This window comes from Acartia tonsa, chromosome 4 (genome assembly GCF_053477335.1).
Source record: "Acartia tonsa isolate MP-2025a chromosome 4, ASM5347733v1, whole genome shotgun sequence".
Taxonomy (NCBI): Eukaryota; Metazoa; Arthropoda; class Copepoda; order Calanoida; family Acartiidae; genus Acartia; species Acartia tonsa.
In genome coordinates, this window is record NC_137263.1 from 8,612,489 (window position 1) to 8,744,328 (window position 131,840).

The following is a 131,840-nucleotide window of genomic DNA, read 5'->3' on the forward strand; positions in this document are numbered from 1 at the left end:
GTGGGGATAAGTCGACCATCCCCAACTTTCAATTTTAGTTTTTAAAAGAGAGAGCAAAAAGTATTTTTTTTTCGTGGTAGGGCTTATTTTCGAGGTGCAATTTCTCATGGGAGGATGGTCATTGGTCGTATCCTCCTATAAACATATTTATAAACCTTCCTAGAACCTCTAATTAGATATCTATATCGGTTCAGCGGTTTGCGAGATTCTGCGGTACAAACAGATAGAAATCCTGTTAATTTTATACATACAACACGATTGACCAAAAATAAGAAATTAAAAAAAAATACACGTAGAAAATTATTAACCCTTAAATATCAAAACAATAAATTAAAAGAATTTAAAAAAAATGACTTTATTTGTTGTGTTGACTAGCTGCGCCTGATATTAATGAACGCATCGCATAAAGAGAAGGATAAATGTAAAATTTAGCTATAAATTAGGTGACACAGTCAAATAAAATTGGAAGGAACAATCATATGTTCTAAAAGGATTGAAATAATAGAATTGTAACTAACATTCTAGCAAATTTAATTTCCATAAGAATAGCTATGGTTAAAAATTTGATATTATTAACTAGATTACCTATGTCTCAACATTTTAAAATTTAAAGTTTTTATAGAAACTTTTAAAGTGAAATTGTTATGAAATGTATTTTCTAAATATTTTTTTTGGCTGACTCTATATCAGTTTGAAAATATTAAGAAAAAAACTTAATGATAAACTTTCTCAGAACTCGTTGGGTTAACTTAGACGCTTTTATTTTTATTATTTTTCCTTTCCGACTTATGATGGGTTTAAAATATTGAGAGAAAAGACCTCACAGATAAACTTTCAAAAAATCATTATTTTTTATTTTTTTTGCCCTTCCAGGAATAATATACTGTGCGGGAGGCCTCCAGAGTTCTTAATACAAAACAACTCAACAACAAAACAAAATAATTTAGATTAGCCTTTATGCAATTTCTCCAAGGAAAAACTGTCAGAATCTGAGAGAGAGAACAAGGACGATCACCTACAGTAAAAGCTATTCATATGACAAGTATTTTCAGGATGTTTGTCTAAAATTCAGTTATTTAAATTTTTGACTTAGTGTGTGAATACCTAAAAGGTTTGTTAAACCTATTATCTATAGGCTTCGTATTCCAAAGGGGAAGAAAAGCCTAAAAATATCCCGAGATACAAATGTATGGATGAATCATCATGGGACCTATGTGAAGCTTCCCTATGATTGAGAGCTAAATCAGTTCTGTAGATAGCAAAATTTTAAAGGACTCTCAAAAAAGCATTATTACTTTTTAGTAGGGGTTAAAGGGCAAAAAAAATTAAAGATTTAAAAAATAGAAACATGGGAGTTGTCATGCTTAAAAATAAAACTAGCCAACACATTATAAAAATATGTTCAGTAGTTATTGAAATCTTAAGCCACAGACCAAAAAATGTTTTTACTTTATATTTATAACTAGCGAATTCGCCCCTAGCCTTGCCTTTTTTGGAAGGGTTTGGAGTGTCCCACCCCCCAAGAAAATAGTTATAAACCTTTCCGGATTCTATGAGAAGCTACCCTGTAAAGGAGAACCCGATCGGTTCAGTGGTTAGCGAGATCCTTCGCTACAAACAAGCAGACAAACAAACAAACAAACAGACAGATAGACATCGTTCTACTTTGTATTATTGATAAAATGAAAAAAAAGAATAGTGCTAATTAAAACAATATCAAATGTATCTAAAAAAAACAGTAACGTCAGACTGACACACACAGGAATCTTGTAAAGTCGATTCACTTCTTTTTTGGAGAAAAAACTTGGGCGTGATAGAGAAAAACTAGAATGGGAAATGGGGAAGAGGCATGGGATAAAGTAAAAAATATTGACCACAATATACAGAATATTATCTCTTTCTTTATCTACCTTAAATATTTAGAATAGAAGTAGAATAGAAAATTATTTTGATACGGCGTCCATTAGTTTGTTAAAGCAAGTTAACAATAATTCTGATCAGAGCACAACTAAATATGGTGTATAATAGAGGTAATAGATTAGATATACAATTTTACCTTAGCATTAGCTACCACGAGATCTTATTTTGGTGGATCTTTGAACCAAATCAAGCTTAATGATTTACATGATGTTAAGTCCTAACTGTACATGGTAATGAGTTGCTCCGGTTTTGGGCCAAGGCATTCTACTCTTACTATATATGTCGCGCACATGACATAGCAGCAGCAGGAACCATTTTTGACGTCTTTTCTTAAGACGCGGTGTAGGCCCAAGATTATAACCTATCACCTTCACAAAAATGAGCGGATGCGCTGCGTGTTAAGCCACAGTTGCTGGTTCATATCATATATACACTTAAAGGTTCCAAACTTGACAGACAGTATGCCCTGCGTCTGTGTGTGGAAGTTAGTTAATGAATACCTGTTTAAACAAGAAAGTTATACCCAGTTTCCTTATTTATTTGGACGTAGGGACAGACAGACAGTAAAAGAATTTGGTCTATCCTTTTACTTTTGACATTCCTTTGAAATTGAAAGGGATGGAATGGATATGTTTCTTTGGGGTTGTAAGATAAGGATTACTAATATAGTAGTTTATAATAAACATTTTGACCACTGAAGAACCAATAAAATAAATGTCTTCAGGTAAGTTTAATCTATTTTTAATTATTAATTATTTTCAATATATTTTTTGGCATAGAGGGTATCTCCTTAGCATACTCAGAAGGCTATCTGCCTGTTTCTGTGATGTATATACGCATAAACTTTAGCAACGGCCAACCCAGGTTATAAAAGTATTTGTATGCTTATGTTGAAATACATATCTAAACCATAGTTGCATATTTCGTAAGGGGTGAAGATTCTACCCTACACAGTACACATCCCCCTAAGAAGCCCATAATTGGTCCTTAACGTATCAATTAATTGTATAGTCCTTCTTTATTTTAAAGAAATTCAATTAAATGAATTTTGTGAATAGCACCTGTCCCACCATCCCCAATCCTCGGGTGATTGTAATCATCCTTGTTGATATATATATTTTTTTTTTTATAAAAAAATGATATTTAAACCAGGAAAAAATATTTTTATTTAACTTTGCAACGAATTAAAATATCCAAATTTAGTGGCATGACATCAGTTTTTATGCTTATTTACAAAGTCATATAAAAATATTAGATTTCGTGTTTCTGTGAGCGTGTTTTTTGCAGCGACGCTGCTCCCAAAGTCTTGCATTATTTATTCTTACTGATTTGTGGTTGATAATTCTCTTTTTCTTTGTTTGTATTTATATAAAACTCATAAATACGTGGAAATGCAATCTACCAATAATTTACTGTTCATAGTGTGTTTTTGTTCTAATGGCAAAATCTTTTGGTTTGACGACCGGTGCGCCTCTAGCTTCCAGGGGATGTGGTGCAAAACTAGCCTCAAAGCATCCTAAGATTTAAACTTTATAAAAGTAGTCTTTAAACCATCCTGGTACCTCTGTAAGATTTTCCTAAACCAAATCTTACGTAATGATGTGTAGAATACATAATTAAACACAATTCAGACAACCAACCCTTAGATTGCACGTCCATGGTAATGAGTTGTGCCTGTTTTGGACCAAGGTATTCCCCATACTCTAACTATATTAGTTATAACACAGTGTTGGGATGTGATTCAAACCTATCACCTTCCCGTCAACGAGCGGATGAGCTACGTGTTACACCGCAGCTGCGGGTAAGACGGTCTTCATGGACAACAACAAAAACATATCATAGGGTATTAAAGCTGCGAGCCTATTACACACATTATTCCTTGTTATTGTATATTTGTGTGTGGTAAAATTAACCTCTCTCGTTCATATCCATTTTCAGTGGATTATAATACTTTGAGAATAGGGTTAATGTGGCAGCAAAATTACGGGTGCGATCACATTTGTATTCATTCACATTTTTGGTCTTGTCAATTTGTTGTTAGGCGGTCAGCTTGAGTTTCTTAGGATTTGTAACTTATAAAGTATAACCTGGATTATCTCTAGAGGATAAATCGGGTCTTATAACGGTGTATCTTTAAACTGAATTTTGGTAATAAAGTTCATGATTACGTGGCAAAACTTCCTACAGATTGCATGACCTTTGCCTAAAGTCCTTACTAGGTAGGCTAAGTAATTACGCCTGTCTTAATAAAAGTAGGAACAATTTTGAATGTCATTAGTTCTGACAAAGGGTTGAGTCGAGATTCGAACCCATCTCCTCTCCGACGACGAGAAGGTGAGCTACAATAGTCGTGGGTTGGGAGTCGCGTGGGACACCTTTTATATGGGAAAGATACCAGCTATGGAAAAAGCTTCAGACGGATCCCTCTCAACTAAACATGGGACACAAAAATATTTACCAATTTGATAACTAGATGTGTTACCAAATTGTCATAACTATACTATTCTTGTTTTTGTCTTTAGCTTAAGATTTAAATAACTACTGACATTATTGAGTTATCAATTTAAGGAAAGCTTCATATAGGTCCTGAGGTGGTTTAGGCTATTTTTGTTTAGAATTAAGCCTTCGTATGGTTTTATGCTATTTTTCTAGCATATTCTTAGCCATTTGAATAGATGATAGGGGCACATACACTATTTCTTTATAAAACTAAAATATAAATATTTACAATATGATGTACTTTCGATGTTCCGATCCTATGTGAAATGTTGCACTGCTGAAAATCACAAATTTTGCATTTGCACATTTTGCGATCATCCGCAAAAAAAGTAATACAGGGATTTGAATGGGGGGTGGGGGGGTGTTGTGGGATTGTAGAAGGGGTGGGGTATAAATAATAAAACTAAAAGATGGCGAGGGATAAGAATATTGAAAGAGAAAAGAATATGCATGCAATCAGGGATCTAAAGGGATAAGACAATGTCCGATAATGCTAACACAAAATTACCCCTTCTGTAGATGAAAATTAGTTGTTGAAAAGTTTGAAAACTCAACATAATGAAGCAACTAATCAAAATTCACCAAAGTCTTCAAAGTTATTAAACCGAAAAGAAATTGTTATTATAAACTTTGGGGACTAGTGTAATAAACAGCCAAGTGTCCCTTCTCTCTTTCTCTCTGTGCATACAATGCAGTTTCACTCAATGTAAAATGAATTAAGGCAAAATAGGTTTCAACATATATTCACCTATTTAACCACAAGCAGAGTATTTTTCAATATTTAGGAAATGAAAGATTTTTAAAAAAAATGTGGGAAAGGAGAAAAAAAGAGTTCAAAGTCACGTTAGGTTCATGTTGGTGTTGTTTAGGTTCCAAAAATTCAAATTTGAGAGAATTAGATCAATTAAGATTTCAATAAAAACTAATATCAATAAAACGCATAAAAAATGATATAAATATGAAGAACAGCTGATTTGATCAAAATAATCTTAATAAGAAATTTCAGTAGCCTAACTCAAGTTTCTGCTTACAAACGGACGTACGAACGTAAAAAAGTAGTTCACAAAGTTCTTATTACGGGAACAGAACCCTTTTAGAGATTTAATAGTCCCAAAAGGAAAATGGCTAGAAATGGATATAAAAATAAAATAAAATGATAATGTATCTCAATTTGTTCTGGAAATCTATTTTAAAGTTTTTGGCTACAATAGTTTGTTAAATATTGAAACCGTTAAAATCAAAGCGAAACAAAATAGAATATAAAATGTGTATATGTAACAGAATCAATAATAGTATATAATATGTAATAAAAAAACCTGGATGACAACATCCATAAGTAAAGAAGCATAGAAATAAAAATCAGTTACAAAAAAATTATCTGGAAAGGGTAAAAATTTATGCTGCCTACCTAAAATATCAGCTGAAATTTCCTCTATTACAGTAAGCTTCCTAAAAAGCATTACGGACAAACCTACGGACCAAGATAAATATATTTTTAGTAGATTTATCATGCAACATAATCTTCACAATAAATTTAAGTAATCTTTCTTAAATAGCTGCTGATATAAAAATATATTTTTTAATTTGATGTCCCCATCTAGCATTACTGCCAGACCGATAGACCAAGTGAGTAATATATATTTGTTATTTATCAGCCGTCTATGGCTAATATCTGTGGATACCACATTTAGGACATATGGACAGACGAACATACTGTCGGACAGACAATAGTACGATCAGATGAATTGAGTAAAATAAGTTTAGCTACCCATACATTTATAAGATATTTGAAGATATCAACTTGAATTAAATCTGCTTGGTAGCAGCTAACGAGTTAACGTAGCGCATCTGGATTGTAAGAAAAGGTATGTAATCGAACCTTGGGCAAAACCGCTTCATAACTAAACAATTAAAAATGATGCCTATGGTTACAAAGTTCAAAGTTTGACATTATTAGTTGTAGGAGTATGAATGCCTTAGCCAAAAACTGACACAACAATGCACAGTTAGGAATCTAATACAAAGATTGTGCAATCAAATAGTTATTTGTCTGTTAGGATGTTAGGCCGCGTAATCATCTACTTCATTTATATGATTTTGCTCGAATTGTATATCCCTATCTTTGAAACTGATTGAATGACAACACCCACATAATATTGTATATTTAACATTTAACATTTTCTTATCTTTGATGGATAGTTTTTTCCTGAATTTGTTATTTTATTAGCATGCCATTGATTTTCATGGGCACAATTTTCCTTGTTTTATAAGCCCCTGACCTTGAATGTAGCTGAAGGGCAGACTTGACCCAATAAAAATGTCCTGAAGAGTTTCAAGTCACATTACATAGTTTTAAGCAACTTTCCCTATTGTAAGAAAATGAAAGTGACATTTCAAACTTTCCCATGAAAATAAAATAACAGCAAAGGGCATTCTTTTTCATAGGTTATGAAATTTTTACTGTAGCTGTTTAGAAAATTTATATATTTTTAAGGAGGAAAGATGTCATAATCAAAATAAATTTTGAGGATTTTTATTGAATTTTGATTTGATGGTTCATTTATTTGAGTATCCAAACGTTTCAACCACTAATTGCAATCTACAGAAGGGGTAATTTTGTGTATCAGCATTGGGGTTGTACATCATTTTATCGGCTTTTGTCTTATTCCTGGGCCTGGGTTTTTAATGTACATATGAAGTTTTGGATCATGGAAAGAAAACGAAGTTGCCGGTTTCATCGTATTTTCACAGTAGCCTTTGAAGGGTTATTTTAGGTTAGGTTAGGTTAAGTAAATGTTAATGATTGCCCCGCAGGGTTAGGAAATATGCCCCGCAGGGCTAGAGCCCCCCGCAGGGGCTAGAAATAGGAGAAAGGCTACTGTGAAAAAACGACGAAACCGGCAACTTCGTTTTCTTTCCATGATCCAAAGTTTTTTATTAACTCATTGAAAGATAAGTAAGTCCCTTTAAGTATAAACTGATTGATAATGAATTATTCTATATAGATCTTTAACTTTGAAATGTAATGTTGTGCATAGGCATGACGCAATACGCGAAATTATGACCCACAAGAAAGTCCATTTTATATAAAAGGTCATTTTATTTTATTTATCTAAATGAAGATAAACAAATACTTTTTACTCAATTATTTAAACTTTTAAGAATAATTTTAGTTATTGTTGAAAATTAATAATAATCGAATTTTAAATAGTTTTGTTCTCTACGTTAGTAATCCAATTAGCAAGGGAAGAATTCTCGAACGTGATAATATAGTGAACTTAAAAAAAGCAAGGCCTTTCAATACTTAAGGTTGGTCTCCGTCTGTATTTGATTAAAAAGTTTCCTTTGCATTTAATTCTTAGTTAAGAAAGCGGAGCAACTTTATAAGCATTATAGGAAGCCTGTATTTCCAACCTTTTATAAATATTATCCTATTGCCTTGGAATGTGATTGCTAGTGTGGTATCCGCCTAGGTTTAATGGCAGACACCAGAGTTCATATGACTACGGCAGTGCGAACAGACGTGGACACCTATACTATAGAGAAGCTACGCTTCTCTAGAAATCACTAAATAATGAACAGAGTCTATTCAGTTGTTCCTTTATTCAGGGTCTAAGGTTTACTAAAGTTATATACAACAAACAATAAATACACAGATAGGAATAAGTAATCATAAACAGAATCAATATAATACATATACAATAGTCAGTTTGGGCAATAATGATCCCCCATCCCTGGAAAGGGTGGGGGGAATTAACAATACAGCTTAACCATAATAAGGCTGTCAGAATCTATCATTAATTTTAGGCATAGGGAGGGGGTCGGCAGACCCCTTCCCCAGGACTCGGGGGAGGGCCCTCGGCCCTTCCCCGAACCCAGGTCAGGGTTGCCATAGGCATGGCTCACGGTTGCCGAATACCACAACTCTCCCCTCGGAAGGCTGGGAGGGGGTTTCCCTGTCAGACTTCCGACAGTGGTTGAGGCCTTCGGCCCGCTCCTTAGGGCTAATTTATATACAAGCGATAATGATTCAATGGAATCCTAGTGGTGATTTTCAGGGCTGATGGGCCCCCAACGTGGGATAGAAGGTAGAGGCTGGCTTTTGTTGGACACGTAGCTCGGCGCCAGCAGGTGTCAGGTTGGCGTGGGGCACAGCCGCTGCGGGGCCGGTCAGTAACGGAGCATTCTGGTTGTTGTTGGCAGCGGCTGGGGCACTGGCTACCAGGTTGACCGTCTGAGCGACAGCCTGGCCTCCCGAGGGGCTGCGGGGCTTTCCAGAGTGTGGCCCAGGCCTGCCTGGGCGGTCATTCCCGCTATCGGCTGATTGCATGGATACCATTTCCTCGGCTGCTTCCCGACCGATAGGAATGGCATCCCAGTCTACTGAAAAATCCCGGGACTTGGCATGGGTGAGCCTGGCTCTGGCCAAGGCCTTGCGATACAAGGTTGGGTGGTACAGGAATACTTGTGACATCGCGTTCATGGCGGCCCGTACACCTCCTTGTGCGGCTGCCAGGGAAAACATGGTTAAGTCTCCCAGCAGCTTGAGGATCAACAACAGCAGACACAGTATGGCTGCGCCATCTCCCCACTCGTGAATAGCCTGTCTGAACCCAGCCCAGACATCCAGGGTAGCTTCTCCTTCCTCCGCCAGTCGGTCAATATCGTAGGACACGATCCCATGGTCTCCGGTGGCTGAACAGCTACCTTGCTGAACGCATGAGCCATACGACAGGCCGGTCAGCATGGCGGCCTTATATGCTGGGAACGCTAGCAGCTACTGCCAGTCGTTCAGCTCAGCCTGCGAATACAAGCCTCCCGAACTGAAGTCATCCAAGGGCTCTGTCAGCAGCTGCTTGGGTGTATCCAGCGGGGGTGGCCTCTTCTTAGGTGCTGGGGTTAGCTCTATCCATCCTTCCTCAGCGTGTACAGTTAGGGGTTAGGTGGAGGAGCAGGGAATTTTGGTGGCGTGGCCGCTATACACCTTTGTCACGGCATCTACAAATCCTGTGGGCTCCACCGGCACCTTGTCCCAACATTCATTGCTCTCCCTGACAACATATTTATTGCGTTGGCAGGTAAGCTGGAGCAATACATCTCCCCTCAACACAGAGAACGTGCTCCCCTGGACCCGCACCGGATGGGCCGGGTCTAGTTGCTGGAGCTTCCAGCAATTGGCCGCTACTTCTTCTGCTGCGGTGCTTCTCATTCGAGTTTCCAGGGTAAATCCGATGTAACCTGCATGTATCTGGGCCTGCAGGGGGACATCCACGTCCCTGGCCGATACTCTGGGCAGCGCTGCCGCGGCCGGGTCGGCTGCCACGAACAATGCTGGGTGGTTGGTGGCATGGGCCTCAAAGTCACAGTTCACTATTGAGGTGGGGGTAGTCATGTTGATGAAGAATTGGGCTTGATGGTCAACCAGAAACGCATCCATCACCAGGCTGGGCTGGAGGCTGCGGATCAGCCTCAAGGGGCAATCCCTCCCCAGGTGGTCCCACACGTAGGTGGCCTCTCCAGTGATGCAGGACAGCTCGGAATGGGGACACTCTAGGGTCAGGTGGTCAGACTGGGACTCCACCCGTCCATTCTCGACTACGTAGGTCTCTTCCTTGACCAGCAGCCGTCGCTCCTGGAGCACTAATTCATTGCGGTACAGCTGGCCCTCGAAATGGACGTCCTCCCCTTCACAACCCACCCCCTCGGGGCTGTTGACCAAAGCGCCCACCATATCGAGGGTGAAGAACAGGGGATGGTTCAGCTGAAACGTCAATGGCTGGGTCTTGCCTGGCAGAGTGTAGACTCGGTTCCTGGCCAGGTCTCGGCACGTTTCTGGATCAATCTTGGTTGGCCGCATGAGGGTGGGGACCGAGGTCACCTTGAGGTGGCCCCATACTCCACACCTAAATGTCCACTGGGACACGGTGAGTTGACAGCTATATCCCGTTGTTTCCCTAATCTTGACTTGCTGCAGGACATGTATCTCATGGCCCAAGGGCACCTCCTGGTGTAGCGGCTCCGTGCTACACATCTTCTCCTTGTTATAGGCTGTGACATGGGTGGGGTTGGCACAGTCCCACCCTACCAGGACATAGCTAGTTGTAGGCCACACGGCTGCGAGCAGTAGGCCCCATAGAACCATCCACCAGTGTGAGAATCTACCAGACAGCCATCGACCTCGCGCACGCATCTGGGGATCCTCGGCTCGGGCCACGGCTGCTTCTTGGGGCTGGACACTGCTAGGCTGCTCCTGGCTAGATATAAATTTCCATTGAGCGTTATCTTTGGGTGCCCGGGGCATCCCGATACCCTCCCCAATGACAGACTGACAGGCGACTGGCGCCTGCCTGGGTGTCGGCTCCCCTAGCCCCAAGGGTTCCCTTCCCTTGTCCATGGCATGCCCAGTGGCATGGGGCTGGAGTGCGTGTGGCACAGGCTCGCCCTGTATTACATCCCTCCCCTGCCCTAGGAACTCAGGTGCATGTGGCACAGGCAAGTCCTTATAATCCCAAATTTCAATCTTCCCAGCCTCTGGTGCGGGAGGCACAGGCAAGGCAGGAGGGTTACAATACTTTGGATACAATACATTTGTCAAATTTAACTTATCCTGGCTCAGTTGGGAATGGTGGGCAGCTGGGTTCCCTCGGCTGGCAGGGGGCGCTGGATGGTGTATGGCTGGGCTCTCCCTACGGGCTGGTGGCGCTGGCTGGTGGATAGCTGGACCCTCCCTGCTGGCTGGTGGCGCTGGCTGACTGGGGGTGACGGATGTCACCCCTCCCTCTGGGGCTGCTGGCTCGTTCCAGGATCCAGGTATCTGGGTGGCGGCGACGGTTGTCGCCCCAGGCACCAGGGTGGGGGCGCTGGGTAGCACCCCCCAGTCATCGCAGGTGGCGGCGGCGGTTGCCGCCCCGGACATCAGCTTGGGGGTGCGGGGGCGCACCTCTCGTCCTTCCCAGGTGGCGGCGCCGGATGGCGCCCCATACATCGACTCCGATGCGCTGGCTAGCGCCTCTTGCCTCTCTCGCTCAGCGGCCGCCAGGGCCTCCCCGTACACCGTCTCAGTGGCGCTGGGTAGCGCCCCTCCACTCTTGCTGGGTAGACTCGGTCTGGCAGGCCCCATCATGTTGAGGCTGAAGGGTTGAGGCCTCAGGACTTCTGGCTCTGCAATGTTGGTGGGCTGCACGAACTCCGGTCCCAAGTGATTGAGGCTGAAGCCCAGGCCAACCCGGTTGGGTTCAGCCGCTCCTCCCAGCACGTTGATCCTAGCTGGGACGGTTCCAAACTGCGGCATTCCTTCGGCTCGGCCCGCTGCGTTGGGGGCGGCTGCTTGCTGGAGTGTTGCTGGGGGCCAGGGATAGTAAAAGGGCGTTGCGGCGATTTAGTGTGTCATGGGGGGGCACACGGTAAGCCGCCCATGACATTTCGAGTCTCCGGATGTGGGAATTCCAGGATTGCTTGGGCGGTCCTCGATACTCCGGCAGGTTACTCAGCATCAGCTTGCGGTACTCGGCTGGAGCCGGCTGGGGATCATCCTGGAGCCATCCTTGGAGCTGGTCGCCTCCTGGCGCTTGTGGCTGCTCCATCGGGTCAAAGGTTCAGCGGCGGGACACGAAGTTTTAAGTCAATACTATAAGTGGTTTACACTTGAGGCTTTCTAGCCTAGCAGCCAACACTGTTTATCACTAGGTTGGTAGTTTAACTACAAAGATTTAAATTAGGTGTACCTAAAGTACTTGTCACTAGTTTCTGAGTTGTAGAGTAGGCTGGTAGGTGTAGATAGTTGTTGAGGGTCTGAACTGCTGTCGGGAACTGATTTGGTTTTCCTTATCACACTATAGATAGGAGGGAGGAGCTTGCAAGTCTTTTTTTCTAAAAATATCTCTGTTGGATGCTATGGAGTAGCTCCGCTCCTGTGTGTGTGTGTGTGTGCGTGAAATATCCCTTCCTTGCAACGCGCTTACGCGCCGTCAGATTCGCGCACACAGGTAAAACGCGCACCTATCCCTCAATCCGCTCTCTCATTGGTCCGCTTTGTCTTATTCGTCCATTGAATTTTTTGTGCGTCCCAAGCTCTGCTGCGCAACCCGTAAATGGCGTCTGTTCTCCCGGTCGCTATCTCCACACCGTGGGCGGACTTATTCAAGTGTGGGTAGGAAGGGGGAGCGCGTGAGGGGACGGGGTAAAACCGTCCGTTCCCCCCTATGGGGAGGGGGGGGGGTGCTGTAGGTTTGAAGTAACTGTGTGGTGAGGTAATTGTGCCTTTTCCTTAATCCTGAGCTTATTGTTATGTCACCTCAATTGTATTTGCTTCAATTGATGGTGGGCCCCTCCCCTTCCGTTGGGATAAGGGGTGTATTTGTTGTGCTGAAGGCTTGGGGGGTTAGATTGTTTATCAATGCATTGTTATATTACATCTAGGTTCTATTTTTGGCTTTATCACAATACACAACAAATTTGCTTACCAAGCCTGTTCTATTTTTAGCTTTATCACAATACACAACAAATTTGTTTACCAAGCCTTGCTCATAAATCTATTGTTCAGCCTTCACACTAGGGTGGTAATCCCTAAAATGTGATATAATATCTGTTTTTCTAGATGGGTGGCTGCGCTGTAGCCTCTCAGGATACTTGGAGTTAACGTAGTTTTTCTTCTGCTTGGTACACTACACTCGTATTTTCGCTCACAGCTCGCAGCTATTTGGCTTGTTTCAGCCTGTCGGCGGCAGGGAATGTCCCGTCCTGCAGCGCTGTGTATCCGAATCCGGCTGGTGGCGGCAGGGAATGTCCCTTCCTGCAGCGCCGCTGGTTCGGATCCTGCTATCTCTTGCAGTAAATGTTGGCCTATTTTCAGCCGTTTGCACTTATTTGGCCTGTTTCAGCCCGTCCGCAGGCCTGTTTCAGCCCTTGAGCGCTCAATCCTTCATTAGATGTCGGCGCTTCTCGCGGTTCTCCGTCAAGTTTCGCTGCTCTCCGCAGTCTCTCGTCCGATTTCGCTACTCTCCGCAGCTCGGGTTCCGCCACACTTAGTGGTCTTTCGCTAGGTTTCGCTTCCACAACTGCCGGATACAGAGTTAGACCTTGCTATCCAGGGTGGGTAATTCAGGTTGCTTGTGTCAGTTTTGCCAGTTTCACTGCTGGGAGTACCTTAGCCTCAGCTGCGCGTCTGCTCTACACTTGTGGTTTGCCGTAATCTCACACAGCTGTCACCAAAAGTTGTGGTATCCGCCTAGGTTTAATGGCAGACACCAGAGTTCAAATGACTACGGCAGTGCGAACAGACGTGGACACCTATACTATAGAGAAGCTATGCTTCTCTAGCAATCACTAAATAATGAACAGAGTCTATTCAGTTGTTCCTTTATTCAGGGTCTAAGGTTTACTAAAGTTATATACAACAAACAATAAATACACAGATAGGAATAAGTAATCATAAACAGAATCAATATAATACATATACAATAGTCAGTTTGGGCAATAATGATCCCCCATCCCTGGAAAGGGTGGGGGGAATTAACAATACAGCTTAACCATAATAAGGCTGTCAGAATCTATCATTAATTTTAGGCATAGGGAGGGGGTCGGCAGACCCCTTCCCCAGGACTCGGGAGAGGGCCCTCGGCCCTTCCCCGAACCCAGGTCAGGGTTGCCATAGGCATGGCTCACGGTTGCCGAATACCACACTAGGAAGAATTGTCATCCTGTATCAAGCGAAGCAACTCTATAATCAATTCTAAATGGAAAATATCCTATAATAGGCAATATTTCTTTGATTGCTGTTGTTGCTCTTTTGTCCTATCAATCTATGTTTACATGGATGTTTTTATCCTTGTTAAAACAAACGCTTGAAATAACACTCAATATTTTGTTTAATTCATAAAAAAACACTAAAATGTAGAGTTATTTTTTTGCCATACATAATTACATATGCACTTTGTAAACAATAAAATAAAAATTTTACACTTTTAGATAATTATCAACTCTATAAGAGACTACTTTTTCTATAACTATAGTATATAAGTATTTTGAAAGAGCGATAAAAATGTTTGTACCTTGTTTTTTCACCTTGAAATACTTGAAAGTAAGACATAGAAATGTGCCTCTGTAAATGTAAATAAATCTGTCTTTTTCAATTATGTTTCTTAAAAGTTTTATTTCTTAAAATCTCTTAATTGTTTCATTGGAAAGTCTTCATTAATACCAAGAAGCCTCCAGCTCTTTAGATTCAAATATACTTCAAATTTTTCAAAAACTATAAATTCTGTGGTTAGAGTTACCAGCACGACAAGAACTGTTAGCTCTACTGTATTTTTTAATCCCTTTTAATTTTCTGACAATTAATATAGCATAAGATATAACAAACAAGTTTATGAGCTAGATTTTATTGAAAGTTATTGTTTCTTTTACTCAAAGTGCCTAGTCGAGCTCAGAAAGAACCCCCCCCCCCTATTTTAAATCAATTGAAATTAGGGGAGGGGGGCGATGGAGTTTCTTATTTTTGGTAAGGTTTGGTTATATTAGGAACAGTGCAGGGTTAGGGCACCACAGGTATAGGCCCTGCTGGGTTAAGGCATAAAGAAAATAAAAACTATCCCTCTCTTATTTTCAATTTATTTAAAAATAAATGTTTCATTGATATCTATTCAGCCTTTTTAAGTTTTTCAAAATTATTTTCATTGGTCCATGGTGCTCAATTCAGTATGATTTTGTTTACAATTTTATTGCTTGCTTTAAATTTGTATTTGATTGTGATATTTAATTTAGATTATGCCACTTAACCTTACAATTATGTTGTAGGGCCTACGATTGTCCCACGAAAAAGTATTTTTAGCATCTGCAGTCTATATTTATCAACGAATTATTAAAAAATGTATATGTCCTTGTTCTCTATAGATTTCCACATAAGTAGATATAAAAATATTTTTTTACATCAATTAACAGCTGAGATTTTTAGAGCTAAAATTGATATTTTTTGGTGGAATAAAAAAGAAATAATTAGTTAACTTGTTTTCCTTTGTATATCATTATTCAGTTACCAGAAAAACATAATATAACCATCCAAAAATTATGAGAAACAAAAAAATTCTTTTTCTCAGTCACTTTTTCAAAACTTTAGCTCTAAAAATCTCCGGTGTTAATGGAGGTAAAAAAAAATATTTTTATATCTACTTATGTGGAAATCTATAGAGAACAAGAACATATAATTTTTTTAATAATTCGTTGATAAATATGGGCTGCAGGTGCTAAAAAATACTTTTTCGTGGGTCACACTGTATATTAATCTGGATCTGATGGAAAATAAAAAGTAATCCGCGTGTTGTTTCAATTAGTCTGGATCACAGATGCGTATTTCCATGCTTTGGCAAATTTTGGCCAACGAATGGCCGCTAAAATTTTAGAGTTTTTTATCGATTATTGCATTGGATGAACTGGTCTGATCAATGAATGAGGTCCATGTTAGCAACCTAAATTGACGAAAAATTTTTCCCTATCATAATATCCAAGTATATTCTTAGCCCATTCTAATACTCCAATAGTAATTGAACAGAAAACCCAGGAATAAAGTATAACCAACAAGCGAAATAAATCTTAAATAATATTTGGAGGGCAAACGAAGAGGTCGTTAATTTTACGATGTATGCCCCCTAACGACACCTGAAAAACACGTATAGGTTTCGTGATTTTTTCCCGAATTGATTTCGTTATTGGTATAAGCTGCAGAAAATCAAGAAGCTTCATCTTTAGCTGTAAACGAATAGACGACATCCATACGTACAGTAAACCATAAAATTAAAACACTAATAGTCTTTCCCAGAAAAGCGAGTCATTTAATGTTTATGTAATTGTTGCTGTGAAAATGTAAAAATAAAGAACAGTTGTGTCCCTGATATTGACGGGACAAAAATAAATGCATTGCCAGACATTTTCTAAGTGCAACTACAACACAAAAGTTTTGCACAAGTGACTAAAAACTATTTACATTTTTCTGAGCAAGGTTTTTCATGATAATTAGTAGCTATTTCAATTCATGTATTGAATACATTGCAAATATAAAACCAAGAGAAGTAAAAAGAAGATTCATTCTATTATATAAAGTTTTAAGCTTTTTGTCTGTAGCAAAGGATCTAGCAAACCGTTGAACTGATATGATTCTACTTTACAATGTAGTTCCTCATAGATCCTTTAATTGTTTTTGAACTATATTTGCCTCTAGATAAAATATGACCCCCCCCCAAAAAAAAAAAATATAATTAGTAGCTATTTCAATTCATGTATTGAACACAGTAATATGTGTCTGACTGATTATGACGTAACAAAAAAAAATTAGCCAATGAGAGGCCGTTATTGACCAATGGTAAAATTTATAGTGGCCTCTCATTGGCTAATTTTTTTGTTACGTCATAATCAGTCAGACACTATTACTGTGTTCCATGTATTTGCTACATTATAAATATAAAAAACAAGAAAATTAAAAATAAAGACCAATAACAAATATATGTACAGACAAGTAAATTAAAGAGTAGATGATCATTAGAGGCAAATGAATCCCATTTCTTTCATCTGACTTGTGAAAAATCTGAGGAACGGAACGACAGAGTAAGTTGTAGAGAAGCCATATCAAACTATATTTCGTTTTTAACCACAATAAAGTTAGAAATATTTTAGCAGCAAATTTTCGGCAAAATTTCACAAGCGTCAAGTTCAGCTTCTAAATCTACCCAATAAGGATTATTATGAAAATATGGAAGCTCATATGTTTCATTTATTGGTCTTTTTCTTGTAGGGGATTAGCATTGGTTAAGTAAATTACAAATTACAATCTAGCTGGGGTTTGTCTTCAATGCATAGGATGGAAAAAAATACAGCAGAATATATAAGAATAGTTATTTCTCGTATCGTATTATAAACGGCTTTCCGCGGATATAGAATGTACAATTATAAGATGAAAACTAGTTTTTTTAGCCCCGTGGTGCCGAAGGCACCGGCTAAAAAAACTAGTTTTAATCTTATGATTGTACATTTCTATATTCGTAGAAAACTGGATATAATACGATGCTAGACATAGCTTTTTCGTATTCATGAGAACCGGTTCCTATCCACCGGATTTAAATGAATACGAGAAAACTATTTACAAAAATATATATCACTAGCTGATGTGTCCATAGAGGCCTCTAGGGACACTTAAGGTGGGAAAAGGGGGTAGTTGATTTCCCCCCATTTTCAATTTACTTCTAAAAATGAATAGTAAAAAAATATAGGGGGAGGGGGCATTTTTTTCTTTTAAAATAGTTATAAACCTTCCCAGGACCAATGAATAGCTACATTGTTTCTGAGAACCATATCATTTCAGCAGTTAACGAGATCCTCAGGTACACACAATCAGACATAAAGATAGATGTACATTCTGTTACTTTTACAGAAGGTTAGGCAGTCCTAAGTCTCAGTAAGATTTTAAAAAAAATACAAAGTACGTGTAGAAGTAGGGGGGTTGATAAGGTAGAATAAAGGAATTTTTCTAAGTTTCTTATATTCAAATCATTAGATTTCCTGAAAAGCAAAGCTGTTCAAAATTGACATTAATTTGATATAAGAAAAAATTAATTATGATTATCAATATATTTTTTTAAAGCATTTTGCTTTTTATTATTTATAAATAATAAGCCTACTTTTTTAGATGTTGTCATCCTTGTTATTTACAATAAACATACATGTAAATAATCTAGAATGACAGCATTCACAATTTTTGCTAAAGCTAAATTCAGGGACGTGCGAGCGAAGGTGGGGGGTGGGTTAGGACTTTAATAATTTGTTGACGACTAGGTAAACTCTTTACAGAATGAATAGATTTTTTGTTTATCCTTCATTATTTTCCTTTATGGAATAGACGTTTTTTTGGTCAGCGGCGACTCGACTCCATTGAAAAAAATCATTCAACCATGCTTCGGCTCTAGCAAATAAAAGGCACCCACTCCCCCACCTCCCCTCCCCGTCATTGTCAATTCTTATAAAGCAGATCAGTTATAATTATTTCTCGCATAGTATTATAAACGGCTTTCCGCGGATATAGAATGTACTAGTTTTTTTATAGCCCCTAGGTGCCGGAGGCACCGGCTAAAAAAACTGGTTTTAATCTTATGATTGTACATTTCTATATTCGTAGAAAGCTGGATATAATACGATGCTAGACATAGTTTTTTCGTATGGATGAGAACCGGTTCCTATCCACCGGATTCGAATGAATACGAGAAAAATCATTAAAACTTTCCCTTCATTATTTGCCTTTATTCCAGCGATATGGAGTAGCCGGTTTTTTGGTCGGCTGCGCCATGACTGCAAAAGAAAAATGCGTTCAAGTCGGTATTGGTTCTAGAAATATAAAAGCGTCTACTCCATCCCCAAACACCCCCCCCACCCATCGTCAATTCTTATAAAGCAAGAGTAGAGTATTTTTTTTGCTTGGAACATCTTCCTGGTAAATTGCTGAGCACGCACTTGGCTAAATGTAAATTTAGATTTGACCTCATCATTGACGTTGCTAAATATTACATCAACCAATAGTAATACAAATTAAAAATATAAATCTCTCCTACAAATTCACAAAATGACCTCACCAAAATTGTATCTTAAGTAACGTGGCAACTCTAAAACTAGTGAATGTCCCATCGTCTAGCGGTTTGAGATTGCTGAGACGCCAATTTTAGAAAGGTAAAAAGGCAAGATTGTTAGTTAATAAATGATTATGTATATAGTACCTATATTTGATTGTTTTTACTACAATTAATTACTCTATATATTTTTTAGAATATTCTGAAGTAGTTTTAAGTTTTGAGATTTGCTGCTATTCTTATGGCCACAAAAGTTCTTGTTACATAAGAAAAAGTGTTACCTTTGCATCTAACCTCTAGGGGAGGGTGGAAAGGTCATGAAAATAGCTTAAAACCCCCCTAATACATTTACAAAGCTTCCCTGAAAACTAAAAACCAAGTTTCTATAATCTTATTCTAATCTTTAGCGCAAGACAAAAATTTACTCTTTTATATTATAGGATGTAAAGTAAATATGAAAATGTTATTTATGTCGTATGACACACACAACTATTTGTTCCAACTCCCAGAGAGTACGTCAGAACCTCCCTAAACGTCAGAAATTATCTGTCTATTGCGGCGCTATTACTACGAGCATTTAGAAACACTCTTAAATGAATCTGTTCATGTATAAAACATATATGTACATTGTACACCTAATTCTCAGTTTAGAGAAATAGACACTGATAGAGAGATAGGGAGAGTGAGAAATATATGATATAGAGAAAGGTATTTAGTTGTATAGAAACATGAATCAAGTGTACAGAGTAATAGCAAAGAGTGATAAAAAAAGAGAAAGAAAATAGATAGACAGATAAAGGAAAAAAGAAGGGAGAAAAAAGTGTAATAAAGAATTGTAGAGGCCAACTTTCCAAATTGTAAATGGCTAGTAAATATTAAAACAAGGGCGAAATCAACCAAAACCTAAACTATGTAAAAATGTATAAAATTCCCTCTTTCAAAATATTAAATTAAAATAATGTTATTTTAAATTACTTTTTTTTTACATAATACATTATAGTTATGTGTAGATACAAAATAAACTTGCGCGTTTATACGGGTTTAGCGGGTGTAGGTCTGTTTGTATTAAGATGACCGCAAGAGGGAAGATTTCTCTTACAAAGAGAGACATTCTGATAGAGAGCTTCACAATATAGATATGAGAAAGAAAGAGAAGGAAAGAGAGAAAGATGAAGAAAGAGAAAGAGAGAGAGAGAGAGGGGATGGGCAAAGAGACACAGAGAAAGAGAGAGACAGAAAGTAAATAGATAGATAAATTATAGATAGAGAGCAAAGCTTGACTTTGAGATGAAACGAGTAAATGAGAAGAGGCCGGTTGTATGTTTGTGTATTTGTTTTCGTGTTTGTTCGTGTGTGTGCGTGTAGGCCAAGTGTTGACCCTGCAGGCTGCTAATGCCTGCGCGTGGCTAGGCCTTCTGTATCCCCACCCCTCCCCTGCTCCCTCCCTCCTGGCGTATCCCCTGGAGACGACCTGACTGCAGAGCCCAGCCCAGTCAGTCTCTGCATACTTCCAGTCTCTAGTGTGCACGCAGAGCAACACTTGTGTACAGCTGAGTACATTTTGGTCTGCTGGCCGAGACTCGAACCCTTCATCCTCAAAACTGCTGGCTCTTCTTGTCAGCAAGGGAGAATTAAAAAGTAAGAGACTTTTTACATCGCAAAATTTAAAGTTATATAGCAAAATGGTGATCATAAAGTTTAATTTTTGCTATAAGAATGGCTTTTCAGGGTAGGTTGTATAAAAATCGTATTAAATTTACCTAGTTATAACCTATAAAGTGATGATAAATAAAAAGTATCATGTGGAATTAATATTATATAATTGCTAGTTAATTGTTACGCAGGTAAACTTGAGTCTAGACTGGACAAAATGTTAAAATCTGTGCCAAGGAGAGGCTCATTTATTTGTTCTTTTTTTTTGTAAAAAAAACTGTCAACTGGATAATTAAGATTTTACTCTCATCTACTATTTGCATTCCAGGATACACTTTGCATACAAATTTTTATCCAATTCAATAAAAATGTTTTAAACAATCTATTTAGCATTTATTTGCAAAATTACTATTTATAGTTGTGTACTACAACAAGCTAAAAATAGTGAAATCGGATGCTCAAAAAAATCAGAATCTTTCAATAATCTACAAGTTGATTTATCTAAATTAGAATGAAATGATCTGGTACAATTAAGGAGCATTTAGCACATTTATATAGTACATAGGTATACATTCATCTAAAACGCCTATAAAATATCAAGATTTTTCATACAATTTTTTTGCCAGTTTACTCAAGTTTACTAGTTCTATAGTTCATAGATTTATGAGTTGAAATAGAAATAGTAAAAAAAATACAAAAAAATATTTTTTTCTCCTTGAATAAAATGTAAAATATGGTAATACTCTTTCAATAATATCCTTAGTAAACTAAAGCATGGACCTAGCCATTCATGAATGTTGTCATCCTTGTTATTTAATAATTACATAAATTATGATTCTATGTCTATTGTACTTAATCTTTTCTTATTCCTGGACTCAGCTGCAGATGAATTTGTCATCCTTGTTTGTTGAAAATCTTAAGAAGATCAGTAAAAAAACAAATAACTGAATTTTTTTTCTACACATAAATTGTTTTCGTAGTTTTTCATGTAACCTTGAGAAAAAGAATGCATTAAATAGTATCAAGTATCTATCTATCTATTCAATCAAGTATCTATCTATTCTTTACTAAAAAGTGTTAATCTATCTATTCAATCAAGAATCAAGTCTTTATCTTTACAAGAAAATATCTAAACTGGTCCTAATTGGTTGAATTTTCAAGGTTAGTTTTAGGCTATTTTCTTTTATTTTTTTACCTTCCCCTTGAAGCTATAGGCGAAGTAAACAAATAGTATTTGTAAATATCAAAAGTATGTGCACAATTGTTAGCAGTGGTCAATTCCAAGAAATTTTTACATCACATCACCCTTTACATAACTTTTACACATTACTATGTGTTTCTAACAAGGACATGCATTCATTATATTTATAAGTAGCGAACCAATAACACGATAGCAATATTTAATATCAATATAGGAGCAATATATCAATACAAATAATATATGACATATTTCTATTTGATTTCAGGCAATTTAATTTAATTTTAAATTCATTAAAATAAAATAATTTATATGTAAGTTACAATGAGATATTTAAAGGATACACGTGCAGACATATCCTTATTATGAAGTAGCTGCGCTACTTGGCAGACATTTCGGAGAAGGAGTAAAAAAATTGGAATAGTATTGTATAGTAAGTTTTCCTAAATATCATTTAGCTTTTACTTGTGAAAATTCTTCTTGCAAATATTTTTGCACTCATTTTGTCCTTTTTTCTGCAACTTCTTTGCAATAAATACTTTTCCTTAGACTATAAATTTAACAACTCATTACAGAGACGGTAAAATTTTCTAGCTTTTGTTATTATAAAGATGTTTCACAAATAGATAATAAGTTTTATTTAAAGTAACTTTATTTAGTTCTAACAAATTATTATGGTTGACATAGAGGTTTAGAGGCAAAAGTAAGGTTTTGTTCCTAAATTTAGCATTAAATCAAATTATTGTTAGCGGCTACGCCTCTTGAGGCCTCTAGCGCCCCCTCATCCCTATTTTTAATTTTGTTAAATTTTTTTTTTGGGGGGTTTGTAATTTTTTTCTAGGGGCGATTTCTGTTAAGGAGAACCCGATCGGTTCAGCGGTTAGCGAGATCCTTCGGTACAAACATACAGAAAAACACACAGACAAACAGACATCCTGTTATTTTAGTATAAGAATATAAATTTTCTTATTGCTTTTAGTATCTTTTCCAATTTTTCTCTATGAAACTCCCACTATCCAAAATATAAAAATCAGTTGATGACTAATTATTTTTTTTTTTATCAACTTAATGTAATAAATTGAAATTGTGATTGGATATAATCTTTCCAAATACAAACAAATTGTTCAAACATTTTAAGGCAATTTAGATAATTTTACATCAGACATTTTTTGTCTCTATTGCACTAAATGCATTTTAAGTTATTTTTCTTAGAGGAAAGGGGGTAGGGGGCATCAGTGCAATTTTATTGTGCGTGCCAAATTGTTGTTGATTCGGATGTGGAATGATGCTATTAATTAAAGCAGTGAAGCGTACACAAAATGTTTCTTGCCTTGAACGATGTCAAAGTAGAGGGAACATTTTGAAATGTGTTTTAACTATCTGAACACACACTAACGAAAAAACAACAACATTTACTTTTTTAACTACATGGTCAAAAACTTGCCTCAAACTTGTTTACATTCACATTCATATTTAAAGCTTATAACAGATAGGCTAAGAAAGATAGGTAAAAGAAGACAGAGAAAGAAACATAGGAAGAGAAAAGGAGAGATTCAGGGGGCGAGGGAGGGATAAAGCAAGAAAGAAGTGTGGGAATTAGAATGGAGGCAGAGGAGGGGGAGAGGGATTTGGAGAATGGAGTGACCAAGCTTATGTGAAAGTATATAATTGACAGTTGGGTTTAGGCCTTAATTTTTTCATGTTTTTTTTTATATTCTTCGAAATTCATTGTGTTCGCCCTCACAAAAAAACATATATTTTAAGAAGTGAACTTTCTGAAATGTTTGCTTTTCCCCTCTGATAGAAAAAATCTAAGTTCACCTTTTTAAAGGTAAAAAACAATTCTGTATTTTTTTTTGCTGTGAATGTAATGATTGGAAAATGGCTTGACCAGTAATACTTACGAATTATTAGACATATGTATTTTTAAACTGTTTTAGTTTACACAACACAAGTAAATAGCATACAAGTAGGGAAAATTATTTTTACATGAAATGATCAAACAATAACAAATATTTGGTTTTTATAAAGCTGTCAAATAATTTTTTGCTTTACTATCCTGTCATCATTTAATATTGGCGCCTGTTCCACTAGCAGTTAAATTAATTTCCAACAATAAATTCAGTTATTTAAGTCATGAAAAAGATAGTGTATATTTTTGTGGATGGTTGAAATATCACAAAGGATAAAAAAAATATCAAATGTTATGCTTAAGTCAAACTGACAAAATTACTTGTATTTAATGTTCGGTCACCAAACAAGCGAGGGAACAGATCTACAGTATATATAGATAACTACCTGCCCCCCTGACCTTTTTCTTCTGCTAGCAAATTGTTTTCTGCTACTTGGCTGTGTTAATATTCCTGACACTATTGGTTGATTTTCAAAGATCCTATTGAGAGTCGGCACAAGGTCCTTTGAATGGGGACAAACAGTTATTTAACCCCTTCCCCCTCTAGTGTTTTACAAAATCATTAATGATTAAAATATAATTATAAGATTAAACAATAAAATATTCAATAAATATAATATATTTTAATATATTATTTTTAATATATCTTTATATTTTTAGGCTGGTGAACCGGCACTTGTAATTGTGAGGAGGAGGGTCACTCTCCAACCTAGCTCTCCGTTTCCAGAGCGCTGCAACCAGCATGGCGCGCGGGGTAAGATTTTCTTACAATAGAGGTGGGGAGGGGGGACGTTGTTAATGTAGAATAAGCATAAAGTTTTATTTATATGAAATATTTTTACAGATTTTTTTCTATAAATTTCCAAATATTTAACAGTTTATAATTCAATTACATCATCTATAGTTTTGAGGGTTAACGTGTCTTTCAGCGATCTTAAAAGACTTCTTGACCCAAACACAAACAGCATATATTTTTAAAAGAAAATCCTCTTCAATATTGTAATAAGTTAAAGCATATTACATGTAAATCTTTAGTTTAAAAGACCTAGTAATATTTTTATAGAATTTTAGCATTTTATTTGTTGCTTAGTATCAAGCATAAATTATATTTCTTTAATATTAATATATTTTTTTCTTTAGGTTTTTACTCATATTTTAATTTAGATACTTCTATTTTAATCATTTTTGTAAACATTAAGGTGGTGAAAACTAATCTTTTTCTTCAATATCTTAATAAACATACTTTACTCTGCTATTTCTTAAAGAGTCAATATGGAAGATTTGAACCCGGTCGAAAGTTTGGCGTGGTGAGTTTACCAAAGATAAAAAATAAAAGAATCTAAACGCCAAGATAATTATTACATTAAATTTTATCATTTAATGAGGTGTATCGAATCAAAATCTAAGCATTTGAAAAATGCATTAAAGTAAAGTCACATAAATTTTAGATTAAAGTTAAACTATAAAGAATTAAATTTTTAACAGGTTTAAATAAATAAAGGATAGGTTAAATGATTGCCTTTTTCAGGTGAATATAGAATTGTATCCACCTAAATTACTAGCTTTTAGATAAGTTAGTTTAGGTTAAGTTTGGTTATTTAAGCTATATTAGTTCAATGTAGTAGGAGTTGCAGTTATTGTGTGTAACCCCGTGTGGGTACAATTCTAAAGAAGCCCTTTCTTGCCATAAAAACCTAAACTTTGTCCTTGTCCCATATTGTTATGTTTTATTCAAACATTTTCGAAAATTAAAGCAATATCATCTAAACTTTACAAGTTAAAATTTTCATCAAATTTTGAGGTGATTATATATCTTGTTTTGGGGAAATTTGAGACAAGCTGTTGATCATATGTGTTAACAGATGAGAAATATTCGAGACAGGATTTTAAATACGAAATTTTTATGTAATTTAAATTAATATTTACACAAAATTAAAATACCTCAGCACAGCATTGTATTGCTTGTATTATTAAAAGCGAAGCTACTCTATAATATACTTTGTCTGTCCGTCTGTAACACTACTAGGAAAAATGTGACTTTCTCGGCTACTATTTAAGATAAATCAATGATTTATTTTTGAGAAGATACCCCTTTCATACGAGCATCCAGGATATAACTTACTTGGTTCGTCGTTCCATCGGTCATGATACAAAAGAAATATATATTTGTTCATAGAGGATTCATGCTTGTATCATTCTCCTATCTTCTATTTTATATTCTTCTCTCTGTAACTTTTTCTTTCTCTCTTTTTAATGACCACTGAACATTTGCTATACAATTCATTTTGTCCGTTTGTCAATCCGTGATATTTTATGGATATTGTCATCCTTGTAATTGAAATTATAATGAAAACTTCGCAAAGATTTTACTTACGTAAGTCGATTTCTTGTACATTTTTATACTATAACGAGGAAGTAATTTGTGAAAATACATAAGTTATTGAAATGTGTTAGTATTATTATCTGCATTTCAAGACTAATTTATTTTTACCTGGGGGAATATATCAATCATTTTCATCAGAATTTTATCATCGATGAAATATCAAAACTTGTTTTTATTTGCAGCAAATTAAATTCCCCTCCAACAGGATGTAATTTATAGCCAACAATTTAAATCATAATTTAAAGCTAAGGCAAATATTATTGTTCTGACTAGAAATGTGTATTTTATACTATCTACATAAACAATCGTAAAAATTTGCAAGAAGGAAAAAAATAATAATGAAAAATAATTTTGTTACTGACACCATCTCGCAATAAAAACATAAAATTACACTCGAGATTTGAATTTTTTGTCCGAGCTGCAAACACTTTTTGAGTTTAAAAAGATCTTTACCTATTCACTTACAAAAAACTATAATTTCTTTCAGGCCTGTTTGATTTTATTAAAACCTATTTTGTAGTAAATGTACACTCAGTTTTATTCTAATTAAATCATTGAAAATAGGCGTATATACAGAGATTAACAAGGCGTTGTAAGCTGAAAGTAAGTGAAAAAACGGGTTAATTTTTTTTTTGGGTTATCATCCCCCTCTCTTACACGTTCCTGAGTTACAATGAAGCTATCCTATCTTAAAAGTGTTAAAGAAAGTTACAATAGAATCATATTTGTGCGAGCTTCTGTGTGTGTAAACATAATTTATGATTTTCTCAGCAAATGCTATTTTTTTATCTGCCCTATTTGACCGCTGGGCTATGGACTATAAAATATATTTGAGAAACTTTATTATCATTATATTTTTGCGCCATATTTGCTTCTTGCAAACTTATACTTCATTTTAGAGGTTATTATAGCTCAAAGAAAGTATATGAGCGACGGGGTAGAGATAGGCAGATATAAAGGAGAAGGAGAGATAATTAGATAGGGTGAGAAAAGGCTAGAGAAAAATGTTGAAATTTCTAAGAAATAGTTAATCTTTCTCCTCACATTATACATGAAATATTTTCCCCTAATTAGCACAGACACACACACTCACACATTCTATTACCTAAATAAAGTGGATTATATATAAATTATTAGGCATAAAACTAAAAAAAAAATACTTTTTAAACTGAAAATGATATGTTTCAATCTTTTTTTTTTTTATCTAATAATGCTCTAAAAACACATATTTTATTTTCGCCTTGTTTACTTTAAAGTCATTAGTGGCAGGCCATAATCATTTAGCCTAAAAAGACTTAATTTCAGCTTTAAATTGATGATTTTTGTTTGGGCTTGGCGATTTTCAACAAAATACACAAAAATTAATTAGGTAAAGTCAAACAAAATAAAATTAAATACTGAAGTAATTATTGGAAACAATAAAGGATAATGGGAAATGTCAAAATAAATCTAATGGAAACATACTAATTCTTAAAATCGTAAAATTTGCTATAAAACAATCAATAGTAAAATTTATTATTAAAACGTCTCTTTTTCGCGCATTTTGATATTAGCCCATTTGAATTATTGGCGCGAAGCGCACTGAAAAAATATATAAGTAATGCCATATATAATGTATATCCAGGAGGAAAGCTCCTACCTCGTGACGACAGATGATGAGAGGACCTACTTCACCAAGTGCTATGAGGTTGAAGTGGTCAGCGACACGGAACAGCCAAAATGTCTTGTAGGTTTTCTCTGTCTGGATGTTGTGTACAGAAATTAATTGTATATTATTTTTTTTTATGTGTAGATACGGGTACCAGTTTACAACACCAACAAACATATGACTTTTTCTAGGGGTTTTGTAACTGCCGCCAAACCATTAAAAAACTGCAAAAAGTGACTATCTTGATGGCAGTCTTTGTTGGCTTGACGGCAGCTGCCGAGCCTTATATATTTATCTTAAAAAGACAAAAAAATATTATACATTTTTTTGTAAGGTTCTGGTACCTTGTTGTTATAGGCTTATTCATTTTTTGGAGCAAAATTTTTTTAGTTGAACAAATTATTATGATGCTCGATGCTCGGTTTATGCAAAAAATCAGTATTTGTGCTTAAATAAATAGGTTAGATGAAAAATGTCTGAATGTACAGGATAATATGATGCATTTAAATTAGGCGATATGTTTAATTTATTAATTTTTGTGTTAAAATTTACATGACAGTTTGCCTTAAGTATTTTTAAAAGATTAAAATGAAAGAACTCAATAATTGAGCTTTTTATAGATTCCTATTGATATAATGAATAAATAACTTAGGAATATGGATTAAAAACAATAATATAACTGAATATATATAACTGTAAAAATTAACTTAATTGGATATAACTAGTTGTGAAGGTTGAGTGCATGTTTTTATCAGCCTATAAATCTACTCCACAGTGTGTGGTCAAATTTAGTAAATGCATTGTAACAGTCAAAGCAAACTGTCTATTATGTAGGCTTAAACTAAATCTTTCTTTCTATTGTATATATATAAAAATTATAAATGTACGACTGTAAAACTTAAAAAATGCATGCAAGTTATTTTGTTATCTGAGAAAAAATCTTGCTTTTTTTATAAAGGCCACAATATTTTCTTTCTCTTAAAAATAAAATTTTCAAAAAAAGATTTACAATTTATGAAAAAAATATTTAAAATACATTGATAAAATATTACATATAAAAAGATAATAATATTTTTGAAATAAAATTTAGGAGCTGAAACCTCCTTCCTCTGGGAGCGGGGGGCGCCGCGGGTCTTTCAACCCTCAGCAAGACAAGCCAGACGCAGAAGTGAGTTATTATTCTTTACAATATCATCATGTCTAATCTTTCCTGTTTTACTTCCTAGGCCGGGGCTGCCCGCAAGAAGTCTTTAAACCCTGGGGAGGGAGATGATGGACGCGTTGAAGTAAGATGACTCGTCATGTACTCTTGTACTGTGTCCGTTATACCAACCCATATCAAATTAATTTGCCCATAGCCAATAGTAATTAAATATTACAAAAAAATAACCATTGGAGGAGCTTTTTAAAGATTTAGTTACACTGTAAGAAACGTACACCAAGTTGATAAACTTTTATTTAAATTTGGAAGAAGTTTATAATCTTTAAAATTAAAAATAAAAGTTTAATTTATAAAACTTACAAATTTTTTTGAACTTTCTAATTTATTGAAAAGGAATAACATTACTTATAATAAAACCTTCACTTATCACATTTTTAGTAAAATACAATTTTTAGGGGGGCTTTTTTCTGTAAATTGCTTAAAATATTAATCTTAAAGTATATAAGGAAATAGTTAATCTAGTTTAGATAAAAGCTCTTCCTTAGGTTTTCACTTCATTCTAATTTTAAATTGGGCAAAATTATAATGTGTTGTCTAAGGAACCATACAAAACCAAGCATATTTGTATTTGATAAATCATTTTTGAGTCTTAAGTTGATTATTTAACTTTTTTTATGACTCCTGCTTGATATTGTATGGGTCTGAAATGTTTTGTCCAGTTGGACGATGCTTTCTAATATTTTATATTCACACCCTCTAATCCTTTATATCTATAATATAATATTTTGTATTAGATTATACTTTTAGTTAGCTGGTATAGTTTTTATTTATTTAGAAAGAAAATACTTAGTATAATTCTTATTTTAGTCCAAGACGATTAATAAAATATATATTTAGTTAGTATTAGTAATGTATTTAGGATTTTTTTGTATTTAAAACAGGACTTGGCACCCGCACACGTCAGCCTTGACAAAGCCTTAAATTAAAACCTGTCTGGTTGCTTTGAAAAGAGGGGTTGCCATATTTGGGGCACGCTTAGACTTCTATATGATTTTTAAATTTGTGAAAGGTTGATATCCTTGAGACTTACAGTCGGCTGATGAGCAGCCGCCGAGCCCTGATTTAAAGACTAGTAACAAGGACTTATTATTGAAAGCTTTGATTTTTTAAAAATAAGAAACTCAATAATTTTTACCTTTTTAAGGAGAAAAATATTAACGAAAAGGGCGATGGGGGAGGGGGGTGAGGGGTGACTTCAGAAATTCATATGCAGTTTGATTATTATTTTTTGTATATCGGTTAGAATTATTGTATTTTGATTTTGAACCTCTTATTAATATTAGAAAAAATAGTAATTTACATTATATTCTTTACGTATAAAAGGTATTAGAGAAATTAGTATTTCAACTGTGAGAGGTGAGTTTATTTCTATTGTACAATTAATCTAATAGACATATCACAAGTATTTTGTAACTGAAAAAAGAACGATATTGCTTTCAAAACTTATTTGCCAGTCATTTATGCATTGCTAAATGCTTTTAATAATCTCTTATTAGTCTTAACAAGAAATAATTTCAATGGAAAAATCTGTCTTTTTCTGCTGGAGGTAAATTTTCAGGCAAAAGAGTTTTCATTCGGATGAAATATTGACCCTTGTATGTATTGATATATTCATTAAAGACTGGAGATTAATATTTGACTTTAGATATGAAATTTTATAGTGTACAACAAGTAGATTTGGACATCAATTTTAGATATGGATTTTCATAAAAAGTTAGGTATATCTTATCTATATATGTACAATTAAATGTTATCCAATATATATAGATACCTCTTTATATAGAAAGGTATTTAAATGATTCTATCAAGACATATGTAGTATTATACTTGATCCTTACGTATAGATAGAAATATGTATCAATTTTAGAGTTGCTTATAACATTATTCTAGTACAATTTTAGTCAATTTGTGAATTAATATTTACATGAAATTTACCTGCCTATTGTTAAACTGGGGAAAAATTTAAGTAGTTAAAAATGCCACTTTTGACAGCATTCTACTTATAATAACAACACGTTAATTATTGAACATTTCTAGCTTACACCCCTTTTCATAGCAGTATTTATATTATTTTTATATTGTTATTAAGATTACTATTTATTGTGGAATATTATGTAAGTTTACAACAATTTTAGTCTTAAAATTGAATCACATATTTTGTTTATAACCTAAGACTGTCCCTCGCAAATAAAGGTAGCTTTTAACCACTTTTCGAAAAGAAATAACACTTTGGGTCTCTAAAATGTAATGCAACACTCTCCTGAGCTCTTAAATAACATAAAATATCAAATATTTTTTTTAATTAAAATTTTCAGGAAGGGTTCTTCAATTTAACTGCAAAATTTTTAATAAAAAGAAAAAAAAAGAATTTTATCAATCTAAATTTTGAATGACTAAAATTATTGAAAACTTGCTATGTGTCAAAGAATAAATTTCTAGATTTTAAATCTGTATTATTTTCAGTGGGTAAGTTGTTTGTTGATGTTGGAGAATAATATTGTGGTCAGGTATTATCTACAACAAATAATCACAATTCATCATTTACAAAATATTCTTCCTCCCCTATAGGGGAACCAAATAAAGTTTTAACATTTTTTGTTGCTTGCCATTTATTTCATAGGCTACAAACTATATAAGAAATATATAGTATACAGTTTTAAAATTCCAAAAATGTAATTTTAAGAAAAAAACTCTAGATGTTTTGTATGATAAAATGTGATTAATTAAAACAACATATGAGGTAAGGAAGTTTTTATCCTTATTTTCCATCATTATTTACAGGTATTCTATTTTTAAAATTTAGAATTATTGACATAAGGCATGACAGTTTATGTCAAGGTTTCGTAAAACAAGAAAATTATCTAATTTTTAAATTTTCCATTAACGTAAAATCTAAGGTCTTCTCTCTAAAGCAGCTTATAGTGCCTATAAAAAATGACGTCAGACAATACTAATGACCAATGTTAGGCGGATACACAGATTAAATTACCAATTGCAGGCCAGTATGTCTTCATTTTTTCTTCATTTTTTAGGCACTATATACAGCTTTCTTCTTTCTTGTTTGGTACTATTTAAATCCTTAAGAATTAGTAGCACATTATTGTACACTTAAATACTTATTATTTTTTTTACTACATAATTTTGATTTTAAAATCATTACCAATTGTATTCTAAATCTAAAAACTGTACTCGAAATAAATACTAAAGTTATAAAAACGTATCAGGATTGGGACAAGGAGTCCGTACCCCTGAAGGCAACTGGCAAAGAACCCAAGTTTATCAAGCCACCAGACAAGTTCTCTGGTACTGAGGGTGACAATGTGTTCACAACTATTGAAGTTACTGGCGATCCCATCGTCACCGTAGAATGGTTTCGTGTAAGTATTTTTTTTTATATTTCAATGTTAATTGTAGAAAAGTATTGATTTCCCTAAATTTTCAGTATGCATAAACAAAATTATATTTTTATGAGTTGAAGATTAGTTAATCTTTCATTGTATTCCATCCTTTACAAAAATTTGTTACCAACGCTTAATAAATGGGGTAGGTTTTGTTTACTGAAGGTGTTTCAGGCAGGGTTATGAACTTATTAATAGTTTCCTGCGGGTTTTGGCCAGGAGAAACATCTTTAGGGTTACCAGGATAACACATAGAGAAAAATTCAAAACTAAGGCCGTCAAATCTTAGAGTAAAATGAAGGGGTTTCAAATGTTTGAGGGGGGTAATCCAATATATTTATTTTTATTTTGAGGGGGATAAAATAAGAGGTTTCAAAGATTGAGGTGGGTTAACACCCCGTAACCCCCCACCCTTTGGGCGTCTATGTTCAAACCATGTTTTTTGTAGTAAAAAGTTTTAAAACGATAACTTTTCACCGATTGTGTCATTTTTATAGATAATGACTTCTTTTCCATATTTTTGTGAGAGAGAAAAAAATAATCAACTTATTTCAAAATGTAATTTTTAAAGCTCTATTAACAACGAGTAACGTAATAGAACATTTGGCCAACCTTGAGTTGAAAAATTGAGATTAATGAAAAAATACTTGCTACTTGTTCTTCTCGTTTATTAAATAGACAATCCATGGACACAAAAATAAATTCGGAGGTGTGTGATACTTTTTCAAATTATTTTTGATTTTTTTTTGCGAAATATTAAAATAGGAAATAAAAAGTATGTTGATGATAAATTATTTAGTTATTTTTAAATGCCAGTCACTTTTTACCTTTAAAATTAAATACTCTCATTGCTGACTTAACATTTGTTATATTTAACCCACGTCAGACTGGACGGTCTATACACACACACACACACACACACACACACACACTCACGCACGTACGTCCGCTCCTACTTATTGTTTTAGATCCCAGGGAAAAAATAACAAACATCCTTTACATAGCTCAACATATCTTTCTCTACATAGCTATCTTTACTTTCATATGACCTGAACATTGCCCTTTAAAGAAACTCAAAGTCTATAACTCAAATGTTTCTTATTATCATTTTTACAGAACATTTTACGTCCAATTAGAAAAGTTATTGTTAAAAATGCTTAACTTCTTATCATTATTAAACATCATAATATTCTCATTAATAAATGCAAAAAAGACTAGGTACTTTTTCTGTTTGTTATTTCTAAGATCCAGCCAAACACAAATACATTACTTCAGTATCTAATTGATGAATCCATAATCTTTTTCGGTGGTGTACAATTAATCATTAATGTAAAAAAACAAAACAACAATTTTAAAAGAAAATCTTAAAACTATAGATTTATAACAAGGGATATTTTGATCTAATAAACCTTTATCTTGATGATCTAAAATGAGTCCTTTATTTAGATGAGCAAAGATTTGAAGACAGAACCTCGTTGCAAGTTCTGGACAGATGGAAACCGTATTATTATGGGTATCCAGAAAACCAAGCAGGAGGATGAAGGAACATACAGGTACACACCTTTAGTTTACATTCTATATAAGCAATGACAGCCATAATAAGAACGTTCGGAGACAGATGACGCAGCTAAACAATAATCTAGGCAGTGTTGCAGATACGTAATTTCCAAACAGATTACAGTTTGTCTGTGAATTATTGACTTTATGGTGGTAACGGCTTTGGATGCTATCTTAATTGTGAAGCATTGAGTTTGTACCGTGTTTCATCATTTATGTACAAAATTGATTGAAAAGGAAATGGAAAAAGTTTCAATATTAAGAAAGTATATATAATTTGTAGGAGTCAAATATCATCGTAGTTGGTCAATAAATGTAGTATTTCTAATCACTTCTCTGTGAAGGAATTGAAATTTCTTGCCTAAGGGAATAAATGACATTCTCATGGATAAAAATAAAATTCCCACGGCCTCAGAGATAAAAATGATTTTCCCACGGTCTCAGGGAAGAAATGGAATTCCCACGGTCTCTGTGATAAAAATGAAATTCCCACGGTCTCAGGGAAGAAATGGAATTCCCACGGCCTCTGTGATAAAAATGAAATTCCTACGGGTCTCATAAAAATGAGAATTTTAACCAATAATTTTATTGTCGTTTATTTGTGACTTTATATTTCAGGGCTGTAATTACCAACGAGCATGGAACAGCTGAGCATGAGTTTAATGTTTACATTACTGGTAAGTTTTTTTTCTATATGGTTCAAGGCATGAAAACAATAAAAAATTAATTATTTTAAACTTAAATGTGAGAGCTTACATTTTTGTAAGAAATGGCAATAGTTAGAGATAAAACTATGATATTTTGTCAATTTTATTTGATCTAAAAATGATGATTTTTATTGGTTTTCTATAACAACTTTTTGGTAAGGTCTTTTGCTTTGTTGTATTCTATAGCAACTTTTTGATAAGGTCCTTTGATTTAATTCAAATTCTTGAATTTAAGGATATATTATTAGAGAAAAGGGTATTGTACATGGGAAAGTTGTTTATGAAGTGGTCAAAAAATTAGAAGCTGATGATTATTGTAAAATTTAGTTGCTGGTGGTATGGACTTCAGGGCCATGTTGATGAGAAAGAAGAAACCCGCGAAGAAAGTTGTGGTGGTAAGTACAATACCTGGCGGGTCCTAAAGTCAGAAAATAAAATAATTTCACAGTCAATTTTATATCCTTAGGTCAATAATTCCAATTAAGTCCAATTTATTGTCCCTTTTTATAAAAATCATATGTGCTCCTTCTAGAAGAAATAATCTTTAGATTTCAAATACATTTTATATAATTTTTGAATCAACGGTACTTGAAAGAAGTTTAACAGAATTGTGAAACCTTAATTTGGAAATGTATCTTTGGTTATATAGACTTTTTACTGTGATATTATTGTTGTTAAAAGACTTTAGGAACTGCCAATAACACCATAGGTCCAAATTTATATGATTTTGAATCTAAAACATTTTTTTTTTCATTTTATTTCTAATATTTAAAAAAATCTTTTTTGGATATTAATTAAATAGGTTTGGATCAGATTTTTTCATGCTAAAAAATAAACGATTTTTATACTTTAACTCTAAACTGAATGTTGATTTTCAATGAAACCAATTCATAATAGTCTTTGTGTTTAAACCCTAAAATATTTGAAAAATATGAATTACAATCATAAATATATGGGTCATCTTATTTTGATAGAAAGGAAAATCTTAATTTTTAAGGTTTCCTTCTTGATTTTACTTTTTTAAAACAATTTTTACAAAGAATCTTAATGACTTGGTTTTCTAAACAAAAAAATATTTTATTTTCTAACAATTTAAAGCTTTAACATTATTGTTATTATTATTCAGAGTATGTATGATATGTGGACCCTATTTCTGTTTTAAAGTAAACACTCAATGTCGGTATACTTCAACTTTTTTATTGAATTTGCAGTGCAGTGGTTTTGCTATAAAAAATGAATTCCCTTTGACATTTATCCACAAACATTTTAAGACAATGTTTTGTGTATTTATATTGTATATTTAGTATTAGGTATATTAATAGACATAAAAATTTAAAAGACAATAATTTAATATTTTTTTTTATTGTATACAAAAACACATCAAACTAATAGGACATCTATAGATGAGGATAAAATAGGTTTTGGAAGTCCACTTAAGAACTAAAAGATTTAATGTTTCTTATTAAATTTAAGATATAAGAAAATTATACAAAACATGTTTGTATCATTATTGGTTCTATCGTTTTTGCTATATAAAAAGTGTTTAGTAGAACTATATAGTTATAAGTTGTATTTTCTTTTAGATTTATTCTTATTTACTTTAAATTAAAGGTTAAAATTAAGTCATTGCAATGATTACCTATAAAGAACTACACAACGTTCTATGCTTGTAGAATTAAAATTTTAAAATGAATAATGCAGGGATCGGAAGCCGCGCGTAAGCTGCGTGTAAGCCTCAGTGAAATCGTCATTTTATCACTATAAAATTTAGCTGGATGTATAAAACTGTCTATTTAGTAGACAATCCTTCTTTCAAAAATTTCTTTTTCTGCTCACAAGCAGGTTTAAAACTGAGGCTTATGCGCGGCTGAGGCGCGGCTTCCGAACCCTGGAATAATGTCATATACTCATCCAATTACGTGATTATCTAAATGTTTAAAGATTTATAAGCAGACAATAAACATTCCTGGGCTTTAACAGGGCAGACCCTACACATTTCCTACAAATATTTACCAACAACAAACAAAACATTTGCCCTTTTTATGTGTAATTTACGCGGATTTAAGACGATTTTTTTTTATTAAAAAAAGCTTCGCTGCTTTCATTTAAAGTGTTGTAAAACATATTGACTCTCTAGAAAATGTTCAGTCTATTAATATAAACAAATGAAAAGACTATAATTAGTTCTTTCAAGTTTTTTTTTTGCTTAGGATGGGTGGAATTGCAACACTATATTTATTTATATTTTTCCTAAACATTCACTTTTTCTGTGAGAATTTTTATACAAATGCCTTAAATCCACTCCTTGTGTGTTATATTACTTCTTCATATAAATCAAAATTTTCAAAAATGAAAATATGAACATCATTCATGACTAAAACAAATAATTTCTTATATTCAAACATAGTTTGACTTTTTAAGGTTGATGTAAAATAAGATAAAGATTTTAGATGAGAAAGTGATAGTGAACTTTTTGTATTTGTCTAATATACATGTATTGATATTCTGCTTGATGTGAACTAAGTTGCTGCTTGTTCTGGCTTATCCATTATTTTGTTCTCGTGTCAAAGAGTCCAGAAAATTAGTCCCTGACCCCGCAGACCTTTGTCCTGTTCCCCGTTCCCATTTCTGTATTCCCAACTTATTACACCTTCCCCTATCCTACTCAAAAGCTGGAGATTTTCAGGACACATTCATCTATATGTACAACAATAGCGCACACAAGAAAACACTCACACACGTTCTAAACACACAAATTCACTTTGAGCATTTTCTTTTTGAAATTTGAGATTGTACAAAATTTTTGTAATGCCAAAACATATCTGTAAGGAAATTTTCAGAGCTGTCTATATTTTACTTGAGCTTTGTATTTGGGAAAAAATTATATTTATTTTATGTTTCATATAATCAAAAAGGTTTATCAGAGTTTTTTTTTGAAACAAATAGAAATATATTTTTTTGTTGGATTTGATATTTTAAAACCCTGTCAAGACTGGGTCTTTAATGAATATCATACATTTTTGTATGTTATTTTTAAGTTTTTGTTTTTATATTGTAAACTTTTGTAAGCTTTTTTGGTTAAATAGATTTTTTTCTTTTTTAAAATGGATTTTTGATCAAATTTTAAATAAAACAATTTTATCTTAAACAAGGATGACAACATCCATAAAAGCGAAGCACTGAAACGATAGGACAAACGGACATTAACACTTATATATTGTCAGAACTAAATAATCAGAATATAAATATATAAGAGTCGAAGCAAAATTCTAAGTAAATTTGGTTAAAAAAATGCTTTATACAGGATAATGTTTATGGACATACCTACATTTTTAGGACTTGATTATAGAGTTGCTTCGCTTATAACATTATACTTTGTTCTCCCAGGAATCAATATACCAAAAATCAGATCAATCGGATGATTTGATCACATAAAAATTTGTTGTTAAAAAAGTAAAAAAATCAACATGTTTAAAACGGACGTACGGACATTTTGGTAATGATTATAGAGTTGCTACGCTTTCTAAATCGTACCTAACTATTAAAGGAATCACCATGCAAAATTTGAAATCGATAGGACAATCCTAACATGCCTAAATTAACGAAAAAAGCTATCCGTTACGGACGTACGGACGGACGTACGGACGTACGGACGTACGGACGGACGGACGGACCGACCCTAATTATAGAAAAGCTTCGCTTTTAAAAAGGATTGCCGTTATTTAATTTTACCCCTTTATGTTTATGGATTTTAAATAAAAGTAAATTTATTTATAACATTTAAATTACCCTTAGGAAAAAGTTGAGTGGATTGAGGAGCCCGTTGACCGTCAGGTGAAGCAGGGCACTGTGGACGAGGTCACCTTCACTTGCAAGTTGTCTGTCAAGGGCAAGAAAGCCAAATGGTATCTCAGAAATCAGGTTAGTTGTTATTTTAGATTTAGGTGATTTCATTTATTGCTATTATACAATAATTAAATATAGAATGTTAGTGTTACATGGCCAGACATGGAAATTTATTCTATATGCAAAGAAGCAGCTTACTGTATCTATAAAAAATGACGTCATACAATACAAAAAAAATATTGAACAGTGGAGTATTTTAAAAAAAAGTTCCTTATCAGTTAAATGCAAATTGATCTTTTACAGGTTTTAAGAAGCAGCTGTAAAACTTTATTTAAAATCTTTGACGTAAAAATGACGTAGGCAATTTAATTTGTATAAAATTTATACCTAAAAAATAAATTTGGTAATGTCTGCAGATTACAAAAACACATAATATTTAAAATGTATTTTTTTTACAATTTTCTTTTTTATTTTACAAGCAAAATTTGATAATTATAAAATTATGTGCAGAAAAATGTAAATTTTCAGATTAAAAAAAGTTTAATGGCCACTTTCGGCAGTAAAAAAATAGTAATAATTACCAGTAATTAGAAAAGCTTATTGATATTTCTTAGGAAACACAAAAGTCGAAAGTAGCTTATGAACACGGTGTGGTAAGTCTAAATGTATGGATGGTAACAACAGAAAAAAATAAGCATTTTTTTACCTAAAGGATGAAAAACGCATGAGATTTGGCGGAAAATTAAACATTTTACCCAAAGAAAAAGAAAAAAAACTTGACCACCAATTATAAATTCTTTACAGAGAAATTGATATTTGACTTTAAAAATCAATATCAATATCACCTTATTTTAAATTTTTTTAATGGGTCGGACAGTTTTGCTAATTTTTAAATCTGCCAAAGTGAATGTGGATATGGCATGTCTTAAAAAATAAATGTCTTTTTAAATTGTAAAGATTAAAGAAAAGGTGCATACTGCATGGTAAAGGTGAAAAAAATAAACAATTTCAGCATCAAAATTAATTAAACACAACTTTAAATAAATTATTTTTGATTTATTTAGATCGGGATTCGATTAAATAAATTTTTCAGGTTTTGTCTAAAATGCATGTTCTATCTACTCTTCATACTGCAATTAAAGCTACTTTTAGTGTATGTAAAATAAATGCTATCAGTGTCTTAAATATCTATAGGAAACATAAATGATCATAAAATATCTAAATATTATATTCAATCAAAAATAAATGCATGAGAAAAAAATACTTCTAAATTATAAATAGTCAATATATTTATACTGTATAGGCTCATAAGTTTTATATATAAACTCCAAGAAAAACATTATTTCGATTTATTTGACTTAAAAACAACATTTGATTTATTTTTAAATAGTATGTATTAATGTGTCTTAAAGCTAAATGTATGTTGTATATGTGTAAAATAAATAATTATGTAGTTTAAAAATTATAGTTACTACATGGTGGAATCATATGATGGTATATAGTTATAACAAGGATGACAACATCCATAAAAGCGAAGCACTGAAACGGTAGGACAAACGGACATTAACACTTATATATTGTCAGTACTAAATAATCAGAATATAAATATATAAGACTTGAAGCAAAATTCTAAGTAAATTTGTTGAAAAACTGCTTTATACATAATAATGTTTATGGACATACCTACATTTTTAGGACTTGATTATAGAGTTGCTTCGCTTATAACATTATACTTTGTTCTCCCAGGAATCAATATACCAAAAATCAGATCAATCGGATGATTTGATCACATAAAAATTTGTTGTTAAAAAAGTTACAAAAATCAACATGTTTAAAACGGACGTACGGACATTTTGTTAATGATTATAGAGTTGCTACGCTTTCAAAATCGTACCTAACTATTAAAGGAATCACCATGCAAAATTTGAAATCGATAGGACAATTCTAACATGCCTAAATTAACGAAAAAAGCTATCCGTTACGGACGGACGAACGGACGGACGTACGGACGGACGGACCGACCCTAATTATAGAAAAGCTTCGCTTTTAAAAATAGAATTTTATCTATAATATGATTCTTCCAGTTATATATATAAAAACAAAAATTTTCTATTTTGAAATAATTTACTTATTGATAGGAGTGCTACAAAGGTGCTAAATATTCCTTCACAAGCGATGAAGATACTTTCTCTTTGACCATCAAGGAATTATATCTAAATAAATAATACTTTATTATGATGAATTTTTTTGAGTTTTGTTCATAGACGTCCAAGGGGGGGGGTAATGGGGCGATTACCCCCCCCATTTAAAATTTACCCCTATCCTGGGGGTGCCGTAGGCACCCCCAACTATTTAGGAGGGGGTATTCACCCCCCCAAACAATTTTGGGGGGGTAAATACCCCCCCCCCAAAATAAAAAATCTCTAATAAAAAAAAATTTGCGCGCTTCGCGCGCATTTTTAATACTATATATTTAATAAAATTTAAATTACCCCCCGCAAAAATTTTACCCCAGGGGTAAATTTTTTTTTTTGGGGGGGGTAAACTAAATTTACCCCTGCCAACAAATTTCAGGGGGGTTAATTACCCCCCCCCCCAAGCAAGTTTTACCCCCGGGGTAAAAATTTTGGGGGGGTAAAAATAATTACCCCCCCAAAAACGAATTACCCCCCCCCAAAATAAAAAGCTTGGACGCCCCTGGTTTTGTTTTAAAATTTTATTTAACCTTTAAGTGGTTTATATATATTTCTGATGTCGGTGACCAACCACAGTTTTTGGTATTGCAACTCGATTGATAAAAAAGATTAAGCACCTATTTTACTTTTTAAAGTTTTCTACCGTTATCGCCGATGAAAACAGTAAATAACAGTGCAATGGCGGTAAAATTAATTTCCATTTCTCTGAATTTTAAAATTGAACAACTTTGCTTTTGAGTTTGTCTTGTTATCTCTTATAGTTTCCTAGAAATGAGAGGGTGCATTTTACGCGCCCCGGATTAGTGATTATTTTGATCCAAGCCCCCCCCCCCCCTCCCGGAATAGGTTTAAAATAAAATCTAAATAAGTATTAATGAAAATGGAGCTCTCTAAGAAAAATATATTAAAAAAAGAATTAGTTATAATTTTGTGACTGTTAGAACCCCGAGACTGGTGATACTGGTAGATACCAGTGTATTGTCAGGGAGTGCAATGACCTCACCTGCAAGGGTTACCTGGAAGTTGAACGTAAGTATTTTTACCACATCACAACGCTATTATGTCAATACATCAAACATAAGTGATAATAAACAGATTTTTAAATTTTACAATAAAGGTAATTAGGAAAATGCAGTGTTTTACAATACCTGCCAAAAATTGCTTTTAGCACATAGTTTTAATTCAAATGTAAAGTTAAGTCATATATGGGTGTTTCCAATATTGTAGCTTTAATTTGTAATCTATTCCTCTTGTGTTATATTTGAACCAAAACTAATTAGATGTCTAACAATTTTAGCCCCAGATCCATCATTCGGTTTCTGCGGCAAGCTGAAGGACAAGAAGGGCAAGACCAAGAGGAAGCTTCAGCTTAAGTGTAAGGTTGATGATCCCAATGCCAAGGTGAAATGGTTCAAGGACGGCAAAGAAGTGAAGAATACAGACCCAAGGTAATTATTGTATATAGCGTAGAAAAAAGGGTGAAATGATAGGACCATTGACGATAAAGAAATATTTTCTCCAACTCTTAGGATAACATATGTTGTAGCTGGTTAGCTTTTTGATGAACTAGAGATTTTTAGCTTCACTGTCCTGGTATCATTAGAACCAATTTGTTAATCATCAGAAAATATTAAAATAATTGTGTTTAGATTCTGTATCAAGTGCGAGGAGGGTGTGTGCACCCTGGACATCAGGTGCGCCGAGATTGAAGACTCTGGCGAGTACAAGTGCGTCATCCAGGAGTTTGGCAAGGAGGGAGAGAATGAGACCAAGTGTAATGTCGAGATTGCCGAGTTTGAGCACAAGTTCACTGGAGAGCTGAAGGGTAAGAAGGTTGTGGAGGACGACACCGCCGTATTTGATATTGGCGTTGAGGAGGATGATTCCGAGGTCAAGTGGTTCAAGGATGGAGTTGAGATCGTTCCTGATGGAAAGAGGTAATAATGAAAAAAAAGCATTTAACATTTGATATAAAATTAAATAAATGAATATATGTTTTTACCCTTTGCTTACCTTAACTAGAAGTTTGACCAAAAGAACGAAAAGTACTGAATAAATTTTTCATTTAATTTCCTTTGAAGTTCTATTTGATCTTACTTTATTTTAAATCCCTACCCGAACTAACATAAATTAAAATATGCATCTTTCCTAACCTAAACTAACACAAGTCAAACCTAAGTGAACCTAAAAAATGTAAAATTATCATAACCTAAAATTTCTAGCAAATCCTATAATTATTAATGTTATCTAGTACCATATTTTGTTCTTTATTTACCCGAATTATGGTATCTAATTGGAGATTTATGTTCTTTTTATAAATCTGTAAATATTTTTTAATAATCCTTTTTAACTTAACCTCTATTTTCTATCAATGAATTCTAAACTAAACTGTGTGAACCCTGATTTTTAAGGAATCACCCCGTATGCATGCATAATGAATGCTTGTTCTGTAGTTGTGTGATGCCAGAATTACAACCTGTATCTGTATTCAAACCCACAATTTTCACCCAATTAACATCCTTTGCATCCTGTTGTACCCTATGTGTTGCTTGATTATCTCAGGTTTAAGTATTTTTTTGTCGCTTTATTATTATTTGTTGTATACTTTTAAGTTCTTTATGTTTTTTTGGAGGTTTCAAACAACCAATTACGTGTATAGTTACTGAGCGTTCCAAAATATTGGAACCCCATTGAAATATTTTAATTAATAATTTAAAGCAAAATTTAAATTAATAATATTTTGTATGTTAGGATTCAGATTGTTTCTGAGGGTAAGAAGAGGAAATTGATCATCAAGAACTGTAAGCTGGAGGATGCTGGCATGATCACTGCCAAGACCAACGCTGACGAGGTGTCCGCCCCTCTGGAGGTAAACTATCACAACCAGTTCAAGAAGGGAATGAGAGACTTCAAGCAGTGTGTCGAGAGGGAGCAGATCATTTTCAACGTGGAGGTTAAGGACCCCAACGCTCCTGTTGAGTTTGCCATCAACGGTGAACCGGTAGACACCTCTGATGGAAGAATTGAAGTTAAGAATCTTGGAGACGGTAAACACCAGCTCATTATCAACAAGGCCCAGATGGGCGACGCCGGCGTGGTCTCCTGCAAGACCCCCAGCAATGTTGGCGATGAAATAATCGAGTCTAAGTCCAACTTCACCGTGATCAAGGGAGAGGAGGCTCCCGAGATGGGAGACTGTGGACCTGTCACTGGTATTGCCAACAAGCAGTGCAACATGACTATTCCCTACAAGGTGGAGGGTGAGAAGCAGTCTGACCTGGAGATTACCATTGAGAAGGATGGCAAGATCTTGAAGATTGGCAAGGATATTAACCTTACTGTTCACGGCGACAGAATCCAGCTGGATGTCATCAACCCCAAGAGAGAGAAATCTGGCAAGTACAAGGTGACCATGAAAAACGCCCAGGGCTCCTGCGAGAAATGGATTGATGTTAACATCATGGACAAGCCCACCCCACCCCAGTCCTGCAAGGTTACAGACGTGTACCAGGACCATTGCACCGTCCACTGGACTCCACCCAAGGACGACGGTGGCACCCCCATCAAGAAGTATGTTGTTGAGTGCCTGGACAACACTACTGGCAACGGAAACTGGGCTCCAGTTGCCACTGCCGATGATGGCAATGCCAAGAAGATCAGAGTTGACCATCTTATTCCAATGCACAAGTACAGATTTAGAGTGCGAGCTGTTAACAAGATTGGTGAGTCAGATCCATGTGAGATGAAGGGAGATGATATTTTGGCTAAGGATCCTTGGGGTAAGTTTTTTTTTTTTATGAATCGGTAACATTTTTTAAAAATCATATATATTAAAGAGTAAAGATTCTTTATAACTATTCCATCTTGCATGATAAAGTCAAATAAAAAGGTTAATTTAGAAAAAATAAGTGTCAAAAATTCTTAATAAAATAGTATATATATTTTGAATTAAGTTGGTCCGAATTTTGATATTTTATTTAAATGTTATTGCTTCTAGATGAGCCAGATCCATGTGGAAAGCCTGACATCCTGGACTGGAGTCCCAACCATGCTGAGCTGGCCTGGGAGCCACCAGCATGGGATGGTGGAGCTCCCATCACCCACTACGTCATTGAGATGAAGGAGAAGAACATGGGACAGTGGGTTGAAGGAAAAACTCTTACTGTCAAGGTATTCTTTCTCATATACGTATATTACATTTATAAATTAGGATTGTTAATTATAGAATAAACATTAATAAAATTAAGACAGTCGATATGTTCTGTAATTAAAATTTTTAGGAGGTAGAAGCAATGGGTAACAAGATCAAGGGCAAGTGTGACGGTTTAATCGAGGGCCAGGAATACCAGTTCAGAATCCGCGCAGTCAACAAGGGCGGTCCCAGCAAGCCCAGCCCTCCATCCGAGTCCATGATCGCCAAACACAGATTCATCCCGCCCCACCTCAAAGGAGACGGCATCTACGACATCACGTTGAAGAAGGGCCGTCCCATCCGTTACGACCTGTGGTTCGGCGGCGAGCCTGCCCCGACTGTGGAGTGGATTAGGAACGGCAGAACCCTGACCTCTGATGAGAACACTTCTATTGAGCTGTATTCTAAGAATACAATCTACACAGAGCGCAACACTGTACTCAGCATTCCAAAGGTCAGTTTTTTCTTTTCTTTTTTCTTTGTAAATGCAAAATATCTTTTAATGCCAACAGAGCAAACAGTCCTGAACAATCCATATATATATGAAAAATTAACAGTGCATTGTTATTTTTTGGTGGGGTGGTAGGGGGAGGTGGAAAGGATCATCTCACCGGAAGAAAACAATTTGACTTAATTTTTTCTATAAAAAATATAAAAAAAGTATTCTTGTTTAATTTTGGACCATCAAAATTTTGTAATGACAATTATTTTGATATTAAACAGGCTTTAATAGGTGCTAAACCTCTACCCTTTTATGGGGCCAAATAGGTTTAGATACCTGCAAGGGGCCCTCCTCCAAACCTGGCTTTCATTAATGAGAGGGGAAGGAATTCGGATTATTTGACTTTCCGAAAACGGAATCATACCTAAAAAAAAAAAAAACTAAACACAAACTCATTACTCATTAGAATGGCCATTGCAAAGAAAAACTGAGCATAACTGAAATTCATGTGAAATGCACATCTCAAAGTTAAAATTCCTTGAAAAATATAAAACTATGACAACAAACATTTTGACCATAGTTCATCGAATCAAAAAAGCAAATTTTAAGAATAACATAAAAAAAATATTGTATGTGTATTTATAATAATAGTGTGTGGTTGCATTTTCCCCCCACTAAATTTAAAATGTCCTCAGTAGTTCTCCTATGATGTAAAGGGTTTTGTTGTCTGTTGAGATAACTGTTTAAGCTCTCTATTTAATGTAAGCAGTTTTTTTTTTTATAAAAGATGGCACTAGAAGTTTAGACGAACAAGAGTAACAAAATGAGAAATATTAATCCTTATACTAAAGTAACAGGATGTTTGTCTGTCTGTGTGTCTGTACCGAAGGATCTCGCTAACCGCTGAACCGATCGGCTTCTCCTTAACAGGGTAGCTTCTCATAGGTCCCAGGAAGGTTTATAACTATTTTCTTGACCCAAAAAAATAAAAACCTCCCCCCCCAAAAAAAAAAAATTTTCGCCCCCCCCCCAAATTTTTTTTTACTTTTTCTTTTAAAATCGAAAATAAGAAATTGAATTATTAAATTCGACTCTCTACTCCTCAAGTGGGCGTAGCCGCTAGTTAGAAATAAAATGCCAGGAAACTTGTATGTATATGTGTATAGGTGTACTTGAGATCCTATGTAGTTGTCAATCTGTATATCTCAAGTCAGTCAGATACAAATATTTGTGTCAACATAAATTGTTAGAATAGAGGACCTGAATTTCAGATTCTCAGCTGACCAGCTAATTTTCTAACAATCAAGCTTGCAGCCTTGTGCCCTTAAAAACATTTTTTCTCATATTTTCTTTATTTCAATTTTATACTATGTGCTTTTATGTATAAAATTTGACAATCGGATACAATTTAAGTTAAATTTGAATTATCCTTTTATATAAAGAAATATTTTTTTTTAGAAGATTAAAACTTTATTGATTAATAAAGAATTTAGTTTTCCTCTTTAAGGAAGCTTCACATAGGTCCCAGAGGCTTTTTTCTTCTATATTTCAGCCTTTATGTGGTTTTAGGCCATTTTCTGCTCCATTTATTACCCAAAGAATGTAGGGACGCACTCGCTATTATAAACATGAAATTTTAAGTTTTATTCATTAATATGTAGTAAAACGTTAAAAAAAAATACAGAAATTAAACTTTAATATCAAATTTGATCATAAAACCCACTTATATACTGTCTTATTTAAAAATCTATTTCTGCTAAAATCAAGAAAGCTAAAAATAAGTTGTATAAACCTAACATTTCTCACTGTAATGTATTCTGAATTTGACTTTGGTTATTGAGCTACTTTGCAAATGCATCGGATGAACATAATCCCTTGTTGTCTAAATTTCCTAGATAAAAAAAAATATTTGAATTATTTGTAAATAAATGAAACTAGGTTAATGCACTCTTTAGTACACACACATATATTTACCTAATACCTGGAAATCTAGACTTTGCAACTGCAGCCAAATCTGAGTTTTTTCCTCAAAGTACAAACCCCCCCCCCTTATTTTGAAAAATAAATATAAATTAAGGGAAGGTCGGGTAAGGTAAGGTAAGGTTAGTCTGTATTGGGTTCTAGTTCCCCCTGCAGGGGTTAGGCAAAGGTATAGTAAATGTTGGCCTTCGCCTTATTTTCATTCTGTTTTATAAATAAGGAGGAGGGGAAAGTTTTCAGTACTCAACAGGCACTTTTAGTGAAAGTACCACAAAATTTCCAATTAGGTGGCAATCTCCTGACTATCTAACATTGTAGTCCGCATTTATAAGCTGCAAATATTAAAACTGCTAAACTCAAAATTCAACTCTAACATTCCCAATCTGCCTAATTTTCTATCAAAAACACATTAATCATAAAAAGTTATTCAACATTTTCAACCGCGTCAGCTTGTCAATAATCCGCAATTTAATTTTATGAATTTATAACGGCTGCCGAACCTTGCTGAAAATACAAATAGTATATTTTGAACAAAATTATACCTAAAAATATTTGTTACACTATTTAGAATCTTGACTTGACCTGTTTGTTTCGTAAAAATCAATTTCACCCTTATATATTTTTGTAAGTATTCCTACATTTTTAAGTGTAAAAAGTTAAAGATTTGACTACAGAAAAAAGATGTGATTTTATTGAAATTTTCCTCTATCTATAAAAAAATCTCCTGTAACTGTTCTGAATCATTGCAAACTTCTTATAGAACCAACAATCCTTGCAAATTGTATATCATCTTTTATCAATCCGTAGCGCTCGGCCCACTAACATAACCTAACCTAGACGTTGTAATAATGGACCAGCTGGGAAGGGTATACAAATTTTCAAATTTGGAAAAAAAATCCTACTAAGAGGATAACACCGATTTTTGTTAGTTTCAGAAATTCTTGCTTCAATTTTTACCTCTTCTACTATTTGACAAAATCGTCCTTGATGTCATTCTACTTTATATTTGTTCTATTTATGAATATTTTACCTTAAAATGTAGCTAACTTTACTTGACTATAGGTAACAAGAGTTCATGATAATTTAGAAATATGTAAAATATGTCAACTTCTACACCTGATTAATAGCGGGAGTACAATTAGAATTTATTTTAAGGCCAAATTATTTTAAATATTCAGGGTTATTTGAAATGTATTTTATGAAGATAAAGTTAAAATTTGTTATTATGTTAAAAATTGTTATATATTTAAAAAAATGTACGCTTTCATTGTTATCAATAAAGAAACTTAATATGGCGTATCTGTTTGCCCAATATGTTGACTGCTTGTCACATTACTTCAAGTTTTTTTCTGGTAAGGGGGTAATAATTTAACTTCAAAATATGAAATTTTATGCAATATATAACATTTAGGCTGACAGAGCGAGGGACACTGGCGCATACACAATCAGATTGACCTGCGAGGCGGGTACTTTTGAGGCCACAGGTCACGTCAACGTGCTCGATGTTCCTGGCAAGCCTCGCACCCTGACACCAGACGAGATCCGCGCCGAGCATGTGAAGCTGAGCTGGTTACCTCCAGAGGATGATGGTGGCACCCCCATCACAAGCTACCTTGTCAGGTAAGGAAAAACTGAATTTATTTATCATATTTCTTTAAAGTGTCTTGACAATTTAGGTCTTTGGTATGCTGATTTTGTAATCATTTAGAAATGCTTAAAATCTTATTTACTCTTATTTTCCTTATTTTGTTTTTAATATTCTTAATTACTTCTATCCCTGATTACTTCAGATACATGGACATTGACAGCGGAGAGTGGGTGACCGCCTGCACAACAACAACACCCAGCGCCACAGCCTCTGGCCTCAAGCCTGGACACTTGTACCAGTTCGAGGTGTCCGCCATCAACAAGGAGGGCCAGTCTGAACCAATCTTTACTGGAGACCCCATCCTGGCAGAAAACCCATACAGTAAGATATTTATAGATTTAGTATGTTTCCCCCATCAAATTGTCTGGCCTGTGATCTAAGACAAATAAGATGTTAGAGTGTATATTTGACTCTGACAGGAACTGGTTTTAGGCATTTACAGAAACCTGAAAGTTGGACAACCAAAAAAATATATATTGAAACTTTATATATTGCATACATTTTAGCTTGTAAGACTTGAAAGAAAATTCATTATAAAAACCATAAAGGTGTATAAGTTGGTTGAGATAGGCGTTTTCTGATTTTTCAAAAATGTCTACAATGAAAATAACAATTTTAGGGCCGCCCAGCTCTCCTGGTGAACCCAAGATTGTCGACTTTGACAACAAGTCTGTGACACTCCGCTGGGACAAACCCAAGAACGACGGAGGCCGTCCCATCACACACTACATCATTCAGAAAAAAGACAAATTCGGCGGCTGGTTCGACGCTCTCATAACAGACGACCAGAACTGCACAGCGACAATAGACGAGCTGGAGGCCCGTGTGCCTGGCCTCAGCGAAGGAAAGTGGTATCAGTTCCGAGTAATTGCCGTGAACAAGGCCGGAGAATCCGATCCTTCCCCCGAAACTAAACCACATCTTTGTAGACACAAGAACCGTAAGTTTTTATTATTACTATATATATATACTAGCGGCTACGCCCCTAGAAGCCTCTAGGTGCACTTAAGGTATGAGGGGGAAAAGTCGACCTCATCCCATTTTAATTTTTTTTTTGGGGGGGGGGGTTAGGAAGACACTCTCCTCAAAAATAGTTTAATACCCTCCCAGGACCTATAAGAAGCATCACTGTAAAGGATAACAATATCGGTTCAGCGGTTAACAAGATCCTTTGGGACAGACAAAAAACGCTTCCTACTTTATATAATAGGATGTATACATATCATAGTAGTTGGATGTTCATTTGTTTTTGTGTCTAAAAATATTTCCAAAACAGCTTTTTACTAGGTGTAAATTTGGATGAGTTAAGTATACGTAAATTTCTTTCCTTTATGCTTCGGAGTTCCTAAACAAATTTCCGATAAAATACCCAAATGATGTTATACAATTATATTACATATTATGTAAAAATTAAATTCTACTAATTTTCAGTGGCACCCTCTATAGACAAGGGCCAGGCAGGCAGCAAAACTGTTCGTGTGAACAGAACTGTGTTCTGGCAGATCAAGTGCCGTGGTGAGCCCCCTCCAACATTCACCTGGGTGCATCCTGTCCATGGAGAATTAAAATCTAACGAACACTTTACCGTCCTAACAGATGAATACCAGGTCAGAAAATAATACACTTTAAAGTTTATTGTCCATAAAATGAAACTGATATTACAGTCTGTATTTATTTTAATGTTTAATGCACTAAACTTTTAAGAATTGGTATATATTACTTCAAATTTCTAAAATCACATAATGGTTTGGTATACTTATGTACTAATATTAACCTTTTTGGTTGTTAAATGCTATTAAGAGGGCAAGAAAACCTAAATATGTTTCATTTATTGAATTTTTTTACAGTGTGTATCTATTCATTTTAATTTGTATTATCTTTGAAAATATTTGAAGAATGTACAAACTTATAACCTATTATTATTAAAACTTAGTAATAGTAATATTGAAATGAATAATGATACCTATACTATTGTATAAATGACGAGCCTAGAAAAAATATCATTTTTGACATTTTCCATCTTTGTTGTTCTCATTTGCGTTTTCTTCCCGTCAAATTTGACCTTTAAAATTGTTAAAATAACTGAAATAACTGAATGTTTTTATTGTCTATGACTTTAGAATTTTCCCAGGTAAAAGATAAGATTTCATGAAATTAGGCGTAAAGGTATGCGATTTCTTTCCTCCCCCCTCCCCCAATTGTTCCCCTTTTTCATGGATAAAAACAAGAAAGAATTAGTAAGAAAATTTATTACTAATTTCTTTTTTATCTTTCTTACTGCCAGGGCTCGGCATCCGTTGTCAGCTGCCTGTAAGCATTAGGGAAATCAACCTTTTACAATTTAAAAAATCAGCTTGAAGTCTAAACCTGACATAATTATGACCATCCCTCATTTGAAGGGATCCAAACGGGTTTATATTTGAGGCTTAGTTGCGGCTGCCGAGCCCTAACTACTGATGTCCTTTACCTTGAGAGTTAAATTGTTGTTTAATTATCTCACGGACAGGCCCATACTACAAGTAAACAACAGTAAAGGATTTTCAAAAATGTGTATTTGTTGTCATGGATGTAGGGATGGGACAATGAGCAGTTAATTAAATTTTATACTTCTAACTAAACTAGATGTATCTTGAAGAACTCCATCAATTTAAACAAAATAAGAAAATTCAAATAGGTTTCACTACCCAAAGTTTAGGACAGCTAGAAATATGAATTTTAGATCGATTGTTCCATCCTTATATCCCTGGGTTGTTGTGTATCAGTGTGTGTGTGAGTGTCAATCGTGTTTTTAGAAGGTATGTAAAGTGTGAGACCTCAATGAATATTTTAAATTTAATTTACCTGAAAAAAAAGTAGGAATCTAGACACTTAAATAAGATTTACAACTGTACTTTGTTTAAGTTGTACAAAAAAAATAATTTAAAAATAATAATGAAATTATTTCGGAAAATTAAATATCTCTAGAGAACAGAAACAATACCATTGCTTTGTAAAGGCTGTGGCAACAACATTAATATGTTTTTTTTTAAAATCATCTGAAAGAGATACTAAATATGTTAATAAATTGGGTTATATCAGAATAATGGATTATTCTAACATGACGTCATTCGGAATACTTCGGCCTAAAGTTTTAAAATTTATAACCTTTGTTATAGGCACTATAAAGCTTCCTAAATGTTGTTGCAACAAAGCTAGTCTAAATCATTGTAATTTGTATAGGGTGGTGCTACAACAACACTGGCTATTCATCATGCAGTTGTAGAGGATGCTGGTACATACTCATTAAAAGCAGAAAATAGGTAAGTAAATATTTATAGAAATGTTTTATGTTAGATTTTTACATAAAAAACAAGGATGGCAACATCTATCCCAGCTAGGCTCTACATATCATAAATACTACCATATTAAAGTTTAGGAATAGAATATCATGTAAAATCTGAAAAATAATTGGTGTAAGTCTGTCAAAAGATTAGACGTGATTGTTAGGCTTTTAATATTTTACCAAACTTTCATAGGAATCACTATTCCCATGTCATGTTAAAAGGGTGTTAAATATGGTTCAAACAAAGTATACTCTATAAACCTTACTCTGTCTGCGTGGCCTAATGTTAAACCATGGTGACCTATTTAGAAATGGAGTAGAGAAGGTTGACCTTGATCTAATTGTGCTTGACCACCTGCCAGAGTGTGACTGTGACATGTACAAGCGAGGAGACAAACAGTGCTCCTGCCAGCATTCTTATACTGGGTAACATTTTTATAGAAAATCATTTTCATTATCTTAAATGTTAAGTAGTTTTTTTCACCAGTTATTGCTAGAATTTGTAGTAGAATAAGAAGTTTTTTTCCCATACATGTTTGGACATGGACAGTTTTTAGAAATTTTTAAACTATTATTTGGCCATTTTTAAAACTGTCTGTTGCCTAACTTTTAGTAAATGCACCCTGTACTATTGTTATTTAGTAGTATAAACTTTACCCCACTATAAAGCTGATGGCTGTTTAAAAAGGATAAAATATTTTTTATCTAGGATTTTATAAAAGTAAAATTAAGTGCAACTAGTGTTAGAATAGAATATTTGAAAGGCATTCCTTGCATAATTAGGAAAGACCCCTGGATGTCTGTCCTCACTTCTTCAATGGAGTATTTTCACTCAGCCGCCTTGTAATTGTTAGGTAAATCCCAACTGATGAGCGCGCGCCCCATTCACTTGACCATTGCTGCGCCTGTGCTCATTTTTATTGCTTAAAGTGCTTGACAGAAAATTAATATCTGTATATTGGATTCTTATAAAATCGTCCTAAGAGCTTTTTAAAATTTTTTTAGATTCAAATTTCTTATGATTTGAAAATCATCACAATTAAAAATCTTTTTCTACAAAGTGAAATAAAACTGAGCTCTTTTGATTAAATGTGTTTACGCTATCGCGTAAAAAGCTTCGAATTAAGACCGAAGTTGCAAAATTAAGTACATTTCTTTTACATAGTTTAAACAAAATATTTAATATAAAATAGTTTGATAAAGTGAAATCTTCATAGGACGAAAGGACAACTCCTGTGAAGTATGATTTAGTGCTTATTAATTTCTGTATAAAAAACTAAATAGATTAGTACAGTAATAAATTTGGAACTTTTAATTTCTTTATTTAGTTATACAAAATGTAAAAGAGAATTAATTTTATTTAAACTAAAATAAGAAATTAAAAGTTTGGATATACTGCAGTTCACGATAAAATATTGCTAGTAAGCAATATTTCCAAAAATCTATGAATTTTAAAGGCTGCTAGCTACCAAATGGCGGAACGTACAGATCATGCCCGCACACTGTTTTAAGCGGAATAAGAAGGCCTACAAATAATCTGAAATAGCTATAAATCAATAATGCATAATTATCTCGCAGTGCAGAGAAATGCGCGAAAAAGACATATTTTACGCGTTTTTTCTTCATTGAAGCTTTCCCTCTGCATAATTGGATCTTGGCTATTTCAGATTATTTGTAGGCCTTCTTATGCCGCTTAAAATGGTGTGCGGGTATGATATGTACGTTTAGCCGTTTGGCAGCTAGCAGCCTTTAAAATTCATAGATTTTTGGAAATATTGCTTACCAGCAAAATTTTACCGTGAACTGCAGTAGATCCAAAATTTTTTTCAAATAATTAATAATGTACATATTATTGAATGTATGTACATATGACAAAAAAATTCCAAGACAATTTACAATTTTGTGTGTGTTGCTTGTGTAGGTCATTCAGAGCCCTCTCTGTGGACCCCATGGTGGATATCCCTGGTCTAGCTGCCAATGGTTCTGCTGAGGATGGATGTGCCAACGCTGCCGCATCATCCGCGGAAACCACCAGAAGCTCCATTGGTCCTGACGGCACTGTCTACACAACAAGACGCCAACACATGCGAAGTACTTCCATTCAAAGATCCGGAGGATTCACGTCTAGCAGAGCTGTCCCACGTCTGCCTCCAAGTGGCAAGCCTAATTTAATTCTCAGCTACGGCAGGACCAAGGAGGATCTGACATGGAAGTTTAATGATTTGTCCTCCTCTCTGTTGCTTGACTCGTACAGCAGCTTGACATCTCCATACCTGGACACATCCGGATACTCCACCAGAACTACAGATTCGGCAGCAGGCAACCAGCGCAGAAGATTGTCTCATTTCTAATCAAATATTTGCATGTTTGTCCCTCATAATGTTTTTGAATTTTAGAAATATCAACACCATTATCCATCAGATTTTTAAAAAAGGAAATGGTTTTGATATCATTTGTTGTATACTTTATGAAATAATTTTTTTTTCGTGTGTGTAATACCCCGTTTACCAAACTAAACAGCTACGGCCCACGTTACTTTCTCAATTTCTTTATTTATAAATTTTATTTTATAACTTTACATTGCAGTATAACATATTTCAAGCTTATTCAAATCTTATTTTTTTGTTGTAAATTTAACATAAAATTTTCAATTTATTTGTGTATGGTTATGTTTTTTTCTTCTTAATATTCCTTTCCCTATACCATATTAAGTTTATATAAAATTATTAACTTGCCCTTAACATGTTTATTTCAGTCCTGATGGAGCATTGAAGAAATTACTGGATATTCAGCACACAGAATCAAATTTCTTCTGACTCAACAATTACTCAATCATTCAACAACAAATTACATTTGAAAACCCCCGTCAACTTATTACAATCTCCTTTAAAATAACATAACCTTTAACAATTTCCAGATTCCAATCCTGTTTCTAGGAATTAAAAATACAGTGTTTTGATCCATATTACTCCTATAATCCAAACTTCCTTAACCCCCCAAAAAATGTTGACCTACTCTATGACTCCCTCTTTACCTGGACTATAAAGCCAGAGGGAGTTGGTTTATGTTATGATTGAGTTGTCTCTCCCAAAAAGAAATCTTGTATAGAGGAGGGAAACACAAAAGAGAATGAGAGAGGTAGAACTTGACTCCAACAAACCAGCCAAGTTTTACTTACAAGCCAGAACAAATAATGAATAATGTTAGAAATGTAAAAGACACTTTGTAAATATTTCTGCCTGGTCTTTTACTAACTAACAATAGTTTCCATTCTTTCTCTCTCTTTCACTCCCTCTCTGGTTTGAATGTTTTTAGAACTAGGGAAGCAAGAATAAAAGTAATAATAATAACAATAATGTATGTATTCACACTTTTCCTTTCTCAATCATGTTAAGGACGCGGACAGAAACTAACTTTTTTATTATTAGCAAATTTGTTATTTTGATTGTTTGCTGCCTACCTCACCTAACCAATTGTATGGAATTACTCCCTATAATAGAGGTTCAAATAATGGTCTACTCTTCTTATGCAGGTTAGGTTAGGTAGACAGTAAATTGAAAAAACACTGAGTTTATTTTCACTAACAACATCATCATGCTAGATTTATTCTTTCAATAACTTTAATTTTGAAACTTATTAATTCTAGCCTAAGCTATATTGTTAACATACAGGAGCAGTCGTAATATACATAAGGATTTAGTTTTTATCCAGATATATTATTCTTGATAATAATTTTAATAAACAAAGTATTTTGATGTACATTGTTTCTGCTTCTCTATGCCTAACATTTTTTCTTGTTTGTTAAATAACAACTTTTTTCATAATGTAGAGATACAAATCTAAATGCAAACCAAAAAAATATTTTAGAATTTCAAAAAAAATCAAAAATAAATTTAACAACCTTTTTTTAGACATTGATACTTACATTCCCAGAAAAAAGAACAAAAAAAAAGATTAATAAAAGTTTTGGCCAGCATTAAGATTTTATCTCTGTTAACTGTAAACAATTGTAAACTTTCCTATGAGATTCCTACATATTAGATACAGTGTTTACGGTAACTTTGTAACAATTATTTTTGTAACTAATTGTAAGAAATATATTTGACTGTTACACTTGTTACTTTATTTTATTGGAATAAGATGTAAAACAAGGACACGTATGTCGATGAGTAGCTTACCGAAACAACATTGAATAAGAAAAATACGTCCACGGGACTATGACTTCACATTGAGTTCACTAATGTTCAGGGGTAGCTATTCTAACAATCAATTCTACAAAAATCACGAAACCTTTAAAAGTATGGTGGAGGTATTTTTTAAATCTAACTGAAGAGGGGTGGGTAAGAAGGGGAGAAAAAGGGGAAAGGGATTGTGGAGAAATTGTGTTTTAGAATTGTTTGTCAGAATATCATTCCCTTTTCCCTGACTAATGTTACATCTAAAACCCCTGACAATTTATCCAAATTTTCAAATTCACTCATTTGTGATTTACTGAGGCGCGAATGGATTCAAATTGAAAGATTAACTGCACTAGCAACATGAATTATACTTATCATGGAGGAGAGAACAGTAGACCGTAAATTACACTGGTACCCAAAGTTTTATAGTCCCGCTATCTTATTCGTTAGTTCAAAAACTTTGGGCACTTTTATTGACCTTGGTTAGTTTCAAACCAGAAAAGTCCAAGCTTTTCAACCAGTGATTTTAATCTAGATAAAGGATATTTTGTTACTCATCATTGGAATTTGAAATATAAATTTATCGTCAATTGTCTTAGAACTTTAAGATTAAGCGCTGAAAGTTTTTTGGTGATATAGTTTTTAAACTAGACATATCCAGAAAAATAAAACACACAAAGAAAACTTGGTTTTAAAATTCTTCACATAATATATTGGGGAAAATAGACGAATCACCAAAAATAAAAAGAAAAAAAAGAATTTAGTTACTACACAAATTGACATATTTTTATATCTACATAACATTAAATCAATTTTTGGTTGCTTTTATGGATATTGAGATCCTTAGTATTTATATTTTATATAACTTTCACATATTTAAATGTTGGGCTTGGTAAGTGAAATTAAATTCAACGGCGAAGCTCAAGTAATAAGACCAAAAGACGAAAAAAATATATAGGAATAAAACGACATAAATCTTTAGTAAAATTTCTTTACTTACAGGATTCTTATTTTGGTCTTACTTTTTTTACGACCTAGTTTTAATGTTCTAAATTGTACCAGGAATTGCCAAACGTTTTAAAGACAATACTACGAAGTTTGGTGTCTTTAAATCCACATACAAGGTTAGAAATCTTCAGTACGATACTAACATGCCTAATGTGCAGTAGGAGCTATCCGTCAAGGACTTATGAACCTAAGGACAAACTTCAAATACAGAAAAGCCCTGCTTTTAAAAGATTTACACATTTAAGGAAAAGAAAGCCAACCATATATGAAAAGTAGGTGAACATTATAGAATTACACCCTCTGTAGATTGTTATTTCAAATAAATAATGATATTGGTTAGGTTAGTTACTGTTCATTAGAGTAAGATTAGCCTAAAGTTATGTAAGCCTAAAGTGAAGGTTATGCTACCGAACGGTTTAGTAACCCTGCAGTGGTTAGGAGCCTAGGTTCAGTTCTTGGTTGCAATTTCGTGTTGTTGGAACTCCAATGGAACCGAGAAGCAACATCTTAGTGTCGTTGAACTAAAAATCAAAATAACATCTTTGCCAATAATATATATACATGTTTTAATGTTCAAAATGTCCTAAATATCTTATGGTGCCTTCGAATCTAGCTTCAGAGGATTCGTTCGACAATTTTTTTTATCTCCTTTTACTAAAGGAATTTTTATTTATTTAAATCCCCAGAAAAAAGTCTAACATCTACTAAGAAAATTTAATTGCTGTACAAAAAAACAGACCTCTGAATCCGACCGTCACAAAAGAATAAATACACTCATATTAAAGCTTCTGCTATATTATCTAGGGTAAAAACGTGCATTGCTTCAAATACCAAATTGGAGCCAAGTTGTAGAATCTTTAAGTTAATTTTTAGTTGCCTAATTTATATTTTTAAACATTAGCTCAAAATATTTAAAGATGAAATATCTAAAACAGCATTTTAAAAATTTCATTAATTATTTGCATTGCCAATAAAAAAGTAAACCTTCAATCAACAGTTGACATATTTTTTAGAATTTGATTTGCTAAACTAACAGTATGCTTAGTTGGAAAAACACGTAGAGAAAAATATATGTTTGTATTAGGGTGTGTTCTGCGATGTGCTGAATTTTATTTCCAAATGTGTACGCAGTTTCCAAGGTGTTTCCTCATCCTATCTCAATATGTACTACTAGCTAAAAGGCTTCAAACTTTCAAACTTTTAAAATTTTAATTTTTTAAAGTTTTAAGCTTTTTTAGCTAGTAGTAAAGATTGAGATAGGATGAGGAAACACCGCAGAAACTGCGTACACATTTGGAAATTAAAATTCAGCACATCGTGTTCTGCATATATCAATACAAATTTGGGACCTTTTCCAAAAAATCTGCTTTTACCCACACATCGTAAAATACGATACAATCTTTATGATATACATTCACACACAGACACACATACACACACACAAACACAGTCGAACATTATAAAACTAGAAAACTCACGAATAGGAATGCAGCAAAATTCGCCGGTGTCTGTTTATAAACATATAATTTTTGCGAATTTAAGCAGCACTATTGTTATACAGACTAAATTAAAGGGTGGCAATGGCAATAGTTTAAAACTATAATAAAAAGTGTTCGGGGGTGGTTGTTAGGGGGTTGGCTAGATTTAATGGGGAAAGGCGGAGGGGATAATGGTGTTAGTCAGTCAATTTTATGATGACCAAATTTCCAAAAGAAACATTTGAGTTTTGTGGATGGACAGCAAGCCTGTTTTCTGTCACATTTCTTATTGAAGCTCAGTTATAGGCTAACCTTGGTTTTTAACTCATCCCTAATTATCTAGTTTTTATATAAGAGGGTTGAAATAAATGCTTGCAATAAAATTGAATGCTGTAGTAATAATTTGCTTTGAGTTCAAATAATATATACAGTGATGCCTATACTCCAGAAGTTTTTTTGATAAGTGACAATATTAAAGTCTGTTAAATTAATGCATCATAAAAACAAAGTTGGATAAAAAAAGTGAAAAGTTGTTGATGAATGAAGAAGAAATAAGCAGATTTAGAAAGATATTAAAACAACAGCAACCACAACACATCTGACAACTTCCCCCACCATCCTCCCCACAGCCACTACATCTCCCCATCAATCTAATTACTAAAAAGGGTGGAGAGCAGATATTTACGCAAAGCGTATATTATAGTGCGTGCATGTGTTGTGTGCGTAATTTCATTCCTGGGTTTACTCATAATTGTGTTGCGCGCTAAATCCTTGGTTCAGTCACAATTTTGTGATCCCCGCAGCCAAACATTAACCATCAAACATGCTTGGGGTAGCCAATCAGAGTTTTTATATTTTTTATCCTAACATCAAGTGTCAACAAATATCATGATAATATAAATGTGTTTCAACCTATCCTATAATATAAAGTGCTGTAGTTTTTTTTGACTGTCCGTTAAGATCTGTTAACAACTGAATCGATTAAGTTTTCCATTTCAGGGAAGCTTTAAGGTACTCTTAAGATTATGACATATCCGTTTGTTTAATTACAACATTTTGAAACTCATAAGTTAAATATCGATTCTTGGATAATTTTCATTCTTTGTTTCAAATTTTTAAATATTAGAAATGATTATATCGATTATTTGTAAACTATTCTTTTAAACTTCTAACTTATTTATAATTTGATCGTTTCGATGTATTAAGCCATCCTGAATATTACTAATCTTTAAACAAAACAATTTTCTACAATCAGGGTCTGTCAGTACAGCCGAAAAGATACTTTCATTTAAGATTGTTTGAATTGTCCTAATGATTTCAAATCTGACAGGCATGATGATAAGTGTAGCAGTTTAAAAATTAGAAAACGTAGCAACTCTACAATCATTACCAGTTATGTAGTCCATGGTGATTTTATAAAAAAAAAACAATATTTATATGCTATAATTATCTTGAGCGGCTGTTTAAAATAATTCCTTTTTTAACCTACGTGGCAAACTTATTTTTGAAATATTTAGATACAACTTTGTTAGAGTAAAGATTCCTTACATGAACATTTTATTATTTGTCTGATTAAGTATCTCAGCAATATAATGCCAATTTATATATGTTTATTTCATACAGTTAATTTGTTTCATATAATCGTATGTCATATAATTTACATTTCATTAAATTAGACTTCCTATAATTTTTGTCATATGAATTTAAGCCCCCAACCACTTAAGATTGATATCTATAAAAATTAAATATCATCCTATAAAACGATACTGCTCTATTTGTCTTAATTTGTCAATTATCTTGTACTTATTTGTAGTTTTTATGAATTGCAATGTTCGGCTCAATTAAAACTCGTTCTTGTGCTTAATAAATGCCTTAAACGGAGTTAAAATCAGGTTAATTATCTAAAGTTGTAAAGACTGTGGTTTATTGGTGGCATATACACGGCTGCCGAGCCCTGATCATATGTGTGTCTTGTTTCAAATTCTTATGAGTCATGGCGGATAAGACAATAATGATGACTTCAGGATTATAAAACAAACTTAACCTTGGGATAAAGTAAGTCAGCAATTTAATGTTTGAAATTGAGACGATGGATTACACTCAGGGAGGGAGGGGACAATGGGCTGTTTATTACACTAGTCCCCAAAGTTTTTTGATTACGTTTTCTTATTCGTTGATTTACAACTTTGGGCACTTTCATTGAACTTTGATTGATTGTCTCATTCAGTTGACGCTTGAACAGCTAATTGTAATCTATAATAGGTTTTTTTTGTGTATCATCATCGGGGATGTACATCAATTTATCAGCCATTGTCTTATCCCTTTAGATCCCTGCATTACACTACATATATGATTAGTTCTTTACACGCAACTTTTGTGTGTTTAGAGTGGTGTTCAATACTTTTCGCTCATTTTAAAAATAATCCCATAGCTTTTGGGTTAAAGTACGATTTCGCTAACATAAATGACTGTAACGACCGACCAGTCCAGAGTAGTTTTTAAGCTATTTAGGAGTATGCAGATCTCCTACCCCCAAAAAATCCCATTAGCAAAATCAGCTGATTTCAACGATAAAAAACGATAATGTAATTAATGCTTATTGTTTTTAATTGGCTTCATATTTGATCCGCCATTTCCTGATGGAAACAGGCCAAATAAAAGCTTCTTTTTTTCTAAGCTGATGCCCTACAGCCTTTGCACAATAGTTGAGATATTAGAATAGATAATCAATTGGGATGTAAAATGGGTTGTACTTGATTTTGAGCAAAGGTCTTTTTTGTGTTAAGTTTACTAAATTTTATGCATTTATGTATCCATAATGGTAACAATCATGGATCTAAAGGGATAAGACAATGGCCGATAAATTAAATTAACATCCCCAATGATGCCACACAAAATTAGCCCTTCTGTAGATCAAAATTAGTGGTTGAATCGTTTGAACACTCAACTTAATAAACCAACCAACCAAAATTCATTAAAAGTCCCCAAAGATGTTAAGTCAACGAATAAGAAAATGTCCTATTGTCCCCTCTCTCTCTTTTTGGGTAACCGTCAACAGGAACAAATACAAATTGTTTAACAAACGACTAATATGTCAATTATGCCGTACAATGCAACAGTACGACTGTATGTCTATTATCTCTACGTCTATTGTGTAAGTCTATTAGTATAATCAGAACAGGACAAGGAGTTATAAACCAATCAAAGTCAGACAGAGCCCCCAGGGATGAGAGAGCACAGCTACTATGCTGACTATCATGTTCGTTCATGTTTAAAAAAATAGAATAAACAGATAAACCATAGTGATGGAAAAGCCTCGCTTATACAAGTTTACATAGTTGTAAAATTAGGTTAATAAATTAACATATTCACTAAATATTATAATCCATATTCGGATAATTATGCAATTTTTATATTTGCACATGCTTATAATATTCAATCATTTCAATAATTGTATTTAAATTTTCTAAACATGTGCGCTATTTTGATTTATGCAAAAGTACATAAAGTTTTATACAATAAGAATAAATAATATTTGAATAATTAGTAATAAACCAGCAAAAAAAAAAAAACTTAATTCGAAGTTCATTTAAAACAATAAATGCAAGAGATAGGTTATTAGACATTTTAAAATAAAAGAATATGTTAAACATGAATCTCGCTGCTAATAAATATTTGTTTCCTTGTTTTTAAACGATTAAGATTCAGGTTTGAGTAGCCAATAGACAATTTAACTGTATAAAAATCTACGATAAAAAATATATCTTGATTAAGTTGATATTGGCGCATTTATGTTGCTTCAATCCTATTATATAAAGTAGAAAAGCTTTTTGTCTGAAGCTAAAGATCTCCGAAATTTCTGGCCCAATTGTGTTTTTCAGAGAAGCTTTTTTGGAAGATATTTTTGGTCAATTTTAGGCTATTTTACCAATTGAGACTAGAGCGAAGCTGGAAAACAGTTTAAAAAATCTTAACCCAAAAGTTGAATTTTGATATTTCAAATTTTAAAACCCCTAAAAGGATATTATTTTGCCATTTGTTTTTGCCTTTTTATAAAAAAAGCTATCGCACCAAAAATAAAAATCTGATCGGCTTGAATCCAATACAGGCGAGAGGCTTACTGACCACTTTGTTAGTTTTGCTTGTGACTCTTGACATTTGTTCTGCCAGACACCAGGAATCAGATAGGATCAAGGAGGCAAAAAAATTTAGAAGATCTCAGGTGATGTAGTTTTTTTTTTCAAAGTGGTATGATGTTCAACCCTCCGTACTTCTTGATCTTGTAAAATTTTTATTAGTCAAAAACAATCTTTATTGGAAATTATTTCTTCAGATTTTTGCTTGTCCTACTTAACTTATTACTAGCCAGCGGAGGACTAGTACAAAGTTTCCTTAAATAGAAACTTTTACAGCTTTTTCAATGCTTTTATATGTCAGATTGAAAATGCTTCTGATAAGACGAGATCTTTTATGGAGGTTCAGATATTTTATTGAAAATCATTCGACTGTCGAATATAATTGTTTTTGTTTTGAATTTAGAGCATTGGTTCTGAGATGTCCCACCTTGGATGTTCTAGCTCCCATCCTCCGCTGAGAATGGTCAAGTATCTTGATAGGATCTGTGAGGACTGCTATCTTCTTTATAGAGATCCAGATATTTACTCTATGTGCAGGTATGTAGAAAAGTTATGCTTTTAGATTCGTTGGAACTTTACTTATCAATCCTAGAATACCCTAAATGTTATGGTTTCCTTAGCCTTAACTTTAACTTTTATTTAAGCTCATTTTTAAAATTTTTATCTAAGCTAATATTTTCTACCGATAAAAACCATCTATATATCTATAACAGCTTTGAAAAAGGCTAAATATTGATGAAGATAGCAGCTGAGTTAGAGTTTCAGCTATAACCATTATGTAATGAGAGGTAATATCAAGAACAATCAAGGCGTAAAAGATTTTGAAATATTTAGTTTGAATCTGCAAAAAAGTTTTTTTATATACTTTCCCTGATTTCACCTTTTACTGGTTTCCAGTTATAATATATGGACCAGACACGAAGTTTGTACATTTAAAAAAGTTTGATTAGGTTAAATAAAGCCTAGAAGAGCCCTGTGACGAGACTAACCCGTAGAAATTTTTTTCATATTTTATATATGTGATTCCAATTATTTATTTAGGTCTGGATGCTACAGTACTAACTTTTTAGCTGGTTGCATGGATGTCATTATGGTCAGTAAGAGCACTCGTTCAAAAGCAGCACATTTTGTCAGTTTACTAAACAGCCATCACACTTAAAAAGCAGGAATTAAAGGCACTGATTTATAATTATTTAAACAAATAAAAAATAACTTGATTTTTTTACTAAATTATTTTTATTTCAAAAATTTGTATTTTACAGAAAAAAGGATAATTTAACCTTAGCCCTAAATATTAAATTTGGGCTGAGATTAGGTATTAAAAAGAATAATTCAATAGTACTAAATACTCAATTTGGGTTTGATTAGGTCAGAGTATTTTTCTATTGATATCTAAATTAAGATTAAAGATATAAGTTAAGCCTTTTAATTTTCTAGATGAATGTCAAATTCTTCAAATTGTGGATCAAAGTTTTATTTTCTCCAGGTTTCATGTTCAAATCCTTTTCATAAAAAAGAAGTGTGGCTGTAAAAGCTATACTGTAATCATATATACTAAAGCAACAGGATCTCTTTCTATCTGTCCGGAAATATCTCGTAAATGGTTGTACCGTACGTCTCACAGTTATCAGGGAAATTTTGTACTGGTTCAGTTTTGGATTCATACTGTTTGTACAAAGGTTTAACAAACGAAATAAAGTATGGGCCCGAAAAAAAACTTTCCTCCCATTCATTTGAATAATTTTTTTTTTGTAGGCTTGTAGGTTCCCAAACACCTCTCTTGGGATAAAAGTCTAGGTTAGGGGTGAAGCGACTAGTCTTTCAAACAAAAAGTGAAAGGGAGGAGAAAGCGAAAAGTAAGTGAATTAGTAGACTCATAGCTTAGTTTTAAAAAAGAAGATGTAGAAATAGATGAAAGGCCAATAACTATACAAAGTAGCAAAATTAACACATTAATATTTTTTAAAAATGATTTGAATATATTTGTGCACAGATGAAACCTTGTGATAGCACCGTGTTGAAGCCTGTAATGAAGAGAAGGAAAGAAGATAATTTTGTGCGGAGTACAACAGAGTAGAATCTTCAACTAAGAAGACATATCAACAAGTACTGTGACACCAAGTTTTTAAAAAGAATAAGTTTTAGTGTCTAGAGTTATAACATAAATAAAATACAATTGGAACGAGATTAAAAACATATTTATTACTTCTTATCAAAAAGTTATTTTATTGGTTTGCTTTTTAAAACAACTATAAGCTATTGCTTGGGCCTAAGTATTTTTTTTATCTCAATAAAATCACCAAAACATTTAATGAAAGATATTTTTGTGAATCAAATAACTTTCCCTTTTATAGTTACCTATTAGTTTGTAATGTGTTCTTATTTGTGATTGACACCAGACACTATAAAACTTATTATTTTTTAAAGGTGGTGTTGATTATGTAAGATTGTCCTGTAGTTAAGACTGACTCACTCCAGTCGACACATTATATCATCTTTCTAAATTAGAAATAGCAGACATGAGTTTTCTAATAATATTATAATAATTATACTAATAAATATATTAACTTATTTATTCACTTGTTTTGTTCATTCTAAATTCAAACAAATTTAACAACACACATAAGTAGAGAAGCTTAAAAACCATAGACAAACGGACTGGGTGAATTATACAGCAAAAGTTCAATGGTAATAAAAAAAACGAGGAAGAAAAAGTAAGATTGATATAATCACGAAACCTTCATAACAAATATATTTACGTCTTTGGTAGCATGATTTAGAGACTAACTAAGTTGTATGCTAGAAAAGATGTATATTTTAAATAAATGGCAATTTGTCTTAAATAGCAGCTGAGAAAAGCATATTTCACCCATTTTGCTAAATGAAAATAATGTAAATCTTAAAGGTGGAATTTTATTCCTGGAAAGTAAAATGTTTCCAAGCTGTAAAAAATTACAAACTCGAATAAATTGTCCACCGATACATAATTAAAAAGCCAATTAATATTTGTATTGTAGTGTAAACTAATAATTGCCCGCAAGAATGTAATTTACAATTTTTGTTTTCGTAGACGCGGTCAACACAGATTTGATATTGATTGGAATTGGATTTTTTTAGAATAGATACTGCCTGCTAAGAAATGACTTTTTGTTTGTATGCGATATAGAAAAGTTATCTGACACGCGACAAGTGTCACCAAATAAAAAACGTTCCATAGAAAACAAAATCGATTCTGTTAAAAATGAAATATGTGCAGTATCTATTACTATTAGACTAAAGACTTACTATTAGCCTCTGGGGGTCTCACAGAGCCCAATCGGTCCAGCGGTAAGCAAAATCATTAGCTTCATCCGGACGCACAGACAGACAGACACGGACAAGCTTATATCATTCTAAACTGTATTTAAATAATCATTATTCATGAAAATAATAATAGAATAATAGATTATTTAATTTACATTTTAGAGATAGGTTTAACAAAAAGTTAATATGTTTAAGAAAAATGATTGACTTATTCATATTTATGCGGAATATTTGTCTCTGATTTTTAGCGTAATTGTTTGGGGATAATTTAAGGCGTGGGTATTTACAAGCATATCAACAACACAAATTTACAAATTTTGTACCATTCTTTATTGTAAATCAATAATTACGCACAATTGCAGTATGAAATATCAAAATAAGGCCCAGTTACGTCTATCATTGGAACGTTTAGAAAATGCATGCAAAAATAAAAAAATCTGAGACTTGAAATAAAAAAAGCCGAGCCTTAGATTATGTAATCTTACGGTATTCATATGGAATCTAAAAACTTTTGTCCAAAATTGATTATTTTTCTCTGCTTATTATTGTCATGCAGTCAATAGACAACAGTCAACAGTAGAAATTTGTTACCAACTGTAAATTTCAATGCAGGGGCGTCCAAGCTTTTTTTTTTGGGGGGGGTAAAAAATTTTAGGGGGGGGGGGTAATTCGTGTTTGGGGGGGGTAAAATGGCGCGCGAAGCGCGCCGAAATTTTTTTTTACCCCCCCCAAAATTTTTAACCCCGGGGGTAAAATTTGATTGGGGGGGGTAATTACCCCCCCTAAAGTCTGTTGGGGGGGGTAAATACTCCCCCCAAATTTGTTGGGGGGGGTAATTACCCCCCCCAAACTAATTTACCCCGGGGGTAAAATTTTTGGGGGGGTAATTTAATTATGTAAAAAAAGCACCTACCTAATCTATTAAGTTAATAAGTACTATCCTATAACATAAAGTAGTAAGTAAGGTTTATTACTTTTAATACTGAGTTCTCCTTTTTAGGAAAGCTTCACATAGATCCCATGATGGTTCCACACTATTATAGGTCAATCCTTTGAGTGGTTTTAGGCTATTTTTCTCCTCCCTTTTTACCCTTTAGAAAACATGAGTTCTTAGATGCTAAGGGCGCCACTACTATTCAAATATATAGTAGTATCTCATTCTTTAGAACATAAAAATACAATAATTAACTCACTAACCAATGAACCAATATGATTATACTTTAAAGTGAAGCGTCTTATAGGTCCTGGTAAGTTTTATAACTAGTTTTGAGACACCCTGACATCCTCCCAAAAGAAATCGCCTATATAAATTCTTTTTCATTATTTAATGAAATATTTAATTTAGTTAGGTATCTATTTTATGGAATCTTCAGTGCTTTACAATTACATCATAGATCCCCCCCCAAAAAAAAAATTTTCAGTCAAATTTTTTTTTTAAGAACATTCAATTGGGGGGGGGTAAATACCCCAAGGTAGGGGTAATTTTTTTTTGGGGGGGGTATTGTTCAAAAAATTTTGGGGGTGCCAAATGGCCCATTACCCCCCCCCTTGGACGCCTATGTTTCAATGTTGTTCGGCCATTACCTAATTATTAAGCAGTTGCACTTCTAATACTTCCAACTATACATACATGTTAAAAAGAAAGAAAATAGTGTACAAATCTTGCAAATTAGCTTGAGAGGCCTACATGAGGCAACAGAATAAAACCAGTAAAAAGGGTAAGAATAGGAAAGAATAGTAAAAGTAGCGAGAGGGAAATTTAATTGGATATATCACAGAAATAAGAGGGACAGCAAATAGAACCTCCATATTTATGATTAATTAGAATACTAGCTATTCAGGCTTCAAAAGGATAATGCCCTGGCTACTATAGATGATCACTTAAAATCGAAGGAGAATCCAGTGGGGCTAAATAATTAGGTAATAACTAGCTATTTATGCTCAAACAAAAATTGTGTATCTTATTAATTTTATTGCCAAAAATAAAATGTCTCAGAAAACGCCATCAAAAAACGTCTTCATCTACGTATATATTTATAAATTTATTTGATATTGATAAGTTTAAAATTGTAATTAAACAATAAGTTTTTTAAAAGGTTGAGTTGTCTAAAGTTAGGTTAGGTTTTTAACAAAACTTAATCAACATTTTTTATTCAAAGTTGTTTGAACTTTATCCCTGTGAGCATCACAACAGTAAAAGATTCAACAGCAACACAACAGAGCACAGGCCACAACTACACAACACCAAAGAACAACAACCAAACAGCGCAACTGCATTCTATACAACAACATTAATAACTAAGGATTCAAGTTTAATAGTCAGGCGAATGAGAAATATTTTTTTCTTTACTTTCCATATAATATTATATTATTGTTCATAGTTTGTTATTTTATGCAGAAAAAAATGCTTCTTAAGCTTTTCCGCTATTTAAAATTTTTTTTTTTGAATCAAAATATATGTTAGCAGCTTTGTATCACAAGTTGAAAAATTGAAAATGTGAAGAAAATTTATATCATATGCCTAACTTTTTAAGGATGCTTACAATAATCATACCACAGGGGAAAAAAATGAAAAAGAATAAAATTATTCAATGTCTTATTCTAACTTGATAAGTTTGTCTCTTTAAAGAAATAAGAACAAAGAAAAATAATTTTTGATTTATCTACAAAGATGATTGTTATAGAAAGTGTTCAATGAATTAGACTGCAATTTTATAAAGCGCATTTTTACTAATTTAGCGAGGAAAAGGGTTATATATGATTTCTTTAATAAAAAAAAATATTATTTGTCCTTTTTAAAGGGGGGTTTATATTGGTTTTAAAAGAAAATCATTTAGAACTTAATGGAAAATATATTTAATATTTAAAATTTTAAATGTCTAAGGATGATCTTTTTATGTATATACATTTTAGTAAGGATTCACTCCTTGATCATTACAGTGCAATGCAATATTATAAAAGACAAAACAATTCTTTAGGACTTGTTCATTTACCTACAGAAATAATATCCATAATATTTGGATATTTAGGTGTTCAGGATCTGAAAAATGTGAGTGCTACGTGCAAGCGTATGAACGTAATATTAGATTATCCTGGCTATTGGAAGAATTCAAGAATAAGGTGATAATAAAAAAATTATATTATGAAAATTTGTGGTGTTTTCGAAACAAACGAAAAAAATAATCCTTCTTATTTTCATTATATTTGAAAGTAAGCGGGGGGGGGGGGGGGGCGGGGGGGGGTGTGTTCTGAGGCACAGGGAAACAGCAAAATATATACTGTTGTATGAAGATTTTTTTCTTATTACTAAAGATCTGTAAAACAGCAAGATCATTTAGTCTTATTTTATTTCCTTTCATATTTGTTCTACTCTGTGGATAAAAGGTTACTATTCCCCTTCCCCTTATTACCAAAATTGAATTTGTCTCTGGTGAAACCAGTGTTAGTAACTTTAACGGTTAACAACACAATGTCGTTTCCATATTTCCTAGCTATCCGTAATCATCATCCCCATTTCTAAATTTACTCTTTTTAAAAGTGTTTAATTTTTTGGTTAGCCTGTTCTTTTTTTGTTTTGCAGGAAGAGGATCGGACTCAGTCTTGTTTCCTTTTCTCTCTCTACTAAACCAAGAACCAAAATAATAGGCAAATCTGAATTTTCAAAATAGCAGCTTTATAATTCATTTAGGATGATTTTACAATAAATATGAAATGTAGATGCCTCCTTTGGTTACAAAATTCCACTGTTAATTTTTTATCAATCAGCACCAATGCAATGTAGCACAAGATCTCAAAACCAGCATTTGGGGGAAATAATGGTGAACCAAAAAGATATGCAAATCCAAAACAAATCAATGAAAAAAATATTTTTTTTTGCAGTTTCTCCTCTTTTAAAAATTGATTCTGATAATTTAATATTTTTTTAGGGTTCTATGCATTAATTATTATGAAAAACAGTATAAGGTAGAAATTAATGATTTTTCTAAATAAGAAATATTTGAAAGAATAAATTCGATCCCTATCACTTTAGAGGACAGCTGCTGACCCCCCTAGTCTTATGGACGAACCTAAATACATGCTAAATATAAAGATTACCCTCAAAAGTATACAAAAAAGTTTTTTTATGTGTTAAAAAAACTCATTTTAAAATCTTGATTTTGAGGATGATGACCTTTCAGATGCTCCTGTTTGTGGTGATGGCGAGCCAAATTTTATCTAAATACATGCCCTTTGCAACAACTTGTCTATTAAAATATGCACCATTTTTTGTATTAGTAGCAGCCTCCAATGGAGCCTCCCAACAAGAAATATAACCATCTTCTAAAAACTACAGTATTTACCTTTTGAATTGGAGTAAATAAAATTGTAATTCTTTTCTTTTTTAATACTGCTTGGCTGGAGGCTGCTATGACCAAAAATTGGATCATCTATAATACAAAGTAGAACGATGTCTGTCTGTTTGTGTGTGTGTTTGTTTGTATGTTTGTTTGTCTGTTTGTTTGTCTGTTTGTTTGTAGCGAAGGATCTCGCTAACCGCTGAACCGATCGGGTTCCCCTTTACAGGGTAGCTTCTCATAGGTCCCGGGAAGGTTTATAACTATTTTCTTGGGGGGTGGGACACCCCCAAAAATGAAAAATACCCCCTCCCCCCAATTTTTTTTTTTTTTTTTTAAACTAAAATTGAAATAGTGGGGTCGATTACCCCCCCCCCCAAAGAAAAAAAAATTCTACCCCCCTCCAATTTTTTTAAAATTTTTTCTTTTAAATCTAAAATACGAAAAACTGGGTGATTAAACCTCTTGGGGCAAAGCCCCTAGAGGCTAGGGGCGAAGCCGCTAGTAGTTCAATATATAAGTTGTCATCATGGACATGCACTTTGGTATCATTTGGCTCACCATCACCACCAGTAGGAGCATCTTAAAGGTCATCATCCTCCAAATCAAGTTTTTAAAATGGATTTTTTTAACACATCAAAAAACATATTTGTATACTTTTGAGGGTAATTTTTATCATTAACATGCATTTAGGTTCGTCCATAAGACTAGGGGGTCAGCAGCTGTCCTCTAAAGAGATAGAAATTGGCTTTCTTTTTTTCAAATATTTCTTATTTAGAAAAATCATTAATTTCTACCTTATACTATATTTCATAATGATTCATGCATAGAACCCTTAAAAAACTGTTAAATTATCAGAATCAATTTTTTAAAAAGGAGAAAATTGCAAAAAAATATTTTTTCCATTGATTTGTTTTGGATTGGCATATCTTTTTTTGTTCACCAGTATTTTCCCCCAATACTCTTTTGAGATCTAGCGCTTCATTGGTGCTAATTAAAAAAAATTAACAGTGGAAACATGTAACCAAAAGATGCAAATATATTTCATATTTATTGTAAAATCAACATAAAGGAATAACAAAGCTGATATATTGAAAATTCAGATTTTCCGAATTTTTTGGTTCGGGGTTTAATAATAAAAGTCTCCTTTTCCATTTTATTTTATAAATGCTTCGCCAATATTGTATATTACCTTTATATACATCAATATTTATTTAGAAAGTCAAAACTAAGACTCGGAAAGGTTCAGCAATTTGTTGAGATTAATAAATACAAGGTAAGAAAAATAGGCGAGGCAACTCGCTTTTTTAATTTTAGTATAAATTTAAACTACTTTTCTATAAGTTTATTGGCAAAATTTACTGTAGCTTCATCAAATAAAGCATCTTTATTTACTTTTACATATATTTATTGCCAATTAAAACCAGCGATTGTGGCTAAACACGTAGCGCATCCTTTCGTCACCGTGGAGGCTATAGGTTCGAATCTCGGGCCAACCGCGTCCCAACTAAAGACGTTAAAATTGGTTCCTTCTGCTGCAATGAAAGGGTTGGTTGTCTGATGGATGTTACTTAACCTAATGTCCTTGGATGTTAGAGAATCGCACACGTGGATGATGCTCTGGATTTCTAGGAGTCTAGATGATCACTTAAATCGAAGGAGAATCCCGCCCTTACGAGGTAATGGTAATTTATTGCTAATTATCACCTTTTTAAATTAGATTTAACGTTATTAGAATTAAAATTATTTTTTATTTTTCTAGTCTTGTGGATGTGTGGGGATGTAAAAAAACTCCCTCCCCTCCATATTATTAAGGCCTATTTAAGGAAGGGTTTATATTAATGAACCAATGGTTTTTATTTTATTTTATTTTTCAGTGGTTGCAACGGCTAGATCTGTCAAATCTGACCTGTTGTAGCACATCAACCTGGGAGTATGTTCTCATCAGAATCAATTTAGATTTTATACATCTCAAATATCTTGATCTTTCTTACAATCATCTTACAAAGGTATTCATCCTTTTTTTTTTAGAAAATAGAATGATGTCTGTCAGTCTGTTGCAAAACAACAACCAGCTCAACAACTGATCTGAGGTGAATTCTTAAAAAACTTTTGCCCCACCAAATTTTAGTGGGGCAAAAGTTTTTTTAAGAATTCACCTCTGGTCCCACTTTTTCAACTAACTATTATCATCACTTCTTATTTATTTTACATAATCTAAACAGATTCAATCAAAATGCACTTAGCCTCAAGAGGAATGGCCTCAAAAGACAAACGCCTACAAAAGACCAACTCTACAAAAGACCAACACCTACAAAAGACCAACACCTACATAAGACCAACACCTTTATATTTTTATTATTAAAGGGGTACATGGCAGATTTACCACTAGCAAAAATACAGTGATAATACTGTCATAAACACAGTGATTTGATGTCATAAACACAGTTTTACTGTCAAATTCACACCTGCATTTTTAGGGGGTATGACAAAATTACAGTTATTGCACTGGCATATTCACAGTTTTGCTGTCAATTATACACCCACATATTGACAAAAATACATCCATTTAATTTAAGATTTGTCAATTATACACCTACCTATTGACAAATATACATTTATTTACTTATTTATCCATAATATTTAATAGATGATATAATACAGTTAGGAGGTTGAAATCTTGTTTATAAAAGCAGAAATATAATCTATGATTATGGTTTTGTCCCTATAAAAAAGGTAATGTATATTGTATAATTCCACCCTTACCTTCTCTTGGTAATGATATCATCATGGCCTAAATGATTTTTTTAATGTACCATTCAACTTTCAAAAGAGGTGAAACTAGAATGGTACATTCATGTTTACATACCAGCGTATGCATAAACATTGATTTCCTTTTTTAAATCAACATAATAGTGTTGTATATAATAATTATTTTTAAATTTTACGTAACATTTTTATGATTTTACATAATATTTTAGGCATTTTTACAATTAACAGAATTTTTAAATAGTATGTGTGATTTAATGTGGTACATTACAAAATCTGTATCGGCCTTCATGATATCATGACCAAGAGAGGCAAAAATGGAATAGTTGATTACAAAAATCATTTTGGCTCTGATGATATCATTACCAAGAGAGGGAAAAATGGAATCATATATTACGTTTTTAGAGGGTCATAATCATATATTTTATTTCTGCTTCGATAAAAATGGATTCAATCCTATTGTTAATTTTAGTTTGCCTCACTGATTTTAGTGGGGCAAACTGATTGAGTGGGCCGGGCAAAAGTTTTTTAAGAATTCACCTCTGTTAATTAACGACAAGTTATAAGTTATTACAACTTGGTTTAAATACTTATATTAATGTAAAAATATTTAGGTGTATTTTTGTCATCAAAACTGTGAATTTGACAGCCTCATTGAATTTCATGGGTGTGAAAATGACAGTAAAACTGTGTTTATGACAGTAGTAAAGGTGTAATTTTGACAGTGGATAAAAAAATATTGCCAAAAATACAGCTAAAAACGAAATTGACAAAAACACACCCACTTTTTGTCAAAAACACAGTGGTTGTATTTTTGCTAGTGGTAAAAGTGGCAGCACCCCTATTAAAGTAATACATAATCAATACATGGCCGCAGCGCTCGGCTCCCTGGCCTGCCTAGCCGCGGGCGCTCGGCCTACTTGCCTATTACCTAATCTAACCTTACCTAAATATTATAAAAAATATTAAAATTTGAAAAAAATCTACCGACTACTTTTTGTAAAATCCACGAAATTCTAAACTATAAATAAGTTACTGTACATTAAACATACATACATAGGTTAGGTTAGATTATATGCAAGGAGGCCGAGCGCCCGCGGCTAGACAGGCCAAGGGGCCGAGCTCTGTGGCCATGACCTTCTAGTATTACTATTTTTGAATGTTGGTCTTTTGTAGGTGTTGGTCTTTTGTAAAGTTTGTCTTTTGTAGCAACGCCTAGTTGGTCTTTTGTAGCAACGCCATTTTTTGTTTTAAACAGAAAAAAATAGATTTTTGAGCAGGATAAATTTAGGTACTCTCTCCAAAATAGTTATAAACCTTTCCTGGACCTAAAATAAGCTTCGCTGTAAAATAGAACTTAATCGGTGCAGAGTTCTGCGAGATCTTATGCCTTAGAAATACACAGAAAGGCAGACAGACATCCTGTTACTTTAAATAAGGATAGAAAAGCACAAAATCTAATTTTTTACAATTCAGGCAAAAATAATTATTAAATGTAATTCTAGGTTAGATTCTGTTTGACTCTTCCAAGCTTGGAGATTTTAAATATAACTGGCACACATCTAAATCCAGGTATTTATTGGGAGGGAGGGGATAATGACGGTAAAATTTTATCCATAGCCAATATAGCCCATAAAATTCATCATCTAATTATGCCGAACACTTATAAGGGAAGGGTGAATTCGCGCATTGATTTATTTCTTTGTCTTTTTTGGAGCAAAGCTACAATAAAACAGTTAATGTCATTCTGTGTTTCAGTGTTGCCAGAGTTTAAAGAAATTTTAGATGAATCGAATGTACATTTAACGGGGTTTGACGAGTCAAATAACGTTGGCTTTACGTGTTTGTGTTGTATTCTTATATGTAAACCCCGAACCACTTCATTATGCAATCTACATTTTCCTGGATATTTTGTCTACGGTAGTCCATAAGTGTACAGCTTTACAGTACATTGTTTCTATTTGTTAAAGCAACACGTATAATAAAAGAAAAAGATTCTTTTTAAAGTAAAATGCTTATATTTCAATCAAAATCTATAATTTTTTTATTTTTTACCGATCCACGTCATTATGCAAATCAAAAGAAAATCAATGAGAAAACGTTGGTTTTGCACTTTTCTCCACTTTTAAAAAATGATTCTGATAAAATAACAATTTTTTAAGAGATTTATGCATTAATTATAATGAAAAACAGTTTTAGGTAGGTTTTAATGATTTTTCTAAATAAGAAATAATTGAAAAAAAGAAATTCTATCCTTATCACTTTAGAGGACAGCTGCCGACCCCCAGTCTTATGGATGAAGCTAAATACATGTTAAAGATAAAAATTACCCTGAAAAGTATACAAAAATATTTTTTGATGTGTTAAAAAAATCCATTTTAAAATCTTGATTTTGAGGATGATGGCCTTTAAGATGCTCTTACTGGTGGTGAAGGTGAGCTAAATGTTATCTAAGTACATGACCATTACAACAACTTGTCTATTAACCTATGTACCATTTTTTGTAGTCATAGCAGCCTCCAGTGGAGCCTCTCGACATGAAATATAACCATTATCTAAAAACTACATTATTTACTTTATGAATTTTAGTAATTAAAATTGCAATTTTTTTCTTTTTTAATATTGCTTGGCTGGAGGCTGCTATGACTACAAAAATTAAACCATAGTTCAATATATAAGTTTTCTTCAAGGGCATGCACTTTGATAACATTTAGCTCACCATCACCACCAGTAAGAGCATCTTAAAGGCCATCATCCTCAAAATCAAGATTTTAAAATGGATTTTTTTTAACACATCAAAAAACATTTTTGTATACTTTTCAGAAAAATTTTTATTTTTTACATGTATTTAGCTTCATCCATAAGACTGGGGGTCGGCAGCTGTCCTCGAAAGTGATAGGGATAGAATTTCTTTTTTTCAATTATTTCTTATTTAGAAAAATCATTAAAATCTACCTTAAACTGTTTATGATTATAATTAATGCATAAATCCCTTAAAAAATTGTTAATTTATCAGAATTAATTTTAAAAAGTGGAGAAAAGGGCAAAACTAACGTTTTCTCATTGATTTTCTTTTGATTTGCATAATGAAGTGGATCGGTAAAAAATACAAAAATATAGATTTTGATTGAAATATACGCATTTTACTTTAAACAGAATCTTTTTCTTTTATCATATGTGTTGCTTTAACAAATAGAAACAATGTACTGTAAAGATTTACACTTATGGTCTACCGTAGACAAAATATCCAGGAAAATGTAGATTGCATAATGAAGTGGTTCGGGGTTTATCTCTCTTTCTCTAAATACACATTATAATATGTGTTCTAAATACAATTATATCAACTTCCTTTTTATCTTTTTTTGTTTGTTTCAAATTCTGTTTTCTCTTTCTTTTTTCTCTCAATCGTTAGGCCATATATTTTAATTATTCCTTCGTCTTTTTTTAACCTCTCAATGGTTTGCCGTATATTTTAATTATTCCTTCGTCTTTCTTTAACCTCTCAACAGTTTGCCGTATATTTTAATTATTCCTTCGAACAGATTCGCTACTGTTTATTAAACATAATCGTCCTTGTCTATTTATAACTATAGTAATTATAGTAATTATAACATCATGATTTCTTTTTTCAAGATTTATTTTAATGCCCTGTAATTACTACTAGCGGCTTCGCCCCTAGCCTCTAGGGGCTTTGCCCCAAGAGGTGATAAGAAACTTTTTTTTGTGAAATTCGTAAAAGGACCAAGGAAATGTTCAGCACGAAAAAATGAGGGGGATTTTTTTGTTTTTTGGGGGGTTGGGGGTGTCACTGTCCTCCCCCCCCCCCCCAAGAAAATAGCCTAAAACCACCACAGGACCAGTAGGTATATTCCCTGAAGAGTAGAATTAGATCTTACCGAGATCCTAAAGGACGGACAGACAGACAGACAGACATCATTCTACTTTATGTTATAGATTATTTTTTTAGAGCAGAAAGGGATTATTGAAGCTTACCTATCATTTAAAAATTCAACCTCATCTCATTTTATTCTTATATACGATAATTCTATGTTTAATTTTTATTCTTGTAAATAAAGTAAATAAAATCAATTTAAGTTTTCTGCGATATTTTTACACAACAGGGGAGTGCGGGGTTCTTCCACATTTATTATTCATTAGATGTGATTATCTGCTTGATTATGTTTTTTTTTCTTTCTTGTGGGGTTGAGAGGGGTAATCCTTAAATAAAATGGAAGACAAAGGCGAAGCTCTGAAACGGTAGAGCAAACGAACACCAACCCTTGTAGAGTGTGAGAACTGAATAAGCAGAATAAAATGTATTAGTTGTAAAAAAATTTTACGTAAATTTGTTGTAAAAGTATTATACATATATGGGATACTGTTTGAAAGACATTCTTACATTTACGGACGGGCAGACCCTAATTATAGAAAATCTTCGCTTTTAAAAAAAGCATGAAATTATGGTATTGTATTCTAAAAAACAGAGCCAAATTTGGCTAACAATTAACGAAATCTTAATTATCCGAACATATAAATAAAAATGTATTAGTGTATATAATTTATTGAAACAAGTGCAGATAAATATTTATATAGTTCTGAATAAAATATCATATAATTTATACAGTTGTATAAAGGTACAAAAGATAACATTTGATTATACAAATTATAATTTTGATGTGTCAAAATAACATTAATTTATCTAAAAAATACCTGTAACAAAATTGCTAAAAGGAATGTTGTTTATACTAAATATACAAATGTTACAAATTAGCTCTGAAACAATCGTCAGGCATAATCACAAAATTACATATATAGAGAACATTTTAAGCTAATATATTCTTAGAAATGTAAAAATGTAATTTTAAAAAAATTTTATTTCGTTATTGGTAACATTGTTTTTAATGTTTTTATTTAAACTTTTCGAAGAAAAATGGCAAAATACCACCAAATGTGAGTAGACTATTTAACTATTTAATTTTTCTAAAGTTCCTTAATTTTTTCGAAAAGCCTTTATACCTTTGGATATGATCGTCCTTGCTTTCATCAGGTTTTTAATACTGTATAGAATCTAAACTAGTGGCAGTCTGAGTTATCAGTTGGTTTCAGTTTATATGTTAAAAAATACTAGAAACTTTTTTCCAAAGCTCATTTAACAAATCAATATCTATAATTCTTAGAGGCCAGGTCTGGATCTTAAGAGTTTTCTCTACTCAAAAAGTATACCTTTTTCAAATAATTATTAAAATAAATGAAGTGTAAAACATATTAAAAAGTTTAATTACTCCTATTAGCTTTGTACAAGAAGAATTCAACAACCAAATATCCGGTCATACCAAGCAACAGAGAAACTATGGTGATGATCATTTTAGAATAGATGCACAACCCGAGAGCCTAAAACAGAGAATATTAGTAAAAATGAGGAGTAAAAGGTTTACCCTATCGTACCTGGAAGTTTTATGTCGATATAATTATTTTATATAACCAACTCTTTGTTTGCACGACCCTTGCCTCGAAGTTTTAACTATACAACATTAATGTGCATCGTCAATACCCAACTCTAACTAAGGGATCTAAAGGGATAAGACAGTGGCCAATAAATCGTATACCTCTTCTGTAGATTTAAATTAGTGGTTGAAACGTTTGAACACTCAACTTAACAAGCCAACCAATCAAAATGACTATAATATAATGTAAGCTAATGTTGCGGGTTAAAAATGAAGTAACTGGACAAAGTGTCTCTGAGTGCCATGAGACGTCATAAAACTTAGGTAGTTGAGGGGAGAAGTGGGAAAGAAAACCTCTTTTTTCCTCTAAAAAGAGAGGGATAATCCCTCATTTTTATGACGTCAATCGGCTGATTTTCAAGACACTTTGTCCAGTAAAAAAATAAATAATACCTGAGTGATGAAAGCAATGATAAATCCAATAGACTCCCAGAGTCTGTAGTTAGAGAAGGCGGCCTCTTCCTTGGAGGGGAAAAGAATTCCGTACAAGGCATTGATCTGAGTCTGCCAGATAGCATCACCGACGCCCCACAGGGCGGCCAAAACAAACACAGCTGAAAAAAACATGGCGTCTAAAACAGCTGCATATAGAATGTACAGGATATTAAGGGAAACATTGTTGTCAAATAGGTTGCTAACATGTAACTCGTTTATTGCCCTGTTCGTTCGTCCAGTAGGATGTAAGAAGATGGGGTAAAGGGGGTGGAGGGGAGATTTGTTATTTTTTTCCCGCTGCAAGTTTCACTTTATAAGAGGACATGAAAATCTGGTGTAAGATCCAAGTAATAACATATCCATTATTTTTATATAAAGATGGTGAAGGTAGCTAACAAACCTTGTGATATATTAAACATTTCTATTTTATTGCTTATTATTATCTATAATACAAAGTAGAACGATGTCTGTCTGTTCGTCTGTCTGTCTGTCCCTTAAGATCTCGGTAACCACTGAACCGATCGGATTCTACTCTTCAGGGTATCTACCTTTTGGTCCTGTGGTAGTTTTAAGCTATTTTCTTGGGGGGGTGGGACACCCCCAACCCCCCCAAAAAAACCAAAAAATCCCCCCCCATTTTTTTTTTTTTTTTTTTTTTTTGAAGGAGATTTCCATGGTCCTTTACGATTTTCGCCATATTTTTTTTTATATCACCTAGAGGCTAGGCTAGAGGCTAGGGGCGAAGCTGCTAGTATTATTATATTGTTTCAATAATTAATTATCTATTGAAACTAAAAAAAGATTGTTAATTTTTATTAACAACAAAAAGTATAGATATTTAAACCCTTAAAGGCATACGTACTTAAATGTATAATATTAATTATAAGATATATGTTTGTTGCCATATTCATGGCGATTTGTTTAAATCTATGATTGTTACAGAAGTTTTCAAAATTATTTTTACCTGCATAATTTGAACTTGAGGGTGTATATGAGAAGAGGGTAATGAGTACACCAAGATTAATAAGAGCTCCCAAGATGAATATGGGCACCCTACCAATCTTCTTGATGATGAACCCAAAGCTGACAGAGGCTAGAGCATCGAATACTCCGTAACAGATGATGACACGTCCAACAATATGAACTCCATAGGCACAAGTGACAAAGCCCTGAAAAAAAGGACTAATTAAGACATTAAAATTTATTGCTCTTACATTATCAAATCAGATTGCCCACTTAAAAAAGGTGAATACAAAAAAAGATGTTTTGCCTACAATTATTTTGCAATCTTTGTTCTTAATTAACATTTTCTTGAAGTAAAAACAGTGCACAGTATGCAAAAAAGACAATTCAATAACGGTCATAAAAATATAACTATGAAAGTTTTCTTAAATCCAGGTAAAATCTAAACGCCCTGCTGGCAATGCCAATTAAAATATTTAAGAACCTACCGCGGTAAAATCAGCTCCAAAGAATCCCTGTTCGATTCCTGACCAGATTGTCAGAGGAATAATCAACAATTGATCTCTGTTCTTCATGTGCCTAAAGTGGTTTTAGTTAGTATAAAGTGTAAAAATGTCATTTCAATATTCGATAATTGATTTACATACAATTTACAATTTTGACTCTAATGTATTTGATAATAGTGCAATTGAAATAATATTATAATAATACGTTTCAAGAGACAATTTTCCTTATATTAACGTCTACAATATGATCAATAAATTTATTACTTTTAGAATTCAAGAAAATCAATGAAAGTATATTTACAAATGCATAAAAATAGGGAAATTATACGCTTTAAAATCAGCAGGATATCTAAGCCTGGCAATCCGCCTGATAAGTAAAATTTAAAAAATGGAGGCTTTTGCTCAGCTGCCCGTAACTTACTTGAAAGTTGCCATGAGAAGGCTGAGCCCTGACAAGTTTTCCTGATTCTGTTCTTCTCTCCTCTCGTTCTCTCCAAATCTAGATAATATTTTGAATTGATTATGAGTATCTGGGCACTAAATCTTTAGTAATAAAACCTTAGCTGATTTATGTTTTGAGATTACTAAATCTTTCTCAACTAAAAATTGGGAAAACATGAAAAAGGTATATCTTATCTCAAGCCTTGCATTGACCTAACATAGACTTAACTTTTATTCGGCATAAAAAATGTCTATTTCTTGGGGATGAAGGGGACAAAGCATTGTAATTTGATCTCCAAAGTTTATATAAAAATGTTTTGTAATTCGTTGGCTGTGATAAAGGTTTCAGCATGATTGTAAAATTAAAAGTACCAATGTCCAAACATATAACCAGTATTTTTCATCTACATTGGGTAAATTTTGAAGAGGAAATTACATTTCTTTATCATCTATAGAAAGCGCAGATTTTCATAGTAAAGTTTGATTTGAACTAAAATCAACGAAAAAAAACTCTTTATGAGTATGAAAATTTTACCTAGTAAGAGGATCCAGAAAGACTGCAAGAATAAGAGCAGCCCCCACAGAGCAGGCCAAGTATATTCCGGACAGTGTGTACAATTTCTGGTCGCTGATGCTAAAGTTATCACCAATTTCCTCTGTCATATTCTTTGGAATGATCTTCTCCTCTGTGGTGACCAGCTGGGCAGGACAATAGTTTGCACCGCAGGTCTGACTAATTAATTCATCGCTAGGTATGTTATATTCATCCCTTCCTTGGGACAACACTAAATGACAAATATAATCGTTAGTTTTGATTATTGACTTTTACATACATAGCAAAAGCGGAAAGCCGTTTATAATACGATGCGAGAAATAACAATTCTTCGGCACCTCGGGGCTAAAAAAACTGGTTTTAATCTTATAACTATACATTCTATATCCGCGGAAAGCTGGATATAATACGAATGTAGACATAGTTTTTTCGTATGGATGAGAACCGGTTCCTATCCACCAGATTCGAATGAATACGAGAAAAGTTTCTATTAAATAATGTGAGACACATATTTTAATAGCGTTCTCCAATATTAGAAGGTTTTAATAACTTTAGTGGCTAGGTTCGCAGCAACAAAATAAGCCAAAACCACTAACTTTATATTCAGCCACATTAAGCCGTATTCTTATACACCATAAGTCTTATTCTGCCTAAGCAACAGCTTTCATATTACAAATTTTTAGACATTTTTACTTATTTGTAGAGTAGCATTGCTTATGAAATTAAGACCTACTGACCTGCAGTGCTTATAATGTTGCCAATGATGGAATTACATTGAAAAAAGAAGAAAAATATTCCAAAGAATTTGACAATGTAAGGCTCGGTTTCTTCTCCATTTATTCTTGCAATCCTGAAATATTTATAATTTATTTATATTATTGTTTTATTTTAGTACTAGCGGCTTCGCCCCTAGCCTCTAGGGGCTTTGCCCCAAGAGGTAATGAGAAAAAAAATGTCTGGTGCTGCCAATTTATGTAAAGTATCATTTCGTTAGCATTTTAATATTTTTATATCCATCTTGTCAAAAAAGAATTATATAAGATTTAGCGTTAAAGCCTGCCTTTTTGCCAATTATCTGAACTATTTAAAGTTAAACACATATACAAAGCTTTATGAAGGATCGTTTGATTAGCTGCTTTAGCAGTCAAGCAGCATTAGTGGCTGAGCACAAAAATATCTTTATGGTAGCAAACATAAAGTCCTAGCAAATATAAATTACTTCATATCCAAATTTTTGTAACCCCTCCCCCCCAAAAAAACCAGTCAACTCTCTTTAAAACATTAGAAAGGTTCCCAACCCATAAAGAAACCCTGTGCACGCGCCTGTAAGGAAGTAATTAAAGGACAAATTGATGTACTAAACATCCAGAATTATAAAGTTAGTACGTGACATGAAATTATTATACAAGACAATTGCATGTTAAAAACTAATTTTTATACAACAATCATAATAGTTTTCATAAAAACTAATCCTATGTAAACATTACAATAAAATCAGCTGTACCCGAAAACTGAATTAATGCTAAAAAAAAGGGAGCAACGACTACAAATTATGACTGAACAAACAGTCAAAGTCGGTCAAAAACAGATGTCATGTCATAAACATGTAAAGAAAATAGAAATTCACTAAACCTTTATCATTTAAACCTTTAAGATTACAAAACATCAAATTTTAAGATAAAGATAAATAAAATTGAAGAAACAACGTTGTTTTACTATAAAATGAATAAATAATATATGTAATTTAGCATAACGGACAGACTGGTGGACCAAGTTAATTATATCCTGGATGATCATTGGTATAGGAAATCTTTCTGAAAAATCTACCTCTATCCTGATTAGCAGCCGAGAAAATAACGACTACCCCGTACCATTTCTTACGGTCAGACGGAGGAACATTATAGAGCAGCTTCGCTACTAAAAAACAAATATGTTAACCTATTGGCAATCTGAGTTAGGTATGTACACTTAGCTGACCACATGGGTGCAGCTCCCAAACCAAGAATAAAGGCAGTAGGCAGCAGAGAACCAAAAGATGGCTTGAACTGGGCAGCAATGTAGGTGGAGTAACAGAACACACACACAACCAAAGTCCATTTTACCTATGTTATAAATGTGTCAAAAGCAAGGTAATTATGTTGAGCTTAACTTTTGCGGTTGTCAAACGGTTGAACATTCACAAATAATGTGTAAAAATGAACAAATAAATATAGACTAAACTAATAGCAGATTGGCCACTAAAGTTTTCTAAAATATGAATTTACAAAAATAAATCTTTACTCTATTTCAAGTAAAGGCACTTTTATTTTTGGGGAAAAATAGAGAAAAAAATGTGTGTCCAATAAAAAATGACGTCATATAATACAAATGACCAATGATAGGCCAGTATACATTGTAATTGACCAATAATAAATTGTATATTGCTGTTTCGAAAAGTGTCAATTTAGAATCCCTTAGAATGGACCTTGAATCTAATGACACTTAATCCCTGTTAACAATGCCCGAAGTAAATGCACGTAATTTTGGCATAATCGTAACAATCTTTTTTTTTGCAATTTATATGCATTTTTAAATCGGTGTTATACGAATTGGTCTCTTATTCATATTAATTCTTTGGAGTATACTATATATAATGAAATTAAATCATTACTCTATTTTTATGATGCATGGGGGGGGGGGGGGTAAGAAGGCTGATCTACCCCTCCAAAACATTTTACCTTTAATCTTTTGATGAGCAGTGAAGGTAGAAACATGCAGGACAGAACCAAACTTATATAAACCATCACATTAGCCCAGGTTCCAAGATTTGCCTCCTGAAAATAAATTCGTTATGTCCTTTGTCTAGCTTATTGTGGCTTTTTTTTAAATAGTAAAACTGTTAACTTATTCAACTTTTCCGAACGCTCACGAGTTTAATACAGCTGTTTTCTTATATTCCTAGTTAACAATAACCTCTCTTTTTTTTGTTAGTTTTTAGAAGAAAAATATTAGAAATTTTTCTTTCTTTTGTGTGAAGTGATATTTTTCCTAGGGTTATATTTTTCTTGAGGGTTAAGGTTTCCTCCCCAAACCATATTGGTTAGAGAGATCCTTAACACAGGTTTATACATGGTTTCTAAGAAATAAAGTTTTAAATGCAATTACACCAGGTTCTATGTAGAAATGGAGTAGTTTTAATTTCTCTTTTAAAATGCATTAAAAAAATCATCAACAAATATTTTTGTGGACACAATGCGTAATAAACAATTAACAATAACTTTTTAAAAGCGAAGCTTTTCTATAATTAAGGTCGGTCCGTCCGTCCGTAACGGATAGCTTTTTTCGTTAATTTAGGCATGTTAGAATTGTCCTATTGATTTCAAACTTTGCTTGGTGATTCCTGTAGTAGGTAGGTACGATTTAGAAAGCGTAGCCACTCTATAATCACTACCAGAATGTCCGTGCGTCCATTTTAAACATGATGATTTTTTTACTTTTTTAACTACAAACTTTTATGTTATCTAATTATTTGATTGATACTGATTCCTGGGACAGCAAAATACAATAGCATAAGCAAGGCAACTCTATAATCAAGTCCTAAAAATGTAAGTATGTCCATAAACATTATCCTGTATCAAGCTGTTTTTCAAAAAAAATTACTTAAAGTTTTGCTTCGACTCTTTTACATTTATATTCTTATTATTCAGTTCAGACACTATACAAGCGTTAATGTTCGTTTGTCCTTCCATTTCAGTGCTTCGCTTTTATGGATGTTGTCATCCTTGTTTTTATTTCAACGGATGAGTAACTAATAGTGGTTAACAATAGCTTCAATAGAAAATATTATAACAATCATTGTGTTTATGATGTTCTATCCTTTTTTGTTTTTTAAAAAGCGAATCAACTATGAGAGTTAGCCCTGTTTGTCTGTTGTCCAGCTTGTAACGTTTACGTTATTCTCTTGTGTATTTTTTCCTACATTACAGCACTTGTATTGACATTTTTTGAAAGCTTAAAATGTAAAGCATGAATACGTACGTAAATATGCTGTCCTATTCATTATGTATTTCTTAATAGCTTCGCTGTACATTTATAATAAGACGTAATCGAACTAGATTCTAATTTACTTTTTTCTTACTTAGGCCTGAAATTAAATGTACAACCAAACAAGGACAACCATACTCCTTTGATTTTTTCAATAAATAAAGCAGGGATAATTAAAGATTTATGACTTACGAAGGAAAATTTGAAAAAAAGTTTTGATTGACCAAAGTGAAATCACTTCAAGAAAAAAATCCACCCCCCCTTCATTTATTTTCAACACTAATGTTAAAAGAAGGGGTTCTACCCCCCCCCCCCTCCTCCCCTTTTTTGTCTCTGGGGGCAGTCATATCTTAAAGCATGTACGCCTTAACCCATAACCCCAGGCAAAATGTGTTAAGATTATGTGAATTACAATTTGAATTTGATAATGGTTTGGTAGAAATATTTCTTTTTAAGACTCTGTACGTACGTACCCTGTAACCCTGTCCCTAGGCAAAAAGTGTCAACAAAATGTGAATTACAATTTAAATTTAAAAGTTAATTTGTGGCAATAGATCAAGTTAGATAACTGATAATGGTTCGTACGTACCCCGTAACCCTAGACAAAAAGTGTTAAGAATATGTAAATTACAATTTAAATTTGAAAGTTAATTTCTGGCAATAGACGGCCTTCTGCGCATTTATTATAGGGTAGAATCCCTCTACTCCAATAGTAGAACACATGTAACCCTACTTTCTTATTGAGAAGGGGCATGTTTTGGCCTCTTTACTGTTATGAGTGCTAACGTTTCGGAGCTTTTTGTCACTTTTAAATCTCAATCTAAAACAAAAGAAGCAAAACATTTAATATTTTATCTCAAAAACTTGGGCTTGGCTGTTGAACAGTTATGCCAAGTAAATGGCTTTGTAATTTACAGGACGAGTAGGACCAGTTGTTTATTTTACCACGAAAATAGATAGTTAGTTAAGGGTCAAGGCAAAATAATATAAAATCAGGCTTTTAAGACATTTTCTTAGTAGCTACTCTATAATTTGAAATACCCGTTAGTTGACCAATGAGCATCCATTATATAATACAGACATCGTTCTACTTTGTATTATAATATATTAATATCATAATCGATGATCTTTTAAAAGTTATGTAAAAGGCGCTTAAGACCCAGTATTGATATATGTATACATATATGTATAAGGATAACTATTTATCTACTCGTTTAGTAGTCATTTGGCTTAAAAACACTGCTATGAATAATAAGATCCTTTTTGAAGTTATTTTATTGGTATGTTAATTAAACGAGTAAATAACTTATTATAAGGGGAGCGCGACATTTGGCTGAATTTTTGTGTAAAGATTTTTCAGACCAAAGCACATCTACTCTTTAACTTTTTGGTATGTGTCGGTTTGTCGGTCATACTCTAAAAGATTTGAACTCTACAAGAGAAATGTGATTTACTAAGCTGCCATCGGAGATATACATCAATTTTTTATGTAAAGAATGCTAAATGAGCATATACGTAATATATAACTTTCTTAATCTATTGGTCTTTTGAAATGCTAGTTAGGACATCAAACTCTTTTAGGAAAAATGTATTTCGGCTGTTGTTCAAAGTAAATTGCTGAATTCTTCTTTCAATTTCGGCTAAACAATTAGAATCTAATTAAAAACTTACATTGTCCGTCTATCGGTTAATTGCATTGTTACGATTCACGAATATAATTTTTTTTACATTAATGAGCTTCGATACTTATTAAAGTTGCCGTCTTTGTTATACGTATCATATCATATTTACCGAGTTGATTGAGGACTGAAGCTTCGACATGGACTCGAAGGCAACAAATAGAAGTAGGAAAGAAAGAGAAACAATGAGAACATTCTTGTAAATCATTATTTTCTCTCTTGTCTTCTCTCTGGGTGTCATATTGCTCAGCGCCTCCTGTAATACAAAATATTATTAATATGAAAAAAACGCGAGATCAAATAAAAATCTTAATAAAATATTTTTGTGAAAAGATAGAATTTTTACAACAAAAAAAAGACTAGACTGTCATCGATTGTTTTCAAGGTATAATATGAAATGATTTAAAGCTTTTATAGCAGAAAATTAGGGCCTTTTCTGCCCCCCCCCCGGCCCCCCCCCCCCCCCCCAAATAGAACTTGTTTCATCCCACATAGATAAACTAAATGTAACTTAACTTAATATTTCTTTTTTTAACTACTTTACCATTTTATAGACAGGAGCGTAGCCGCTCGTTAACTTACCTGTTCCTTGCTGGTGGTGTTGTTATTGGTGTAACCCATTTCAGCCTCAAAACCTTCATTTTCCTTGGCCCCCATTTTTTATCTGTATTTTCAATAAAATTTAAAACAGATTTTGTTAAAAACAGCTTTTGGATAATGGAAAGAAAATGAAGTAGCCGGCTTCGTCGCATTTTCACAGTAGCTATTTTTTTTCTAGCCACTGCGGGGGTCTTTTACATTTACATTTACCTAACCTAAATCAAAAGCTTCTGTGAAAATACGAAAAATACTTTGTTTTGACCGTCGGAACGACGGACAAAGTGAGTTGTATTATTGGATGCGCATTAGTAAGAATAATTCTCATACAATAGTTCAGCCGTCTATCTTAAAAAGCATTCCATCAATACACGTTTTGATAGTGTTACGTACTAAAAGACTGGTATACTGATTACTAAAAGGATTTTTAACATTTTAAAGGTCTAGAGGCGCAACTGGCTAAGTAATACATATTTCATATGCATTGCACCAATATCTATCCACCAACCAGTTGAGCGATAATCATCTTTTTCTTAACTGTTTTTTCAAGTCTTATTTTTGTTCATGTAATCATCATACAATAATTCATAATAATACTCTAAAAGGGTTGCCCATAGCGAAGCAACTCTACATGTATAGATATTGGCCACGCACAGTTATAAGTAACTCACATGACACTACACTGTGGGCTAGAATTGAATCAAGACAAAAGTAAGTGCCGAGCCCTGGGACCTATGTATGGTGAAAATAGACATAAAACCATGATGATTCCAGGTAAAACCAAAATATTTCAGCGGGGTCTTTTTGTTTTATTTCAATTTTAAGTTCTGAAAAAAAAATGAAAAAAATATGAAAATCTTTAATAAAAAACAAACAAAAACTGTTTTTCAAAATTTTTTTTCACTAAAAGATACAAACAACTTATATACATACTATAAGCTTTAAAAAAATCAAAATTTTCAAATTTAGGACTGCCTTTCCAAGGTTAGAAGAAAAATCCTAACAACGAATTCTAACATATTTCAGATCAACATAGCAATAAAACGTCTTTTGCTAAATCTTTAACATCAAAATTAAATAGCACTTACTAAAGACTTTTTTTCATTTAAACTTATACTTTTTACAATTTTTAACGTTTAAGATTGTGTTTTTTTTAAAGAAAGGTTGCGTGATTTTTTTCCTCATAATTAATTTATCTTAATATGCTGCATTATAAGTGACTGACATTGTAGGCTGTGATGGCTTAGAAAACTCAATACCAGTTTTGTTAGCCCAGGCCATCGGCCCCTCGGGGCCTACAAAACTAGTTTTAATCTTTTTATTTTTATTTTACTATCTGCTAAAAGCTGTCTATAATCCCATACAATAAATAACTATTAAACATACCAATTAAAGTGAAACAGGGATCTTAAGGGATAAGACAAAGGATGATAAATTGATTACTCCTTCTGTAGATTAATATTATTGGTTAAAAAGTTTGGACTTTGCATGTTTGAACCATCAAATCATTAATCAATTCATAAATTATCAATAAAACATACCAAGACTAATAGTATAAACCAAACAATCAAGATGAAAAATAAAGTTCCCAAAGTTTTTGAACCAATGAATGAGAAAATATTTATAAAGAACTTTGGGTACCAGCAAATTTTACATTCCAATGTCCCCTTGATCCATATTAAATCTACCATTTCATAAATTGAAGAATTTATTTATCAGTATAATTTAATTGTAAACAACAAAACTAACAGGGAAGAAGGGGACATAAGAACTGTAAAGATTCTTAGAAATAGGAAAAGTTTTCTTTTGTGTGGACACTGCTAGTTTGAACCATCCAATTAAGATTTAATAAAAGACCAGTTAACTAATTAGATAACGTGTCTATAAAAACTTTTGGTACCAGTATAATTTATAGTCACATGCCATACTCGGCGAGGGTGAGGTAATAAAGAGTAGCTCACTTGTGACAGCGGGTCAAGGTATAATATACTTGAGCGTGGAGCTTAATAGCCCTAGTGGCTAAACAAAAGTGTTTCATCCTTCTGCATTACTACTTAGGTCCAAACACTAAGAAACAATGGCTACACAAACAAATAAACAGTCACATTTTTCCTCCCTTCTTGCCGATTTGCATGTATTTATCATGTATAAAATCAATTATTTATCATACATTGGAGGTAGGGGGCTTTGGACTGTTTATAACACTAGTCTAAAAAGTTCTATAATAATAATTTATTATTCGTTGGCTTATATTTTAGTAAAAATATTTTGTTTTGTTTATTCTAGGTTTTTTTAAAATGAAACTTATATGGAATGTGTCCCAGAAATAGAGAGGACAATTGACTGTTTAATAAACTAGTCTCTAAACTTTATAAAGACATTTCTTATTCTTTGACTTAACAACTATGGGTACTTTTGAATAGTTTTGTTTTTGTCTGTTTTCAGGGGAAATTTAATTTGTATAGCAGCTATTCAAGACAGACGGCTGCATTTTTTGTGAAGATTCCCTAAACAATTTACTTTGTATATCAGTCAAGGTCTATAAATATTAGAATTATAAAATAGGCAAGAAAGGTTTCAGGATTTAAAGAAATTCTTTTTAAAACTGCTTGTCCATATTCCCATCTCATCCATGTTATTGATGTTGTCATCCTTGTTTCTTTCTTTCAGGGATCTTAAGGGATAACATAAGACAAAGGACAATAAAGTGATACATGTAGATTTCCACAAATTATGACAAGGAAACTAACCATTTCTTATGTAAAATTATTGTTTGATTATATGTTTGTAAAATATTAGTTTGAAACCATTCCATTAATTTTAGTAAAAGTACACAATTTTTTTGAGCTAACGTGGGTACTGGTATGATTTACATCCCAATGTCCCCTCCCTCTTATAATATGCAAAATAAATTTTAAAACGGCATTCTGCTTTTCAAAACAGGATATTTAAATAATTTGTATGATAGAACAAAAGATCCTAAAACTCTAGACAAAAAGTAACAGGACGTCTTTCTGTCTATATATAAGTGTATGTTTAACGAAGGAGGGAGGGAGTGAACTGGACATAGAATTGTAAATCATATCCAAAGTTTTATAAACACATTTTCTTATCCTTTTGATAATTTATGAATTGATTAATGATTTGATGGTTCAAACATGCAAAGTCCAAACTTTTTAACCAATAATATTAATCTACAGAAGGAGTAATCAATTTATCATCCTTTGTCTTATCCCTTAAGATCCCTGTTTCACTTTAATTGGTATGTTTAATAGTTATTTATTGTATGGGATTATAGACAGCTTTTAGCAGATAGTAAAATAAAAATAAAAAGATTAAAACTAGTTTTGTAGGCCCCGAGGGGCCGATGGCCTGGGCTAACAAAACTGGTATTGAGTTTCCTAAGCCATCACAGCCTACAATGTCAGTCACTTATAATGCAGCATATTAAGATAAATTAATTATGAGGAAAAAAATCACGCAACCTTTCTTTAAAAAAAACACAATCTTAAAAGTTAAATAATGTAAAAAGTATAAGTTTAAATGAAAAAAAGTCTTTAGTAAGTGCTATTTAATTTTGATGTTAAAGATTTAGCAAAAGACGTTTTATTGCTATGTTGATCAGAAATATGTTAGAATTCGTTGTTAGGATTTTTCTTCTAACCTTGGAAAGGCAGTCCTAAATTTGAAAATTTTTATTTTTTTAAAGCTAATAGTATGTATATAAGTTGTTTGTATCTTTTAGTGAAAAAAAATTTTGAAAAACAGTTTTTGTTTGTTTTTTATTAAAGATTTTCATATTTTTTTCATTTTTTTTTCAGAACTTAAAATTGAAATAAAACAAAAAGACCCCGCTGAAATATTTTGGTTTTACCTGGAATCATCATGGTTTTATGTCTATTTTCACCATACATAGGTCCCAGGGCTCGGCACTTACTTTTGTCTTGATTCAATTCTAGCCCACAGTGACTATTGAATAATTCATAAAAAACACGCACACTTACATAAGGTCATAAACATAAATATGTATTTGGTATATCTGTATCTGTAAGTCTGTCTATGGGTAATTCTGTCAAAATTTCTTGGGCCTGCAAAGTTTCCAAGCGCATGACATAACTAACAATTCTTGAAGGCGCAGTTTTTTATATTCATGTATGTCCGTTTGTCCTTACACGTACATGTCGGTACTTTTGTTTTGTCCATTTCTATTTCACATTTGAGTTCAAGTGGATGTGAGGACAACTTAGGAGCGCAGAAACAATACAACCATTATCAGAAGTTCCTAACATCATTTTATTCGTGTTATTTTGTTATAGCTCTGTTAACGCAACATTATTTTACTATAGATATAGCCTTTTCTTTTATGTATGTCCATTATGATCTCGCTTATCGCTTAGCTCCTCAATTTCTCCATGTTAAGAAGGATGGTATTAATATTTTTTCTTTTCACTCTCTCCCTTTTCTAATATAGATGTCCTAGATGCTAGGGGCGTAGCCGCTAGCGATAAATTAGTCTTGTCATTATCTATTGCACTATAGGCTGAACAAATTAAGATTATATAAATCATGTAACAAAAACATAAACAAAACATAATATAAAATATTGTTTAACCCATTAGATTGACTATGCTAGAAATAATATTTTGCGCGCTTACAAAGATTATAGCGATACTAATTATACATGCGCACATAACTAACCAAACTTAATTTTGTTTCATTGGTTTGACAATTAAATTTCTGTAATCACTATCTTTATAACATAATATAACTAAATTGGAGGTATATAAGATTATATTAGTAAGGTTGATGACAAGAAACTGTATGTATGGAATGCTTGCTACCAAGGTGTGTATGCTATGGTGTACGCGTCAGTGTGCATACCAAGCTGTCGCGTAAGGTAACACAGAAATGCGTACAAGTGCGTAGGGCTACCATGTACATAGCACAGCATTTAACATTTTTTCCTTCCCATAACCTTCCCCTGTCGTTTCCCTTTTTTTTGTGTGTGATTGTGTGTGTGTGTGTGTGTGTGTGTGTGTGTGTGTATGTGTGTGTGTGTGTGTGTGTGTGTGTGTGTGTGTGTGTGATAGCACTTGTGCCTGGTCCAGTCTAACTATGGTATTTTTCACTCCTTCCACCCTCCCTTTTCTTTTTGCATGCGAGGGTTATAACCTTCTATATACATACTTATATACAACTGTCTGACCAACAACCATAGATTCCAGTTATGATATACGTCTACATGTTTTTATTAGTAAAAAAATTACATGCCTCAGTTCATTAAAATAAAGCTTTTTTTCCTTGTTACAAAATAATTATTAACCCTTTTAACAATAAATTTTTAAAAGCTAAGCTTTTCTATAATTAGGGTAGGTCCGTCCGTACGTCCGTCCTTCCGTACATCCGTCACAGAGAGATAGCTTTTTTCGTCAATTTAGGCATGTTAGAATTGTCCTATCAATTTCAAACTTTGCATGGTGATTCCTGTAGTAGTTAGGTACGATTTAGAAAGCGTAGCAACTCTATAATCATTACCAGTTTGTCCGTACGTCCATTTTAAATATGTTTATTTTTTTATTTTTTCAACAAAAAATTTTTATGTGATCTAATCATCTGATTGATCTAATTTTTGGTAAGTTGATTCCTGGGACAACAAAGTATAATGTTATAGGCAAAGCAACTCTATCATCAAGTCCTAAAAATTTCAGTATGTCCATAACATTATCCTGTATCAAGTAGTTTATCAACAAATTTACTTATAATTTTGCTCCGATTCTTATACATTTATATTCTGATTATTCAGTTCTGACACTATACAAGTGTTAATGTCCGTTTGTCCTACCGTTTCAGTTCTTTGCTTTTATGGATGTAGTCATCCTTGTTAAGTTACAAATTCCAAACAAAATTTCTAAGAATATTTACTGTAAAACAAGGCTGAACCGCATCCATAATTGCGTGCATATCATTCATCTGACTTAAATATGCAATATCTTAAATAGTCAAGACTAAAAGACAGATTTAGCGCGAAAAAATTGACCAACTTGACGCAAGTTTTCATTAGCCACACGTTCCCAGTTACCTTTTTGGTCTTAGTTATTCTCATTTTTTTTCAAGCTTTGTAGGTTGTGCATATTTTAATTAAATGTGCGAATATAAGATTTGTAACTAGCCGTTTTGCCGTTAATAGCCTTTTAAGTTGATAAAAAAAACCTTTATTAGTATTTCCAACTTGATCTCCAAAACATAAAGATACCACACAAAAATTCAATCTTAAATCTGGCGTCCAAAAAAGAGAGTGGAGGGGAGGGTCTAGTAAAATCTTAGTTTATTAAAATCACCAAAATGTGTGTCCCCCTCTCCTTAACAATGTAGATAAAAACACTGTACTTTAAATAAAGGGGGGGGGGGGGAGACTCCCAGCAAAAATATAACCAACTTAATAAAAAATTAGTTATGTATATTCACTGCATAGAAATTAAAGTCTGTAATACTAAAATATCGAAATCGTTGCTTATGGCTGTTGATTTCTACTTTAACGGTTTATGAAAAAACCGCGGCTGCTGCGGCATTTTATCCAAAAAAAATAGGATATTGAGTATAGCTGCTTTGGAATTAAAAAAAGAACAGGCGGCTGCTAATTTTTTTTATTAAAAATGAGAGCAAATTATGGCGTGCCGTACATACCTTTATTAAAGAAAATATTTTACAACAGGATCCTTGAAAGCCAAGGACCATTTGTAAAATTTTCTCCCCTGCCCTTTATATTGCCACTTTATTAAAAGGGGAATTACACTTTCACAAATCTTTAACATCATACTAAAAATTTACTTGAAATTTACAACTACAACATTTACTTTATCTTATTTGGTTAAAATTACGAGTGTATTTTGAAATTTTCTGTGGCAAATATCTCATAAACGGCATAATCAATTGTTTGGGATTTTAACAAAAGTTTTTTTTGTTGCTTTTTGTTACCTTTTTTTGTTGTATATTTTCAAATTAGAATTATTTTTCTGAAGATGGACACTAAAAAGGGATTGTATGTTACTTTGTAACTTTTCTATAGATTTAAAACCTAAATTCCATTCCTAAATAATTGTATTTTTTTAAATTGTTTTTTTGCAGATAAAATAATAATTATATTCATATCTGTATTTGTTTATGTTAAAACGTTTAAGTCCATAATTCTTAAGTCAAATGAACTAAGTTCATTTTAGCTAAATTTGTGTTGGTTGATGTGTGGTATCCGCCTAGGTTAAATGGCAGACACCCGAGTTCCAAATGACTACGGCAGTGCGAACATACGTGGACACATATATTATAGAGAAGCTGCGCTTCTCTAGCAATCACTAAATAACAAACAGAGTCTATTCAGATGTTCCTTTATTCAGGGTCTAAGGTTTACTAAAGTTATATACAACAAACAATAAATACACAGATTGGAATAAGTAATCATAAACAGAATCAATATAAATACATATACAATAATCAGTTTGGGCAATAATGATCCCCCATCCCTGGAAAGGGTGGGGGGAATTAACAATACAGCTTAACCATAATAAGGCTGTCAAAATCTATCATTAATTTTAGGCATAGGGAGGGGGTCGGCTGACCCCTTCCCCAGTACTCGGGGGAGGGCCCTCGGCCCTTCTCCGAACCAAGGTCAGGGTTGCCATAGAACATGGCTCACGGCTGCCGAATACCACAGATGTTTCGAGCTTTGCTAAATGGATGGTTTTTAAGTTTTGCTTAAAAAATTGTATTATCCTTGTTAGTAGCGAAGCTACTTTATAATTCGAAATGTCCGTCTGTCCGCAAAATATTTTAGATCATGAAAACAAAATGAAGTAGAGTGTTTCGTTGTATTTCACATTAGCTTGTTCCTATTTCTAGCCCATACAAGGGGGCTCTAACCATGCGGGGCAATCATTAACATTTACCTAAAATAACCTATCAAAATCTTCTGCGAAAATACGATGAAATTTACCTGGTCCGTCAGTACTTTCGGTACTGCTAACGGGACATTGAATCTCTATGTGATGAACACCATTCATTTTACAGGAGTTAAAAGTGTGCTTTTCTCTCCTATTGTTAATGATGCCTGGTTTTTAAAAGGGAAGCTTTTCTATAATTAGGGTCGGTAAGTCCGTCCGTCCGTCCGTACGTACGGCTGGAACGGATAGCTTTTTACGTTAATTAAGAATTAGAATTATCCTATTCAAACTTTGCATGGTGATTGCATGCTGTAGTAGTTAGGTATGGAGAAAATGATTCGATTTATCTGATTTTTTAAATACTGATTCCTAGGACAACAAAGTACAATATTAAAAGCATCTCTATAATCAAGTACTAAACATTTAAGTATGTCCTTAAACAATATCCTTCGCTTTTATGGATCCTTATTGTTATATAGATACTACTGATGTATTTGCATTTGGCCCGTTGGTCTGTCTTAAAAAGTAATTTTATTTTTATAGAAACAGGTAATATTTTCTGCCTTAGTCAAAGGTATACTACCGAACTAGCTAAAAATCCATTTTAACCTTCAGCATCTACACAATAACTAACTTTAAAAATGCGGTGGTACGCTGAGCCCTCGACAAAGGTTAAAATATATTTTGTTGTACTTTAATTCTATTAAATATAAACAAATTACGGAAATCTTTATCAAAGTTTATTTATAGTTAATAAATATTAAAAGTTTATATTATAGAAAGTACTAAATTCACTAAACTCAGAGGCCACTATTTTTCAATCAAAAGGTCTTTTTAAAAGCGAAGCTTTTCTATAATTAGGGTCGGTCCGTCCGTCCGTCCGTCCGAGATGGATAGCTTTTATTCGTTAATTTAGGCATGTTAGAATTGTCCTATCGATTTTAAACTTTGCATGATGATTCCTGTAGTAGTTAGGTACGATTTAGAAAGCGTAGCAACTCTATAACCATTACCAGAAAGTCCGTACGTCCATTTTAAACATGTCGATTTTTTTTACTTTTTTAACAACAAATTTTCATATGATCCAATCATCCGATTGATCTGATTATTGGTGTATTAATTCCTGGGATAACAAAGTATAATGTTATAAGCGAAGCAACTCAATAATCAAGTCCTAAAAATGTAAGTATGTCCATAAAAATTATCCTGTATCAAGCAGTTTTTCAACAAATTTACTTACAATTTTGGTTCAACTCTTATATATATTTATATTCTGATTATTCAGTTCTGTCACTATACAAATTTTAATGTCCGTTTGTCCTACTGTTTCAGTGCTTCGCTTTTATGGATGTTGTCATCCATGTTTACTTTTAATTTAGTGCACAAACACGGGACCAAAATTTAACCCTATTTAACCATTATTTGGTGTAAAGTTAACCCATTGCATTGGTATTGTTAATACGATAATTTAGGCTGTAACATGTAAGTCGCAATTTTGCATTCGTCAGTAGATAAGTTAAAACAAAATGACTAAGGTATATGTTAATGTTATTATTTATTTATTTTGTATTTTTAATCAAATGTTAATCTTTCATTATTATATTTAGCTGGTAAAAAACGTTTCCAAAGGTTTATTAATTAGACAATCATATTGTCCTGCTAGATAGAGTTTGGGAACTTATCAAATCACAAGCAATGATAATTATTTATATATATGTAGTCATGACTGAAACAATAGGGAATATGATGAAAATGATAAAATGTAATATATATATATCTTGATTATCCCCGATACCCCCTTCAGTTGAGTACATGTACTATATGTAATATTAACATACGTATAAATATATCAAAAGGATCATAGTTATGCGAAAGAACAGCAACTATGTAAACCAAAAAATGGATGTAAAAATTACGTGGATAAAATGACAGGGGAAAATTATCGTCAATTATCCCCTGTTATTTATCGGTCAATCGTTGTCCAGTAGAAAAAAAGGGAATGGAGTACAGGGGGTATGGGAATGATCGTTATTTCAGCAAGCTATAAGTTTCACTTTTTTAGAGAACATGAAAATCTAGTGTAAGATCCAATTAATATTAAAGTAAAATTAAAGCTGTGCATTATGGACTAACTAGCGGCTTCAGCAGCTGTTAATCAAAACTCTAAGCTGATTTTTAGCTTTAAGCATGGACTTTGTGATGCCTGGACTGAATGTCAAATTAATTTTTGTTTAAAATCAGTATTGAGGCTTAATCTTTTTGAATGATTAGAAAAATATTGATACATTTCAGCAATATATTTGTTTAGATACCCAACTTTCGTGTATTTTATGATGTAAACAATAAAAATAACATATTACTATGTGGAATATCCCTTTAATCCCCTTATATGCCACACAAACCTACCTCATCGTATAAGAAGAATATTAAAACAAGGCTGGGTAGTTGGGAGGGGGTATCTATATTTTAAAGTAGAACGATGTCTGTCCGTCTGAAGCTTAAGGCCCATTAACAGCCGAACTGATTGTTTATACTCAATAACCCTGTGATAACTTTATGTTATTTTATGGCGTGTATTACACTCCTATCTCTGCAGAGTTCCTCTTGTTATACCTTATTTTATCTACACTGATCATGCAAATGTGAGGGTTTATTTCCGTCTCTCTGGAGTCTTGGGGCGAATTCACTAGTACATATATCTATAAGAACGCTAAGATTAAGCAAAAGTTAGTTTATGTTAATTTGTAAACCAGGTAGTCCCGCAATATGCAAAATATAAACATAAAAGTTTGACAAAATTATACGTATATTTGTTGCAAAACTTCTGAAATACAGAATACTTTTTAAGTACATACTTACATTTTTAGGACTTGACTATTAAGATCTTCGCTTATAATAAAGTACTTTGTTGTAATAGGAATCAGTGCTCCAAAAATTAGATCAATCGGATTATTAGATCACATAAAAATTTGTTGTTAAAAAAGTTAAAAATCAATTTGTTTAAAATGGATGTACGGACATTCTAGTAACGATTATAGAGTTGCTACGCTTTCCCAGCCGTACCTAACTACTATAGGAATCATCATGAAAATCGATAGGATAATTCTAACATGCCTAAATTAACGAAAAAAGCTAACCGTAAATGACGGACGGACGTACGGACCGACCCTAATTATAGAAAAAAAAATAGATTAAGAAATAGTTTTTGGGTGGGGGAATTGTATAGTTTAGCAAGAGCTTAAAGGGATTTAACATATATGTGTGTGTGTTTGGGTGGGAGTAAGACGAGACCACATTTTTATTTATAATTCAAGTTTGTTTATCAATATTGTTCACACTTTATTATCATAGTTGCAGTCAGATAACAACAACAGAGTAACAATGGCGGAAAATTTTCGGTAAGCAATTGAAATTCATATAAATATCAAACATGGATGACGACATACACCATAGCAAGTTCACAATGTGTAAGTAATAATTGTAAAAGATAGGGAGGTAGGGGTATCGACCCTCCACTTTCCATTTTATTTTTTGTAAGTTAGAAAACATGATAAAACATTTTTGTTCAGAACTTATTTTTCCAAGGGGTGATTGCTCTTGGGGGGTTGGAGGTACCCTCCCCCGAAATAGTTATTAGGTATTAAAATACATAGCTTAAAACAAATAGATTAATCTTTCTCAAATTTTGCGTCCTTTTTGCAAAATGAATTTTATGACTAACAGTTTATATGGGAACGTCGTGAGCCAAAATAACAAATATAACATTTAAATTATTTCAGTGATTTTCATAAAGAAAATAGATATAATATATAAATAATTTCCAATTTCAATTACTTATTTTTTAGTTCTGTTCCCACTTATCGCGGCCCTGTTCAGGTATTAATTAATATCAATTTGAAAAAATAGTTATTTATCGCATAGTATTATGGACAGCTTTCCGCGTATATCTAAAAGACAAATTCTAAGATAAAAACAAGTTTTTAGTAGCCCCGAGAAGTCGATATACTGAGCTAACAAAGCTAGTATTAATCTTATGATTTTATTTTAATATTCGTGGAAAATTGTAAATATGGCTGAGAACTTATTCTTTCACAGCGGACATTAATCGCTTTCAAAGCCATACTGAAAAATTTTATAGCTAGTTTATAACCTATATGAAGCAAAATTAGGAACATTGTCTTTTTTGATAAACATATTTCATTTCTAAACTCAAGAACAGAGTTTTAGAATAAAAAAGTTCATTTTTCCTTCAAATAATTTTTTTTTATTTCTAGTTGTTTTGGTATAAATATTACCAAATATAAAATCTTACTTAATTAAAATTCTTTACAGGCGTGTATTTTTGATTGGGCTGGAACAGTATGTGACGCTGGTGTATTTGCTCCTGTCCTAACTTTCCAACAGCTGTTTGAACAGGTATTAAGTATGTGACGCTGGTGTATTTGCTCCTGTCCTAACTTTCCAACAGCTGTTTGAACAGGTATTAAGTATGTGACGCTGGTGTATTTGCTCCTGTCCTAACTTTCCAACAGCTGTTTGAACAGGTATTAAGTATGTGACGCTGGGGTATTTGCTCCTGTCCTAACTTTCCAACAGCTGTTTGAACAGGTATTAAGTATGTGACACTGGTGTATTTGCTCCTATCCTAACTTTCCAACAGCTGTTTGAACAGGTATTAAGTATGTGACGCTGGGGTGTTTGCTCCAGTCCTAACTTTCCAACAGCTGTTTGAACAGGTATTAAGTATGTGACACTGGTGTATTTGCTCCTATCCTAACTTTCCAACAGCTGTTTGAACAGGTATTAAGTATGTGACGCTGGGGTATTTGCTCCTGTCCTAACTTTCCAACAGCTGTTTGAACAGGTATTAAGTATGTGACGCTGGGGTATTTGCTCCTGTCCTAACTTTCCAACAGCTGTTTGAACAGGTATTAAGTATGTGACGCTGGGGTGTTTGCTCCAGTCCTAACTTTCCAACAGCTGTTTGAACAGGTATTAAGTATGTGACGCTGGGGTGTATGCTCCTGTCCTAACTTTCCAACAGCTGTTTGAACAGGTTCAAATATCTAACTATTTATTAATCTTCATCATAATAAATATCATTGCCATTCATCACAGTAGAGCATTGGTCAAGCGTGTATGGGCAGGGGCGAGGGGCTTGTTTGTATCTCTCCCCAAAAAGCCCATTATTAATGATTTAATTTTAATTACAAATTTTAAAGCGAATGGTACCAAAAGTCAGGCTTCCTTCAAAGAGGGAGTTAGTGAGTATTTTCTCAAAAAATTGTTGCCAAAAATAGAAACATTAGGAAGGATCATATCACTTAGGAGGGTTGATGAACTACTCTTCCAATAACATAAAACCTATCCTGGGTCAACACAGCCGTTTACGATATCGTTATAGAGATACATATAGAAATATCTGGTTTATAATACAGGAGTGACATATTTATTTTAGGAAGGAGTTCCAATCACAAGTGAAGAAGTTAGAAAGCCTATGGGAGTTCATAAAAGGGTAAGTTGCTACTCTAAGAATTTTCAAATAATTTGAAAATAATAGAAAGGCTAGTTTTTTTGCTATTGTTTTGAACTTTAGGTCAAGTAGGTTAGAGCTGCAGAGGTATAGGCCACGCAGGGTTAGTGCCTTAGGTAAGGGTAGAGCATAAAAAAAATACCTTTTAAGAATAAGAAGGGGGAGTGCGTGCTTGCTAGTCACTTTAAGGCAAAGCCCGATAAATCTTCCCTTCATTGCTAGTATCCTAAGTACCCGCTGTTGTTTTATACATTCCATTTGATTATTAGTTACATATCCAAGCTATCTGCAACCTGCCCCAAGTGACAGAGAGATGGACAGAGAAGCATGGTTCTCCACCCACACCAGAGGATGCTGAGAGAATTTATTCCAAATCTCTGGAGGCAACCCTGGATCTCCTTCCAGCTAATTCAAAAATGATTACAGGTTGAAAAATTAAAATAATTCATATGTACAACAACAGAGTTATTGTTTAGTAGTTAAATTTTCACAAAAACATGTATGTGTAACTGTAAATAAGTTTTTACTTTTTATTAAAGGTTTCGCGATTAAAAATAAAAATCAAGCGCATATCATTAAATTATGGTTGAACTATTCATTTTCTAATGCTCCATATTATTCTTTTTCTTTATTCAATTTTATTTATCTTTCCCTTAAAAATTCTTGCTTTTGCAATCTTCACAAATATACTCTGTTTTCATCAATATTTAATATTATGTAATTTGGCGTTGTTTGTAATAGAATAATTGCTATGCTACTTAAGAACATATCATGACTGTCCTTGTAAATGTGTTGCTACTACAATGAAAATATTGTGTGTCGCTTAGCTGTGTAATTTGGTTCAACTTTTATCCTTGTTAATATTGTTGTTGATCAATTGAATATTTTTGTTGTTGTGCTTCTTATTGTTGTTGTTAATTTAGGTGTTGTTGATACAATGAATAAGTTAAGATCTGACTATGGTGTCAAGATCGGATCTTCAACAGGTGAGAAAATAATTTCTTTTCTCGTATTCATTCGAATCCGGTGGATAGGAACCGGTTCTCATCCATACGAAAAAACTATGTCTAGCATCGTATTATATCCAGCTACAAATATAAAAATGTACAATCATAAGATTAAAACCATTTTTCTAGCTTGTGCCTTTGGCACCTCGGGGCTAAAAAACAGGTTTTAATCTTATGATTGTACATTCTATATCTGCGGAAAGCTGAATATAATACGATGCGAGAAATAACTATTATAACTTTTTCATATATTTACCTAATTCAGTAAGATCTCGTAAACGGCAAGACTGAATGCTCTACGATTTTCATAGATTAGTTTTAAACTTTGGCAAGTTCTAGAACAATTGAGGAGGGGGTTTAAAATTTTTTTTTTTATCTCCACAATTAAAATAAATTGTAAATGCATACCACCCAGATCCTCACTCTCATGGCAAGGACCTTAAGGGCTGAATAAACTTTTTGCTGATTTTTACATTTTATGCTTATTTTCATACTTGAAATGTTATTTTAGACTAGTAAGTTTATTGTAATAACAAAACCTCTTAACAAAATTTAATTCAATGTTAGTACAATATTCAAGGATTTAGATCAAATTTCTATTTTTGTTATTTGTACAGTTTTTATTTTTGTCTATTTCATTTAGGTTACACCTCAGAAATTATGGCGAGACACAGCTATCCTCAACAGTTTAGGGGATTTATAAACAACACGCTCTAAGCGGTCAATGGATCCTAAAAATAGACATACTTGCTGAATCATTCCTGTTTTTACCTAAATTATATCTGCTCCTTCTTCGGGACTATAGGCTTTTAAAGATTTTCACTTAAATTTCCCTATTATTTGACTTAAAAATAGTGTTCGACAAGACATCCTGTCGCTGTTTATAAGTTTTAATACAAAAAAAGATGTTATTATTTTCTTTTAAGGCCATCCAAATGTCTTTTATTAGATTTAAATTTAACCGATATAATTGTTATTGGTTCCCTCTGCCGTTTCTATCCATATTTCATGAAATTAAAACCATGAGAAAGAGTTGACAAGAAAATAAGAAAAGTGTTGAGAGGATAAGTAAAAACTAAGTTAATGATAGAGGTATAGTATTAAGACTAAAGTAATTGTATCTAATATAAGGTTTAACAAGGTTAACCTCAAGAAAATTGTAAATATAATGGTGGGACAAAGTAAATCATAAAGTAAATGATCAGTTAAGTTGTCTTAATAAATAGAAAATAGAGGAATAGAAATAAAAGAAAAGAATGATAGGAGAATATAAAAGAAAACCGAGAAACCCTTAATTATCAATATAAAAAATGTAGCATGACCAACAGACTGACAGACAAAGTAAGTTGTATGCTGTTACTTTTTGTTAAGGGATATCTTCACAAAAATTGACTTATCTATCTGAATTAGTATTGGTTAAAATTAAATTTTACCATATTGTTATGGACTGACAGACAAGATAAATTATAAAGTAGTTCTGCTACTAACCGCAACTATTGCTCGTCATGTAGCGCATCCGCTCTTCGTTGGGGATGTGATAGGTTCGCGGTACAATTAAAGAAGTTAAAAATTGTTCCTACTGTTACTATATACGGTGCGCGGCATAAATAGTTAGAGTAGGGAGACAGGGATCTAAAGGGATAAGACAATGACTTATAAAGTGATGTAAATCCCCAATGATGATACACAAATTTACCCCTTATTTAGCTTACACTAAGTGGTTGAAAAGCTTGGAAACTCAACTTAAATACCAATCAATCAAAACTTAATAAAAGTCTCCAAAGTTGTAAGCTAACAAATAAGAAAACACTATATTAAAACTTTTGCTACAGCCCAATGTCCCCTTTCCCTTCTCAGACAAAGTGTTGGTTGTCTGTTGAATGTTACTTAAATGAATATCCAACAGTGGGCGGTAGAGCTCCCATGACAAGCGCGCGGATTTTGAAATCGAAGGATAAACCCACCCCAATTAGGTATTTATGGTATACTCTGCTAACTTAATTTGAAGTCAAATAAGCTGATCATATTTATACCATCTACTTTCTTATATTATGCCTGGAGTAAAACTTCAATTATATAGGTTAGTACTCTAGCCTATAACTTTTCATCAAGATAAAAATACAGTAAATCTTTAAGATGATTGTAAATTTCTTTGCTATTGATTATAGCATACTATTGAAAATCGGTATGCAAAAGATAAATTTCTTGTCAAGTTTCACAATTATCATTTTTATCTTTTGATATGATAAAAAGTAATGCAAAATTTAATTTTCTATTTTTATCATTGGTGTTGGGCGTTATATACCAAAAATATTTGATGCAGTTATCAGTAAGTATATAAATAGCAGGTCAACAGTCTTTAGATTTATGAAATAATATTAAATATGTATTAGATGGTAGTTCACAGCACAAAAAACGCGCGAACAGAGGTTAGTGGGTTAAACTAAGCACTACTTTTATTCCTCAAAAAATAAAAATCACCCTGTGATAAACATGCTGCTACTTTTGTTTTCCATAAATTGTTACATGTCTTTTATTACTATAAATAAACATATGGTTGCCCTTTAACATCCAGGGGATTTGTATTCAAAATGGAAGGAAAAGGCAGAAAAATACCATTCTGAGACCGATTTAAATTTTGCATTATTTCGAGAATTCAATCAATTCATTAGTTATTGAAATCTTAAGCTAGCTACAAACAAACAAAAAACCCTTAAAACTTAAAAATAGAATAAGTATAAAATACATTTTACATTTGTGCCAATAAAAAAAATTGATCCTAAATTCATGTTAGTATATCATACTGTAATCTTAGGCAATATAATTATTTTTTAGGAACCGCTATTCTTGACTAGCTGGAGATTTAAACGCACACTAGATCATTTTCTGATAATATTTTTTTCTTACTCCCCTGTAATTTATTAATTACATTTCATATTTTGTTTTGGTATCTATTTCAGCTTAAAACTGTAGTTATAATGTCACCAATCCTACTTTATAAATTAGTAAGTTTTTTTTGGTCATGTGAAGGAAACGAAGTTGCGGGTTTCATCGTATTTTAACAGTAGCTTTTGAAAGGTTATTAGGCGATTGCCCCGCAAGATTAGGCATATGGCCCCGCGGGGTTAAAGCACCAGCAGGAGCTAGAAATAGGATAAAAGCTAATGTGAAAATATAATGAAAACTGCAACTTTGTTTCCTTCACATTAGCCAGTTTTTTTTATAAAGCTTAAGATCTGAAAAGTTGTTAGGTTGTACTTTTCAAGAAAGCACAATAAATTTTTTCTTAGTTATTTTAGGCTATTTTCCTCCTCCCCCGCCTTCCCTAGAGGATCAGGTTGACCAATTAGTAATCTTATAATGTTAAGTAGTAAGTTTTGTGAATGTATGAATTAACATTCTAATATTTGAATGGTAATTTTGTATAAAAACAAACACTGTAAATAATGGTTTTAGCAAACGCTGTTAACAATTTTATCAATATATTAAATGCAAATGACTCCTTTTTTGTAATAAAACGTATAAACAGCTCGACAGGATGTCTTGTCGAACGCTATTTTTAAGTCAAATAATAGGGTAATTTAAGTAAAAATCTTTAAAAGCCTATAGTCCCGAAGAAGGAGCAGGTATAATTTAGGTAAAACCAGGTATGATTCAGCAAGTATGTCTATTTTTAGGATCCATTGACCGCTTGGAGCGTGTTGGTTATAAATCCGCTAAACTGTTGAGGATAGCTGTGGAGACTTAAGGTATGTTTGATGAACAGAATTATTAATTATCTCTATTGTTTGATGAAACCAGTCAAGACGTGTTCTATAGTATTTAGCAATCTGCTGAATCTGATTCATTTGAGTAGAAATCAGCTTTGAGATTTCAATATTTTAATATTCAAAATTTTTTTTGAGTTTCTTGATTTTATTGAAATTTTGAAATTAATCTTTAAAAAATGTAAAATACTGACAAATATTCCAGATTTTTTCAGTTTTTAAATTTTCAGTTGTTATCGTCCCCTACCTTCTTTTTTATATTTTAATATTATAACTTTTAAGGTTCAAGCTTCTGCTGAGGGCTACACCCCTGACAGTTATGTGACCAGTGACGAGGTTAAGGAGGGTAGACCCACCCCCAGTATGATCTATCTTAATATGATTAGACTTAATGTTTACCCGGCACAGGTAATATGAACAAAGTTTACCTGGTTGAAAAATACACGTAACTAGAGTTGAAAAAAGAGAAAATCCACTAGAAAACACACACATCAAAATTATACGATCACAATGCTCAATAAACAAAAATAACTGTTAGGAATTTTACTTACACATGATCAACAACCTATCATTTAATGTTGTTTTAGGCCGTGGTAAAGGTTGATGATACAACTGGAGGTATAGAGGCAGGTATCCATGCTGGATGCTGGACTGTTGGCATTGCCAAGACGGTTAGCTTTCTTTAAATGTTTTTTCTTAAAAGTTGACGATGCTGTCTAAAATGGTGCAAAAAATGGGGACAAATTTCAAATTGTTTTGGCGTGTGGCGTCATACCCCCATCTCTTTTCTAGGGGGTTTCTTTCCTCCTTCCCTTTTCTTTCCCCTCACTTGTGACGTAAATAAACAGCCCCGTCAAATCAATTTGAAATTTGTCCCCATTGTTTGCACCATTTTAGACAGCATCAAGTTGACCTACCATAATAATATATTCCACACAGAATTATTATATAAAAGTAACAGAGAACCTTCATCCTCCAAAGAGAAATCAATCGCAAATAAAAATACACCATACAAATTCTTTTTACCTAAAAAACTTAAATTTAAAGTGGGGGGTCGACTTTACCCCTTCCCTTACCTCAAGTATGACTGGGAGTGAAATATTTAGGGTTATTATGTTGGTATGACTGAAAGTGAAATATTTAGGGTAATTACGTTGGTATGACTGAGAGTGAAATATTTAGGGTAATTATGTTGGTATGACTGGGAGTGAAATATTTAGGGTAATTATGTTGGTATGACTGGGAGTGAAATATTTAGGGTAATTATGTTGGTATGACTGGGAGTGAAATATTTAGGGTAATTATGTTGGTATGACTGAGAGTGAAATATTTAGGGTAATTATGTTGGTATGACTGGGAGTGAAATATTTAGGGTAATTATGCTGGTATGACTGAGAATTAAATATTTAGGGTAATTATGTTGGTATGACTGGGAGTGAAATATTTAGGGTAATTATGTTGGTATGACTGGGAGTGAAATATTTAGGGTAACTATGTTGGTATGACTGAGAGTGAAATGGAGTCAGCAGATCCTAAGGAGTTGGAAGCAAAGGTTGCCAAGGCCAGGCAGATTCTATACAAGGTAAGCATTTTGCATCCGTTATTTAATAGTAAAATTTGAAATATTTAGGGATGCTGTAAGTATTGGTGCAAAAAATGGGGACGAATTTCAAATTGATTTGACGGGGCTGATTTTTTACGTCACAAGTGAAGGGAAAGAAAAGGGAAGGGGGAACGAAACCCCCTAGAAAAGAGATGGGGTTTTCCCTTCACTTGTGACGTAAAAAAACCAGCCCCGTCAAATCAATTTAAAATTCGTCCCCATTTTTTGCACCAATACTTACAGCATCGGTGGAAATGTTAGGTCAATTTAGGTTTGGGCCACTCAATAAAGATTTTAAATAAATCATCTAAGTTGTTAAGATTAAGAAATAGGGTTTATAAAACGTTGGGGACACATACATGGAGTGAAGGGTCATGTGGAAGTAATGTATACCCATGTTTTCTCAAAATCTTTGCAATCAAGTGCCTATCCCTCCCTGGATATAATTTATATATATATATATACATATCTACCAGTAATATTATTTTTATTTCAGGCTGGAGCCCACTTTGTGATTGACACAACGAATGATTTGCCTGCCATCATTGATCTAATCAACCAGAGGCTGGCACTTGGAATCAAACCATAATTTCATTTCTTACATGTTTTGTAAATTTATTTTCATTGACATGTCTATAAATGAAATAAACCAAACATTTCTTCTTTATTTGAAACATATGTTTACGCATATCATCATAATAACTATTTACTGCTAAATTAATTATTTTAATGCTCCCAATGTGCATTCCTGTGCACGCCACTGATTTGGATGGCAAATTTTTCTCTAGTATTAAGTTGTAAATTGTTGATAGTACATTCTAGCCCATTAAACTTTCCTAACTCTAACACTATAAAAATAATTTAGTCGAAGTAAATATTTACAAAAAATAATTTCAAAAATAGGATGTCGAAAATATGTCATCTTGGACCTCTTTTTACTAAAGCCATACAGTCGACATAAACACATGAAGTTGCATATCAATAAAATATCAACAGTTTGACAGGATATTATATGTATCATTTAGCAATTTGGCGAGAATTAAGGGCCAATATTTACCCAATTCCAAGGATCGCATGGTATAAGATATTGGACGATAAATTAATGTATGTACAATATACCTATACAAACCTACTCTTCTATGTTTAAAGATTATAGACTGAAACTCTTGTACCCTAGTAGTTAATGTAAGATCCAATATTCCTACCCAAAGTTTTCAAGCCAACGAATTAGAAAACGTGACAATGAAACTTTGGGTACTAGTGTAATTAACAGTCCAATGTCCCCCCCCCCTCCCTATCCAATTTATATTTCGGACAATTGTTTATTTCATTTTTAATAATGGGACGAAAATATAAATAATATTTTATTTTAGAAGAAAAGTTGAGCTATTTAATTGTAATGTTACTTAATTGTATATTTTCTCAGAGATATCAAGATTTGTGGTTAACATGACAGTTTAACGGTTACAAACACTTTTATATAAGTAATAATCATGTTTTAAATGTCAAAAATTAAAATTCAACTCACTATTCGGTTCAATAATCAAATTCTAATATTCATTTTAGTACAATCTAAAATTAAAGATTTAATCGTAGAATTAAAGCAAAGTATCTTATTTTTGTTAAATTTTGTTTTAATACAGAACTTCAGAAATACGACTGAATTACTTTATATTTTAAGTTGCTAAGAATTGAGGGTATAATCCCACGAATCAACGAGTAGATCACAGCCTCCCCCCCCCCATTTCCTTATCTAAAAAGTTCTACAAGCCCTTACTTAACAGAACTAACATAAAAAAAATTTCAGATCCATTGTAATTGAAGAGAAATTGCTCATATTATATCTTTCTTCATTATTTTATCATTGGTTTCTTTTATTTTGTGGCAATTTAGTAAAGTTTTTTTTTAGCATGAATTTCATATCTACATTTCTAGCTACCTTACCAAACATACTTGCAGAGGTGCTTCGCTTACAAAAAGCTTCCTTATTTAAATACTTACTTAATCCTATTAAATGTAGTTGAATTCAACCATACACTTCAAAAATTTTCAATGAAGACAAAATAAATAAGCAACAATTTTGTCATATTTAACAATTTTTAATCAACGGTTATTAATTGAAAGGTTGTTCTATAATAAGCAAATATTTCGTTTTGTCGTTTTGCCGTTGTATATTTTAACCCCCAAAAAAGTCAGAAATACATTTTCTGATATGATTTGTGAGCTTTTATTGATGTTGTTACCCTTGTTTGATTATAGACAGTTATCATTATTAATTGTTTATACTTTATTAAATTTCAATTAAAATTTAAAACTAATACATAATGATAGAATCTAATTTTTACATAAGTGTAAATTAATCAAAGATAACGGGATTAGACATTGTAAAATAAATTAATCATCCTTGAAATGTGATGCTGTGAGTATTGGTGCAAAAAATATGACGTAACAAAAAAAAATAGCCAATGAGAGTCCACTACCATTGCCGCCATTGGTCAATAACGGCCTCTCATTGGCTAATTGTTTTTGTTACGTCATAATTTTTGCACCAATACTCACAGCATCTTGAAATGTTAAAAAGTTCCAGTTATGATGGCTTTAAATGCCAGGAAGATTAATTTATCATCCATTGCACTTTCCCTCCCTATACAATAATTTTATGATGAATAATTTTAATCTACAACCATTATTCCCTGGTGATCTCTTACTTTCCTGATAACACATTTGGATAAAAATTTAAACTAAGTTTTTAAGCATTTTTAATGTGAACACTTGTACACATGCTAAACTTAACGTCTCTCTCAACTGAAAGCTATGTCTGACCTTATATAGTTTATTTTTATTTAAAGGCCAAATCTTTTAAAACTTCTCTTGCAAGCCTAGGAATTATTAAAAGCGAAGCTTTTCTATAATTAGGGTCGGTCCGTCCGTACGTCCGTCCGTCCGTAACGGATAGCTTTTTCGTTAATTTAGGCATGTTAGAATTGTCCTATCGATTTCAAACTTTGCATGGTGATTCCTGTAGTAGTTAGGTACGATTTAGAAAGCGTAGCAACTCTACAATCATTACCAAAATGTCCGTACGTCCATTTTAAACATGTTGATTTTTTTACTTTTTTAACAATAAATTTTTAGATGATCTAATTATCCGATCGATCTGATTTTTTGTATACTGATTCCTGGGACATCAAAGTACAATATTATAAGCGAAGCAACTCTACAGTTAAGTCCTAAAAATGTAAGTATGTCCATAAACATTATTCTGTATCAAGCAGTTTTTCAACAAATTTACTTACGATTTTGCATCGACTCTTATGCAATTTATATTCTGATTATTCAGTTCTGACATTATACAAGTGTTAATGTCCGTTTGTCCTACCGTTTCAGTGCTTCGCTTTTATGGATGTTGTCATCCTTGTTATTTGCTTAACCTACTTACAGAAAGTGTTATGCAAAGCTTAGAAACCCTAAACAGTAAACACCTAGGATTTGTCAATATAAAAAATTGAATCATATGTATTTTTAATGCCTAGGTTTAACAAGGACAAAAAATGTCTAAAATTTGAAAATTGTCTAAAAGGCAGCCAAGTATGATTGCCAAAGTTATGAAATGCTTACAAATTCAGTCGAGTCACTCAAATCTATCCTACAACACTTTTAAAGTAAATCTTTTTTTGAAAATTGACTCGGAAGAAGGGAGAGCCATAGTTATAGAGTAGCTGCGCCGCTAAAAATTATCCAAAGTTGTTATTCCTGTATAGCATGATGTACTTGGCTGCCATTACAGTTTTGGGTAGAATCAACTTCTGACAAAACTCCACCTTAGATGCAGCCCACCCTAGAAAATATATTTAAAATAAAACACAAAATGTTCACAATGTCTGTTGTATGTCTATAGTTTGAGAAAAATTGTAATACCTATCAATTTAGAAACTTGTCTCATTAGAGTGCAGAAAAGCGGCTAAGCAGTCAGGGAAAAATCTAACCACCAATCTATACACTATACATGATAGCATCTCACAGCAAAGCCTTAGAGAGAAAAGCTTGAACTGTCTCTGTACCTATATTATTTAATTACATATAGATGGACATTTTCATTGCAACAGACAGACGGACATACGTATGTAATGATAGAGTAGCTTGGCTTGTAATTACCTGTGAATGGAGCTTGATTAAGACTAGTTAAGAATGTGAGAACAAAGTTGAAACAATTGTTTTCGTCTTCGTCATAACTTTCCCTACAAATAAAAACAAGATTAGTTCTAATGTAAACCTGACGTCACCGAAACTGTCCCAATTTTGTATAACTTTTGCGGAACAAGTTCCAATTACGTCATATTTTTCTTTCCCGAAAAAGGGAGGGGGGGAAGAAAATCTCTTCAAAAGAGATGGGGAAAACCCCCTTTTCTCCCATCTCTTTTTTCTTCCCCCCTTCCCTTTTTTTTCTTTCCCCCTTCTCTTTTTCTGGAAAGAAAAATATGACGTAATTGGAACTTGTTCCGCAAAAGTTATACAAAATTGGGACAGTTTCGGTGACGTCTGTAAACCTATGCCTTTTTGAAAAAAAGTAAATGAAATTATCATCTGAAATGCAAATCTCCGTTTAAACAGACAGACACATCTTACTACATCGGCAGTTAGACATCCAATTAGTACATAGCAATATTTGAAATGACTTTATAATTCTTTTAGTGACAAAAATTGAAAATCCGTTGAAATAATTAACATTTTTGATATTTATATAGTCACACAGCTTGCAGAGCACAAACACACAGACAAACTTTAGAGGTCACTATCTTGAAGGTCCCAAGTCCCATTATAAAGGTAAAAATTAATTGCCTTATAAAATTACAAAAAAAATATTTATAAGCTTTAATTAAAAAAATGTTTCAACGCCTATGTTAGAATAGGGTATGCCAACAGACACATAGAAACATCTATCTTAACAAAGTGATTCAGTATTAAGTAAGTAATGTAACTTCTATGTATATTATAATATTTCTTAGCCTTATGAAAGAACTCTATTTCATAATTTAGAGAATATCTGAAAACATTAGCTTTGGGTCAGCCCTTTGTAGAGGGTATGACAGCTAGATGCTGACTTTCACGAAATTAATACTTTTATTGCATAACCCGATTACTGAGCTGCGCATAAGTAAGTTTATTTTCACGTACTAGAGCTGTCAATGTCGCTCAACTATACGCGGCTGAGGCGCGAGTGCCGAGCCCTGGTAATTCAATATAATGAGATAATACTATTTCATAAAATAGTATTAAAAATTAGAAAGCAAGAAATGAAAGCATCTACAACACAGTTTATTTACTTTAAAAGGCATCTCGTGACTAGAACCATCTCATTGATTAGATTTCAAAATGTGAGAAATTTAGAATGAAAATTCTCATGCTTTTGTAAAATGCTCTCGAACCAAAGAAAAAAATCGGATAGGAGACAATTTTATTTTAAATTTGATGCTTATTATTATTTGATATTAAACCGATTATTTCCTTAATATATAATTCAAAATTGATAACATAACATTATTTTTATTTAACTTTAGCATGGTTAAATACATTTAATAAAAATAGAAATTATTAATTGTAATACAAAAGTAAGGAATCACAAAGTCAACTAGGACCGTACAAATGCGTAATCCCTAATTTGTTTATAAGATTTTGTTTATACTTAGAGGTGTAGATATTTGTTGGTTAAGGATTTTAGATAATATTTTCTTTACAAAAAAACATATAAAAATTGAAAAAAAATTTAGATAAGGGAAAAATATTTTTTACTGAGTTATTACTAAAATAAAGAAGAAAAAAGAGTATAAAAAGAATAAGAAAAAAAGTATTGTATGTTTATATAAAAAACTTCAAACTAATATTTGTTTTAGAGATCGGCACTGGCTGTCAAAACATTTTTCAGAAAGCATATTAATCACATAAAGACTTTAATCCTTCAATCTGTTTTCTACAGCTAGCTGCAATTTCTGGTTGCGATTAGAATAATCATAAATATATTTCTTTACAGCAGCAGCTATACGCGCGGTTTTGAAGAATAAGTTCAGCTGACATTATTGAAACAATCCTCAGTCTTAGACGACTTAAAATAAGCGTCTATTTTAGTAGATTTTTTGATCTCTTTGTTTTTGACGCGGTTTGGGCTGGGATGCGACCAATCCCCTTCAACCAAACAGCGGATACACTACGTTGTATAATACGTTTGCTTTTGCTAGAATGCTTATGTGATTGCAATAATTTTATTTAAAAACTTATGAAAAAATGCAATAATATATATATTATATATAATAGATAAAAAATATTTTGAGAATTGTAAAAACTTTTAATCAGAAATGCATAACTCTATGTCTTTTGTCATATTTCACTTATATGGTTACAACATATTAATATTTTAAACGACAACATCTACAAAATTAAACTTTCAGACAAACGAACGTACATTGAGTGACGGCATACTTTTGACATTGAAAATACAGAATATCATTTTGAAGGCTTAACCAAAATTCTATGATAATCTAAAGTAAAACAAGTATTTCAAAATTCAAGTTAATAACTTAATAGAATAGTGTTAAAAAGTTAATTTTTGCTGTCTTAAAAGCTATGCATTTTTTTAAAAATGACAGAAGGAAATGGTTATAGATGTACTAAGCTTGCAAGATTTTACTTCAACGTTGAAATCGATAGGAAGTTTTGACATTCAAATATTCACGGTCAGAGTTATACATTAAATACAAACCAGGAATCTACAGGGATAAGACAATGGCCGATTAATTTATGTACAACTTAAATGATGGTACACAAAATTACCCCTTCTGTAGATTAAAATTAGTGGTTGAAACGTTTGAATAATCAACTTAATAAACCAGCCGATTAAAATTCACTAAAATCCCCAAAGTTGTTTAAACAACGAATTAGAAAACGTAATCATAAAATTTTGGGGACTCTGCAAACATAAATTTGGACATTAATATGAAAAAGCTTTGCTTTTAAATAATATAATAAATCAAACAGTTACACCAATGACTTAATTAAGTACTTATGAGTAATTAGGAACGATATAAAAACAAACAAATATTTCCAAAAGTAGCAACAACACCTAATGGAAATTCATCAATTTTCAGAAATTGACAATTTAGCACTTGTTTCATTCCTGCTGTTTTGTCTTTTAAATCTTTAAATTCTACTATTAACAAGAAAGTTAGAATCTAAGTACTCAGACGAATTGAATATCGGACATACCCTTCATATAGAGTAGCTTTTCTATAGAAATATGAAGTTTTAGACAAAATAACTGTTTGCTTCTAATTATATTGTTTTTAAAATGTCAGCCTCAAAAACAAGGAAATTTGTCCGCGAAGCTACTCTATAGTTGTCAATGACTGACTGTCCGTCAGTATGTATAATATATATATATAATATGAATGGAAATTCTCACATGAAGATTAGCTGATCAAAAAGCTTTCACTATTAGATTTGCTTTCGAATGTGGGTCCGTCCGTCCATAACGCCATGGAAAAGATTTAATTTTGTACAATAATATTTTCCTATCGTTCTGTTTTAGTTAAATCTATTACTATTTAACTAGGTATACAACAAAGTACATCTTTTTTTATAATTCCAATAAGTAGTTTAACAGAGATATTTATCGGGGTGCGGATCTCAAGGGGGTGAGAAAAGGACAAAGCAGAATGTACCAGTTTAGTATCATGGGTCCTTTGCTAGGCTACAAATTTATATTATCATCCTCGTAGGAAATATAAAATAATGATGATAATAGTTAAACTAGCGGAAAGAATGTGTGTATGTGTGCCTGTGTGTTTGTGTGTGTGCGTGTGTGTGTGTACACACGGAAAAGCTAAAATACTAATTAGTACAAAATGAGTTCCGGGCTGCCGCGGTGAGCAGCTGCTAATATTTTGTGTCTATTTGTCGGATTGTAGCCGCCAATTTGATAAGCCTTTAGCTTAAGGACATTGGTTTATAACTATTAACCAGGCTTAGCAGCCACCCATTAATAATTAATTAATAAGTCATTAATATGTTGAGAAAAAAAGGTATTTACCTTAAAGTGACTGTTTGTTAATCATTGACCCCCCCCCCCCTTATTTTGAGAGATAGGCAAAGGCCAAAAAATAACATAATCCCACCTTAATTCTTATTTATCGCAACAATGGGGGGGAGGGCATAGCTAGCATAGGCAATTTTTCTTTTAATATGGATAGACAGACCCATTATGTGATTCAACCATTAAAAAACAAACATTTCAAACAACCTTGATATAGTGTGCTCATAAAAACAAATGCATGTGCAGTTTCACAGTGTTCACAAATATAGAGATATGTAAATGGGCAAAAACTCTTTTATTTGAACGGTGACAGGAAGGAGAGGGGGGGGGGTGGTTAAGTGTGATTAGCTCCTCTAAAAAAAAACAATTTGGGCTGTAATTTTGGTGCAACTTTATTTTAAAAAAATATTAGATTTTACCCCATACCTCCATAAAAAAATTACCCCAATATTTCTTAATGTGGGAAGTGGAATCATTTGAGACCTTCAAAATCTATCGGCTGCTGAGATAAGCTGATATTGATTTGTCCGTATGTGGCAAAACGAAAATATATGAGATTTCCTCGAAATATGAATTTATTTTGCATATTACTATCCCTGTGTGTTACTGAATTATGATTGAATACATCTAAAATGAGATCATGAAGGAATGTCACCTTGATAAACACTTACATATTTACTGAGTAGGATGTATGTGTGAATGTCTGTTTGAGAAACAGATGAATTCCGATACAATATGAACAAAATAAAAAAGGTATTTTATCTTTTTCGAGACATGAATCTTCTAACTGTTCCATATAAACATTCTAAGCAGCATTAATTATATTAATCCTTCTTTAACATACAGAAATAAATTGGTGCTTCCCACAAAGTGCATATCGAGCTATGAAACCCCCTTCCCCCATTATATCTAAACTAAATTTAAAAGGGGATGGATTAGTTTTTTTTTCACATACCTAAACCTGCAAGGGCCCTTATTAACAAACAAACGAAAAATAACCCACTCCATCATTTTCAATTTATGAATAAATGTGGAGTTTGGGTGGGGTTTTTGCTCAACAAGGTACTTTAAGGGATGTTGCCAAATATTAATTAATTTTCTTACTTGCTAAATTTGTTAGAGGAGTATGTTTTATCTAAGCACAGGTCCCAATATTCTCCCCAATCAGGATCCTGAAAATATACAAATCAGATTAACCCTCAATTGTTTTCCATGATAAATTATAAAAATGTAAGTTGTGTTTCTATCAAAAATATTAATATTACACAAATAAAGAATTTTGTCGCCTGTTTGTAAAGATAATTAATCAAAAGATTTATATTTTCTAGCCGTTTTTAAGCAGATCTATTTACAAAAAAAGAATAAAAGGCAAACAAATTATTTTTCAAGTTTCATATTCCATCCAGCGCATATGACCATATTTAACAAATTGAAAATGGTGAACCTCGACAATATCTTGAAGAAGAGGGTCATCACCCAGATCAAGAACTAGACAGCTGTTCCACTCTTCAGCACGATCACACCGAAGACCACCTCTGTGTTAAAAATAGTTATTAAAAAAATATATTAACATAAGGATGGAATTTTTTGCTCGAGGATTTACTTTTTAGGAGAGGACAAATTGTTTTCATATTTATTTGCTATTATTTCAATGTAGATTTTACAATAAAACATATAATACAGGTCATTTGGTTGAATGTAGAAATACATAATATATCATAATTTCACCGCATGTTCCTAGGGTTACTAATTAAAAATTGTTGACTTTATAACTTTAGCTTGCACTCTATGTTTGCGTTAGATCCTGCCTCTAGCAACATATTCTTATGTTTATTATTTAGTATCAATGATTTATATAAACTTATGCTATATGTAAATATTCTTAATCTGTCATTATCACTGTATTTTAATATGTTGACTGAAATAAATATTTGATGGCAATAACTTTTTAATTTGATACTCATTGTAGATCTTAGGACATATGTACACTACTACATTCTACTACTTCATTAAGAGGGTAATAATTATAAGTAATTACCTGTCAAATTCAAATATAATTCCATCGCTATTTGTAATTGCAATATGAAGATTACTTTTGTTGGTATAGTCCTCCAAGAAATTACCTAAAATTAGTTAAATTTTTCAAAAAAAAAGAGAGCATTTTATTTCCTTTTTTACTGAGCGATTTAAACAGTGACTTGGACAAAACCACGGTGATTTTAATTTATCCAAATCATTTAATCAAACGCCAAAATCAACCATCAAATACCCCATTCACAAACTTAAATAAAAAGAGGAAGTACAACATGCAAACATTACATAACCACTTCTTTATAAAAATGGCTGTCTACACAATTGGAACCCATCAAATTCCAAATTATTTCTGAAACTTTTAAAATACATTAAAATTGGCTACGCACTGAATGTAAATAACCTATTATTACATAATTTTGATATATGTATACCTACTAATTTAAAGAAATTGTTTAACTAATGCATATTATTGTGATAATCTGAGTTTCCTAATAAAATAATTAAATTATTTCTTATTGTCCCATATGTTGGTAGCTATAATAATTGTAAGTATGCCTGTAGCAGTTTAAAATCATAAAAGGCAGTATGGGCGCCATTGTTTCTTTTCTTAAAACGCCAGAAATTTAATCTTAATATATTTAACTGACAAATTTTTGAAAATTGGACCATAAACACCAAAGATATGGGTAAAATTGTGAAAAATATAAAAATAGCCAAAAACCTGCAAAAAGGCAGTTTGACTGTCATTGTTGTTTTTTTCAAACGACAGGAAATTTAATTTTGATATCTTTAACTGAAAAATATTCGAAAATCGGACTATAAACACCAAAGATAAGGGGGAAAATGTGAAAAATATAAAAATAGCCAATAACCTGCAAAAAGTCAGTATGACCGTCATTGCTGTTTTCTTAAAATGACGGGAAATTTAATTTTGATATCTTTAACTGAAAAAAAATCGAAAATCGGACTATAAACACCAAAGATATGGGGGAAAATGTGAGAAATATAAAAATAGCCAAAAACCTGCAAAAAGTCAGTCTGACCGTCATTGTTGTTTTCTTTAAATGACGGGAAATTTAATTTTGATATCTTTAACTGAAAAAATTTTGAAAATCGGACCATAAATACCAAAGATATGAGGAAAATTTGGAAAATATAAAAAAAAGCCTAAAACCTGCTAAAAAGCAGTCCGACCGCCATTGATGTTTTATAGTTAATTGTGCTTCTTATTGATGGGAATGTTGTCAAAAAATTTCAGCTCTCTATCTTTTATAGGAGCCGAGAAAATCACGTTTCCCCCAATTCATTAATTACGGACGGACAGACGGACGGACGGACGGACAGACGGACAGACGGACGGACGGACGGACAGACGGACAGACGGACGGACGGACATTGTGAATTATAGAGTAGCTTCGCTACTAAAAATAGGGTGGAAGATTTTTCACCAAGTATTTCAAAATCAAATTTGACTTCAAATTATTTGAGATATATCACATGGCATTTGAACTAGTTTAATTATGGTATGAAACAGCCATTTCAGAAGAAATACTCCCCATTTTTTCTTGGCAAAAAGCCCTTTCAGTTTTATAAATTACACTTACAAGATTGAGACACAAATTTGTTTTTAGCACAAATAGTAAGTGAGTAATCCCAACTACTTTGAATTCATTATCAGGTCATCAATGTTCAATATCAAGTCAGGAATACTGCGGTTTAGAGTGGCTTATTCTTCGCATAATCAGCTATTCTCCTTGCTTATTGGATTACCGTTTTAGGCCTCGCAGTTGACTGTGATCACCGCGGCTGACACTGTAAGAATTTGGCTCAGGCTGAGGCTATGACTGCCGAGCCCTGCTTGTAAATTAGTTACTAACCTTTCGTTGGTTTTATCACAATAGAGCAGGGAAAGTCTGTGGCACGTTGGAAGGGAGAGGGAACGGCGAACGGGGGGATCTTCAGCTGACAATTGAATATTGGTGTGTCACATATTAAACAGCAGCTGGGCAGCTCGTCCATAGAAAATATTCTTTTCTCACAGTGTTCAAAGCATAATATTGATCTCTTTAATTTCATTGCATCTCCTAAAAATAAAATAAAATGTAAATATTTTTGAAAAAAAAGTTTGATAACATTTTTTCTGTTTGTGAGTAGTAAGTTTATAATCAATTTAATTTCAGCTGGATTATGTATAAGATTAACAAACAATTAATAGACGTCCGAGCAAAGTGAAACACTGAGTAAATATTTATTGGTAACCAGAATTATCAAAGAAAATTAGGCCAAGAAAAAGCTCCGCTACATGTGTATGTTTTCATCATTGTGGTATAAATAACTATTTGAAAGGTTTATGTTTATTAAAGTTATGACACATTAAGTTTGATGAAAAAATAATTGGTTAGCCCCAAAGGATGGAACTAAAAACATAATGTTTAAAGTCTAATCAGAAAGTATAAAAGAAGGATAATAATACTAAACCGCTCTGGGCCAAGTCATGATATTTAAAACTATATATTCTAAAATATATCAAAAGTACACAACATCTAAATAAAAGTTATGGGTGGCCAATATTTATAAGCATACAACCAATAACAATTATGTCCATAAATACAAAAAAAAATAAATTATTTAACATAAAAATGTTCATATGCAACTGAAAAAATTTACTCTTCAGTAAAAGGATTGAAAGCATTAATTACAAGAATATTATAATTTGGTAAAAATGAGACATGGTTAAAAGTTGCGTATATCACAAGAGTATGGTTTACATTTTTTGATATATTCTAAAAGTTAAATAGTAGAAAATGTAATTCTTTTGATTATATGCTGTATTAATTCAAATATTAGAACAAACAATAAAACAAAATATTAGGAGTTTAAATGCAATTCGAGAAACAACTTCCTTTTATAAAACTTTGGCCATTTTTCCATCTGTCAATCAGGTGGTTTCTTGAAGGGACATATAGACAGATATTATTGTACACTCAATTATTTAGAGAAAGTTTGTGTCACGACTCTTGTTCAAGTTATTATAATATGATTAGGATTGATTACAGTTTATAATATCATATGTTAAATTCAAATAATAGAGGGGTAATCATTGTCAAAGTTGGTTTTGACTCATATCAAAACATTTGTTGTAATTTTTTTTATAAATATTGATAAAACGCAGTTGCTCTTTTTATTTTCTTAATTCTTTTCACTGTATATCTTTATCTGTAACTTAAACATGAATTATGTTTTTTCAATAATGCGATAAAACTATATAATGTAAGCCTATTTTTAATTTGATCCTAACTAACCTAAAGGCGACATATTAAATGAACCAAAAATTCAGAGATCACTTATTAAAACCTTTAAGAGAACAATCCCTTTAGGCCAAGGGGTTAATTTTTGTATTTCTTGATCCTTGACTTATTTTGGCACAGCCTATTTGAAAGTATAACCAAAATATAAACAACAAAGCCTACATCAATTTAAAAGAAATATTACAAGTGTAACAAAGAATTGGGTTAAAGGTGTAACTTTTTTTAAGCGAAGCTACTAAACAAATATCTTTTTTTGTTTTTTTAGGTTTTATTTAGTATTATTGCTTTGTTGTGATTAGTTACTTCGCCCCTCGCCTCTGACGACTTGAATCAAATTATGATATTATATTTTTCCCCGACTATATTTCTTAAGGGAGTTAAACTAGTCATCTAATCCCCGTGTTTAGCTTAAAACCTGCCGAAAACATTGAAATCAGTAAGTATTTTACAAAATCTTACTGTACTTATTCCTGCTACTTTGGTCAACAGTGTAAAAAAAGGTTAACATTCATATTTTCTTTATGTACATTTTATCTATAGGTATAACATTGTTTACGATATTTTATTATTTACTACGAACTGATATCTAAACTCTAAGCTTTGACTATATAAATATTATAATCCTTGTTAAGTAAAATTAATAAATCAAAGTTTTCAAACACTAACGGTATAACATTAGTGCGTCTATATGGTTAGTTTAATAGCCCAAAAAGCTAGGCTGGGGTTGGGGTTGAGGAGTTGCGGTGGATGAAAAAATTCGCAAGTTTTAACCATTTTTGATATTTTTCACCTAACAACAAAAAATGGTTTTAAATAATTTTAAAATGTACAGGAATGTGCGAAAGGTAGGGTTATAATGGTATCAGAACCCTTTCCCCTGAGAAATCCTTTTCTACATCTAAATATTTATACTAAACCTCACTCATTTTATTTATGTCATTATGCGTGCATTTAAAAAAAAAAATTGAAATAAGAATTGCATAAATGCTGCGCTTCAAAAAGATGAATGTAGCTCGGCGCATGAAACGGAAGGCGGAACTGATATATTTCACTCTGAATGACTCACTTCGTGCGCCTAGGTAGTAGCGCAGCTACTCTAGAAATGTGTTCTGTATGTCAAAATATCTTTTTAGATTTTCAGAGTTCTACAATCTACATTCATCAATATTTAAAGTTATACTCTTTTTATCCTTTTTTGACACAATCGAAAGCCATACTTTAAAACTATCCACAAAAAAAAACAATTTGTGAACGTCGCTTTTATGGACATTGTCTTTATTGTTTTATCGTACAGCGTAGTAAAGAATGAGAAGCGCATTATCTTAAATGAGGTGGAGTAGTTAATGGACACTTAAAACAAGGAATATTGAGTAAATTAACCATCAAAATAATGTGCACGCCCTCGGAATCATGTTCTTGATAAACTTGTTCATTCATTCCACAAAATATAAAGTTAAACAAATAAATCTTGGCAAATAAAATAGTTTGTTTTTTTTGTTCTTGATATCTTTTAGGCAGGGTCATGTATCCGCCAAATTGTTTTAAAATTGGGTGTAATATTTAACATTTAAATTTTTTTTTTTCTAAACAAGACTGTGCTGTTTTATCAACTCTTTACCGTGGGGATGTATCTTAGACCCCCCCCCCCTGCTCAATTTAATAAATATCAAAGATATAAATTTTCTTACATTTTACATTACTTTAAAAAAAATTAAAAATCCCTTCATACTGGCGGCCACAGGTGCCATCCAAAATCCAGGTACATTTTATAAGGTGTCTTTAAAATACAACAATTTAACATGCAACAATAATAAACAAAATTAATACAATTTTGAATAATGAAAAATTTTGGTTTCCAATATGATCTACACTTCAAAGTCCCTCCTCACTGTTTAGCATCTAAGTTTACATACCATACTGATAATTAATAGAATTGGATCAAGTCAAGCTGAGTATGCCAATAGCCTGTTTTGGCACACGCTACTTGACTTGGGGGAATATTGGCATACTCTACTTGACTAGGGGGAATATTGGCATACTCTACTTGACTTGGGGGAATATTGGCACACTCTGCTTTACTTGTCAAGATATACTTTTTTCTAAATTTTTGAAATAATTTATGTATATATACTAGCGGCTCCACCCCCGACCCCCCCCCCTTCTCCTTGATGTCTCTAGGGGCATTTGAGGGAAGGGGAGAGCTGAAAATCTCCTTTACATTTAAGTTTTAAAAAGAAAAACTATTGTAACAAAATCATAGTATTTTAAAGGACCAATAAGAAGCTTCATTGAAAGAAGAACTATAACAGTCCATTGATTAGAGAGATCTTTATTTTTGAAATTTTAATTAAGGCTAATTTTCGTAACTTTTCTACTTCTTGGAATAGAGAGCTCCTAGTTGCTAGGGACGCAACTGCTAGTTTATATATTTTACGTACATAAAGTAGTAAATTTGTAGGTTGAATTATTATAATATAAATCGGAAAATATGTTAAATTCATCTTTTTTAAATTTTTTTTGTCATGCTGCTTTGTTTGATAAACTATTGGCATACTATGCTTTACTTGATGAAATATTAGCACACGCTACTTGACTTGGGGGAATATTGGCATACTCTACTTGACTAGGGGGAATATTGGCACGCTTTGTTTTACTTGTTGCCATTGGCACACTCAGCTTGACTTGATCCATAGAATTGATTAACAGTATAAGGCACAAACAGATAAACAGGTTACTTTACAGAACACAGTAAAAGTGTCGGACTGATAATGACGTAAAAAAATTTGCCAATGAGAGGCCATTATTGACCAATAATAAAATTTATAGTGGCCTCTCATTGGCTAATTTTTTTACGTCATAATCAGTCCGACACTTTTACTGTGTTCTACTTTACACTATCGTTAGAAAGGTCTGGAGCTGTATTATTGCGGCAGTCCCACCACCCTAACAAGTACCATTTTTTTGTGTAAACAATTGTGAACTGAATATGAAAATACCTTCAACTGTATTTTCTTCCTCAATGTCTCTTTCCATTTTTATCTGAAATAAAAACAATTTCTTGAGATAAAAATAACAAAAATAACCAACTATGTAGAAATTTTTTTGTACTTTCACACCAAGTTTGCCAAGTGATCATTGGAAAGGTTTTTACAAAGACTAGGCTAAATAACTCCCACGCAATTAATAAGCATTGTGAAGCAAAGAACCTCCTAACTAAGATAGGTATACCTATTAACTAAGATGGGCATACCTAGGTCCTACATAGTTGGATGTGATTCCAGCTAATTTGTGTCGCCTTTAGGATGTAAAATAAGATTAATTATATAAATAATAAAGAGATAATATCTCTAAAATTAGCCAGTGAAGCTTACAATCCGTCCCCCTTCCCACAGATTATTTTAAAAGTTATAAGTTTGATTGGTGCATCCCCATAGTAGGCCGTTAGGTAAGATGTAAAAAGAGAACTTGCCATTACTGAGCGATTTTCACCTTCACTCTTGAAGATACCAAACTTTTCTTCACCCTGACCTGGTAGCCGGGGTAGGTTTATATGGCCCGGTCATGTTTAGAAGGAAAATACCAATGAAGAATATTGTTGCCAGGAAACAAGTAATTAAACAATAACAACATTTTGTGGCAGCACGGTTACTATATATTCTATGGCATGTTTGTATGTTCAACATCAGTTCATCAGTTACACATAAATTTGATTAAGATATTGATTTTTTTAGTTTTGCTCAAACTGTATAACATTAATCACCGAGGAGGTCTGATGACACATTCTTTAAAAAATGTATTGCCTTTGAACAACATCCAACTGTTCGTTTTACTTTACTAGAAATTATGTCTCTGCGCTACCAATTGTCGTTATCTTTCTAGTTTTATGTTGGATGTAAAATACTGAAATTTGATGGGAAATCATGTTCAAGTTTTCCAATACAACACGTTGCAAGTTACAACAAAATCTTTGAGAAATTTTTAAGCATCGAAAAATTATGACTCGACTCAAGTTTTTGAAAATCAAATGGTAATTTTATAAATTATTTTTGATTTGGTGAAGTTGAGAAGACTCATTAAAATCATTTGATGATTTTCAAAAAAATCTTTTAATTTTATGCTTTAAAAATTGCCCAGTTCTTGTTTTTTTTAACATCTAAAATCAACTATATTTGAATTATGAAATGGATAAAAACTTAAAAACAAGCATATGAACATGTACAGTGTACAATTTTTATTGTGCATAGTGTACAAAGAAGCTCATAAATCAAAATTGATAACAATGGGACTGTTGTTGAGTGTCATTCTAGATCACGAATAATAAACGTCAATAGTATCATAATTCTCTTTGTCTAAATTAAATAAATTAAGACAATTATGCCCACAAAAATCGCAACAATAAAAATCAAAATATTTTAGTGCAGCATTTAAAAAAAAAGAATTATTTTTAAAACCTTAAGTTTACTTATCAAGAATAAATCGCTATATATCATAAATGTTTTCCTAAAGTGGAGCTGGCAAAAAGTGATAGAAATTCTGCCGCCTGTTTAAGTTAGGTCCATATTGATAAAATATTGAGATCTGTGTGTGTTTTTTGGGCATTTGAACATATATTTGTGTTGCGTGGGGTTGTGTTGCTTAAAAAGCAGCTATCGTTTGTGTTATGCTTAATTTTGCTCATGTAAGAATTAAGCATTTTGCAATATCCGGATCGTAACTATGTCAGTCTGGTTCTGGTTATTTTGGGCAAGTTGACGTCCTCCTTATTCACCTCCGAGGGGATGCATCGAGAACTTTACTGCATGGTTAGTGTGCTATAGCCTTTTGCATTTTAATTGTGTGTTTAGTTATCATTTTGGCCTTTAAGTTATCCAAGTTTAGAGGGCGAAGATAGTGATGATGAAGATACGGTTTATTATGTTACTTGCTTATAACATTTCCAATTTAGTAAGACTAGGGCTGCGGATTCAGTTGCAGTTGCCGAGCCTTGCTGCATATAGCGGAAGAAACAAATTGAAAATATATTTGAGTGTATTTGTATCATCATGAGCATGGTTAACCAAAATTATAAAGGGTTTTTGGGAAGTGCCAATACTCTAAAAGTATAATATATCCGTACGACAAACGGCTGTCAGAAAACAAAAGTTACGTTGACAATGAGTAAAGCTGTCATACGTATACATTAGATCTTTTCATGAAATTACACTTTTTCGAATTTTAGTCTTCTGCTAACCTAAAAAGTTACTTTAGGAGCCTAGAAATACATGTACAAAATTTCAGCTCTCTATCTCTACTGGCGACCTAGCGCCAGGCATGTGAAATATTAACAGATAACGGTAGCACGGCGGTTTCAACAATATCTCAGCAATGTGCAGGTTTTTAGCTTTTCTGCATATTTCAATTTAAACACATAAGGACAAAGATATATTATCCCAAAAATCTTTTGTCAAAGTCTACTCTACACCTAGCGCCAGTCAGTTTTCTAAAATCATGCATTTTATACCTGTGAAAATAGAAATCGCCAGCGCTAGGTGTAGAGTAGACTTTGACAAAAGATTTTTGGGATATTATATCTTTGGCCTTATGTGTTTAAGTTGAAATATGCAGAACACCTGAATTCATCTTCCAAGCCATTCTCTAGGCATTTATTTTTTTTTATGAAATAACGGGATTTCAAAACTGCCCTTTGAAAAGACCTAAAAAATATCTTTTTTTGTCACTTTTTTCACTGCTTATAGTTACAACTTATTAAGATATTATGCTCAGTTAAAAAAAATCGGCGCCTCCAGCACCAAAACCGGCAAAAAAGAAAAACTTTTTTCACACATAACCAAACTCAGCAACCTATACAGATTTCATTTTGGGACTTTCCTTCCAGGTGCTAGTGGAGCAAAAGACCCCCAAAAACACAAAAAATATGAGTTCTGAGCTTATTTTTAAAGATATCAACCTGATCTTTTAAAAGAAAATCTTTAAAATAAAACAGAACTCAGTAATGATTACGCATTTCATTTTAGGACTTTTCTTTGAGGGGCTTGTGGAGCAAAACCCCCACCTGATTTTTTTAAAGAAAACTTTTTTAACATAACCAAACTCAGCAGGGGCATCCAAGCTTTTTTTGGGGGGGGTAAAATTTGCTTTGAGGGGGGGGGGTAATTACCCCCCCTGAAATCTGTTGGTAAACAAAATTTGCCCTCAGGGTAAATTTTTTTTTTACCCTGGGGGCAATACCCCTCCTAAATAAACCCCTTCTAAATGGTTGATATCTTTAAAATAAGTCCAGAACTCATATTTTTAGTTTTTTTTTTGCCAAACAAGCCTCTAGAAGGAAAGTACCAAAATGAAATCTGTAAATGTTACTGAGTTTGGTTATGTTAACAAAGTTTTCAAAAAAAAATCAGGTTGATATATTTGAAAATAAGCTCAGAACTCATATTTTTAGTTTTGGGGGTCTTTTGCCCAACTAGCCCCTAGAAGGAAAGTCCTAAATTGAAATCTGTAAACATTGCTGAGTTTCATAGACGTCCAAGAGGGGGGGTAAAGTGGGGATTACCCCTCCCCCCCAAACGAATTTGGGGGTGCCCTCCCCCCCCCAAAAAAAAAAGCTTGGACGCCCCTGCTGAGTTCGGTTATGTTAAAAAAGTTTCCTTTAAAAAAACAGGTTGATATCTTTAAATATCAGCTCAGAACTCATATTTTTTGTGTTTTGGGGGGTCTTTTGCTCCACAAGCCCCTCAAAGGAATGTCCCAAAATGAAATGTGTAATCATTCCTGAGTTCAGTTTTATTTTAAAAATTTTCTTAAAAAATTTGGGGGTAAATTTTGGGAAGGTAAACAAAATTTGCCCTGGCCAACAGGTTTCAGGGGGGGTAATTACCCCCCTCCAAGCAAATTTTACCCCCCCCCCCCCAAAAAAAAAAAAGCTTGCACGCCCCTGCTAAGTTTGGTTATGTCAAAAAAGTTTTCTTTAAAAAATCAGTTTGATATCTTTAAATATCAGCTCAGAACTCATATTTTTTTGTGTTTTGGGGGGTCTTTTGCTCCATAAGCCCCTCAAAGGAAAGTCCCAAAATAAAATGTGTAATCATTACTGAGTTCAGTTTTATTTAAAAAATTTTCTCTAAAAAAATCAGGTTGATATCTTTAAAAATAAGCTCAGAACTCATATATTTTGTGTTTTGGGGGGTCTTTTGCTCCACTAGCACCTGGAAGGAAAGTCCCAAAATGAAATCTGTACAGGTTGCTGAGTTTGGTTATGTGAAAAAAGTTTTCTCAAAAAAAAAATAGGTTGATATCTTTAAAAATAAGTCCAGAACTCATATTTTTAGTTTTTGGGGGTCTTTTGCCAAACAAGCCCCTAGAAGGAAAGTCCCAAAATGAAATCTGTAAATGTTACTGAGTTCAATTATGGTAACAAAAGATTTTTTTAAAATCAGGTTGATATCTTTAAAAATAAGCTCAGAACTCATATTATTAGTGTTTTGGTAAGTCTTTTGCTCCACAAGCCCCTAGAAGGAAAGTCCCAAAATTAAATGTGTAATGATTACTTAGTTCAGTTTTATTTAAAAAGCTTTCTTTCTCTGTGTTGATATCTCTTTTACTTCTTGAGATAACTACTGTTGGCCGAAGAGGGGGGCAAGTAGGGGCACAGAAGTTTAACTGCCAGTTTTTGCCGGTTTTGGTGCTGGAGGCGCCGATTTTTTTTTTAACTGAGCATAATATCTTAATAAGTTGTAACTATAAGCAGTGAAAAAAGTGACAAAAAATGATATTTTTTAGGCCTTTTCAAAGGGCAGTTTTGAAATCCCGTTATTTCATAAAAAAAATTAAATGCCTAGAGAATGGCTTGGAAGATGAATTTAGGTGTTCTGCATATTTCAATTTAAACACACAAGGCCAAAGATATAACATCCCAAAAATCTTTTGTCAAAGTCTACTCTACACCTAGCGCTGGCGATTTCTATTTTCACAGGTATAAAATGCATGATTTTAGAAAACTGACTGGCGCTAGGTGTAGAGTAGACTTTGACAAAAGATTTTTGGGATAATATATCTTTGCTCTTATGTGTTTAAATTGAAATATGCAGAAGAGCTTAAAACCTGCACATTGCTGAGATATTGTTAAAACCGCCGTGCTACCGTTATCTGTTAATATTTTACATGCCTGGCGCTAGGTCGCCAGTAGAGATAGAGAGCTGAAATTTCGTACATGTATTTCTAGACTCCTAAAGTAACTTTTTAGGTTAGCAGAAGACTAAAATTCGAAAAAGAGTATTTTCATGAAAAGATCTAGTATACATAATGCCTAAAGTTTTTCTAAAGTTGCTGAAAGTCTGTTTATTTAGACTGTGTAAAAATTTAGAGTTCTTTTCTTACTAAAAAAAAATATTATTGTAATTGATACGCTACTTTTGAAGATTAATTTCCTTGTTGAATTTAAATTCATTCACCCACAAATTGCACGCCTGTCGTCACAAACATCACCTACATACAGACAACAAGAATAACACTGTCCACATGAAGTACAACATACACACACACAAACATCACCTACATACAGATAACAAGAACAACACTGTCCACATGTAGTACAACATACACACACACAAACATCACCTACATACAGACAACAAAAACAACACTGTCCACATGTAGTACAACATACACACACACAAACATCACCTACATACAGACAACAAGAACAACACTGTCCACATGTAGTACAACATACACACACACAAACATCACCTACATACAGACAACAAGAACAACACTGTCCACATGAAGTACAACATACACACACACAAACATCACCTACATACAGACAACAAGAACAACACTGTCCACATGTAGTACAACATACACACACACAAACATCACCTACATACAGACAACAAGAACAACACTGTCCACATGTAGTACAACATACACACACACAAACATCACCTACATACAGACAACAAGAACAACACTGTCCACATGTAGTACAACATACACACACACACACAAATATCACCTACATACAGACAACAAGAACAACACTGTCCACATGTAGTACAACATACACACACACACAAATATCACCTACATACAGACAACAAGAACAACACTGTCCACATGTAGTACAACATACACACACACAAATATCACCTACATACAGACTACAAGAACAACACTGTCCACATGTAGTACAACATACACACTCACACAAATATCACCTACATACAGACAACAAGAACAACACTGTCCACATGTAGTACAACATACATACACACAAATATCACCTACATACAGACAACAAGAACAACACTGTCCACATGTAGTACAACATACACACACACAAATATCACCTACATACAGATAACAAGAACAACACTGTCCACATATAGTACAACACATAATACTTCAATCAATATAGGGGTAAAATAATCCAAAATGAGCTATATTGCCAGTTAACAAAGTTAGAACAATATTTCGTATAGATATTATTTAGTACTCCTGTATGTTATTCACAAACCCTCTAAAATATTTACAGATTAAAAATGGTGGTTTTAAACATTTAGACCAATAACTTAATTTGACCATAAGATTATTTTTAAAAAATAATTATTTTGTTCCCGACAGCATGCAACTCAATAAACAATTTTAAAAAAATACTTTTGACTTTCAAGAATCAAAAAGTATTTTATGTCTGTCGTCGATTTTTTTTGTCACTTGACTAAAACTTTGCAGATCAAAATGTAAAGAAACAAAACATTATGAAAAATGCCAGATTATTTTAACAAAAAGTATTACTCATGTTCAAGAATATTTGAAAATTATGCAAATATATAAATTCACAATTTAAAACAAAACAGAATTATTCACATTCTACATTCTATAATCAAAATATGTTTCGCTCAACTCACGTCAAACCAAATCCAAAGTTAAACTGAGAATATAAAACCGGGCGGGGTGGGTAAAAGGGTGGGGGGTGGGGTGGTTGTATATTTTGCTCACATGCCCTCCCCCCTACATAACCTTCCTTCCCCTTATTGTAACCATAGCGCTATGGTATCACTGTCCACATACATGCACAGTTGATTTAAAACGGAGGTATTAATAATATATTATTCTAACTATATGGCCTAATATTGATAAGGGAATCAAGTAAAATTTCAATCTAGTTTATAAATTGTTGACACTATTAGTTCGTTAGAATTTTGATATTATGATAGAAATTATAAAAAGGTAAATAAATAAAAAATGTTGTTTCAAAATCTAGCACAGTTTTGTCCATGAATTTAAAAAATCACAGATTATTTTTGCAAATATGAGTAAGAAAAGTTACAAATGGATAAAC

General features: G+C 32.8%; 7 protein-coding genes across 16 annotated transcripts; 5 read left to right on the forward strand and 2 right to left on the reverse strand.

Annotated features, from left to right (window-relative positions):
• The first annotated feature begins 20,513 nt into the window (after nt 1–20,513).
• On the forward strand, nt 20,514–32,489 carry LOC145318296 (uncharacterized). The gene is made up of 6 exons (XM_080159608.1): nt 20,514–20,660; nt 24,446–24,539; nt 27,793–27,894; nt 28,907–28,984; nt 32,263–32,400; nt 32,481–32,489. The coding sequence occupies exons 2-6, from the start codon at nt 24,528–24,530 to the stop codon at nt 32,487–32,489; spliced, it is 339 nt and encodes a 112-aa protein (XP_080015734.1). The 5' UTR covers nt 20,514–20,660; nt 24,446–24,527.
• On the forward strand, nt 31,502–56,438 carry LOC145315936 (twitchin-like). Of its 6 annotated transcripts, XM_080156107.1 has the most exons (21): nt 31,502–32,415; nt 33,883–33,989; nt 34,612–34,670; nt 35,028–35,095; nt 38,496–38,621; nt 39,161–39,199; nt 40,685–40,748; nt 41,681–41,770; nt 42,039–42,189; nt 42,391–42,678; nt 43,493–44,520; nt 44,739–44,911; nt 45,022–45,387; nt 48,767–48,975; nt 49,146–49,324; nt 49,623–49,943; nt 50,435–50,610; nt 52,223–52,302; nt 52,635–52,751; nt 53,109–53,179; nt 55,081–56,438. In XM_080156107.1, exons 2-20 carry the CDS (start codon nt 33,883–33,885, stop codon nt 53,170–53,172), a joined length of 3,705 nt encoding a protein of 1,234 aa, XP_080012233.1. In that variant the 5' UTR covers nt 31,502–32,415; the 3' UTR covers nt 53,173–53,179; nt 55,081–56,438. The 6 variants fall into 6 exon arrangements, with proteins under 6 accessions (XP_080012233.1, XP_080012229.1, XP_080012234.1 ...); XM_080156103.1 differs by lacking the exon at nt 53,109–53,179 and having other exon boundaries at nt 54,247–56,438; XM_080156108.1 differs by lacking the exon at nt 53,109–53,179.
• A 2,901-nt stretch (nt 56,439–59,339) lies between these two features.
• On the forward strand, nt 59,340–65,700 carry LOC145315919 (uncharacterized). Of its 2 annotated transcripts, none has more exons than XM_080156063.1 (6): nt 59,340–59,821; nt 63,098–63,211; nt 63,529–63,662; nt 64,167–64,300; nt 64,563–64,611; nt 65,119–65,700. In XM_080156063.1, the coding sequence occupies exons 1-4, from the start codon at nt 59,813–59,815 to the stop codon at nt 64,282–64,284; spliced, it is 375 nt and encodes a 124-aa protein (XP_080012189.1). In that variant the 5' UTR covers nt 59,340–59,812; the 3' UTR covers nt 64,285–64,300; nt 64,563–64,611; nt 65,119–65,700. The 2 variants fall into 2 exon arrangements, with proteins under 2 accessions (XP_080012189.1, XP_080012188.1); XM_080156062.1 differs by having other exon boundaries at nt 59,345–59,821; nt 64,167–64,289; nt 64,561–64,611.
• Nucleotides 65,701–69,345: 3,645 nt separating this feature from the next.
• Nucleotides 69,346–77,629, forward strand: LOC145315921 (uncharacterized). 2 transcript variants are annotated; one of them, XM_080156065.1, is made up of 5 exons: nt 69,346–69,548; nt 71,981–72,038; nt 72,640–72,771; nt 75,037–75,103; nt 77,499–77,629. In XM_080156065.1, the coding sequence occupies exons 1-5, from the start codon at nt 69,373–69,375 to the stop codon at nt 77,603–77,605; spliced, it is 540 nt and encodes a 179-aa protein (XP_080012191.1). In that variant the 5' UTR covers nt 69,346–69,372; the 3' UTR covers nt 77,606–77,629. The 2 variants fall into 2 exon arrangements, 1 of the variants encoding a protein (XP_080012191.1); XR_013878195.1 differs by having other exon boundaries at nt 69,357–69,548; nt 72,640–72,855.
• Nucleotides 77,630–78,401: 772 nt separating this feature from the next.
• On the reverse strand, nt 78,402–88,360 carry LOC145315920 (UNC93-like protein). Its single transcript, XM_080156064.1, has 11 exons — nt 88,218–88,360; nt 87,748–87,891; nt 84,651–84,746; nt 83,872–84,035; nt 82,671–82,783; nt 81,916–82,165; nt 81,361–81,438; nt 80,922–81,012; nt 80,435–80,639; nt 79,429–79,589; nt 78,402–78,922 (listed from the first exon to the last, which is right to left on the reverse strand). The coding sequence occupies exons 1-11, from the start codon at nt 88,290–88,292 to the stop codon at nt 78,806–78,808; spliced, it is 1,494 nt and encodes a 497-aa protein (XP_080012190.1). The 5' UTR covers nt 88,293–88,360; the 3' UTR covers nt 78,402–78,805.
• Nucleotides 88,361–99,452: 11,092 nt separating this feature from the next.
• On the forward strand, nt 99,453–108,750 carry LOC145315922 (phosphonoacetaldehyde hydrolase-like). Of its 3 annotated transcripts, XM_080156066.1 has the most exons (11): nt 99,455–99,564; nt 100,012–100,042; nt 100,499–100,582; nt 101,625–101,681; nt 101,969–102,125; nt 102,623–102,685; nt 103,350–103,376; nt 106,751–106,881; nt 107,061–107,144; nt 107,960–108,055; nt 108,573–108,750. In XM_080156066.1, exons 1-11 carry the CDS (start codon nt 99,548–99,550, stop codon nt 108,663–108,665), a joined length of 840 nt encoding a protein of 279 aa, XP_080012192.1. In that variant the 5' UTR covers nt 99,455–99,547; the 3' UTR covers nt 108,666–108,750. The 3 variants fall into 3 exon arrangements, with proteins under 3 accessions (XP_080012193.1, XP_080012194.1, XP_080012192.1); XM_080156067.1 differs by lacking the exons at nt 107,960–108,055; nt 108,573–108,750 and adding an exon at nt 107,770–107,841 and having other exon boundaries at nt 99,453–99,564; XM_080156068.1 differs by lacking the exons at nt 107,960–108,055; nt 108,573–108,750 and adding an exon at nt 107,656–107,727 and having other exon boundaries at nt 99,453–99,564.
• Nucleotides 108,751–110,621: 1,871 nt separating this feature from the next.
• On the reverse strand, nt 110,622–124,547 carry LOC145315938 (MKRN2 opposite strand protein). The gene is made up of 8 exons (XM_080156109.1): nt 124,498–124,547; nt 120,071–120,277; nt 118,198–118,282; nt 117,604–117,694; nt 117,264–117,331; nt 112,232–112,314; nt 111,827–111,914; nt 110,622–110,785 (listed from the first exon to the last, which is right to left on the reverse strand). Exons 1-8 carry the CDS (start codon nt 124,532–124,534, stop codon nt 110,749–110,751), a joined length of 696 nt encoding a protein of 231 aa, XP_080012235.1. The 5' UTR covers nt 124,535–124,547; the 3' UTR covers nt 110,622–110,748.
• Between the last annotated feature and the right edge of the window lie 7,293 nt (nt 124,548–131,840).

Coding starts and splice junctions, on each gene's coding strand:
- LOC145315938 (XM_080156109.1), bottom strand. CDS start 124,534: ATGGAAAGAGACATTGAGGAAGAAAATACAGTTGAAG. Junction 120,278..124,497: donor GGAAGAAAATACAGTTGAAG/GTATTTTCATAT, acceptor TTTTATTTTTAG/GAGATGCAATGAAATTAAAG. Junction 117,332..117,603: donor TTCTTCAAGATATTGTCGAG/GTTCACCATTTT, acceptor GTATATTTTCAG/GATCCTGATTGGGGAGAATA.
- LOC145315919 (XM_080156063.1), top strand. Junction 63,212..63,528: donor AAAAATTTAGAAGATCTCAG/GTGATGTAGTTT, acceptor TTTTGAATTTAG/AGCATTGGTTCTGAGATGTC. Junction 63,663..64,166: donor GATATTTACTCTATGTGCAG/GTATGTAGAAAA, acceptor TTATTTATTTAG/GTCTGGATGCTACAGTACTA.
- LOC145318296 (XM_080159608.1), top strand. Junction 27,895..28,906: donor CGGAACAGCCAAAATGTCTT/GTAGGTTTTCTC, acceptor AATAAAATTTAG/GAGCTGAAACCTCCTTCCTC. Junction 28,985..32,262: donor AAGACAAGCCAGACGCAGAA/GTGAGTTATTAT, acceptor AAAACGTATCAG/GATTGGGACAAGGAGTCCGT.
- LOC145315922 (XM_080156066.1), top strand. Junction 100,583..101,624: donor TCCAACAGCTGTTTGAACAG/GTATTAAGTATG, acceptor TATTTATTTTAG/GAAGGAGTTCCAATCACAAG. Junction 102,126..102,622: donor TAATTCAAAAATGATTACAG/GTTGAAAAATTA, acceptor TTGTTAATTTAG/GTGTTGTTGATACAATGAAT.
- LOC145315936 (XM_080156103.1), top strand. CDS start 33,883: ATGAGCAAAGATTTGAAGACAGAACCTCGTTGCAAGTTCTGGACAGAT. Junction 38,622..39,160: donor AATGGTATCTCAGAAATCAG/GTTAGTTGTTAT, acceptor GATATTTCTTAG/GAAACACAAAAGTCGAAAGT. Junction 41,771..42,038: donor GGGTTACCTGGAAGTTGAAC/GTAAGTATTTTT, acceptor TAACAATTTTAG/CCCCAGATCCATCATTCGGT.
- LOC145315921 (XM_080156065.1), top strand. CDS start 69,373: ATGCAATATTATAAAAGACAAAACAATTCTTTAGGACTTGTTCATTTA. Junction 72,039..72,639: donor TTGAGATTAATAAATACAAG/GTAAGAAAAATA, acceptor TTTATTTTTCAG/TGGTTGCAACGGCTAGATCT. Junction 75,104..77,498: donor TGGCACACATCTAAATCCAG/GTATTTATTGGG, acceptor TTATTTTTTTAG/AGCAGAAAGGGATTATTGAA.
- LOC145315920 (XM_080156064.1), bottom strand. CDS start 88,292: ATGGGGGCCAAGGAAAATGAAGGTTTTGAGGCTGAAATGGGTTACACC. Junction 81,439..81,915: donor TTTCTGGATCCTCTTACTAG/GTAAAATTTTCA, acceptor AATATTATCTAG/ATTTGGAGAGAACGAGAGGA. Junction 79,590..80,434: donor CTCAAGTTCAAATTATGCAG/GTAAAAATAATT, acceptor TGTTTTTTTCAG/CTGTGTTTGTTTTGGCCGCC.